At 43.5% G+C, this 143,546-nt stretch overlaps 2 protein-coding genes across 2 annotated transcripts; both read right to left on the bottom strand.

Annotated features, from left to right (window-relative positions):
• Window positions 1-31,702: 31,702 nt before the first annotated feature.
• Window positions 31,703-85,425, bottom strand: LOC140485872 (uncharacterized). The gene is made up of 27 exons (XM_072584324.1): window positions 85,314-85,425; window positions 81,139-81,881; window positions 80,438-80,727; window positions 80,040-80,227; window positions 78,411-79,532; window positions 74,622-75,107; window positions 73,626-74,489; window positions 71,793-72,737; window positions 67,455-69,314; window positions 65,790-67,238; window positions 61,648-61,905; window positions 56,538-56,650; window positions 55,682-55,901; window positions 54,363-54,500; window positions 53,640-53,777; window positions 51,875-52,012; window positions 48,894-48,974; window positions 47,606-47,718; window positions 47,074-47,269; window positions 44,681-44,818; window positions 44,452-44,589; window positions 43,842-43,979; window positions 42,609-42,746; window positions 36,554-36,634; window positions 35,817-35,929; window positions 35,292-35,487; window positions 31,703-33,032 (listed from the first exon to the last, which is right to left on the bottom strand). Exons 1-27 carry the CDS (start codon window positions 85,423-85,425, stop codon window positions 32,788-32,790), a joined length of 10,641 nt encoding a protein of 3,546 aa, XP_072440425.1. The 3' UTR covers window positions 31,703-32,787.
• Window positions 85,426-85,521: 96 nt separating this feature from the next.
• LOC140485871 (uncharacterized) lies at window positions 85,522-129,544 on the bottom strand (the record flags this gene model as incomplete). The annotated part of the gene is made up of 13 exons (XM_072584323.1): window positions 129,433-129,544; window positions 94,768-95,033; window positions 93,190-93,237; window positions 91,699-91,842; window positions 90,883-91,035; window positions 90,578-90,590; window positions 90,277-90,374; window positions 89,616-89,751; window positions 87,631-87,740; window positions 86,662-86,856; window positions 86,221-86,358; window positions 85,784-85,998; window positions 85,522-85,753 (listed from the first exon to the last, which is right to left on the bottom strand). Coding segments are annotated over exons 1-13 (1,860 nt in total), but the record flags the coding sequence as incomplete, so codon positions are not given.
• Between the last annotated feature and the right edge of the window lie 14,002 nt (window positions 129,545-143,546).

Below are 143,546 nucleotides of genomic sequence, written 5' to 3'. Positions count from 1 at the left end.
TGAGATCCCTGTTTGGGCTAAATTAACAGCCCCAATCTGGGAGTTCTGGCTGACAGATATAAACATGAGTATCAGATTTCCTGTATACTCCGAGAGCTGGCGCTGAGCTACCTGGATCAGTGTCAAAGACTTTTCACGTTTAAGAAAATGATTTTAAAAATCACACAACACCAGGTTATCATCCAACAGGTTTAATTGGAAGCACTAACTTTCAGAGTGCTGCTCCTTCGTCAGGTGGTTGTGGAGTATAAGATTGTAAGACACTGAATTTATAGTAAACATTTACAGTGTGATGTAACTGAATTTATACATTTAAAAATACCTTGATTGTTTGTTAAGTCTCTCATCTGTTAGAATGACCATGTTAGTCTCACTTCTTTCATATGTAAATCACAATTGGTGTCAGCCCAGACAATTTATTGGGTGCTGAAACTAACAGCGCTCCAAAGGCTAGTGCTTCCAATTAAACCTGTTGAACTATAACCTGGTGTTGTGTGATTTTTAACTTTGCACACCCCAGTCCAACACCGGCATCTCCATATCATAAATAAATGATGATTTGGTGACCGAATGCTCGTCATTGTGGTACTGCTTCAGTGGGGTGACAAGAGTAAAGCCTGCTCCTGAAGAACTTTGCTCCTAACAGTCATTTATGAGTTGGGAATAGCATTTCTAGCACCATGCCAGTAGTTTGGAAGCTTTGACTCATTTGATCCAGCCATTGAGGACTGGGCCCAGTATGTGGAAATAATGTGATAGTTTTTCCGGGCAAATGACATTGGGGCAAATGAAAGCAACAAGTAATTCTCATTCTGAGGAGAGGTCACAGGATCCAAAACATTATCTGTGATTTCTCTTCACAGATGCTGCAACACCTGCTGAGCTTTTCCAGCAATTTCTGTTTTTGTTTGTGAATAATTCTCCTGACAGCTTGTGGACCCGCAGCTTTTTCAGTTATTAGGAGCCTAACTTTCCCTGAGGCACCAGACACTAAAACCTTTCAATAGTTGATAGATTTAATTAAGGAATGCTATGACCCCAAGTCATCTCTAATTCTGAGACATTATTAGTTCTACTCAGCAATTTGAGAACCAGAGGAACCTGTGTTGGGATTTTTGATTATTTTTCTGCAGGTGTGAGATACAATGAAAGACACAAGGCATACAAATCTTTATTCAATTTCCACCACCTGGAAGAAAGGCAACACCAGGGTGACCAGTGACAAGCAATCTTCTAGGAGAAAGTGAGGACAGCAGATGCTGGAGATCAGAGCTGAAAATGTGTTGCTGGAAAAGTGCAGCAGGTCAAGCAGCATCCAAGGAGCAGGAGAATCGACGTTTTAGGCATAAGCCCTTCATCAGAAATGAAGCCTGATGAAGAGCTTTTGCCCAAGACGTCAATTCCCCTGCTTCTCTCTGCTGCCTGACCTGCTGTGCTTTTCCAGCACTACACTCTCAACACTGAGCTCCAGCATCTGCAGTCCTCACTTTCTCCTATTCCAGTTGAAGTGGGCACCCTCTCCCATCTGACAGAGCTTGGAAAACACCACTCGAGTGAAGATAATTGCATAGCTTCACTCTGGACATATTCTGAACAGAGGGACTTTGGGTCAGCCCAAAACAAAGCCAAGCCTCGGCAAAACCGTTCAAATTTTCTTCAGGATCCGGGCTGGTAAGCTATTGCAGTTGCTGCCATTATGCGGACTCAAGAAAGTAAATGAGTCCCCCTCTACCTAAATCGAGTAAGAAGAAAGAGCACACCCTGAAAAGTCCACCTACATCTGCTTCAGAGCAGTTAAGTTGCTTAGCAGCATCCAAATCAGAACCAATCAAAGTAAACATCTGGTTAAATGATCACCTAGTTCTAATGGAGGTCAATACCCACATGGCCGTATCAGTGATCGCAGAACCACTCTTTAAAAACTCACTCTGGAATCCAACCCTTAAGTTTGCATGAGACCTTGGCCTGGTCTGAGAAACTACATCGGGGAACCTTCAGAGACTTAATGGTGCAACTTGTTATGAGAAGCAGCTGGTTCAGTTACCGCTGATTGTAGTAAAAGGCTCAGGCCCAAGCTTGATGGGGCAGAATTGGTTGAGAAAGATTCACCTTGATTGGCTGAACATGTTTTAACTGGAAAATGGCTGCTTGAGTGAGTGTCCAAATTAAATACCCAGATGCTTTTCAGAGAAGGTCTGGGGACTAGTAAAGGAGTCAAAGATCACCTTGCGTGTTGACCAGGGAGCAATTCCACGTTTCTGCAAGGCCTGCCCAGTGCCATTTACCTTAACAGGCAAAAGCAGAGGCAGAAATCCTCTGGATTCCAGGAGGCTGGAAAGGGAAAGAGTCATCAAACCAGTCTAGTTTGCAGAAAGTGCTGCACTGGTCATACTGATTGTGAAGTCTGGTGGGTCGGTTCGCCTTTGTGGGAATTTTAAACAAACAGTAAACTGCGCTCGCAGTTGGATAAATATCCAATCCCTCACACAGAGGATTTATATGCAAAACTGGCGAGGGGGTGGGCTGTCCTTCACAAAGTTTGTCATAAGCATGACATATTTTCAATTGCGATTAGATGAGGATTCTCAGAAGTGTGCTACAATTAACACTTATAAGGGTTTGTACCAATATACATAATTGCCATTTGGAGTATCATCAGCCTGTGAAATATTTCAGTGGACAGTGGAGAGCATTTTACAAGGTCTATCCCAGGCTGTCATTTATCTAGATGATGTGCTAATAAGAGGGAAGACGAAATGGTAGCACTAGAGAACTTGGACATAGTCCTTAAATGTTTCTCCCAGGCGGGACCATACCTTAGAATAGCAAATATGTGTTGGATCGTGGTCGAATGGACCCAGGCCTCAACTCCATGTTGGTGCCAGTTCCTCATAGCTCTCAATTGCCCGATACTTCAAATATCTAAGGAACAATCTTCTCAACATCCAGCATGTCAAGATACCACAGAATCTTGAATGTTTTGAGAACATTAACTCTCATTCTCCTGATCTTTAATGAGTAAAGTATAAACCTGCTCTTTTGTTCTTGACAAGGCAAACCCTTCAGTCCCGGAATCAGCCTAGTGAATTTTGTTTGCACTGCCTCCAGTGCCAGTGTATTTCTTTTTTAAAAACACAGGGACCAGAACTATACTCCAGGTGCATCCTCACAAAAGGTCTGTATAGTTCTAAAAAGTTCTATTTTTAGAAACTCCAATCTCCAGCAAAAAAGGTCAATTTCATTTGTCTTCTTAATTATTTGCTGCACTGAGTCCAAGAGTCATAATCTTTACAGCACTCAAAAAGGCCCTGTAGCCCATTGTTTCCATACCAGTCATCAAGCATGCTAATTATTCATGTTTCTCTTTATCTGGAGCTTTGCCTCCACTCAATTAAAGAGTGTCTTTTCATTCTTCCTACCAAAAAATATAACCCAACACTTGCCTCCACTAAAGTCTATCTACCAGGTTTTTGACCATATATGCAACCAATGTAAATCCTCTTGCAGATCCATTAACACAATATACCCTATTTTCATATCATTAGAAAATCTGGTTACATTACAACCTGTCCCTGCTCTTGAGTCATTCATATAAGCAGAAAATAATTGAGGCCCGAGAACCGATCCTTGTGTCATTCCATTAATTACATCTTTCTATCCTGAACTAAAATCCTAACTTTGTCTTCTGTGTGTGACTCAACCCTTAATCTGTGTCGATATGTTATCCTGAGCTCCTTTCTTGATAAATAATCTTTTATGTAACACCTGATCAAATGTCTTCCGGAATTCTAAATATGCACATCAACCAATTTCCTTTCATCAACTCTGCTCATTATATTCGATAAAAAGCTCAACTAATTTTGTTAAATGTGATTTCACATTCACAAAGCTATGTTGATGCTGTTTGATTGCGATGAGCTTCTTAGACTAAGTGGACCATACTTTCTGGCTTTGTCTCCCTCCTTCTTGAACTGGGATGGAACATTCTAATCCACTGGAAGCTTCTGGGAATCCAGTGAGTTCTGTAACATTTTGATCAATGCCTCCACTCTCTCTGCAGTCACTTAGATACAGGCCATCAGTCCTAGTGACTTGTCTACCATTACTCCCATTTATTTGCAAAAGCTTGCCCGCTGATGATAGAAACTGTTATAAGAACTGTTGATCACATGAGTTCCTTACTGATCTGTTACCATAGAATCCCTACAGTGTGGAAACAGGCCTTTTGGCCTAACAAGTCCACAACAAACTTCTGAAGTGTAACACACCCAGGCTCATTCCCCTATCCTATTACTTTACATTTCCTTTGACTAATGCACCTAGTCTACACATCCCTGAACATTATGGGCAATTTAGCATGGCTAATTCACCTAACCTGAATGTCTTTGGACTGAGGGAGGAAACCCACACAGACATGGGGAGAATCTGCATACTCCATGCAAACTGTCACCCAAGGCTGGAATCAAACTTGGGTCTCTGGCGCTGTGAGGCAAATTTATGTTTTTTAAAGATATTGGTGGAACTTCCTGACTCCAAATATGACCGCCAAACCTTCCTTCTCTACCTGGGCATACTTATGCTCTGCATTAACCAAAGTCCTGGATGCATGCGCTATTGAGTGCTCCTCTCCATTAGGCCACCAAAAAGGAAAGGAGGCATTGCACATCAATACCAGATTTCACTTGGGATCAAAAGCTTAGAGGGTGATAGCTGTGCCTTCACTTCACTGAGACCATTTCCAAGGCTGACCCTTTTTTAAGAGTTGATGCAAAGGTGCCAGGGTGGAGGCCCAGGTTATGTATGAACTTTCTGTAATAATTTACCAGCTCAAGGAAAGACCTAAGCTCTGGCATGGACATGGGAGCCGGGCACCTTTGACCATCCTCCCTTTATCTTCCTACCTTGTCAACTCTGCAGCCAAAGTCAGTCACTTGGGATGCCTGAAATAAATATTCTTCCTTTCTAAGGTGTTAATGTGCCAGGGAAAAATGTCTAAGGACCATGTCCAGGTTCTCTGAGTGCTTCTTATTGGTCTTCCCTATTAGTAGCATGTCATCTCAAAAAATAGCTACCTGGGATAGACCTTGAAAAATGTTCCCCATTGTCCATTAAAAATTGCTGACAAAAGGCTGACAATATCCCAAATGACAGTTATGTACATCGGTACAAACTCTCATGGGTGTTAATTGTAGCATACTTGTGGAAATCCTCATCTAACTGCAATTGGAAGTACACATGACTAATGTCCAGCTCTGTGAAGGACAGCCCCACCCCCACCAGCTTCTTTTATAAATGTGAGGGCATTTATCCAGCTGCGAAAAGTGGTGTGCTGTTTGTTTAAAATGCCCAAACGCTAGTCTTCATAACCGGTACAACGGGTTCTGCTCATTCCACAATTTGGACGAGTTTGATGATCCCTTCACTCTCCCAGCCTTCTGATTTCTGTCTCTGCTTTTGCCCATAAGGTAAATGGCATCGGGTGTGCCTTGCAGGATCGTAGAAGTGCTTCCTGATCAACATGCAAGGTGGCCTTGGCTCCCAGACCTTACAGATAAATGTTCATGTATTTAATTAGGACTGTACTCGGGCAGCCATTTTCTAATCAAAAATGTTGAGCCCACCAAAGTGAATCTTCCTCAACCAATTTCACTCCATCAATCTTGGTTCCTAGTCTATTATTACCGTACAACCCAGATGGCCTCCTTCTTCAAAGACCGCAATTTGCCCCCAGACGTGTTAGACGATGCCCTCCACCGCATCTCCTCCACTTCCCGATCCTCCGCCCTCCAACCGCCACCAGGACAGAACCCCATTGGTCCTCACCTATCACTCCACCAACCTCCATATACAGCATATCATCCACCGTCATTTCCGCCACCTCCAAACAGACCCCACCACCAGGGATATATTTCCCTCCCCTCCCTATCAGCGTTCCGAAAAGACCACTCCCTTCGTGATTCCCTCGTCAGGTCCACACCCCCCACCAACCCAACCTCCACTCCTGGCACCTTCCCCTGCAATCACAAGAAATGCAAAACTTGCGCCCACACCTTCCCCCTTACTTCCCTCCAAGGCCCCAAGGGATACTTCCATATCCACCACAAATTCACCTGCATCTCCACACTCATCATTTATTGCATCCGCTGCACCCGATGTGGCCTCCTCTATATTGGGGAGACAGGCCGCCTACTGGCTGAACATTTCAGAGAACACCTCTGGGACACCCGCACCAACCAACCCAACCACCCCGTGGCTCAACACTTCAACTCCCCCTCCCACTCCACCAAGGACATGCAGGTCCTTGGACTCCTCCATCGACAGACCATAGCAACACGACGGTTGGAGGAAGACCGCCTCATCTTCCGTTTAGGAACCCTCCAACCACAAGGGATGAACTCAGATTTCTCCAGTTTCCTCATTTCCCCTCCTCCCACCTTGTCTCAGTCAAATCTCTCGAACTCAGCACCGCCTTCCTAACTGCAATCTTCTTCCTGACCTCTCCGCCCCACCCCCACTCTGGCCTATCACCCTCACCTTGACCTCCTTCCACCTATCACATTTCCAACGCCCCTCCCCCAAGTCCCTCCTCCCTACCTTTTATCCTAACCTGCTGGACACACTTTCCTCATTCCTGAAGAAGGGCTTATGCCTGAAACGTCGATTCTCCTGCTCCTTGGATGCTGCCCGACCTGCTGCGCTTTTCCAGCAACACATTTTCATCAGTGGTAACTGAACCAGTTGCTTCTCATGAGAGCCTGGAACCAAAGCTGTCCCCTCAATCTGAAAAGGCTCCCTGATATGGTTTTTCACTCTAGTTGAGGTCTTGCACAAACCTGGGGGGGGGGGTGGTTGGAGTCCATAGCGGGTTTTTAAAAACTGATTCTGTGATTAAACGGCTGTTCTGGTATCAACGTCTATTTGAACTAGGTGACCATTTAACCAGACGCTTATTTTGGCTGGTTCTTATTTGGATGTTGCTAAACAATTTAACTGCTCCAAACCAGATTTAGATGGACTTTCAAGGATATGCACTGTCTTGGATACCAGGCCATGAGTTCTCTTACTCCTTTTAGATTGAGTGGGACTCATATCGACAATAACTACAATGGCATGCCAACCCGGATCCTGAAGAAAATTTGAACCATTTGGCCGAGGTTCAGTTTTGTTTTGGGGTTTTGCTGAAAGTTGACCTAGAGTCCCTCTGTTCAGGATTTTTTTTATATTTTAAAAATATACTTTATTCATAAAATACTTTGATGATCTATACAACTGGACATGCCATACATATGTAAACATTCCATTTGTTTGCATACCGAAATAGAGTAATCATTCCTATTTACAGGTCTGTACGATTACATTTTTAGCTGAGGCGTCAGCAGAGCCCAAATGACTGCGCGGGCCCCCTGTTCTTCTTTAGGCAGGCAGACGTTACACAGTGGTCTTTCCCCACCGCGCCTTGGCGGCAGCTGCCCCAAGCTTCAGCGCATCCCTCAACACGTAGTCCTGGACCTTGGAATGTGCCAGCCTGCAACACTCAGTCGGGGTCAACTCCTTCAGCTGGAAGATCAACAGGTTTCGGACCGCCCAGAGAGCGTCCTTCACCGAGTTGAGATCCTCCAGGCGCAGTTGATGGGTTCGTCTCGGTGTCCGTCCCGGGGAACAGGCCGTAGAGCACGGAGTACCGCGTCACGGCGCTGCTCGGGACGAACCTCGACAAACACCACTGCATTCCTCTCCAGACTTCTTCTGCGTAGGCACATTCCAGAAGGAGGTGTGTGACAGTCTCATCCCCCCCACAGCCGCTTCAAGGGCAGCGTGCAGTGCGGCGGAGAGTCCGGGCATGCATAAAGGATCTCACCGGCAGAGCCCTTCTCACCACCAACCAAGCCATGTCTTGGTGCTTGTTGGAAAGTTCTGGCGATGAGGCATTCTGCCAAATGGCTTTGACAGTCTGCTCAGGGAACTGCTCAACAGGATCCGCCCTCTCCTTTTCCCGAAGGGTCTCAAGGACACTACGTGCTGACCACTTCCTGATGGACTTGTGGTCAAAGGTGTTTTTCTTCATAAACTTCTCCACAAAGGACAGGTGACACGGAACGATCCAACTACTCGGAGCGTTCCGCAGCAGCGAGGCCAGGCCTATCCTTCACAACACCGGGGACAGGTAGAACCTCAGTACGTAGTGACACTTGGTGTTTGCATACTGGGGATCCACGCACAGCTTGATGCAGCCACACACAAAGGTGGCCATCAGGGTGAGGGTAGCATTGGTTGTATTTTTTTCCCCCGTTGCCCAGATCTTTGTACAGCGAGTCCCTTCGGACCCGGTCCATCTTTGACCTCCATATAAACTGGAAGATGGCCCAGGTGACTGCAGCGGCACAAGTTCTGGGAATAGGCCAGACCTGTGCCACGTATAATAGTGCCTCACACCTGATGACCACATTTGTCCCCAGCGAGGCTTTGCAATTGCCTTCACTCAGGTAATGTTCCCCAAGCTCAGTCAGAGGGTGCCCACTTCTATCAGAATACCCTGTAAGTCATATGCTCCACTTGCCGCATTTTCCAACGAGAAAGCCAGTTGTAGTGCCTGCTTGAGTTCAGGTGAGCTTCAGGCACTTTTGCATGGATACCTCATTAATCCCACATACCAAATCATTGCTCAGCATCTCATTAAGATTTAAACCAAAGTCACATGCCTCTGCCAGTCATCTTAATCCAATCAAAACTCCCGATAAGGATTCCCCTGATTCTCGAATTGCTGAGTAAAAAGGACAGCCTCCAAGAATTGGAGGAAGCTTGGGGTCATTGTATTCCTTAACTCAATACATCAACCCTTGAAAAGTTTTACCATTTGGTGCCTCAGGGAACGTTAGGGTCCTAATAACTGAAGACGCTGCAGGTCCACAAGCTGTCAGTTGAATTACTCGTTGCTTTTCATTTACCCCAATGTCATTTGCCTGGAAAAAAAGCGCATTCTTTCCAATACTGGGCCTAGTCTTTGATGGCCAGATCGAACGAGTTTCCAAAATAACAACATGATGCTAGAAATGCTTAGAACAATTCAAAGATGTCTATTGTGAGTGAGTTGTTTCAAGAGTATGCTTTTCTCGCAATACCACTGAAATGACTCCACAGAGGCCGGTATCCAATCACCAAGTCACCCTTTATTTCCAGGTGGAAAGTCCTTGACACTGATCCAGCTGCCTCAGAGCTAACTCTCAATGTGAGCAGATGTCTGACACTCCCATTCATATCTGTCAGCCAGGGGACCTCCATTGGACCAGACTGACAGCCCCAACTAGGGAACTCATACTCTATGAGGTCCATCTGGCTGACCTCGTTCAGTCACTACATTTTCCACTTCTTTCCAAGTTTGGAATGTGCCCGATTCTCAGTCCCTAGTTCCCATAAGCAGTGTAAGTCTTAATTTAACCATTCTTTGATAGAATGTGGGTATCACTGGCAACCCTTAATTGCCCTTGAACTGAGTGACTTACTGGGCCATTTCAGATTCAACCATAATACTGGGTTTCTGAAGATACAAGTGGGTCACATTTCCTTCTTGCCAAAGGGCATCTGTGAACCAAATGAGTTTATACAACAATTGATGATAATCCTCAGTCTCAGCCACTAATAACTAATTTATAATTCCAGATTTAGTAATTGAGTTGGTTGGATTTACATCAAAAAGTGTGGTGCTGGAAAAGCACAGCAGGTCAGGCAGCATCTGAGGAGCTGGAAAATCGATGTTTCGGGCATAAGCCCTTCATCATGCCGAATGAATGGCCTATGCCTGAAACATCAATTCTCCTGCTCCTTGGATGCTACCTGACCTGCTGTGCTTTTCAAGCACCACACTTTTTGACTCTGATCTCCCGCACCTGCCAAGCTCACTTTCTCCTCGGTTGGATTTATTCCCAGAGTGTTGGCAGGTCCCCTGGATTACTTACAGTGTGGAAACAGGCCCTTCAGCCCAACAAGTCCACGCCGACCCTCCGAAGAGCTACCCACCCAGAGCCATTCCCCTACACTTTATCCTTGCACCTAACACTATGGGCAATTTAGCATGGCCAATTCACCTGACCTGCACATTTTTGGACTTTGGGAAGAAACCAGAGCACCCAGAGACACACGCAGACACGAGGAGAATGTGCAAACTCCACACAGACAGTTGCCTAAGGCGGGAAGTGAACCCAGGTCTCTGGCACTGTGAGGCAGCAGTGCTAATCACTGTGCCACTGTGCCACCATGCCACCCATTTAATTCAAAGTAATTTTGCAAGATGGCTTTCCAGTATATAAATCTTACACAACAGCAGTAAGTACTTCTTCCAATTGCCAGTTGAGTCACAAAAGTACATGATTATAAAGCATTTTAGAAAATATTCTGCCGATTTAGCAACATTAGATTTCTTACAGTGTGGAAACAGGCCCTTCAGCCCAACAAACCCACACCCCACGCAATTTAGCATGGCCAATTCACCTAACCTACACATTTTTGGACTGTGGGTGGAAACCAGAGCACCCGGTGGAAACACACACAGATATGGGGAGAAAGTGCAAACTTCACACAGTTAGTCACCTGAGGTGGGAATTGAACCTGGGTCTCTGGTACTGTGAGGTAACAGTGCTAACCACTGTGCCACCATGCCACTACTGTTACTGACTCAAAACTCTATTTGTAGACTCACCTAAAATTAAAATTAAGTAGAAAGCCACTCGCTCCATATTGAATTCCATATTGTAGCAGGAAGACTTCCAATCACAGGCTCTTCCAACTGAGTGCTCAGTTTGAAAAGCCTGATTTAAATGTTTAAAATGCTTAGTAGAACATTATAATTAGACTTCATAATCTGCATATCACTGACACTGATCATTCATAGAGTTTATTTTCCACATCTCTGAGTGGTGCTGGGGGTGTGAGCAGTTGATGCACCATTGGTATGCACCATTGTGCAATGTCTGTGGTAATGAGTCAACAAAGTCACCAGCCATTTCTTTTCAGTTAGCAAGTATATCTGATGGGATTTTCAATGATCGCCACCTGAAGAGTCAATGGGAAATGCACCCTCAACAAGACTGGCTGCCCTCAGCCTGATAACATTCAGAACAGTGTTAACGAACTCAGGGTGAGAGTTCTGCGGTGGAGGTCCCATCTCAGAAAGCTGATGGCCAATCTAATTGGCTGAGGTTATAGGTTACCGCCCCCCAAATTACAGGATTCTCGTGGCACCTGGATGGCGGCTCCCAAACATGGGAGTGACTGAGTTTGAGGAGATAGGGGGAAAAGCATCATGTATGACCATGTGGAGGAACGTCTCTAATGGACATGGAGGAGTCCCACAAGGAGGCGACACCTTTGGTCAATATGAAACTGAGTAGTTAAAGCTGCCAGGCTACCCATTTAGTGTGGGTTTTTCACACTGCAGGGAAAATGGCAGCAAAGTTGGAATGAGGCCATTGAGTAGCTAATACTTGGTCACTTAAGGGTCACAAAAGGCTCATAGGCAGGTCACATGACACCTCTGTCATCCCCAGTAAAATGGGAGACAGTGGGAAGCAGGTGGGCAGGAGTGTGATGGATTGGCTGAGACTAGGGTTGATGCATCTCCCCGATGCAAATGAAATGAAATGAAATGCGTGACGAAAAGTGGACAGTGTCAGTATTTTCATGATAAAGGGGTAGGCTGTCCAGCCTCTTGATCGAGACATAGTTTTCTGATCTGGACGTAGATTTATTACCCATCTAAAGGGTGTGTGTACATATGTATTTGTGTGTGTCAGTGAGTTTGTGTGTAAGTGTTTGTGTGTGTCAGTGTGTTTAGCTCCACGTGTGCATGTGTGCGCACGTGGGTGTGTGCACGTGGGGGTTTGTGTGGGTGTGGGTGTGTGTGCGTGGGTGTGTGTGTCTGTGTCTGTGTGTGTCTTTGTGTGTGTGTGTGTGTGTCTGTGTGTCTGTGTGTGCGTGTGTGTCTGTGTGTGTGTGTGTGTGTGTGTGTGTGTCTGTCTGTCTGTGTCAGCCAAGCAGGCTGACTGACAACCTGAAAACCCTCCTGATACATTTCTCTCAGGCAGCAATAGTGGGAGAGCTTCCTACTCAGATCAAAAAACAGCTATAATGTTAAAGGACTCTATGAGGAAGCTCTCGCCATTCGCCCAAGGCAAACATCCTTCTCACTTTGAGAGACTGCTCCAACCAGAGAATTATGTTAATGACTAAATGGTGAGCGACTTGGACTCGATCATTTTCCCTGAAGTTGGGGTGTGTCTTTCTCAACAGCAGAGTTTACAAGGTTTGTGCTGCTGTCAAAGGAAGTTCTGATAAATAATCACAGTGTAACCTATCTATTTAACATACTTTGTCTCTGATTAACGGCACAGATAGAAGGTTAGTGAGGAAGGCATTTGGTCTGTTTGCCTTTATTGCTCAGTGCACTGTGTATAGGGGTTGGGACATCATGGTACAGCTGTACAGAACATCAGTTAGGCTGCTTTTGGAACATTGTGCTCATTTCAGGTCTCCTTGCTACAGGAAAGATATTGTTAAACTTGAAAAGGTTCATGCAAGATTTACAAAGATGTGGCTAGAGTTGGAGGGTTTGAACTATAGGGACAGGCTGAATAAGCTGGGTATATTTTCCCTGGAGTGTCGGAGAATGAAGGGTGACCTTATAGAAGTCAATAAAGTCACGAGGGGCACGGATCGGTGAATAGTCAAGGTCTTTTTCCCAGGGTAGGGGAATCCAAAATTAGGAAGAATATATTTAAGGTGAGAGGGAAAGATTTAAAGGGACTGGAGGAACAACCTTTTCACACTGAGGGTGGTATGTGTTTAAATGAGCTGCAGAGGGAGTGGTGGAGGCTGATACAGTTACAACATTTAAAAGGTATCTGGATGGGTACATGAATAGGAAGGTATTGGAAGGATATGGGTCAAGTGCTTTCAAATGGGACTAGATTAGACAATAGACAATAGACACTAGACAATAGGTACAGGTTCGAGCCTGCACCACCATTCATTATGATCATGGCTGATCATCCACAATCAGTATCCTGTTCCTGCCTTATCCCCATAATCCTTGATTCCACTATCTTTAAGAGCCCTATCCATCCCTTTCTTGAAAGTATCCAGAGACTTGACCTCCACTGCCTTCTGGGGCAGGCCATTCCATAAACCCACCACTCTCTGGGTGAAGACATTTCTCCTCAATTCTGTTCTAAGTGGCCTACTCCTTATTTTTAAACTATGTCCTCTGGTTCTGGACTCACCCATCAGTGGAAACATGCTTCCTGCCTCCAGAGTGTCCAATCCTTTAGATTAGATTACTTACAGTGTGGAAACAGGCCCTTCGGCCCAACAAGTCCACACCGCCCCGCCAAAGCGCAACCCACCCATACCCCTACATCTACCCCTTACCTAACACTACGGGCAATTTAGCATGGCCAATTCACCTGACCTGCACATCTTTGGACTGTGGGAGGAAACCGGAGCACCCAGAGGAAACCCACGCAGACACGGGGAGAATGTGCAAACTCCACACAGAGAGTCGCCTGAGGCGGGAATTGAACCCGGGTCTCTGGAGCTGTGAGGCAGCAGTGCTAACCACTGTGCCACCGTGCCACCCACAAATAATCCTATACATCTCAATCAGATTCCCTCGCATCCTTCTAAACTCAAGTGTATACAAGCCCAGTCGCTCCAATCTTTCAACATATGATAGTCCCGCCATTCCGGGAATTGACCTCGTGAACCTACGCTGTACTCCCTCAATAGTTAGAATGTCCTTCCTCAAATTTGGAGACCAAAACTGCGCGCAATATTCCAGGTGTGGTGTCACCAGTGCCCTATACAACTGCAGAAAGACCTCTTTGCTCCTATACTCAATTCTTCTTGTTATGAAGGCCAGCATGCCATTAGCTTTCTTCGCTGCCTACTGTACCTGCATGATTGTTTTCATTGACTAATGTACAAAAACACCTAGATCTTATTGTACTTCCCCTTTACCTAACTTGACTTCATTTAGGATGTAATCTGCCTTCCTGTTCTTGCCACCAAATTGGATAACCATACATTTATCCACATTAAACTGCATCTGCCATGCATCCGTTCACTCACCTAGCCTGTCCAAGGCACCCTGAATTCTCATAACATCGTCCTCACATTTCACTCAGCTTTGTGTCATCAGCAAATTTGCTAATATTACTTTTAATACCTCCATCTATATCATTGATGTATACTGTAAACAGCTACAGTCCCAGCACCGACCCTTGTGGTACGTGCCATTCCGAAAGGGACTCGTTTATCACTACTCTTTGCTTCCTGTCAGCCAGCCAACTTTCAGTCCAAGTCAGTATTTTGCCCCAATAATAAGTACCTTAATTTTGCTCACTAATCTCTTTTGTGGGACTTTATGAAAGGCTTTCTGAATCCATCTCAGAGGCACTCCACAAACTCCCTTTGTTGGGGTCCAGTACCAACCTGATTCTCCCAGTCTGCCTGCATGTTGAAATAACAACTGTATTAATACTTTTGCGACAGGCCAATTTCAACTTCTTATTCAACTTACACCCTATATCCAGACTACTGTTTGGGGGACCTGTAGATAACTCCCATTAGGGTACACTTAGAATTTCTCAGCTATATCCATACTGACTCGACATCTCCTGATTCTATGTCCCCCTTGCAAGGGACTGAATATTATTCCTCACCAACAGGGTCACCCCACCCCCTCTGCCCTCAGTCTGTCTTTTTGATAGTACGTATAGCCTTGAATGTTCATTTCCCAGGCCCTATCCACTTGAAGCCACGTCTCAGATATCCCTACAACATCGTTAGGTTAGGATATCTGGTCAGCATGGACGAGTTGGACAGAAGGGTCTGTATAATTCTATAACTCAGTAGACCAATTGTAATCAATTGACGTGGGTGGACACAATCTATCCTGTTAACCAAAATAATTCTAAATTAAACACTATTAAAAGAAGACTTTGGAAATGGTGATTGGCCTATTGAGCAGTGAATGCAGTATTCCAGTGTTCCATGGAACACAAGAATTGTCATCAACACTGGAACATCCTGAATGTTAGTAATTTAGACTAAATTTCTCCAGCTGCTAGGCTGAAGACCACACCAATAACTTCTCAGCCTCCCTTAAGACTTGAAGTCAGCATGATACCTTTGAACATGGATTGGCAGAAGTACCATCTCTTATCTTTAATGCTAAATTTGAAATCCCTTCGAAGGTTGTTATCCAGCCTTGATTTATTCCAGCCACTTTTGTGACAACTCACTGTTGCCACAGACTCATGGCAAACATTAATGCTGATAGACTCCAATCTTAGGTTCGGGAAAATTGACAGTTTAATAATTCTTAGATATGTAAAGCCCTTTTAAGTCTTTTGTCTGTTCATTAAATTTCCATGAATTTTACCTGGAATCTCACTTGCCAAGAATTGAACATTTGTTACTTTCTACATCCTCAGCAAATTCCACAATAGAATAAATAACAAACTCAAGAAAACTACACATGGAAATGTTTCCCTGTCATTAAGAAATATTTTGTGTTTCTTCACCATCATTATGAGTAAGCAAATACCAATTCACATTTAAACCACAGGGTTAAAGGTTGGAGCTTGAACATATGCAAGAGGAAGAAAGATGATGTTTTCTTGCTATATATAACCACATGTCAATTTGTGTCAATGGCAAAGTTGAGACTGGACTGTGTCACATCACTGTATCAATGTTTATTCACATGAAACACTCCAATGTGGTTTTATAATAAGCGAATGGCATACAGCATGATTACACCCTAACGTGGTCAAATAGGAGGGAAAATCACCAATTGAACCACATGAATATTTTAGCTGGCAGCTAATAGACAAATGTCACTCGATAGACTTTTCCTGATGAGTCTAGATTAGAGTGGTGCTGGAAAAGCACAGCCGGTCAGGCAGCATCCGAGGAGCAGGAAAATCGATGTTTCGGGCAAAAGCCCTTCATCAGTCCTTCCAGGTGAAGGGTTTTTGCCCGAAACGTCGATTTTCCTGCTCCTCGGATGCTGCCTGACCAGCTGTGCTTTTCCAACACCACTCTAATCTAGACTCTGATCTCCAGCATCTGCAGTCCTCACTTTTTCCTGATGGGTACTAAATTCCAGAGAAGGATTTATGATCAAACGTGAGACCAGGAGTAGGCCATTCTGCCCATGAAAGCTGCTCCACCATTCAACACAGTCATGGCTGATTGAGATCATTGATGTCGTTTTATCCAGGTAATCCTCATGCCCCTCACGGCATTGGTATTCAAAAATTGATTAAACTCAACATTAAATACATTCAAAAACTAAGCTTCCACAGTCCTCTGCAGTAGAGAATTTCAAAGATTCACAACTCTCTGAGTAAAATAAAAGTCCTCATTGTGGTCTTAAATGGGATTCCCCTTATTTTGAAATAAGGGAGGATGGCTCTAGTTCTGGACACTCCAACCAACCGTGACTGTCCCGTGCAGTAATTCTCGAATTGATTACTATTCATTCAAAATGTCAGAGAATACCGACGCAGTTTGCCCAACCTCTCTCCAGAGGACAATTACATCATCTTGTAAGCAGTTCTGGTGAGGAGCCTCCAAGCTCACAGTCTCCAAAGCCCAAACCACCCACTTCTTCTTTCTTCCCAAAATCTGCAAACAGGACTGCTCAGGCAGACTCATTGTTTCTGCCTGTTCCTGCCCCACAGAACGTATTGCTTGCTGGCTTGACTTGATACTTTCTCGCCTTATCCAGTCCCTTACCACTTACCTCTATGATTCTTCTGATGGTTTGCATCAGTTTCAGACTTTCCTGTTCGCAGACTCCAGCCCACTCTTCTTTACCATGGACGTGCGATCCCTTTACACATGAATGTCACATCAGGATGGCCTCAGGGGTCTCCAGTTTTTCCTGGATAAAAGGCCTGAACCTTTCCCATCCACCACCATCAGTGATTGTCCTCACTTCGAACATCTTCTCCTTTAACTCCTCTCTTGCATCAAGTCAAAGGGGTGGCCACGGATACCTGGAAGGGCCAAAGTTATCTTTGTGGGGTATGTGGAACTTCCCTTGTTCCAGTCCAACTCCAGCCTCTACCCACAACTCTATCTCCGATACATTGGTTACATCATCGGTGCTGCTGCCCTCTTCTGCCTTGGAATGGAAAGGTTTATCAATTTCGCTTCCAGTTTCCACTCTATTCTCACCTTCAACTGATCCATTTCTGATTTGTCCCTTCCCTTCCTCAACATCTCTGTTTACATTTTTGGGCTTAGAATGGCCACCAATATCCATTACTCTCTGAGTCTCACAGTTGCCATGATGATACATCCTCACATCCTGCTTCCTGGAAAGACTCTAGTGATGGAGAGGGATAAGTGTGTACTACAGGGCAAGAGTTATAGCTGGGGGCAGGGAAATTATGATGCGTTGAGGCATGATTTAGGATGTGTGGATTGGAAAAGTAGATTCCAAGGCAAGAGCGTAATTGATATGTGGAACTTGTTCAAGGAGCAACTATTGAGTGTCCTTGATAAGTACGTACCTATCAGGCAGGGAGGAAAGGGTCGTGTGAGGGAGCCATGGTTTAATAAGGAGTTGGAATCCCTTGTTAAATGGAAGAGGGCGGCCTTTGTAAAGATGAGGCGTGAAGGTTCAATAGGGGCGATTGAGAGTTATAAGGTAGCCCGGAAGGACCTGAAGAGAGAGCTAAGAGCAAGGAGGGGACATGAAAGGTCCTTAGTGGGTAGGATTAGGGAAAACCCTAAGGCTTTCTATAGGTATGTTAGGAATAAAAGAATGACTAGGGAAGGAATAGGTCCAATCAAGGATAGTAATGGGAAGTTGCGTGTAGAGGCTGAAGAGATTGGGGAGGCGCTGAATGAATACTTTTCGTCAGTATTCACTCAGGAAGAGGACATTGTTGTCGATATGAATACTGAGGCACGAATAAGTAGAATGGATGGCTTTGAGATATGTAGAGAAGAGGTGTTGGAAATTCTGGCAAGGGTGAAAATAGATAAGTCCCCTGGGCCTGATGGCATTTATCCTAGGATTCTCTGGGAAGCAAGGGAGGAGATTGCAGAGCCATTGGCCTTGATTTTTGTGTCCTCTTTGTCGACAGGAGTAGTGCCAGAGGACTGGAGGCTAGCAAACGTGGTTCCCTTGTTCAAGAAGGGGAGTAGGGATAATCCTAGTAACTATAGGCCAGTGAGTCTCACTTCTGTTGTGGGCAAAGTCTTAGAGAGAATTGTAAGGGATAGGATTTATGCACATCTGGATAAGAATGATGTGATCAAGGATAGTCAGCATGGTTTTGTGAAGGGCAGGTCGTGCCTCACAAACCTTATTGAATTCTTTGAGAAGGTGACTAAGGAGGTAGATGAGGGGAAAGCGGTAGATGTGGTATATATGGATTTTAGTAAGGCGTTTGATAAGGTCCCCCATGGTAGGCTACTGCAGAAAATACAGAGATATGGCATTGAGGGTGAGTTGGAGGTTTGGATTAGGAATTGGCTCTCTGGAAGAAGACAGAGGGTAGTAGTTGATGGCAAAGGTTCATCTTGGAGTGCCGTCACTAGCGGTGTTCCGCAAGGATCTGTTTTGGGACCATTGCTGTTTGTCATTTTTATAAATGACCTGGAGGAAGGGTTAGAAGGTTGGGTGAGCAAGTTTGCGGATGATACGAAAGTCGGAGGAGTTGTAGACAGTGAGGAAGGATATGGCAGGTTACAGCGGGATATAGAGAAGCTGCAGAGCTGGGCAGAAAGGTGGCAAATGGAGTTCAATGTAGCTAAGTGTGAAGTGATTCACTTTGGTAAGAGTAATAAAAAGATGGATTACTGGGCTAATGGTAGACTACTTGGTAGTGTGGAAGAGCAGAGGGATCTTGGTGTCCATGTACACAGATCTCTGAAAGTTGCCACCCAGGTAAATAGTGCAGTGATGAAGGCATATGGCGTACTGGCTTTTATTGGTAGAGGAATTGAGTTCCGGAGTCCTGAGGTCATGCTGCAGTTGTATAAGACTCCAATCCACTCGGCCAGTTTCTTCAGGGGAGTTTCTGAAATGTTCACCCTTGTGTGCACTATGTTTGACGGGGGCCCTCATTTTTGCCAAACCCATTTCCAGAGTTTCTGTCGTCACCCCTTTTCTTTCCTCCCACAACAACGATAGGGTCTCCCTGGTCCTCATCTACCACCATCCACATACAAAGGATCACGAGTCACCATTTTCACTATGTCCAGTGAAATGCCACCACCAGATATATATTTCCCTCCCCACCTTGTCAGCCTTCTGCAGGGATTGGTCCCTACTTGACACATTAGTCCACTCCTCCTTCACTCCTAACGTGTCCTCACAGCTCCACAACATCTTCCGTGCAACCGCAGAAGATGTAACACCTGCCTGTTTACTTCTTCCTTCCTCCTCACTATCAAGGTCCCAGACAAACCTTCCAGGTACAGCAACAATTTACCTGTACTTTACTTAAGCTAATCTAATCTAATCACATGTTGGTTGCTGCACTCAATCTGGTATCCTCTACATTAGGGAGACAAAACACAGACTGGCGACCACTTTGTGAAACACGTTCTGTCTGCAAAAATGACTCCGAGCTTTCAATTGCCTGCCACTTCAAAACACCGCCATGGCCACCATCCCTGTCTCAGTGCTCCAGTGAGGCTCAATGCAAGCTGGAGGAACAATATTTCATTTCCCATTTGAGGACTCTGCAGCCTTCATGACTCAAAATTGAGTTCAAAACCTTTTGGACCTGAGCAACCTCCATGTTCTTTACTCATCCTCATGCCCCAGGCAGTGTCAGCACATGAGGTGCTTTCAGGCACAACCAAATCATTTTCACCTCCTTATGTTCTCCATTTTTATCTTTTTTTCCTCCCTGGCAAAATACCATCAATCCTTTTGTCTGCCTGATTGTCATCGTCTGTCTCTGGACTCCATCTTTGCCTGTGCATTCACTCCTTCCCACCCCGGCAGCCTCCAAACTCCCTGGCTTCAGCTTATACACAACTTTTTCTTACTTATTATCTATTCTAAAGATAGCTCAATGAACACAACAAGTTAGTTGTGTTTTCTTTCCACAATGCTGCCAGGCCTGATGAGTTTCTCCAGCAATCTCTGTGTTTTTTGTCTTTAGTGAACATTCTTGCATTCTGTCTAGGCAATAATGTCTTTCCTGAGATAAGGAATCTAAAACTGCACACTGTATTCCAAGTGCAATCTATCCGAGCTTCTAATTGAAGGAAAACTTCACTACTTCTGTACTCAAATATTCTTACGATAAAGGCTAATATCCTGTTAGCTTTCTGAGCAGTTTGTTGCACCTACACATTTGCCTTCAGTGACTTTGCAAACAAAGACATCGAAGTCCTTTTATAAATCTACACTTTCCAAAGTCTTACATTCAGGAAATGCGCATCTGTTATTCCAACCAAAGTGGGTAACCTCACATTTTTCCACATCTGCCTACTCTCTTGTATCTCTAATGTTTGAAGATTCCTTGTATCTTCCTCAGTGAAATCTATGAAAGTAACACAATTTCTACATAAAAGGAAAATTTTCAAAGCTCTGGGTTGAAGACTGTGCCAATTTTGCCTTTAGCCCATGTTCTATACATCGACAACATCAATACTCTCATCAACCCTGCCTGTAACCTCTTCAAAGAATGCTGGCAGGATGGTTAAACATGATTTTCTGCTCAGAAATCTATGTTCCTTTCTGCCTCTTAATGGTTAGCATGATCCCAGTCGACATTTGAAATGAATTGGATAGTTGAAGTCGCCCATTTTCATTATTGAATAATACCTGTCCCTCTCTATAATGAGCACTTTACATAATCATTTACTTCTGAAGTCAGTAGCATTAAGTGGAGGCAAATAGAACATTCCAATCAAGTCAAAGCAAATCCTTGGGCTGGAAATCCAGTTGTTGCAAAGTGTTGTAGATTGTCCATAACACTGCCAAAGGAAACTATGGTAGGTTTTTATTTATGTCCTTGCATGGAATGCAGATATCAATGATTGAACCAACATTTATTGTCAATTCCTAATTGTCCTTGAGAAAGTAATGCTGAGTCTCCTTCTTGAAAGACTGTGGTGCGGCTAAACCAGTTGAGTTGGAAAGGAGGGAGTTGCAGATACTTGACCCAGCAACAGTGAAGAAGCAAAAATATTTTTTTCAGAGTCAAGTTTGTGTGAAACTTCAAAAAGGTTAGTGGTATTTGTATAAGTCAGCTGACCTTGCTCCTTGAAGTGAGAAGAGGAGCCAGGTTTTCACAGTGTTGTCAAAGGGCTCTTGGTGAGTAGCCACAGTGAGCTTGTAGATTATACAGTGTATTCCCACTGTGCATAGGAGATGAAGAAAGTAAATGCATAAGAAGGTGGAAAGGATACTAATCGAGTCAGCCATAATGTCTTAGGCTGTTCTAGTCAAAGAGGTAGATTAGAATGGTGCTGGAAAAGCACAGCAGTTCAGGCAGCATCCGAGAGATATACAACACAAAAACAGTCCAACTCATCCATGCTAACCATATATCCTAAATTAATCTTGTCCCATTTGACAGTATTATGCCTTTGTCTCTCTAAACCCTTCCTATTTATTTACCCATCCAGATGCCTTTTAAATATTGCAATTGTACCAGCCTCCACCACTTCCGCTGGCAGTTCATTCCATACATGTACCACCCTCTGTGTGAAAAAGTTGCCCCTTAGGTCCCTTTTAAATCTTTCCCCACTCACCTTAAACCTATGCCCTCTAGTTTTCGATTCCCCCATTACAGGGAAAACACCTTGTATATTTACCCTATCCATTCCCCTCATGATTTTATAAACCTTAATAAGGTTACTCTTCATTTTCCGAAACTCCAGAGAAAATAGCCCCACCCTATTGAACTTCTCCCTGTTGCTCCAACCCTCCAACCCTGGCAACATATCTGTCAATCTTTTCTGAACTCTTTCAAGTTTAACAACATTCTTCTGATAGAAGGGAGATCAGAAATGAGCACAGTACTTCAAAAGTGGCCTAAACAATGTCCTTAAAGCCACAGCATAACCTCCCAACTCCTATACTCAGTGTACTGATCAATAAAGGCAAGCCTTCTTCACAAACCTGCACTCCAAGGTCCTTTTGTTTGACAGCGCTCCCCAGGACCTTACTATTTCTGGTAAACTAAGTCCTGCACTGATTTCTGGCTTCTTGTATGTCTTTGGAATGCACTCATCCAAGAAAGTCTGCCATCACACTCCTGACTTGTGTCTTGTAGATAGTTTACAGACTTTGGGAAGACAGGAGGTAAGTTGCTCACTGTAGCATTCCCAGTTTCTGACCCACTCTTGGAGCATCAGAATTTGCATGGTCATATGCCAGATTGAGTTCCATTTCTGGTCAATAATATCCTCCAAGTTGTTGATGACGGGTGATTTCAGTGATGGCAGTCCTGTTGAATGTCAGGGGGTGATGGTTAGATTTTCTTTTGCTGGAAATGTTTATTGTCTGGCATTTGTGTGACTTGTCATTTAACACCTCAAGCCTGAAAGTTGTCCAGGTCCAGCTACATGCACACTGGGTCAAAGGTTGCCTAGATCTTAGGAACAGGGAGAAAGTGAGGACTGCAAATGCTGGAGACCAGAGTTGAAAAATTTGGTGCTGGACAAACACTGCAGGCCAGGCAGCATCCGAGGAGCAGGAGAATCGACATTTTGGGCATAAGCCCTTCTTAAAGGCTACTGCACCTGGTATTCCCAGGTGGTGTCCCATCCAAGTACTTAGCTTCCAAGATCAGGCGAGATCAGACGTTTTCCTTTTCAGGCTAGTATGGCCATAGGCTTATGTCCGAAACGTCGATTCTCCTGCTCCTTGGATGCTGCCTGGCCTGCTGTGTTTTTCCAACACCACATTTTTCAACCCTAGATGTTAGGAATAGTCAGTATCAGCTCACCATTTGGGTTCAGCTATTTCTTACCATAATTGGATGATGGCTGTATTATGCTTGCTTTGAGTAGAAGTGATAGAAAGAGTAAATGAAAAGGTGATGAATAAATGTTGTTTGATAGCCGTGTCCAACAACACCTTTCTCAGGTTGCTGCCTCCTTCTTTAGAGACCGCAATTTCCCTTCCCACGTGGTTAAAAATGCCCTCCAACGCATCTCGTCCACATCCCGCACCTCCGCCCTCAGACCCCACCCCTCCAACCGTAACAAGGACAGAACGCCCCTGGTGCTCACCTTCCACCCTACCAACCTTCGCATAAACCAAATCATCCGCCGACATTTCCGCCACCTCCAAACAGACCCCACTACCAGGGATATATTTCCCTCCCCACCCCTTTTCGCCTTCCGCAAAGACCGTTCCCTCCGCAGGTCAGGTCCACGCCCCCAAACAACCCACCCTCCCATCCTGGCACTTTCCTCTGCCACTGCAGGAACTGTAAAACCTGCGCCCACACCTCCTCCCTCACCTCTATCCAAGGCCCTAAAGGAGCCTTCCACATCCATCAAAGTTTTACTTGCACATCCACTAATATCATTTATTGTATCCGTTGCTCCCGATGCGGTCTCCTCTACATTGGGGAGACTGGGCGCCTCCTAGCAGAGCGCTTTAGGGAACATCTCCGGGACACCCGCATCAATCAACCACACCGCCCCGTGGCCCAACATTTCAACTCCCCCTCCCACTCTGCCGAGGACATGGAGGTCCTGGCCTCCTTCACCGCCGCTCCCTCACCACCAGACGCCTGGAGGAAGAACGCCTCATCTTCCACCTCGGAACACTTCAACCCCAGGGCATCAATGTGGACTTCAACAGTTTCCTCATTTCCCCTTCCCCCATCTCACCCTAGTTCTAAACTTCCAGCTCAGTAACTGTCCCCTTGACTTGTCCGGACTTGTCCTACCTGCCTATCTTCTTTTCCACCTATCCACTCCACCCTCTCCTCCTTGACCTATCACCTTCATCCCCTCCCCCACTCACCCATTGTACTCTATGCTACTTTCTCCCCACCCCCACCCTCCTCTAGCTAATCTCTCCACGCTTCAGGCTCACTGCCTTTATTCCTGATGAAGGGCTTTTGCCTGAAACATTGATTTCGAAGCTACTTGGATGCTGCCTGAACTGCTGTGCTCTTCCAGCACCACTAATCCAATGATCTGGAGTAGACTGATGGGGTTAGATTTGGTCATGTATGTACTTTCTACGACATATAAGTACACCACAAAGCAATTTAGGGTTGTTTTTCCCATGGCCTTTGCTACTGGGATGTTTGAACCATGTTTTCCCTTTGAGTGTCTTAGAATTCACCCAATAAATGGTCAGTTAGCCGCAGTAATACCTAGCATGCAGTGAGCAAATTAGTTTCAACTTCTCCCTGAAATCAAAGCATATGTTGGAGATCAGAAATGAAGCAGAAAGTGTTGGACAACTCAGTGGACCTGTGGAGAGAGAAATGAGTGTTAATGCTTCAAGTATTTTATAATTCACGCAGGGGATGTGGGCGTTGCGGGTTGCACCAGCACTTAATGCCTGTCCCTAGATGCCCTTGAAGAGGAATTGGTGAGTTGCCTTTTGAACTGCCATAGTCCACAGAATCCCTACATTGTGGAATCACCCATTCATCCTATCGAGTCCACATCAACCTCCCGAACAGCATCCTGTCTCATCCCTGTAACCCTACATTTCCCTAATCCACCTAACCTGTACATCTTTGGATTGTGGGAGGAAACCAGAGCATCTGGAAGAAATTGACGCAGACACGGGGAGAATGTGCAAACTCCACATAAACAGTCACTCCAGGGTGGAATTGAACCTGGGTTCCTGGCGCTGCGAGGCAGCAGTGCTAACCACTGAGCCACCATGCTGCCTCATGCCACAGTGTGTCACGTGCTTTAGGTTGGAAAACATGACTCCTTCAGAACCCAAGATCAAGAATCATAATACTCTTGAAATGTTAACTCTGTTTCTCGCTCCATAGTTACTGCCAGACCTGCTAAGTTTCTCCAGCATTCTTGGTCTATAATTCAATGCTATCTCACTGGCTGTTCAATTGACTGTGAATTGTTTTCCTCCTGCTTGAAAAGAGAATAGTTGAGAGAAAAGAGAAAAAGAGAAAAATTCTGAACATTGTTATTTTTGTTCCTACCCTGACCTGGAAGTAAATTTGTTTTGGAGTTGAGTGTTAGAGCCTGAAGCACTGAATAGTTTCAAAGTCAAAGCAGGATTCAGCCTTTCCCAGCACAGACATCCCACTCTGCCGAGCAACATTTCAACTCCCCCTCCCACTCTGCCGAGGACATGGAGGTCCTGGGCCTCCTTCACCGCCGCTCCCTCACCACCAGACGCCTGGAGGAAGAACGCCTCATCTTCCGCCTCGGAACACTTCAACCCCAGGGCATCAATGTGGACTTCAACAGCTTCCTCATTTCCCCTTCCCCCACCTCATCCTAGTTTCAAACTTCCAGCTCAGTTACTGCCTCCTTGACTTGTCCGACCTGCCTATCTTCTTTTCCACCTATCCACTCCACCCTCTCCTCCTTGACCTATCACCTTCATCTCCTCCCCCACTCACCCATTGTACTCTATGCTACTCTCTCCCCACCCCCACCCTCCTCTAGCTTATCTCTCCATGCTTCAGGCTCACTGCCTTTATTCCTGATGAAGGGCTTTTGCCCGAAACGTTGATTTCGCTGCTCGTTGGATGCTGCCTGAACTGCTGTGCTCTTCCAGCACCACTAATCCAGTATAGAAGTTTGTGGTTGTTGAGTGGTCTTTTCTCATGACCACACTTTTCACAGGCAAAGCCATTTCATATTTCGTAACATGATACTGGTATTTATAGTTTTCCTTTTGTTTTGTTGCTTGTTTTGGTTCGTTTCTGGTGGTGACAGTAAACCAGATCAGATAATAATTCAGGCTGATTGCACAACTGGAAACAGGAGAGAGAAAGACTGATTCACTCATTTACCTAGGCAAAAGTGAGGACTGCAGATGCTGGAAACCAGAGTTTAGGTCAGAGTGGTACTGGAAAAGCACAGCAGGTCAGGCAGCATCCGAGAATCAGGAAAATCAACGTTTCGGGCAAAAGCCCTTCATCAGGAATAGAGGCAGGAAGCCTCCAGAGTGGAGAGATTATGATCCTCATTTAGCTGGTGGCTTTCATCAGCTCAGAGCATCCAAAGGAATGTGGGAATTAAAAGACTAGAGTTGGCTGTTCAGCCCATTGTGTCTTTACTGGTGCTAACTCTTCCACTAGAGCTGTCAGATTAAAAGTCATTGAATCCCTACAGTGCCAAAAGAGGACATTCGGCCCATTGAGTTGATAACCAATCCTCCAAAGAGCATTCAACCCACACAAAAAAATCATTCACAATGGCACATCAGTGACATTACAGGGCGAAGTAGATTGCCAATCTATTGAGCCTGCACATCTTTGGACTCTGGGAGAAACCTCAGCAGCCAGCAGAAACCAACACCAACACTGGGGGAATGTGCAAACGGCACACAGACAGTCACTCAAAGGTTGGAATCAAACCTGGGCTCCGCTGCTGTGAGGCACCAGTGCTAGCACACCAGCCCTATGTCCATGAACATTGGAGCAGGAGGGGGAGGATCCAGTTGTTGTGGTCCACGTTGGCACTAACAACATAGGCAAGGCTAGGAAGGAAACTGAAAAACAGGTCCTTAAGGGTCATAATCTCTGGATCACTGCCCGAGCCACGTGCTAATTGGCATAAAGGTAAGAAAATTAGGGAAGTAAACATGTGGCTAAGAGATTGGTGCAGGAAAGAGGGCTTCCATTTCATGGGACATTGGCATCAGTTTTGGAACCAGAGGGATCTGTACCGATGGGACGGCCTCCATCTGAACCGATCTGGATCCAGTGTTCTGGCGAAAAGGATAAATAGGGTGGTCACTAGGACTTAAACTTGTGAGTCGGGGGGAAGGGAAAGGGAAAGCAACAGGGAGTATGGAGTCAAGTAGAAAGATAAGCAGCAGGTTAGCACGTGTGCAGGGTTTAAGTTCAAGGCAGACTAGGAATGAAGAAAAAGGAAGGCTAATTTAGGTGGAGGTGATGGAAATCATGAGGAAAAGAAAATTAACATTAAAGTGCTTTACCTGAATGCTCAATGCATTCATAACAAAGCAGATGAACTAATGGCACAAATCATCGTGAATGATTACGATGCAGTAAACATTGCAGAGATGTAGTTGCAGGGAGTTCAGGACTGGCAGTTAAACATCCAAGGATTTTCAACTTATTGAAAAGACAGGGAGGTAGGCTGAGGGGGCGGGGTTGCCCTGTTAGTTAAGAATGAAATTAAATCTGTGGCACTGAATGACATAAAGTCGGATGATGTGGAGTCTGTGTGGGTGGAATTGAGGAACCACAAAGGCAGAAAAACCATAATGGGAGTTATGTACATTCCTCCCAGCAGTGGTCAGGACCAGGGGTACAAGATGTTCCAGGAAATAGATAGGGCATGTCAGAAAGGTAAGGTCATGGTGATCAAGGAGGACTTCAATATGCAAATGGACTGGGTGAATTATGTTGCCAGTGGATCCAAAGAAAAGGAATTCATGGAATGCTTACAGGATGGCATTTTGGAACAGTTTGTAATGGAGCCCACAAGGGAGCAGGCTATTCTGGACTTAGTGCTATGTAATGAGCCAGACTTGAGAAAAGATCTTAAAGTAAGGGATCATTTAGGAAGCAGGGATCATAATATGGTAGAGTTCAGTCTGCAGTTTGAAAGAGAGTAGGCAAAATCGGATGTAATGGTGTTAACAGTTACAATTAGGCAATTATGGAGCATGAGAGAGGAACTGACGAAAATCGACTGGAAGCAGAGCCTAGTGGGGAAGACAGTACAGCAACAATGGCAGGAATTTTTGGGTGTAATTGAGGACACAGTACAGAGGTTCATCCCCAAGAAAAGAAAGATTACCTTGGGGGGGTTGGAGCAGGGGGGTCGGTCAGTAGTGGGGGGAGGGAATTAGACAACCACGAAAGTTGCCACCCAGATTGACAGGGTTGTTAAGAAGGCATACAGTGTTTTGGCCTTTATTAATAGAGGGATTGAGTTCCGGAACCAGGAGGTTATGCTGGAACTGTACAAAGCTCTGGTACGGCCACACTTGGAGTATTGTGTGCAGTTCTGGACACTGCATTATAAGGAGGATATGGAAGCTTTGGAAAGGGTGCAGAGGAGATTTACTAGGATGTTGCCTGGTATGGAAGGAATGTCTTACGAGAAAAGGCTGAGGGACTTGAGGCTGTTCTCATTAGAGAGATGAAGGTTGAGAGGTGACTTAATAGAGACATACAAGATAATCAGAGGGTTAGATAGGGTGGACAGGGAGAGCCTTTTTCCAAGTATGGGAATGGCAAACACAAGGGGACACAACTTTAAAGTGAGGGGAGATAGGTATAAGACAGATGTCAGACGTAGCTTCTTTACTCAGAGATTAGTAAGGGTATGGAATGCTTTGCCTGCATCGGTAGTAGATTTGCCAAGTTTAAGTGCATTTAAGTCATCATTGGACAGGCAAATGGACGTACATGGAATAATGTAGGTGGGATGGGCTTCAGATATGTATGACAGGGCGGTGCAACATCAAGGGTTGAAGGGCCTGTACTGTGCTGTAATGTTCTATGTCTCTCAGGAAGTCAGGAAATGTATCACAGAAAAAGAGAGAGCCTATAAAGTGGCCAAGAGCAGTGGGAAATCAGAAAATTCAGAAGACTACTAAAACAAACAGAAGATAACAAAGAGAGAAATAAGGAAGGAGAGGATCAAATATGAAAGTAAGCTAGCCAGTAATATTAGAAATGATAATAAAAGTTTCTTTCAATACATAAGAAACAATTGAGAGGCAAAAGTAGAGATCAGGCAGTTCCAAATTGATGCAGGAAGGCTAGTGATGGGAGATAAGGAAATAGCTGAAGAACTTAATAAGTACTTTGCATCAGTCTTCACAGTGGAAGGCATGAGTGATATTCCTACAATGAAGGAGAGTCAAGGGGCAGAGTTGAGTATGGTGGCCATTACAAAGGAGAAAGTACTGAAAAGCTAAAAAGTCTAAAAATTGATAAATCTCCTGGCCCAGATGGGCTACATCCTAGAGTTCTGAGGGAGGGGACTGAAAAAAAAGCAGAGGTATTGGAGTCAGGGAAAGTCCTAGATGATTGGAAAATGACTGTTGTAACCTCCTTGTTTAAGAAAGAATCAAGACAAAAGTTGAAAAATTATGGGCCAATTAGCCTAACCTCGGTTGTAGGTAAAATTCCAGAATCTATTGTTAAGGATGAGATTTCTAAATTCTTGAAGCGCAGGGTCAAATTAGAATAAGTCAGCATGGATTTATTAAGGGGAGGTCGTGCCTGACAAACCTGTTAGAATTCTTTGAAGAGGTAACAAGTAGGTTAGACCAGGGAAACCCAGTGGATGTTATCTACCTAGGCTTCCAAAAGGCCATTGATAAGGTGCCTCACAGGAGGCTGCTGAGTAAGGTGAGGGCCCATGGTGTCCAAGGTGAGCTACTGGCTTGGATTGAGGATTGGCTGTCTGACAGAAGGCAGAGAATTGGGATAAAAGGTTATTTGTCAGAATGGCAGCTACTGACAAGTGATGTCCCACAGGGTTCAGTGTTGGGGCCGCAGCTGTTCACTCTATTGCAAATAATCTGGATGAACAGACTGGGGCATCCTGGTGAAATTTGCCAGTGATACAAAGTTAGGTGGACAGGCAGGTAGTACTAAGGAGTTGGGGAGGCGACAGAAAGATTTAGACAGTTTAAGAGAATGGTCCAAGAAATGGCTGATGAAATTCAATGTGAGCAAATGCGAGGTCTTGCACTTTAGAAAAAAGAACATAGGCATGGACTATTTTCTAAACACTGAGAAAATTCATAAAGCCAAAGTACAAAGGGATCTGGGAATGCTAGTCCAGGATTCTCTAAAGGTTGATGTGCAGGTTGAGTCCGTGGTTAAGAAAGCAAATGTAATGTTGTCATTTATTTCAAGACCGTTGGAATGTAAAAGCTGTGAGGTGCTACTAGTACTTTATAAAGGTCTGTTTAGGCCCCATTTCGAATACCATGTCCAGTTTAGGGCACCACACCTCAGGAAGGACATACTGGCACTGGAGCATGTCCAGCGGAGATTCAAGCTGATGATCCCTGGAATGGTAGGCCTAACATATGACGAATAGCTTAGGATTCTGGGCTTGTAGTCATTAGAGTTTAGAATATTGAGGGGAGATCTAAGAGATACTTATAAGAAAATGCATGATTTAGAAAGGGTGGACACTGGGAAATTGTTTCCATCAGGAGGGAATACTAGGACTCGTGGGCACAGCCTTAGAATTAGAGGAGGTCAATTTAGAACAGAAATGAGGAGACATTTCTTCAGCCAGAGAGTGGTGGGCCAGTGGAATTCATTGCCATAGAGGACAGTGGAAGTCGGGACGTTAAATGTCTTCAAAACAGAGATTGACAAATTCTTAATCTCGCAAGGAATTGAGGGACACAGGGAGAGTGCGGGTAAGTGGCGTTGAAATGCCCATTGGCCATGATTAAATGGGGGAGTGGATTCGATGGGCTGAATGGCCTTACTTCCCCTTCTATTTCTTGTGGTCTTTCTTTTGGTCTTAACATTGCTGGGTCTACGTGCCCAAAACCTCGGCCACTGAACCCACCAGAGTTAACAGGATTATGGAGGTCGTTCAAGTGAATTGCCAGCAGCTGAAATTCATTCTACATTGGCATATCTGGGGCATGCACCTTTGGTATTCGGATGCAGAACACAAAACTGGTCAGGCACACAAGGTTTTCTCCCTCAGCCACTCTGAAACACATTAATGGGCCATCAAAACATTTGGTTTTCTTGATTCCATTCATCCTCAGCGGTCCAGCACCAAGTCGGTCACACAGACACAATCACTACTGTTTGCTGACTTCTCTCACCAAAAGACCATAAGATATAGGAGCATTCTTTGGCCTTTGGGTCCATACTTGAAGGTCCCATATTCATCTAACCACAAAGTGATACAGTTCATTGATACATGAGTCCATTCTGTCTCTGGGTCTTTATTAACTTTTGACCGTATTTCACCGAAGGTGGACATAGACTTTGGACATTCTGACAACCTCTGCATCAGTTAAGAGAGGTTGCAAGAGGTGAAGGTCCTTTTAAGATGATTTCTCGAATGACATTTGCACACTTGGATTCAGTGTGAAATCTATGCAGCAGAATCTCTCTCTGTCATGAAATCTCCTAAATCATTACCAACATAGTTGACTCATTACACATTTGTGGATTAACATTAATAAAGTGTAAGGGCATGTGATATGCCTGACACCTTATCCACACTTTGGATAGGCCAGGAATAGGCCCGAAAGTGGTGGGCTGGCCACTCACCTTTATCTTAATCATAGAATGACTTATCCCAGTCATAAAACATTCTGGAGGAGAGGCCGAAAAAATCAGGATCCCACTCCCCCAGCCCCAAACTTGAAGGTTAAAGCTAATCCACTCCAAAGATTTTTCTATTTAAAGAAAATTTCTCAAAGGCAAATTCCAAAGTTTAGAAGAAATATATGTATTTATTTAATATGAATGAATAATTTAGAAAATTCGCAGGGGTAAAGAAAATAAACAATTTCTTTCAACATCGGAAGATTTAATCCACATATAAAGAATAATTCTTCACCAAAATAATTCAGCAAGAATCTGCCCAAAACAACCCTGTTACTATAAATTTGTGATTGCTGGCAGGTTTTCTTTCTATGTTTTTCTCTCAGAGGGTTGTGTGACTTTGGAACTCTTTTCCCCAGAGGGAGGTAGAGATGGAGCCTTTGAATTTTTGTTTGTGACCCCAGGTGGATATGGACAGATTTTTATTACAGCAAGGCAGTCAAGGGGTATCAGGGTAGAGGAATGTGGAATTCAAAATATAAACAGATCGACAGCACTTTCATTGAAAGGCAAAGCAGGCTCGAGGGGCCAAATGGCCTATGTGTGCTCCCAATAGGAGTGTTCCTACATCATCTGTTCCTTGTATTTTTCTCCACTTACCTCCTGAGCATGAAGAAGCCCTTCCACATCTCAACTAAGTGAAGATTCCAGGCTATTTCACTTACTGGTAACGCCAGTCAAGCAGTATCCTGATCTCATCCTCTCTGTCCAAAGGCTCAGGGGATAATTGTACTTCCACTGTCACCATGTTGAATCAGATCAGCAAGTTCACCTCATACAGGTGCAGACATAATGGGCTGAATGGCCATAAAGTGCCATAAAGTTCTATGATTCTCCCAAGGCTGAATGTGGGAACTGGCTGACAATAGTGCGGTTCAGTGCCAAACCAGACAATGTACCTGTCTGATACAGCTTCAAGCAGAGGACATGTGAATGTATTGGTTTCTGTCACTTGAGGATCAGAAATCCCAATGAGAAAAATGATCTACAAATCTGAGAACTGAGAATCGTACAAGACATGTTAAGGACTATGAGGTATTGCTAATCATTAATTAATGTATATATTGTTAAACGCATTCTGCCACCAATCATTGGATTCGATTAAATACTCTTTTTTTAACATTAATATAAATGCAAGCTCATATTTTTGCAACACTTATCCTGCATCAGGTTCAAATGTTCCATAAAATTAAGTTGCATGTACTGCATCCAAATCCTGGAAAAATTAGTAAACTGGCCAACATTTCTTCACTAAGGTTTATGGATGCATTTATAGATTTGAATAGTTGATTTGTCGTACAATGTCTGATGTTTCTATGCTATATCCCCTGGATTTTTTCTTTGCATACATCAGTGCCAGCACTACTGCCAGTATTGTGAGCAGAGCTACACCGAGAACAGATCCCAAAACAATCACTGCCACTCTCCATCCAGGATTTTCAGTTCCAGGATTCGATTGCAAGGTCGGGACAGTCTGTGACTGGATAGGAGCCTCAGTTGTAAGTTGTGTTGAACCTAAAACAGATAAAGTGGAACTATTAAGACACAACTTGCAGTCATGATATTTTCAAAAGATTCTTTTGATTATGGCACAGAGAAAATCTTGCTATTGCAAAGGGGTGGCATGGTGGCTCAGTGGTTAGCACTGCTGCATCACAGCACCAGGGTCCCAGGTTCAATCACAACCCTTGGGTGACTGTCTGTGTGGAGTTTGCATATTCTCCCTGTGTCTGTGTGGGTTTTCTCCCACAGTCTAATGATGTGCAGACCAGGTGAATTGGCCATGCTAAATTGCCCATAGTGTTAGGTGTAGGGGAATGGGTCTGGGTGGGTTGCTCTTGGGAGAGTTGGTGTAGACTTGTTGGGCCGAAGGGCCTGTCTCCACACTAAGTAATCTAATCTAAAAAAAAAAATGAGAGTGAGCCATTCAGCAGAACTCTGGCTGATTTAACATTCTTCACGTCCACTTTCCTGCATTTTCTCCAATACCCACAATTCCCCTGCTTGCCAAGAATCTATCTCAACCTTGAATATATACAATGACTAATCTAATCAAAGAATAAATTAAGAGCATAGCATGTATGTGTGAGCATACCAGAGTCCATTTCTAAGCTATGACCAATGAAACTCAAAACTGGAAAAACTCAGGAAGTCTGGCAGCACCTGTGGAGACAGAACAAAGACCATGGAGTGCAGGTTCATAGATCCTTGAAAGTTGAGTCACAGGTAGATAGGGTAGTGAAGAAGGCATTTGGTATGCTTTCCTTTATTGGTCAGAGTATTGAGTACAGGAGTTGAGAGGTCATGTTGTGGTTTTATAGGACATTGGTTAGGCCACTGTTGGAATATTGCGTGCAATTCTGGTCTCCTTCCTATCAGAAAGATGTTGTGAAACTTGAAAGGGTTCAGAAGAGATTTACAAGGATGTTGCCAGGGTTGGAGGAGCTGAGCTACAAGGAGAGGCTGAACAGGCTGGGGCTGTGTTCCCTGGAGTGTCGGAGGCTGAGGGGTGACCTTATAGATGTTTACAAAATTATGAGGGGCATGGATAGGATAAATAGACAAAGTCTTTTCCCTGGGTCGGTGAGTCTAGAACTAGAGGGCATAGGTTTAGGGTGAGAGGGGAAAGATTATAAAGCGACCTAAGGGGCAAATGTTTCACACAGAGGGTGATACGTGTGTAGAATGAGCTGACAAAGGAAGTGGTGGAGGCTGGTACAATTGCAACATTTAAGAGGCATTTGGATGGATATATGAATAAGAAGGGTTTGAAAAGATATGGGCTAGATGCTGGCAGGTGGGACTAGATTGGGTTGGGATATCTGGTCGGCAAGGACGGGTTGGACCGAAGGGTCTGTTTCCATGCTCTACATCTCTATGACTCTATAAATACATGTACATCCTGTCCCTCAGGATTGCCTCCAACAACTTGCCCATCACCGAAGTCAGGCTCACCGGTCTATAGTTCCCTGGCTTGTCTTTACTGCCCTTCTTAATGGATGGCTGGCCTTTCTATCTATAGGTGTATAAGGATGCAGAAGCTACACAGCAATTGTACAAAATCCTGGTTAGTGCCCAGTTGATGTACTCAGAGCAGATCAGGCACCACATGTCATGAAGGGTATATTGGTCTTGGAAGGTGTTTACTGTGGGTTTACAAGAATGATACCTTGATTTCAGTGGTTATATTATGAGGAGAGACTATACAAAATTTTGCCTATTTTCTCTAGAATTTGGAAAATTAAGAGGTGATCTGGTCAATGTCTTCACGATATTGACAGGAAAATGCAGGTTAGATGAAGATAAACCTGTTAATTCCAGAAGTGGGGGGTATATTCTGAGGATTAGGGCCAGACCGTTCAGGACAGATGTTAGGAATTACTTATAAACACAAGAGTGTGGGAGAGGCTTGGAACTCTCTTCCACAACTTGCAGTTGATGCAAAATCAGTTGTTAATTTTAAATCTGAGAAATGCAATATTTTGTTAAGCAAAGGTATTAAGGGTTATGGACCAAGAACAGGTGTGTGGAGTTAGGCCGCAGATCAGCCATGACTGCATTGAATGGTAGAAGTGGCTCGAGGGGCTGAATAGCCTGCTCCTGTCCCTATGCTTCAATGGGTTATTTTCAGGGAGTTTAATAGCGGGTGTCGCATTATGGCTTGCAGCCATAGTATCTTCCACTCCTCACCAATCAATCACTCCTACCTAAACAATCATGTGACAGGAAAGGCAAAACTCGCACTCATTGCAGAATATTCTGCACAATACTTACCCGTTATGGTGACTGAACTATTACTATCCAGTGCTTTAACTGCAGCACCAACAGCAGTGAGCAAGCTGCTTCTGTTAACCATTGAGGTGTCATTCAACACAGCCAGGAAATTTACCACTACACTTCCACTTTGGAAGCCAACGATGAAGATGTTAAAACTACGATCATTGAGATTGGTCTGACTTCTTGGCACAACCTAAAAACAAAGTACAAATGTGATTTATTTATGACTAATGCACTAGAAACTTCCATTCATGCCATTGTTCACCCATGTTCTTATCTATTCAGCTAATTCCCCCCATTTACCCAGTCACACTCATATTCACCAACTCAACAGTCATCCTCATTCTTCTATCTGTCCATCCATCTATTTTTCCAACTACATCCTAAGAGCCAGAGTAAAGGTAATCTATATGGAACGTCAGTGCATGTTTAAAACTGAGAAAGCAGACTCACTGGCTCTAACAGTGGAGATCACGTTTTACAAAAGAGAGATAAAGCAAGCACAAGAATAATTGAACTCACTGTGTTTATAAAACTGTCAGACAGGTTCCTGTAGGCTTCACTCGCAGGATTTTTCAGGTCATTGGAGAATGCTCTCGATCGCAATATCACCTGCATTCTGAACGCAATTTTGTCTGAACAAACAGTGACAAATCGATTAGCTGTTTTTCCACAAGGTACATTAAATACCAGAACATGTCTCTACAGATTTAAGAGATATTCATATGAATAACTTCTTCTGATTCAAGAGAAACCAATTCCAGTGCACACAGGGTTGACACTGCAGTAAAATCATGCAGGGTCTTCATTTAAAAAGTATCTTGTAGTCTCTTATATTTAAGTGGAAGAAAGGGCTAATCAATACAGCCTGAGGAATATTCTGATCCAGAGGGAAAAATAAATAGTTTGATTCCTGCACCAGTTCAGTTACCATGAAGGATTCTCTCCTCACCTGAGGTGTGGTGGCCCCCAGGTTAAATGATAGGACTAGTACAATCTCCAGTTGTCTCTCTATAGTGAGAGAGCCCACCCCATGATCTATTAAGACTATAACAACCAGCCTGTATTGCTACTGGAAGCTTGTAGAAGTCAGTGAGTTACATTCCCATTGCCTTTATAATGTTTCTGTAGTGATTATTTCAGTGGTTTAATTAGAAAATAACACAAAGAAAAACATTTGTGGAGACAATTAAAATGTGAGCGGGAGCACATCTGGATGGCATCACCATGAAACGCCAGAGAAAATAAAACCCACTTACTATTGCAGTTACTGACTGTAGACACCATGCAGTCCGACAAAGTACAAATACTTCCTCTGTTGAGGAAACAGATATTGGGATCTGTACACAGATGGAAATAATATTTTAGACAATACAGACATAGAATTTTCTTCAACAGTTAGTGGCTAAAGGAAGATTAGCACTTGTAAATGAGATGTTCTTTTTCCTGTGGCAGTCATTTATTGTCTCAGAGCCACAGAATTGTAATGGTACTTAAGGAGGCTATTAAGCCCATCACACCTATACTAGCCCTCCCTAGAGTCAAAGAGTTATTGAGATGTACAGCACGGAAACAGACCCTTCGGTCCAACTAGTCCATGCCGACCAGATATCCTAACCTAATCTCGTCCGATTTGCCAGCACTTTGCCTATATCCCTCTAAACCCTTCCAATTCATATGCCCATCCAGATGCCTTCTAAATGTTGCAATTGTACCAGCCTCCACCACATCCTCTAGCAGCTCATTCCATACACTTACTACCCTCAGGTCCTTTTTATATCTTTTCCCTCTCACCCTAAACCTATGTCCTCCAATTCTGGACTCCCCGACCCCAGGGAAAAGGTTTTGTCTATTTTCCCTATGCATGCCACTCAATTTTATAAACCTCTATGAGGTCACCCCTCAACCTTCAACACTCTAGGGAAAACAGCCCCAACCTATTCAACCTCCCCCTATACCTCAAATCCTCCAACCCTAGCAACATCCTTGTAAATCTTTTCTGAACCATTTCAAATTTCACAACATCCTTCCAATAGGAAGGAGATCAGAATTGCACGCAGTATTCCAAAAGTGGCCTAACTAATGTCCTGTACAGCCGCAACATGACCTCCTAACTCATATACTCAATGCTCTGACCAATAACTGAAAGCATACCAAATGCCTTCTTCACTATCCTATCTTCCTGCAACTCCACTTTCAAGGAACTATGAATCTGCACTCCAAGATCTCTTTGTTCAGCAACACTCCCTAGGACCTGGCCACTAAGTGTTTAAGTCCTGCTAAGATTTGCTTTCCCAAAACGTAGCACCTCACATTTATCTAAATTAAACCTCATCTGCCACTCCTTAGTCCATTGGCCCATCTGATCAAGATCCTGCTGTAATCCAAGGTAACCTTCTTTGCTGTCCACTACACCTCCAATTTTGGTTTCATCTGCAAATTTACTAACAATATCTCTTATGCTCACATCCAAATCATTTATATAAATGACGAGAAGTAGTGGACCCAGCATTGATCCTGTGGCACACCACTGGTCACAGGCCTCCAGTCTGAAAAATAACCCTCCACAACCACCTTCTGTCTTCTACCTTTGAACCAGTTCTGTATCCAAATGGCTAGTTCTCCCAGTATTCCATGAGATCGAACCTTGCTAACCAGTCTCCCATGGGGAACATTGTCTCAACCTGCTGCTGCCCTATTGAATTCATCTCCATCTACCTCAACACTGTCCTATACCCCCTGGTCCAGGGACTCTCCGCATATGCTCAGGACACCACTCATGCCCTCCACCTCCTTCAAGACTTCCATTTCCCCAACCCACAATGCCTCATCTTCACCATGGATATCCAGCCCCCCCCACACTTCCATCCGCCAAAACCAGGGCCTCCAAGCCCTCTGTTTCTTCCTCTCCCGTCGTCTCCAACAGTACCCTTTTGCTGACACTCTTATTTGTTTGGCTGAACTGGTCCTCACCCTCAACAATTTCTCCTTTGAATCCTCCCAAGTCCTCCAGATGAAATGGGTAGCCATGGGCACACGTATGGGCCCCAGTCATGCCTTACTCTTTATTGGCTACGTAGAACAGTCCATATTCTGGTTACACCAGCACCACTCCCACCTTTTCCTCTGCTACATTAATGATCGCATTGATGTCACCTCATGCTCCCATGAGGAGGTTGAGCAGTTCATCAACTTCACCAGCACATTCCACCCCGACCTTAAATTCACCTGAAACATCTCTGACACCCCCCTCCCCTTCCTGGACCTCTCCATCTCCATCAACGATGATCGACTCAACGCTAACATTTTCTACAAACCCACCAACTCCCACAGCTACATAGATTACACCTCCTCCCACCCTACCTCTTGCAAGAATGCTGTCCCATATTCCCAATTCCTCCACCTCCGCTGTATCTGCTCCCAGGAAGACCAGTTCCACCACAGAACACACCAGATGGCCTCCTTCTTTAAAGACTGAAATTTCCCCTCCTTCGTGGTTGGAAATGCCTGCCAACGCATCTCATCCATGTCCCCTACCACCACCCTTGAACCCCACTCCTCCAACCGCAACAAGGACAGAACCCCCTGGTCCTCACCTTCTACCCCACCAACCTTTGCACTAATTGCATCATCCGCTGACATTTCAACCACCTACAAACAGACCCCACCACCAGGGATATATTTCCCTCCCCACCCCTATCCACTTACCACAAAGACTGTTCCTTCCACAACTACATGGTCAGGTTCATGCTCCCCAACAACCCACCCTCCCTTCCTGGCACCCTCCCCTGCCACTGCAAGAATGGCAAAACCTGCACCCACACCTCCCCCCTCACCTCCATCCAAGGCCCCAAAGGAGCCTTCCACATTCATCAGAGTTTCACCTGCACTTCCACACGTCATCTATTGTATCCATTGTTCCCGATGCAGTCTCCTCTGCAATGGGGAGACAGGACGCTTTCTCACAGAGCGATTCAGGGAACATTTCCAGGACACCCTTGGCCAAACATTTCAACTCCCCCTCTCACTCTGCCGAGGACATGCAGGTCCTGAGCCTCCTCCCTTGCCATTCCCTCACCACCTGGCACCTGGAGGAAGAACACCTCATCTTCCACCTCGGGACCTTTCAACCCCATGACATCAATGTGGACTTCACCAGTTTCTTCATTTCCCCTTACCCCAGTTCCAATCTTCCAGCTCAGCACCATCCTCAGGACCTGTCCCACCTGTCAATCTTCCTTCCCACCTATCCGTTCCATCCTCCTCTCCGACCTATCACCTTTACCCACACCTCCATCCACCTATAGATGACATCCGTCACTCTGTACTCATCAATCCTTTGTTACTTTTTTCAAAAAACTCAATAAAGTTCATGAAACATGATTTCCCACGCACAAAGCCATGTTGGCTATCCCTAATCAGTCCTTGATTTTACAAATACATGTATATCCTGTCCCTCTGGATTCCCTCCAACAATATGCCCACCATTGAGGTCAGTCTCACCGGTCTATAGTTCCCTGGCTTGTCCTTATCACCTTTCTTAAATAATGGTACCACGTTAGCCAACCTCCAGTCTTCTGGCATCTCACCTGTGACTATCAATGATATAAATATCTCAGCTAGGGGCCCAGCAATCACTTCCCTAGCTTCCCATAGAGTTCTAGGGTACACCTGATCAGGTCCTGGGGATTTGTCTACCTTTATGCATTTCAAGACATCCAGCACTTCCTCCTCTGTAATATGGACATTTTTAAAGATGTCACCATCTGTTTCCCCACATTCTATATCCTTCATGTCCTTCTCCACAGTAAACACTGATGCAAAATATTTGTTTAGTATCTCCCCCATTTCCTACAGCTCCACACAAAGGTTGGCTTGCCCTATTCATTCCTTGGTTACCCTTTTGTCCTTAATGTATTTGTAAAAACCCTTTGGATTCTCCTTAACCCTATTTGCAAAAGCTATCTCATGTCCTCTCTTTGCCCTCCTGATTTCCCTCTTAAGTATACTCCTACTGCCTTTACACTCTAAGGATTCACTCGATCGATCCTGTCTATACCTGACATATGCTTCCTTCTTTTTCTTAACCAAACCCTCAATTTCTCTCGTCATCCAGCATTCCCTATACTTTTCCTTTCACCCTAACAGGAATATACTGTCTCTGGACTCTCGCTATCTCGCTCCTGAAGGCTTCCCATTTTCCAGCCATCCCCTTACCTGCGAACACCTGCCACCGGTCAGCTTTTGAAAGTTCTTGCCTAATACCATCAAAATTAACCTTCCTCCAATTTCAGACTTTAACTTTTAGATCTGGTCTATCCTTTTCCATTCCAAATGAGCATCAGGACTCTGAAATTCTCCCACCCTTTCCACATAACCCTGCATGTTATTTCTAAATAAATCATCATCTTGTACCCTCTTGGATTCTTTGATTGAACCTAGCTTGAATATACTTGTACGAAACCATTTCTTCCCACACCACATTTGCTATTTTTGTAAATTACTTTCTAACTTTGCTCTCTCATTTGTGATCTTTTTGTGAGAAAGAGCAATTTCTCACTGCATACTCTGCCCAGATCTCTCCTGACTTTGAAAACTCCAGTCAAATTTCCTCTTCGCCATCTTCTCCCCAAACAGAACAGTTCCAATGTCTCCAATCTATCTTCACAATGGACATTTCTCATTCCTGGAATCATCCTCATAACGTTCTTTAGCACTCACATCACTACTGTGCTCACATCCTTCCTAGATGGAACTTGGAGATTTAAAGAAAAACAGATAATGTTAGAGAACCTCAGCAAGTCTGGAGGCATCAGAACTTAGATCTGCGGAGTCTCTCTACCACTGCCTGCTTTTATTGCAGTTTTTATCATGGATTACCATGTACAGCAGTATCTAGTCTGAGTGTGTTATAAAGTGCACTTTTTGACATTCAAACTAAACAACAGAAGAGGAACTTCTGGGCGGTATGGTGGCACAGTGGTTAGCACTGCTGCCTCACAGCGCCAGAGACCCGGGTTCAATTCCCGCCTCAGGCGACTGTGTGGAGTTTACACATTGTCTGCGTGGGTTTCCTCCCACAGTCCAAAAATGTGCAGGTTAGGTGAATTGGCCATGGTAAATTGCCCATAGTGTTAGATGCAAGGGTAAAGGTAGGGAATGGGTATGGGTTGGCGCGCTTTGGCAGGTCGGTGTGGACTTGTTGGGCTGAAAGGCCTGTTTCCACACTGTAAGTAATCTAATCTAAAAAGCTATTAGCTAACCTCAGTGGACTACATCGAATAACATAGTCCTATGTAGGACTACAGAGTGAGTTCCTTGAATATAATTTCAATAATATTTGCTTGACCACTCTACACTCATGAACTGCTGACAGACATAACATCCACTTGGCACTCTAAGAATGATCATCTTTTCTTTAATCATTCATGGGATAAAGGCATCACTGGCTAGGCCAGCATTTTTGGTCCGTCCTTAATTGCCCAGAGGGCTGTTAAGAGGTAATCACATTGCTGTGGGTCTGGCATCAGAGATAGGCTAGACCAGGTAAAGACTGCAGCTTCTTTACCTAAAGGACATTAACAAACCCAAATGGGTTTTTCCAAAACCAAGTAGTGGATTGATGGTCATCATTAGACTCTCTTAATTCAAACTTGGGTACCCAGCACATTACCTGGGTCTCTGGGTTAACAGTTCAATGATAATACCACTAAGCCATTGCCTGCCCAGAACAAGCCGAGGGGATTTGTCCAATTGGAATATGTAGGGTGGCAATCATAAGACAACGTGACGTCTCAAACTCAGAGGGCAGGCAATGCAGGACATGGCCGAGACTTCCTGATAGGGGAAAGAAGATTGAGGAGGAAAGCTAAAATACTTGAAAGAGCTTTCCTGTGTAACACTGGGCAGGTATTAAAATGAAGTCACCTGCAGTCAAATGGCATTTACTATTTCACCAGTCAGGACTTCCACACAGCCCACATCTCAAGCTGTGGCTACAGATGGGATTGGGCTGAACCAGCACACTTTTAGAGTCCTCCTAATTTAAACAAGGTACTCCCCCTATACTCCAAAGATCACCATCACTCACTTCTACCACCTGCACTGCAGGTTCCACACAACTGAGACTGGCCAAAGCTGCTGCAATTTCCTGAACGTCCAAAATGGAGTCAAAACTTCTCAAGTGTAGAATTGGCCTCAATAGGGAATCTAAACATTTACCCACCCATTCTATCATGATGCTGTTAGAAATTCTGTCCATTTTAACTCTTTCTGCTGTCCCACCATTCTGGTTCAGGTCGTTCTGATCGTTACCTCTGCACTGTGTTCCTGGGTTTGCTGGATTGCTATCGATAATTCCCTGGAAGCAGCTACAAGTGAAATTCCCTGGAGTGTTCCTGCAGACAGCTAAATCAGCGCATGTGTTGTTTCCAGTCTGACACTCATCAATATCTGAAACAAGAAACACATCAAAACATTCAGCTGGGCAAAAGTAACTTTAACCAGAATGGTTTTTATATCATATCTTTGTAGACCCTGCCTTATATTTTGGGTTTTGTTACCTCAGAACTCAGCATTGCACTGACAAGCATAACATCCACTTGTCAACAGAAGGTCACTAGATTTGAAATGTAAACTCTTTCCTTTCTCTGCAGATGCTGTCTGAGCTGTTGAGCTTCTCCAGCAATCTCTGTTTTACTGTTTATCAGATATGCAGTTTTTTTTTATTCACTCATGGGACGAGGGTGTCGCTGGCTAGGCCAGTATTTCCTGCCAATCCTTAATTGCCCAGAGGGCTGTGAAGAGGTAGCCATGTTGTTGTGGGTCTAGAGTCACATATTGGACAGAGCAGGTGGTAGATTTCCTTCCCTGAGGGACATTAGTGAACCAGATGGGTTTTTCCTGATATTCAACAATAGTTTCTTGGTCATCATTAGGCTCTTAATTTTTTAAAAATTGAATTCAAATTCTTCCATCTGTAATGGGTGGGATTTAAAACCAGGTCCCCAGAACACAATAGAGATTCATGCATTATTTAATAGTGACAATACCACTAGGTCATCAACTCCCTGATACCTGATGAGTATTTCCAACAATTTCAGTGTTCATGATGGTTTATTTTTATTTTTGCCTCTAGAAGGCAGCACTCTCTCTCTCTACAACCTTTGAAGAGACAATTAGCGAAGGACAATGTATGCTGGCCTCACCAGAGACATTCACATCTTATAGGCTTTTTTTAAAATGGGAAACACAGAAATGTTTAAAACATGACTCAATGGGACGAATCAAAGATTCAGCAGCAGTATTATAGCCTGAATGACCTGTTGCTCACCCTTCATGATTTTACAACATGCTCAGAACATTCCTCTTAGAATTTAAACAAGCATTAATCAATTTATTTTAAATGGGTAAAGGTGATTTAAAATAATAAATCAGGATGATTGCAATGTTAAAAATGTTAAGGATTTGCATATTTATATCACAATGACTCATTCTGTATAATTTTCATATTCTTTCCTATCTCACCACTCCTGGTTAAAACTGTACCTGTACACTGTGTTCCTGGATTTGCCGGGTTGTTATCCGTCGTTCCCACTAAACAGCTACACGTGAAATTTCGAAAAGTGTTCGTACAGGTGGCTAATGCAGAGCATGTGTTGTTCCCCGTCTGACACTCGTCAATGTCTGAAACAAGAAACAGATCAAAGCTATCAATCGGAGCAAAAATTACTTTAATGCAAATGGTTTCAAGTCATGTTCTGGATAACAATCATGCTCAATTTCAAAATGTTAATTTAGTCTCTGTCTCCACTGATGCTGTCTGACCTGCACAGTATTTCCACCAATTTCTGAGTTTATTTCAGGCAGTCTCTGTCTGCAGTATTTTCTATTTCTTTACCACCTTCACATGGAGAACCAGGGCCAGCCAGTTAATGCTGGCCCAGCCAGCAATGCCCACATTCCGTGAGTGAATAAAGAAAGATATAGATATGACTCCATTAGTACCTCCCCCTGATTATTACATCGACCATTTTTATTTTAATATCAGATAAACATACCAAAGATTCATATATTAATGTTACCGAGGCTCATTTAGAAATTAATTTCATTTCATAACTATCTCACCACTGCTTGTTTAAACCATTCAGATCTTTACCTGTGCACTGTGTTCCTGGGTTTGCTGGATTGGTATCCATTGTTCCCGTTAAACAGTTACACATGAAACTCCCTGGAGTGTTTGTGCAGGTGGCTAATGCAGAGCATTTGTTGCTCCCCGTCTGACACTCATCAATGTCTGAAACAAAAAAAATCAAAACAATCAGCAAGAGCAAAATTTACTTTAATCCATTGGTTTCAAATCATGTTAAAGTCAGGCAATGTCCTACCTTCACAGATCCTTCCTGGTGTATTCGGTCTTGTGTCATTGAACCCAACATTGCACTGACAAGTGAAAGTTGCGTTCTGTTGTATACAAGTTCCATTACCTGAACAGTCGTTCAGCCCTGACTGGCATCTGTCCCTCTCTGCATTGGAGGGGGAAGATCCATGTTAGAAAATCAAATAAAATGATTTAGGTGAGTTAGTACAATTAAATAAAGACCATGTCTGAGAACACTGTTTTTGCATAACATATTTTCGCGAGCATTATGGTTATGTGACTTTTGGACTTCCTGCACTTTACATTCTGCCTGTATCTCTTTACTTCACTGTTGAAAGTTTCCTGATGATACAAGAGTAGGTTCCTCAGTCCAGCTCATGGCAATCTCTGCCTGAACTGCTGTGTTCTTCCAGCACCACTAATCCAGAATCATGGCAATCTGTCCAATTTGAATCATGAATAGTGATTGAGCAATTAAACAACGAGTTAGAGGAAATAGTCCCTTCTTCAATAGTAGGGAAGACCAGCAGGACAGTGCAAAAGTCCGAGCTGAAGCATTTGCAATCATCTTTAGCTAGATATGATCAGATGGTCCATTTTGGCCTCATGAGCTCCCTATAATATAGATGGCAAGCTTCATTCCATGCAGTTCACTCAATCTGATAGTAAGAAATGACTTAAAACTCTGGATGTTTCAAAGGCTATATCCTGCCAGCACTGCTGAAGCTCCAGGATTAGCAGTACCCCTGACCAACCTATTCCAAAACAGCTACCCTACTGACATGTATCCAATCATGTGAAAAATTGCTCAGGTATATTCAGTCAACGAAAAGGAAAAGTCCAATCCAGCTAATTACTGCTCCATCTGTCTACTCTTCATCATTGGCAAAGTGATGGAAGGTATGTTGAATGGTGTCATCTAGGGGTCGGGTACGTTTTGGCACTACCCTTTTGGCACTGATCATTTGGGCCCGCCATTTTGGGTCTAAACTGTTTTGGCGCTCATTACTTTGGCGCTGAGCTGTTTTGATGCCAATTCAGTCATGGAATGTGGGTGTTGCTAACTGGGCCAGTATTTATTGCACATTCCTAGTTGCCCTCAAGAAGGTGGTGGTGAGCTGCTTTCTTAAACTGCTTCACTCCATGTGTATAGGTAGATCCACAATACCGTAGGAAGGGACTTCCAAAATTCTAACCCAACAAAGGTGAAAAAAAACCAACAACATATTTCCAGTAGAGATGATGATTAGCTTGGAGGGGAACTTCGGGGTGATGGTGTTCCTATGTACGTGTTGCTCCTGTTCTTCCAGATAGAAGTGGTTGTGGGATTGGAAGATGCTGTCTACATACACACATATGATCCAGGAGCAGGTGTCAGCTATTGAGTCTGCACTGCCACTTGATAAGATCACAGCTAGTCTGATTGTAATCTCAAATCCACATTCCTGTCTAACACTGACAACCTTTCACCCTCATGCTTAACAAGAGCTTATCTTTCGTTGCCTTAAAAACATTCGAGAATTCTGCTTCCATCGCCTTTTCAGGAAGAGAGGTACACAGACTCATGACATTTTGTGAGAAGAAATTTTGCTGTATCTCGGTATTAAATGGGTGACTCCTTATTTTTAAGTATTGGCCCTTAATTCAAGATTTTTCTCATAACAGAAAATATTCTCTCTACACCTACCCTTTCAGCCCACTTCACAATCTTCAATGTTTCAATTAAGGCACTTCTTACTTTCTAAACTGTAGTAGATACGAGCCTAGACAGTCCAACATTCATCAGAAACCACCTCCCTTCCAGCTATTAGTCCAGTAAACCTTCTGAGAACTGCTTCCATTACATTTACATCCTTCTTTAGACAGTGAAAGTCAATCTGTGCAAGGTATCCAGTTATGGCCTTACCAGTGCTTTGCATAATTGAAGCATGCCCCTCCTTTCAATTCCTCTCACAGTAAATAGCAACATTCTATTAGTTTTATTAGCAATGTCCTTCTGCATTCATAAGGGTCAGCAGCACATCTTCTTTCTGCGACCTCACACTCACTAGAGCCCTGCTACTTTACACAAACCTCGCCAACACTCATGGGCTACTAACCTCACCATTGCAAGCAGCATCTCCACTCAACAGCCTTCACTTAACTCATCCTCCACAATTGCTAACCCTTCATGGCCTCTGACCAAAGCTGGGCGCCATCCACTGAGGCTGGCAGTCTCCAGGAATGCACAAAGTGAGTTACCACTGAGAAGTTAAGAGCCATGAGCTCGATCCTGTCCAGATGGAAGAGCTGGCTGTGTGTCCCTGGGATTAAGTCACGTGCAAGTCAAGGCTCATCAGCTTCAAAGTGAAGTCAAGATAGACAGATAGATATTTGAAGAATATTCTGCACAATACTTACCCGTTATGGTGACTGAACTATTACTATCCAGTGCTTTAACTGCAGCACCAACAGCAGTGAGCAAGCTGCTTCTGTTAACCGTTGAGGTGTCATTCAACACAGCCAGGAAATTTACCACTACACTTCCACTTTGGAAGCCAACGATGAAGATGTTAAAACTACGATCATCGAGATTGGTCTGAGTTCTTGGCACAACCTAAAAACAAAGTACAAATGTTATTTATTTATGATTAAGGCACACTAGAACCTTCCATTCATGCCATTACTCACCCACCTTCTTATCCATTTAGCTACCATTTCCCCCATTTATCCAGTCACACCCATGTCCACCAATTCATCCATCCAGAGCCCCATTCTTCTATCTGTCCATCCATCTATTTTTCCAACCAAATCCTACCAGTCAGAGTAAATGCAATCCACACGGAATGCCAGTGCATGTTTAAAACTGAGAAAGCAGACTCACTGACCCTAACAGTGGAGATCACATTTTACAAAAGAGAGATAAAGCAAGCACAAGAATAATTGAACTCACTGTGTTTATAAAACTGTCAGATAGGTTCCTGTAGGCTTCACTCGCAGGATTTTTCAGGTCATTGGAGAATACTCTCGATCGCAATATCACCTGCATTCTGAACGCAATTTTGTCTGAACAAACAGAGCAAACCCATTAGCTGTTTTGCTGAAAAGTACATTGAACTGCATTCAAACACCAGAACATGTCCCTCCAGATTCACAAAATATGAGTAACTCTGTGTACGAATAACTTCTTCCCATTCTAGAAAAAAAATTCCAGTACACAAGGGGATAACACTGCCATAAAATCATGCCAGGTCTTCATTTAAAGCGTGTCTTATCATCTCTTTGCTTAAATTTCAGTGGAAGAAAGGGCTAATCGATACAGACTGGGGAATATTTATTCCAGAGGGAAAAAGCAGTCAAACATGATATTAATGTACTGGACCTTCATTTTGAGGACTTCTCACTGAGTCAGACCAGTATGTGCCAGTTGCCATGTTTACTTGGGTTACTTTCTGGGGTTCTACAACTGATAAGTTATTTTTTTTAAAGATTAGATTACCTATAGTGTGGAAACAGGCCCTTCGGACAAACAAGTCCACACTGACCCACCGAAGAGCAACCCACCCAGACCCATTTCCCTCTGACTAATGTACCTAACACTGTGGGCAATTAATCATGGCCAATTCACCTAGCCTGCCCATCTGTGGGAGGAAACCCCCACAGACACAATGTGGAAAACTCCACACAGACAGTCACCCAAGGCTAGAATCGAACCTGAGACCCTGGTGCTGTGAAGCAGCAGCCCTAACCATTGAGCCACCATGCCACAGTGAAATGCTTTAGAGATGAAGAGGTAATGATGGTGTATTGGCAATGTGAACTAAATTGCTAAATTGGAAACCTTTGAAGAAGTCAAATCACCAGAGTCATGTTTCAGAGTACTCATTAATGGTAATCCATGCTAACCGCCAGCCAGCACTCATGTGGCTCGGTGGTAGTGTTCCTACCACTAGACAGAGAGAGCCAAGTTCCAGTCCTGCCTGCTCCAGCAGTGTGCAATAGCATCACTGAAAAGATTGATTAGAAACATATAAAACAACTAGTCTGTAATGGTACTGTAAATGTGTGGCAGTTGGTGAGTTATATTCCCAATGTTTTATATTGTCACTGAAGTGGTTGTGCAATATTCTAAGTAAACCACTTAAAGAAAAGAAAACATTTGTAGAGACAATTAAAATGTGATTAAGAAAACATCTGAATGGCATCATCATGAAAGGCCAGAGAAAATAAAACCCACTTACTATTGCAATTGCTGACTTTAGACACCATGCAGTCTGACAAAGTACAAATATCTCCACTGTTGAGGAAACAGATATTGGGATCTGTATGGAGATAGAAATAATGTTTTAGCCGATTTAAACAAAGTATTTCCTTCAATAGTCAGGCATCATTGGAAGATAAACACTTCTAAATGAGATGTTCTTTCTCCTGTGACAGTGATTCATTATTCCAGAGTCACAGAACTGTAATGATACTGAAAGAGGCTATTAAGCCCATTACATCTATACTAGCCCTCCAAGTAAGCACCAGCATTAGTGCATTTCTCCCACTCTTTCCACATAACCTCGCAGATTATTTCTAAATGAAAAATCATCTCATAACCTTTCGGATGCCTTGATTGAACCTACCTTGACAATACTTTAGTGAAACCATTTCTTCTCACATCACGTTTGCTACTTTTGGAACTTATTTTATGTCTCTGCTCTCTCATTTTTGATCTTTTTTTGTGACAAAGAATGATTTTTCACTGTATACTCTGCCCAGGTCTCTCCTAAAAACTTCAGTCAAATTTAGCTATCTTCTCCCCAAACAAAAAACAGTCCCACTGTCTCCAATCTATCTTCACAATGGAATCATCCTCATAACGTTTTTCAGCACTCCCTCTAGTGAGTTCACATCATTCTTAAGATGGAACTTGGAGATTTGCAGATAAAACTGATAACGTTGGAGAAACTCAGCAGGTCTGGAAATATCAAAGGCTCAGATAGGCAGATCTTCTCTACCACTTCCTGTTTTGATTGCAATTTTTATCATGGATTGCCAGGTACAGCAGTATCTCATCTTAGTGTATTATAAAGTGCACTTCTTTGATGTCCAAACTAAACAACAAAAGAGGAACTATTAGCTAACTTCAGTGGACTAAATAGGACAAATCTTTTAAGGGAGTCTCTCTGCTATAACTTCAACAATACAAGCCTGGACACTCTACACTTGTAAACTGCTGATGGATGTATCTTCCACTTGGCACTGTAACCCTCCAGTGACTTTGCTTTACTCACTCACAGGATTGGGAGATCACTGAGCATTTATTGCTCATCCTTAATTGCCCAGAGGTCAGTTAAGAGGCAATCACGTTGCTGTGTGTCAGGTGTCACATGTAGGCCAAACTAGGTAAGAACATCTGTTTCAGTAACTAAAGGACATTAGTGAACGAGATGAGTTTTCTTTCTGACAAAAACAATAATGAATTGATGGTCATCATTAGACTCTTAATTTAGATTTTTATTGAATTCAAATTCCACCATCTGCCGACGCAGGATTCGAACCCGGGTACCAGAACATTTCCTGGGTCTCTAGGTTAACAGTTCAATGATAAGGATGGCAGTCATCAGACATAATTATGTCTCAAGCTCAGAGAGTGCAGGACATGGCCAACTCCTGAGAGGGGAAAGAAAATTAAGGAGGAAAGCTGAAATACTTTAAAGAGCTTTCCTGTGACACACTGGGCAAGCATTAAAATGAACTAGGAGAAAGTGAGGACTGCAGATGCTGGAGATCAGAGCTGAAAGATTTGTTGCTGGAAAAGCACAGCAGGTCAGGTAGCATCCAAGGAACAGGAGAATCGACGTTTCAGACATAAGTCCTTCTTCAGGAATGAGGAAGGTGTGCCAAGCAGGCTAAGATAAAAGGTAGGGAGGAGGGACTTGGGGGAGGGGCATTGGGAATGCAACAGGTGGAAGGAGGTTAAGGTGCAGGTGATAGACCGGAGAGGGGGTGGGGGCGGAGAGGTCGGGAAGAAGATTGCAGGTCAAGAAGGTGGTGTTGAGTCCGAGGGTTGGGACTGATATAAGGTGGGGGGGAGGGGAAATGAGGAAGCTGGAGAAATCTGCATTCATCCCGTGTGGTTGTAGGGTTCTTAGGCGGAAGATAAGGCGCTCTTCCTCCAGGTGTCTTGTTGCCATGGTCTGGTGATGGAGGAGGCCAAGGACCTGCATGTCCTTGGCAGAGTGGGAGGGGGAGTTAAACTGTTCAGCCACAGGGCAGTTGGGTTGGTTGGTGCAAGTGTCCCAGAGGTGTTCTCTGAAACGTTCCGCAAATAGGCGGCCTGTCTCCCCAATGTAGAGGAGGCCACATTGGGTGCAGCGGATGTAGTAAATGATGTGTGTGGAGGTGCAGGTGAATTTGTGATGGATATGGAAGGATCCCTTGGGGCCTTGGAGGGAAGTGAGGGGGGAGGTGTGGGTGCAAGTTTTGCATTTCTTGCGGTTGCAGGGGAAGGTGCCGGGAGTGGAGGTTGGGTTGGTGGTGGGTGTGGACCTGACGAGGGAGTCACGGAGGGAGTGGTCTTTCCGGAATGCTGATAGGGGAGGAGTGGGAAATATATCCCTGGTGGTGAGGTCTGTTTGGAGGTGGCGGAAATGACGAAGGATGATACGATGTACCTGGAGGTTGTTGGGGTGGTAGGTGAGGACCAGTGGGGTTCTGTCCTGGTGGCAATTGGAGGGGTGGGGCTCAAGGGCGGAGGAGCAGGAAGTGGAGGAGATGCGGTGGAGGTATTAAAATGAAGTCACCTGCAGTCAATTGGCATTTTCTATTTCAGGACTTCCACACAGTCAGGACTTCCACACAGTCAGGACTTCCACACAGTCAGGACTTCCACACAGCCCACATCTCAAACTGTGGCTACAGATGGGATTGGGCTGAACCAGCACACTTTTAGAGTCCTCCTAATTTAAACAAGGTACTCCCCCTATACTCCAAAGATCACCATCACTCACTTCTACCACCTGCACTGCAGGTTCCACACAACTGAGACTGGCCAAAGCTGCTGCAATTTCCTGAACGTCCAAAATGGAGTCAAAACGCCTCAAGTGTAGAATTGGCCTCAATCGGGAATCTAAACATTTACCCACCCATTCTATCATGATGCCGTCAGAAATTCTGTCCATTTTAACTCTTTCTGCTGTCCCACCATTCTGGTTCAGGTCGTTCTGATCGTTACCTCTGCACTGTGTTCCTGGGTTTGCTGGATTGCTATCGATAATTCCCTGGAAGCAGCTACAAGTGAAATTCCCTGGAGTGTTCCTGCAGACAGCTAAATCAGAGCATGTGTTGTTTCCAGTCTGACACTCATCAATATCTGAAACAAGAAACACATCAAAACATTCAGCTGGGCAAAAGTAACTTTAACCAGAATGGTTTTTATATCATATCTTTGTAGACCCTGCCTTATATTTTGGGTTTTGTTATTCAGAACTCAGCATTGCACTGACAAGTGCAAGTTGCACTTTGTCTGAGACAAGTTCCAATACTGAATGACCTGAACAGTCATTCACCTGTCAACAGAAGGTCACTAGATTTGAAATGCAACCTCTTTCCTTTCTCTGCAGATGCTGCCCGAGTTTCTCAGCTTCTCCAGCAAGCTCTGTTTTCCTGTTTATCAGATATGCAGGTTTTTTTTTATTCACTCATGGGACGAGGGTGTCGCTGGCTAGGCCAGTATTTCCTGCCAATCCTTAATTGCCCAGAGGGCTGTGAAGAAGTAGCCATGTTGTTGTGGGCCTGGAGTCACATATTGGACAGAGCAGGTGGTAGATTTCCTTCCCTGAAGGACATTAGTGAACCAGATGGGTTTTTCCTGATAATCAACACTGGTTTTATGGTCATCATTAGATTTTTTTAAATTGAATTCAAATTCTTCCATCTGTCCTGGGTGGGATTTAAACCCAGGTCCCCAGAACATTAGCTGAGTTTCCCACGTTATTGCTCCAGTGATAATACCTCTAAGCCATCACCTCCACAATACTGCTTGACCTGATGAGTATTTCCAACAATTTCTGTGTTCATGATCGTTTATTTTATTTTGGTCACTCAGCCCTGGAGGGCAGCAGCCTGTCTGTCCGTCTCACTGTTTGTCTCTCTCTCTCTCCCCCCCTCTCTGTGTACTACCTTCTAAGAGACGGCTCTTAGAGTATTGAGCAAGGCCACCTTGCTGATCTTTGAGGGGCCCTATTCTGTCCCTAGTTACCCTTTTGTCCTTAATGTATTTGTAAAAACCTTTGGATTCTCCTTAGTTCTATTTGCCAAAGCTATCTCATGTCCTCTTTTTGCCCTCCTGATTTCCCTCTGAAGTATACTCCTACTGCCTTTATACTCTTCTAAGAATTCATTTGATGTATCTTGTCTATACCTGACATATACTGCCTTCTTTTTCTTAACCAAACTCTCAATTTCTTTAGTCATCCAGCATTCCCTTTACCTACCAGCCTTTCCTTTCACCCGAACAGGAATATACTTTCTCTGGATTCTCATTATCTCTTTTCTGAAGGCTTCCAATTTTCCAGCCGTCCCTTAGAAGAAGCAATAAATGCTGGCCTCACCAGGGACAATCACAACCCGCTGTTTCCTTTTCTCAAATGGAAAACACATACAGGGTATATAATTTTTAAGAAGAATCTAGGTCTGGGGAAAGGGCAATCCAATGGGACTAAACATAGAAAGCTTTCAAATAATCAGCAGCATAATTGTAGGCTGATTTGCCTCTTACAAACCCTGGAAAATTTCATGAATTTACAAAATTCCTCAAAATGTTCCTCTAAGAATTTAACCAAGTAATTAATTTTAAATGGGTAAAGGAGTTTTAAAGTAACAATCAGGATGATTGCAATGTTAAAAATGTTTAGGACTTGCATATTTATGTCACAATGACTCATTCTGCTTCATTTTCATGTTCTTTCCTATCTCACCACTCCTGGTTAAAACTGTACCTGCACACTGTGTTCCTGGATTTGCCGGATTGGTGTCCGTCGTTCCCGCTAAACAGCTGCACGTGAAATTCCCTGGAGTGTTTGTACAGGTGGCTAATGCAGAGCATGTGTTGTTCCCCGTCTGACACTCGTCAATGTCTGAAACGAGAAACAGACCAAAACCATTAATAGGAGCAAAAATTACTTTAATGCAAATAATTTCAAGTCATGTTGTGGATAACAATCATATTCAAGTTGTTAATTTAATTTAATTTACTTCAAAATGTTAATTCAGTCTCTGCCTTCACTGATGCTGCCTGACCAGCAGAGGATTTCCAGGACTTTCTGTTTTTATTTTAGGCACCCGCTGTGTAGTGATTGGAACCATAACCAAGTGGTTCTCATTGATTATGAAATCCTTGTCTGGGGTTGTTAACCTTGGTCAGTCAGGGAGCCCTGGCTGACAGATGTAAACAGGAGATTCAGAAAGTGTTCTCATTCTAGGGACTGGCTCTAAGCTGGCTGGTCACAGCCCTATGTACAGTGCACATGTAAATAAAGGGTGACTTGGTGATGGGAGACTGGCCTTCTTCTTCCACTGTCATAAGTTTTTCTTTTGTGGAGATCACAAACACCCTCATAAGGACAACGGGACAAATAAAAATTGATCAAAACAATCACCAATAGCAAAATTTACTTTAATCCAATGGTTTCAAGTCATGTCAAATTCAGGCAATATCTTACCTTCACAGATCCTTCCTGGTGTATCGGGGCTTGTATCATTGAATCCAGCATTGCACTGACAAGTGTAAGTTGAGTTCTGTCTTATACAAGTCCCATTACCAGAACAATCATTGATCTCAGGTTGGCAGCTGTCCCTCTCTACAATGAAACGGGAAAATACATGTTAGACAATCAATAAAGATAATTTAAAAGACTTAATACAATTAAATAAAGACCATTTCTGGTAACACTGTTTTTTTTCCATAACCATGATGCAAGAGCAAGCATGTTATGCTGATTGTTCACTTTGGTGCACTTGACATTCTAGGTAAAAACAATGACTGCAGATGCTGAAAACCAAATACTGGATTAGTGGTGCTGAACCTGATGAAGGGCTTTTGCCCGAAACGTTGATTTCGCTGCTCGTTGGATGCTGCCTGAACTGCTGTGCTCTTCCAGCACCACTAATCCAGCACTTGACATTCTGCCCACCGCTCTCTCTCTCTCTCTCTCTCTCTCTCTCCCCTGCTGTTGATAGTTTCCTGATGATACAATGACAAGAGTAGGTTACTCTGTCTAGCTCATGCAGTCTGGTCTCATCGAATCATGAATGGTGATTGACCAATTAAACAATGAGTTAGAGGAAACAGTCCCTTCTTCAATATTCGGGAAGACCAGAAGGACAGTGCAAAAAACAGGGCTGAAGCATTTGCAACACCTTTAGCCAATATGGTGAGTATCCTGCTTTCCTGAACTTTGACCATCCCTCTTTATTGTCTTAATACCACACACACCTAATGAAGAGAGCCAATCTTCCACCTTTTCTTAGCTTCTTGCCATTCCTAAATGTTTTGTACTCTTCAGTAATCATGTACTAATCCATATCATCCTGGAGCCCTACCCGTGTAATAGCTGCAGTCCTATACTTACTCATTTCTATTTGCACTCAGAGTCCATTTGTTTAATGTCTAGTGTGACGTGCATTAAGACACAGAGCCTTTCGCTCTCCATCCATCCTGAGAGATCTTCACAGAGAAGTTATCAAATAAAATAGATACAGAGCCAAAGTGCCAGATGTTAAGAAAGACAATCACCAGAATTGGGTTTTATTAATGAGGTTAAAATGTTTAAACAAGGCAGATGGGGTGAGCTGGGAGAATTTGAGGGAAAACTCCAGAATGCAAGGCATTAATAAATGGTGTCAAAGAAGCTAATAATGCGGTTATCAGAAAAATGGGTGGAAAAAAGGGTAAGAAATGGAGGGTATGTTATGTTATATCATCTGGTAAAAACTTTACTATAATTGACATATTAGCAAGATTTATTGTCAAATATCTTACCTGCTATATTAGTGTTTGCAATATCTATGTCAAACTCTGTACTCCTGTTTAAGGAATTAGCAAATTCTTCTCTGGTTTCATTCAAAGTAACATTTTCATCTAATGACAGTACAATATCAAAGTTCACATCCACACTCCCTGGTGTAAGACGAAGTATGACAATTCTCAGGAGATTGCGATTGTACAAGGATAAGAATCTCTGGGTTACTCTGCGAAGCAACTGAAGCAAATGAAACATAGTCCATGATTAAAATCTGCATTTAGACTTTATTCTGCTATTACACCATTAATTGTCCTTCCATTGCTTTCGAAGAAACTGCCGCTTGACCCACCTTCGTCATATATGCGATATTTGGCCTCAGTCCTCAGTTTCCATAATAAGAAAGAACAATTGTCAATCATTGAATCCCTACAGTGTGGAAGCAGACTATTCAACCCATAAAGTAACCACCAACCTTCCAAAAGACATCCCACCTAGACCTACCCTCTACCTCATCCCTATTACCCTGCATTTCTCATGGTTAATCCACCAAGCCTGCATATCTTTGGACACTATGGACTATTGAGCATGGTCAATCCCCTGAATCTGCACGCCTTTGCACTGTGGGAGGAAACTAGAGCACCCAGATGAAATCCATGCAGTCACAGGAAGAATGCGCAAACTCCACACAGACACTTGCTTGAGGCTGCAATCAACTCTGGTCTCTGGCACTGTGGAGCAGCAGCAGTGCTAACCACTGAGCCACTATACTGTCCAATCTGTCACTTCCACAAAATCAAATGCATACTATATATCATTTTTTTGTTAATTAATCATTATTTCAACATAAAAGAGCTAACAAGAAAAAAAACTTACATCTTGAATGAAATTCTTTACAAATTCCTTGTATATCTGACTTGTTCTGTCTCGAAGTTGTGGTACAAAAGTCCTGTTTCTAATTCTTGTCCTTGCTTGCAGCACTTTAGCACCTTCGGATAGCAAAAAAGACAGTATTAAAAGTTCACAAAACCCAAAGTTTTGGGCGGCACAGTGGCTCAGTGGTTAGCACTGCTGCCTCACAGTGCTAGGGACCCAGGTTCAATTCCCACCTCGGGCAACTGTCTGTGTGGGTTTCCTCCCGCAAACCAAAACTGTGCGGGTTAGGGGATTTGGCCATGCTCAATTGCCCGTAGTGTTAGGTGCATTAGTCAGAGGTAAATGTAGGGGGATGGGTTGCTCTTCGGCAGGTCCGTTTGGACTTGTTGGGCTGAAGGGCCTGTTTCCACACTGTTGGGAATCTAATCTGATCCGAAGTGTATATATCAAACAATATTCCTATTGACCTTATGAGCAAACAGTGGTGCGGACAACTAGATCAAGATAATTGCCTCCGAGTACAAGAACTATGAAATGATGAATGGAGTGTATGGGTGCAAGGCTTTGGGGTTTTATTCAGTAAGTATAGCTCTTTCAATGGAAACTCCGTTATAGACCAGTTTTTGTAACCTTGAAATGTCGTAAGCTCTCCTGAAGCCTTGTCAGATCAGGATTTCCCTCATTTTTTAGAGAAGCACCCAAGACATGAGGAAAAAGTTTACCTTGTCTGAGACAAAAACCGAAAGAGCTGCAGATGCTGGAAATCAGAAACAAAAACAAGAATAGACATTGCTGGAAAAGCTCAGCAGGTCTGGCAGCATCTGTGGAGAGAAATCAGAGTTAATGCTTCAGATCTCAGAACTCCTCAAGAAGTGTCACCGGACTCGAAATACTACCCCTGATTTCTCTCCACAGACGCTGCCAGACCTGCTGAGCTTTTCCAGCCATTTCTGCTTTTGTGCTTTCTCTGAGTACTTAAGACTTTCACATTTAAGAACAGACATGCTACGCTATGTGTGTTGCGAAGAAGTCATGAGGGGCATGGATAGGATAAATAGACAGTCTTTTCCCTGGGGTGGGGGAGTCCAGAACTAGAGGGCATAGGTTTAGGGTGAGAGGGGAAAGATATAAAAGGGACCTAAGGGGCATTTTTTTCATGCAGAGAGTGATACGTATATAAAATGAGCTGCCAGAGGAAGTGATGGAGATTGGTACAATTGCAACATTTAAAAGGCATTTGGATGGGTATATGAATAGAAAGGGTTTGGAAGGATATGGGCCAGATGCTGGCAAGTGGCACTAAATTAGGTTGGGATATCTGGTCGGCATGGAAGAGTTGGACCAAAGGGTCTGTTTCCATGCTGTACATCTCTATGACTCTATGACTGTTTTGCTGAGGAGATTGTGTATTCCGTCTTTGTGATGATTGGTAAAGAGACCAGCTACCACATATTATTTTCCAACAGTGGGAGGTGCCATTGAGTCAGAAGGCAGCCTCTGGCTGCTAAGATGGTGACCTGCCACTTTCACAGAGTCGGGATCCTAGCCCAGGGCAGCTGATATAGATATAGACCTGCCCACCATTGTTACCGCTGGGAATGGAAGGCTGATGTCTCCACTTGCAGTCATACTTCCAGAATGCATTGTGGCTGGGTGGGAGGTTGGAAGGAAAATCCATCCATCTTCTCCGTGATAGAATTCACATTCAGGTCAGGTAAGGGCTAGAATTCAAGATGGGTCATTAATCTTGATCTGATTGCTAAGTTCATTCTGCCTTTCTGTTGAACAACAGGGAAATGGAAATCATTGTCCAGTGCAAATGCTGTACATTGTTTTATCTCAGATGTGGTGAAGGCTTATTACAGTTGTACAAGGTGCTGATGAGGCTAAATCTGGAGAACTATCAGCAGTTTTTGTCCCTTTATTTAAGGAAATATATCATTTCATTGGAAGCAGTTCAGAGAAAGTTCACTAGAATGATCAATGACATGGAGGGATTGTCTTACAAGCATAAGATAAACAGGTTGCAACTCGTTGGAACTGAGAAGAATGGGAGGTGATCTCACTGAGACATGTGGTGTTATCAAGGAGCTTGACAGGGTAACTGCTGAGAAGATGTTTCCCTTTATGGGAAAGTCTAGGACCAGAGGATATAGTCTCAGAAAAAAGGGTGCCAATTTTTAAAACAATGATGTGAAGGTGCCAGCATTGGACTGAGGTGGACAAAGTTAAAAATCACACGACACCAGGTTATAGTCCAACAGGTTTATTTGGAAGTATCGTACAACTGATGCAACGTATTGATGTTTAATATATCGCATCAATTGTATGACACATTGACCTTTCACTATAAATTCTGTGTCCTATGATCCAGCCCCACTAGCTACCTGCTGAAGGAGCAGCCTCCTAAAGCTAGTGCTTCCAAATAAACCTGTTGGACTATAATCTGGTGTTCTATGCTTTTTAAATTTAAATCTAAGATGAGGAGGAATTTCTTCTTTCAGAGGATTGTGATACTCTGGCAACTCTTTGCCACAGAGAGCTGTGGGGGCAGAGTCCTTGTATATATTCAAGACTGAGATAGATAGATTCTTGATCAGCAGGGGAATTGTGGGTATTGGGGAAAATGCAGGAAAGTGGACGTGAAGAATGTTAAATCAGCCAGAGTTCTGTTGAATGGCTCAAGAGGCAGAATGGCCTACTCTCATTTTTTTTTAGATTAGATTACTTAGTGTGGAAACAGGCCCTTTGGCCCAACAAGTCCACACTGACCCTCCAAAGAGCAACCCACCCTGACCCATTCCCCTACATTTACCCCTTCACCTAATACTATGGGCAATTTAGCATGGTCAATTCACCTAACCTGCACATCTTTGGACTGTGGGAGGAAACCGGGACACCCGGAGGAAACCCACGCAGACACAGGGAGAATGTGCAAACTCCACACAGACAGTTGCCCGAGGCAGGAATTAAACCCAGGTCTCTGGCGCTGTGAGACAGCAGTGCTAACCACTGTGCCACCGTGTTAACAATGGAAAACTCAATGTCATTTGTTTATCAAAGATGACAGGATGTCACATCGTCCCAACAGACAGCAAATGGCCTGAACCATTCTGGAGACATGCACGCATACAAAGTCTGAATGAAAGTGACAGGTTCTTTTTAGAAGTGACAGATGAAGAAGGATCGAGCTTCCTGGTACAGATTATCAGCAATTTTGAAAAACAGAGAAGCCGGGAAGAGGGACTTTAAGAGGTTGGAGACCACGAAACATGACATCCGGCAATTTGAAAACTGTATATGGAAGAGAGTTTTGAGTTTTATGCAGAACTACCTCAGCCTTGAAAACCTATGCAGGAATGTCAGATTAAGAAATAGTGCCATGAAGACTAATTTCCAGAAGAGTCATTGAGTCCTAGAGTTGTATAACATGGAAACAGACACAACTCATCCATGTTGACCAGGTATCCTCAATTAATCTAGTCCCATTTTCCAACATTTGGCCCATATCCCTTTAAACCCTTCCAATTCATATGCCTTTTAAATACTGTTATTGTACCAGCCTCCGCCACACATCCTCTGTGTGAAAAAGTTGCCCCTCAGGTCCCTTTTAAATCTTTCTCCTCTCACCTTAAAAGTATGCCCTCTAGTTCTAGACTTCCCCAGCTCAGGGAAAAGATCTTGTCCATTTACCCTATCCATGTCCCTCATGATTTTATAAACCTCTACAAGGACATCCCATCAGCCTGTGATGCGCCAGGGAAAATAGCCCCAGTCAATGCAGCATCTCTCCATAGCTCAAATCTTCCAAAGCTGGTAACAGTAGATCAAGGCTGTAAGAGAATTAGCTCATGGGCTGAAAAGAGTGAGTGGCAATAATGGTCTCTTTTACAGATTGGCAAATTGTGACCACTGGGGTTCCACAGGAATCACTGCTGGGACCACAACTATTTACAATGTTTATTAATAACTTGGAGGAAGGAGGTGAATGTACTGTCACTAAATTTGCAGAAAGTCAGAAAAATAGGTAGAAAGATGTGTTGTGACAGAGATACAAACAGTTTACAGAGAGATGTTGACAGGTTAAGTAAATGGGTGAAAAGCTAGTAGAGTATAATGTGGGAAAATGCGAAGTTGTTCATTTGGAAGGACGAACAAAAGAACAGGATATTATTTAAATAGAGAAAACTGTACCCACAAAGGGATTTGGAGAGATTTGTCCATGAAACACAGAACGCTAGCACCCAGGTATAGCAGGTAATCAGGAAGGCTAATGAAATGTTGAGCCTTATGTCAAGGAAGTTGGGATGTAAGAGTAGGGAAGCCTTAATGCAACTGTGCAAGGTGCCGGGGGGGAGATCACATCTGAAGTACTGTGTGCAGTTTTGGTCCCCTCATTTAAAGAATGATATCATTTCATTGAATGCAGTTCAGTTGATCACTGGGATGATTCCTGGTCTGGAGGGACTGTCTAACAATAAAGATTAAACAGATTAGGACACTGCTCACTGGAGTCAAGGACTATGGGGAAAGATCAAGAGAATGGCCATTCAGAGTGTCAAATCAGTCACAATCCAATTGAATGGCAGGACAGGCTCAAGGGCCTGAATGACCTTCCCATGCCCCTATTTATTATGCCCTTATGCAAAGGGTCTTTTCTCTCAGATTGCTGAGAGTTTCCGATATTCTCTTCCCCAGAGACCAGTGGAGACAGGGACATTAAATATTTTTAAGGAAAAATAATAGAAAGGTTCTTGACTGAGAAGGGAGTGAATGGTATAGGGAATAGGCAAGAATGTGGATTTACGGCCATCACCAGATCTGCAATGATATTATCAGATGGCCTATTCCTGTTCCTAATTTCTATGTAAGTACATCTAGAATCTTTATTTGGAGCCTCACAGACTGAAAAGGAGGAAAGCTCAGAGAAGCCCAGGTTACTCTGGCATTAGTAAAGCAGAAAAACACCATGAAAGGCTGACGTAATCTGTGTGAGCCAAGTCTGACCCTTTACGCAGTCCCTGAGGTTTGGCAGGGATAATTCAGCAATAGTCCAGGGAATGGAATCGTACAGTACATTGTTACTTAAGCCTTAACATTGAAGACTTACGTGTCCGGATTCTTCTTTGTATTGACTGTTGTTGGCTGCAAGAGTTTACCAAGACCAAAACGTTATAGTTAACATCAGGAAGCAGATCCCTGAATACTGCTTTTTTTTTGTTCGTCGCAAATTTCAATTCTTCGCTGGTTGTACTGGTTAAAATGACCTCATATACAGTCAGGGTGAATACATTCTTGGTGTTCCAGGAAATGGAAATTTCATGACTTGTCACACGAATTAGATTTATACGCACAAACTGGATTGGAACTGAAAGAGAAATGCATTATGAACGTTTAACAATGAGCATTCATTAATTTCTAACTTGAAAAGAAAGACTTCCAATTCTTTAACACCTCACCACACTCCGAGGAAACAATCAGGTTGCTTGGTGACATCAGCTATTCAGGTTTAATATGGAAGCTGTTTTGTGTACAGCACAGAACTGGTGCAACAAAATGAGCCAAATGGCCTCCTTACACTATGCTGTAACAGTTCTGTGATTCTATGTACAGGATTAACAATAGATCGTTTTCTCAGTGGTGTTAATTTAAGGTGAAATATTGGCCAGGGCACAGGGAGACAACAAACCTTTCTGTTTGGCTTGTTTATTGTACAAAGTTAAAAATCACCCAACACCAGGTTATAGTCCAACAGGTTTATTTGGAAGTACTAGCTTTCAGAGCGCTGCTCCTTTGTCAGGTATCTAGTTGGGTGATTTTTAACTTTGTCCACTCCAGTCCAACACCAGCACCTCCTCATCTTGATTATTGTAGACACAATCAATTAGAGGAACACTCACTTTAACATCTCACTTGGGGGACAGCACCATGTGACAATGTAGAAATCCCCCCCAGCACGGTGTGGAGTAATGGTCAAGAGATTACTTTCGATTAAGCTTTAGTCCTGGAGTAAGGATATAAACTCACAAACCAAAACAGGCACACCCCTACAAAGGGATGGCATTGTGGCTCAGTGGTTAGCACTGCTGCCTCCCAATGCCAGGGATCTGGGTTTGATTCCTCCCTTGGGCAACTGTGGAGTGTGCAGTTCTCCCCGTGTCTGTGAGAAATCCCCCTGGGTGCTTTAGTTTCATCACACAGTCCAAAGATGTGCAAGTTAGGCAGATTAGCCATTCTAAATTATCATGTAGTGTCCAGGGATGTTCAAGTTACGTAGATTAGCCATGAGTAAATGTGAAATTATGAGGATGGAGTGGGACTGGGTGGGAGGATCAGTTTAGCAGCAGGTTAAAATCAACTAGGAGAAAGTGAGGACTGCAGATGCTGGAGATCTGAGTCGAGAGTGTGGTGCTGGAAAAGCGCTTTTCCAGCAACACATTTTTCAGCTCTGATCTCCAGCATCTGCAGTCCTCACTTTCTCCTCGGAGGATCAGTGTAGACTTGATGGGCAAAATGGCCTCTATCTGCATTATTCTAAAAGAATGGAGAGCTGAGACTCTAAACTGATTGCAGCATCTTAATGACAATAGACTATGCATTAAATAGGAAGTTGCTCCTATTTGGAATATTATAACACCATGGCTTAGTTGTCAGCACCATTGCCTCTGAGTTGCAAGATTCCAGAACTCCCCTGGTACAGTACAGAGTGACAGTGAAAGGATTAATCTGGATTGAGGATATAAACTCATGATTGTATTCACTTTGATTATTCGGAGACCAAACAGCCTATGATATCTTTCTCAGGAACAGGTGACATTCTGGCTGAAAATTTATGATCAGAGGCCTCCATTCAGCTGACATAAACCAGATCACAGAAACAGGAAGAGGCCATTTGTCCCATTTGCCTGTATCTCTATTGAATGAGATCATAGCTACGCCTACCTCAACATAACCCAACTATCTAAAATCCACATCCCTTCATACACTTGGATGGCACAAATCTAATCATTTGAACTTAAAATTACTGTTTGATTTTTAAAATGTATGCTTTTTGATAATGGTTGCTATTTGATAATATCCATCCCTAATTGTGTTTGACCTGAGCACTTTGCAAGGACCATTTCAGAGGGCAGGTCAGAGTCAACCATATTGCAGTGGGTCTGGAGTCCCATATGGGCCAGACTGGGTAAGGATGGCAGATTTCCTTCTGAGAGAACGTGAGTGAACCAGAATCAGGTTTGTACAGCAATTGATGAACCTGCATGTTCACCAGGCTTCCAATTCCAACTTTTGTTAACTGAATTTTAAATCCAGCCAGATCCCAGCATTAAGCCTATGGATAACTAATCCAGTGACATTACACTATGCCACCATCTTACCAACAGTTAGCACCTATTGCTTACTTTGACAGAAAGTTTCATATTCACACTGTACCCAGTATAAAGAAGTGTTTCCTAACCCCTCTCCATTCACTTGCCTAGCTCCTGATAAAGGTTCTCTCCAGTTTGGCAATTTCTGTCCAAAACCTCACCAACCCAGGAAGATCGCACTGATAAGACCTTATTAATATTTTACTGCCCCACAACTACAAACGGGCAGACTGATAGACATACAGGACAGAATACCAGAGATGTGAGGCATCAATCTACAACCCTGTGGGAGCAATCACAAGGAGGGCACTGATGGACAGGACTGGAGGAAGGAAGCCTTGAGATGTCAGGCCATTTGGGCAGATGTGAGTGCTGGCACTTGGTATATAATTATACATGTTAACCTGTTGATTTTGGGCAAGACAAAATGGCTGAAAAATTGAGGTAGAGATAATTTCACTGGTCTACTAATTAGATTAGATTAGATTACTTACACTGTGGAAACAGGCCCTTCAGCCCACACCGACCCGCCCCCACCCACACCCATTCACCCCTGCACCTAACACTACGGGCAATTTAGTGTGGCCAATTCACCTAACCTGCACATTTTTGGACTGTGGGAGGAAACCAGAGCACCCGAAGGAAACCCACGCAGACACAGGGAGAAAGTGCAAACCCCACACAGTCAGTCGCCTAAGGTGGGAATTGAGCCCAGGTCTCTGGTGCTATGAGGCAGCAGTGCTAACCACTGTGCCACCATGCCGCCCACAATCTGAAGGCCAAGGCTAACAAACTGGAAATGTGGGCTCAAATTTCATCAAGGTAACTGGTAAAACATAAATCTAAGCAATTGAATCCAGTCTCGATAATGGGGACCATGAAAGATTCAATCAATTGTTAAAAGAACTGATGTTGCTTTTAGGGAAGAAAATCTCACATCCTTACCTGGTCTGGCCTACATGTGACTCCAGACCCACAGCAATGAGGTTAACTCTTAACTGCCCTCTCAAATAGCCTAGGAAGTCACTCAGTTCAAGATTTAGGGTTGGGCAGCGAATGCTGGTATTGCCAGTGGCGCCCCTTCTCAAATAACATCTACTCCAAAGCAGGTTCACACAGGTACGTTAGGGTAAAGGACAGTCATATAGGACTTCTTCTCAATATCAACATCTTAATGGCCAGAGGCTGTGCATTAAGTGGAAAGGTGTTTATTCTGTGCCATTTTATAAGGTAGTGGCTGGCTCTATTGGCAGTGCCACCTTTTCTGAATCACAGAGTTCCAGGTTGAAGTCCTATTCTCGGAGTTTGAAAACTCTGCACTGGAGTTTCTGTACACTATACTGTTGGGAGGTGTCATCATTTTGGATAAAATATCAGCTCGGGTGGTAGTAAGTGATCCATGGGCATCATCCCAATAATAAAGAGCATGGCATTTACACCCAGTATCTTGGCTGATATTTGTACCTAAATCAATATCACAAAAAAAAAGGCATCTGGTCATATGACATTGCTGTCTCTACAGATGTTGTCAAATCCAGATGAGTTCTCATATTTATTGCATCAGGATAGTGATTTTTCAAACAGAAGCATTTAGCCGGCTGTAAAGAGCTTTGAGCCATTTGGCGTTCCTTATAAGTTCAAATTTTTTTATTTGAGAGTAAATTAAAGGTATCAGTTTGGGATTCAGACGTGAAAGAAATCAACCTTTACTTTTACGAATTCTTCCAAAGCTCAGTCTTAGAGTACTAACCACTGACTAAGTTACAGATAGCACAAGATCTAAATGAAATGACTGTTGTCATTGACAATTATTCCTATAATGGTGATACAACAGTAATTCTACAATCAGTGGGCTACCAAAAACAATATTTAGGTTACTTACTGCAGACAGGTGGGGAAGTAGCAGCTGCTGTGATGATTCTAGTGGTCGGTGCAGTAGTTGGGGTTGTGGTGGGCAGGGTTGATGTTGAGGTTGGTAAGAAAGTTGGGATAGTTGTGTTTACTGTGGTCATTACTGTTGATGTTCCTGCTGTTATAGTTGGTGTCGATGTTTCTATGGTGGATACAGTCGATGTTCCTGTTGTTATAGTTGGTGTCGATGTTTCTGGTGTGGTAGTTAGCACCGATGTTCCTGTTGTTATAGTTGGTGTCGATGTTTCTGTGGTGGATACAGTCGATAATTCTGTTGTTATAGTTGGTGTCGATGTTTCTGTGGTGGATACAGTCAATGTTCCTGCTGTTATAGTTGGTGTCGATGTTTCTGTGGTGGATACAGTCGATGTTCCTGTTGTTATAGTTGGTGTCGATGTTTCTGTGGTGGATACAGTCGATGTTCCTGCTGTTATAGTTGGTGTCGATGTTTCTGTGGTGGATACAATCGATGTTTCTGTTGTTATAGTTGGTGTCGATGTTTCTATGGTGGATACAGTCGATGTTCCTGTTGTTATAGTTGGTGTCGATGTTTCTGGTGTGGTAGTTAGCACCGATGTTCCTGTTGTTATAGTTGGTGTCGATGTTTCTGTGGTGGATACAGTCGATGTTCTTGTTGTTATAGTTGGTGTCAATGTTTCTGTGGTGGATACAATCAATGTTCCTGTTGTTATAGTTGGTGTCGATGTTTCTGGTGTGGTAGTTAGCACTGATGTTCCTGTTGTTATAGTTGGTGTCGATGTTTCTGTGGTGGATACAGTCGATGTTCCTGTTGTTATAGTTGGTGTCGATGTTTCTGTGGTGGATACAGTCGATGTTCCTGTTGTTATAGTTGGTGTCGATGTTTCTGTGGTGGATACAGTCGATGTTCCTGCTGTTATAGTTGGTGTCGATGTTTCTGTGGTGGATGCAGTCGATAATTCTGTTGTGGTAGTTAGTGCTGATGTTTCTGTTGAGGTCGTTTCTGAAGTTGTTTCCAGTATGGAAGTTGGCACAGTAGTAGACAAAGTTAATGTTACAGGTGTGATAGTTAGTGTTGATGATTGTTGTGTGCTAGTTTTTGGTGTTGTAGTCAGTGATGACGTTTCTATTGACATAGATTCTGATGTAATTTGTGGTGAACTAGTTACAGCTGATGTTTCTGCTGTGGTAGTTACAGTTGATGTTTCTGGACTGATAGTTAGTGATGTTGTTTCTGGTATGGTAGATAGTGATGCTGTTTCTGGTGTGGTAAGTTGTGATGTTGTTTCTGATGTGATAGGTAGTGACGATGTGGTAGCTACAGTCGATGTTACTGCAGGGTTACTTTGTGTTGGAGTTAATGGTGTGGTAATTTCTGACGTAATTACTGGTGCGATAGATTGTGTTCTTGTTTCTGGTGTAGTAGTTGGTGATAATGTTTCTGGTGAGGATGATTGTGATATTACTTTGGGTGTGGTAGTGTGTGATGTTGTTTCTAGTATGATTGTTTGTGATGTTGTTTCTGGTGTGGTAGATTGTGTTGTTGTTTCTGGTGTGGTAGATTGTGATGTTATTTCTCGTGTGGTAGATTGTGATGTTGTTTCTGGTGTGGTAGATTGTGTTGTTATTTCTGGTATGGTAGATTGTGTTGTTGTGCCTGGTGTGGCAGATTGTGTTGTTGCTTCTGGTGTGGTAGATTGTGTTGTTGTGTCTGGTGTGGTAGATTGTGTTATAGTTTCAGGTGTGGTAGATTGTGTTGTTGTGCTTGGTATGGTAGTTTGTGATATGGCCACGGGTGTGGTAGATTGTGTTCTAGATTCTGGTGTTGTAGATTGTGTCGTAGTTTCTGGTATGTTAGTTTGTGATGTTGTGCCTGGTATGGTAGATTGTGTTGTAGTTTCTGGTGTGGTAGTTTGTGTTGTTCTTTCAGGTGTGGTAGATTGTGATGTTGTTTCTGTTTTGGTAATTTGTGTTGTTGTCCCTGGGGTGGTAGTTTGTGATATTGTTTCTGGTGTGGTAGATTGTATTGTTGAGCCTGGTGTGGTAGTTTGTGTTGTAGTTCCTGGTGTGGTAGTTTGTGTTATTGAGCCTGGTGTGGTAGATTGTGATGTTGTGCCTGATGTGGTAGATTGTGTTGTAGTTTCTGGTGTGGTAGATTCTGTTGTTGTTTCTGGTGTGGTAGTTTGTGTTGTAGTTTCTGATGTAGTAGATTGTGTTGTTGTTTCTGGGGTGGTAGATTGTGGTGTTACGCCTGATGTGGTAGTTTGTATTGTAGTTTCTGGAGTGTTAGTTTGTGATGTTGTGCCTGGTTTGGTAGATTGTGTTGTTATTTCTGGTGTGGTAGATTGTGTTGTTGTTTCTGGTGTGGAAGATTGTGTTGTTGTGCCTGGTGTGGTAGTTTGTGATGTAGTTACTATTGTGGTAGTTTGTCTTGTAGTTTCTGGTGTGGTAGATTGTGAAGTTGTTTCTGGTGTGGAAGATTGTGATGTTGTTTCTATTGTGGTAGTTTGTGTTGTAGTTTCTGGTGTGGTAGATTGTGTTGTAGATGCTGGTGTGGTAGTTTGTGTTGTTTTTTGTCGGTTGGTAGATTGTGTTAATGTTTCTGGTGTGGTAGATTGTGTTGTAATTTCTGGTGTGGTAGATTGTGTTGTTGTTTCTGTTGTGGTAGTTTGTGTTGTTGTGCCTGGTGTGGTAGCTTGTGATGTAGTTTCTGGTGTGGTAGATTGTGATGTAGTTTCTGGTGTGGTAAATTGTGAAGTTGTTTCTGGTTTGGAAGATTGTGATGTTTTTTCTGAGTTGGTAGATTGTGTTGATGTTTCTGGTGTGGTAGATTGTGTTGTAGTTTCTGGTGTGGTAGTTTGTGATGTTGTTTCTTGTGTGGTAGTTTGTGATGTGCCTGGTGTGGTAGATTCTGTTGTTGTTTCTGGTGTGGTAGTTTGTGTTGTAGTTTCTGATGTAGTAGATTGTGTTGTTGTTTCTGGGGTGGTAGATTGTGGTGTTACGCCTGATGTGGTAGTTTGTATTGTAGTTTCTGGAGTGTTAGTTTGTGATGTTGTGCCTGGTTTGGTAGATTGTGTTGTTGTTTCTGGTGTGGAAGATTGTGTTGTTGTGCCTGGTGTGGTAGTTTGTGATGTAGTTACTATTGTGGTAGTTTGTCTTGTAGTTTCTGGTGTGGTAGATTGTGAAGTTGTTTCTGGTGTGGAAGATTGTGATGTTGTTTCTATTGTGGTAGTTTGTGTTGTAGTTTCTGGTGTGGTAGATTGTGTTGTTGTTTCTGGGGTGGTAGATTGTGGTGTTACGCCTGATGTGGTAGTTTGTATTGTAGTTTCTGGAGTGTTAGTTTGTGATGTTGTGCCTGGTTTGGTAGATTGTGTTGTTGTTTCTGGTGTGGAAGATTGTGTTGTTGTGCCTGGTGTGGTAGTTTGTGATGTAGTTACTATTGTGGTAGTTTGTCTTGTAGTTTCTGGTGTGGTAGATTGTGAAGTTGTTTCTGGTGTGGAAGATTGTGATGTTGTTTCTATTGTGGTAGTTTGAGTTGTAATTTCTGGTGTGGTAGATTGTGTTGTTTTTTGTCGGTTGGTAGATTGTGTTAATGTTTCTGGTGTGGTAGATTGTGTTGTAATTTCTGGTGTGGTAGATTGTGTTGTTGTTTCTGTTGTGGTAGTTTGTGTTGTTGTGCCTGGTGTGGTAGCTTGTGATGTAGTTTCTGGTGTGGTAGATTGTGATGTAGTTTCTGGTGTGGTAAATTGTGAAGCTGTTTCTGGTTTGGAAGATTGTGATGTTTTTTCTGAGTTGGTAGATTGTGTTGATGTTTCTGGTGTGGTAGATTGTGTTGTTGTTTCTATTGTGCTAGTTTGTGTTGTAGTTTCTGGTGTGGTAGTTTGTGTTGTAGTTTCTGGTGTGGTAGATTGTGAAGTTGTTTCTGGTGTGGTAGTTTGTGTTGTTTTTTCTGAGTTGGTAGATTGTGTTGATGTTTCTGGTGTGGTAGATTGTGTTGTTGTTTCTATTGTGCTAGTTTGTGTTGTAGTTTCTGGTGTGGTAGTTTGTGTTGTAGTTTCTGGTGTGGTGGATTGGGTTGTTCTTTCAGGTGTGGTAGATTGTGATGTTGTTTCTGTTTTGGTAATTTGTGTTGTTGTCCCTGGTGTGGTAGTTTGTGATATTGTTTCTGGTGTGGTAGATTGTATTGTTGAGCCTGGTGTGGTAGATTGTGTTGTAGTTTCTGGTGTGGTAGATTCTGTTGTTGAGCCTGGTATAGTAGATTGTGTTGTAGGTTCTGGTGTGGTAGATTCTGTTGTTGTTTCTGGTGTGGTAGTTTGTGTTGTAGTTTCTGATGTAGTAGATTGTGTTGTTGTTTCTGGTGTGGTAGATTGTGGTGTTACGCCTGATGTGGTAGTTTGTATTGTAGTTTCTGGAGTGTTAGTGTGTGATGATGTGCCTGGTTTGGTAGATTGTGTTGTTATTTCTGGTGTGGTAGATTGTGTTGTTGTTTCTGGTGTGGAAGATTGTGTTGTTGTGCCTGGTGTGGTAGTTTGTGATGTAGTTTCTATTGTGGTAGTTTGTGTTGTAGTTTCTGGTGTGGTGGATTGTGTTGTAGATTCTGGTGTGGTAGTTTGTGTTGTTTTTTGTCGGTTGGTAGATTGTGTTAATGTTTCTGGTGTGGTAGATTGTGTTGTAATTTCTGGTGTGGTAGATTGTGTTGTTGTGCCTGGTGTGGTAGCTTGTGATGTAGTTTCTGGTGTGGTAGATTGTGATGTAGTTTCTGGTGTGGTAGATTGTGAAGTTGTTTCTGGTTTGGAAGATTGTGATGTTGTTTCTATTGTGGTAGTTTGTGTTGTAGTTTCTGGTGTGGTAGATTGTGAAGTTGTTTCTGGTGTGGTAGTTTGTGTTGTTTTTTCTGGGTTGGTAGATTGTGTTGATGTTTCTGGTGTGGTAGATTCTGTTGTTGTTTCTGGTGTGCTAGATTGTGAAGTGGTTTCTGGTGTGGTAGTTTGTGTTGTAGTTTCTGATGTAGTAGATTGTGTTGTTGTTTCTGGTGTGGTAGATCGTGGTGTTACGCCTGGTGTGGTAGTTTGTGATGTAGTTTCTGGTGTGCTGGATTGGGTTGTTATTTGTGGTGTGGTAGATTGTGTTGTTGTTTCTGGTGTGGTAGATTGTGTTGTTGTTTCTGGTGTGGTAGATTGTGTTGGTGTTTCTGGTGTGGTAGTTTGTGTTGTTGTTTCTGGTGTGGTGGATTGGGTTGTTAATTGTGGTGTGGTAGATTGTGTTGTTTCTGGTGTGGCAGATTGTGTTGGTGTTTCTGGTGTGGTGGATTGTGTTGTTTCTGGTGTGGTAGATTGTGTTGTTGTTTCTGTTGTGGTAGATTGTGTTGTTGTTTCTGGTGTGGTAGGTTGTGTTGTTGTGCCTGGTGTGGTAGCTTGTGATGTAGTTTCTGGTGTGGTAGATTGTGATGTAGTTTCTATTGTGGTGGTTTGTATTGTAGTTTCTGGTGTGGTCGATTGTGTTGTTGTGCCTGGTGTGGGAGTTTGTGATTTAGTTTCTGGTGTGGTAGATTGTGAAGTTGTTTCTGGTGTGGAAAATTGTGATGTTGTTTCTATTGTGGTAGTTTGAGTTGTTTTTTCTGGTGTGGTAGATTGTGTTGATGTTTCTGGTGTGGTAGATTGTGTTGTTGTTTCTGGTGCGGTAGTTTGTGATGTTGTGCCTGGCGTGGTAGTCTGTGTCGTAGTTTCTGGTGTGGTAGTTTGTGTTGTAGTTTCTGGTGTGGTAGATTGTGTCGTTGCTTCTGGTGTGGTGGTTTCTGTGGTAGTTTCTGGTGTGGTAGACTGTGTTGATGTTTCTGGTGTGGTAGTTTGTGTTGTTGTTTCTGGTGTTGTAGATTGTGTTGTTGTTCCTGGTGTGGTGGTTTCTGTGGTAGTTTCTGGTGTGGTAGATTGTGTTGATGTTTCTGGTGTGGTAGTTTGTGTTGTTGTTTCTGGTGTTGTAGATTGCGTTGTTGAGCCTGGTGTGAAAGATTGTGTTGTAGTTTCTGTTGTGGTAGGTTGTGTTGTTGTGCCGGGTGTGGTAGATTCTGTTGTTGTTTCTGGTGTTTTAGATTGTGTTGTTGTTTCTGGTGTGGTAGATCGTGTTGTTGTTTCTGGTGTGATAGATTCTGTTGTTGTTTTTGGTGTGGTAGTTTGTGATGTAGTTTCTGGTGTGGTAGATTGTGTTGTTGTGCCTGGTGTGGTAGTTAGTGATGTAGTTTCTGTTGTGGTAGTTTGTGTTGTTGTGCCTGGTGTGGTAGTTTGTGATGTAGTTTCTGGTGTGGTAGATTGTGATGTAGTTTCTGGTGTGGTAGATTGTGTTGTTGTGCCTGGTGTGGTAGTTAGTGATGTAGTTTCTGTTGTGGTAGTTTGTGTTGTTGTGCCTGGTGTGGTAGTTTGTGATGTAGTTTCTGTTGTGGTAGTTTGTGTTGTTGTGCCTGGTGTGGTAGTTTGTGATGTAGTTTCTGGTGTGGTAGATTGTGTTGTTGTGCCTGGTGTGGTAGTTTGTGTTGTAGTTTCTGGTGTGGTAGATTGTGTTGTTGTGCCTGGTGTGGTAGATTTTGATGTAGTTTCTGTTGTGGTAGTTTGTGTTGTTGTGCCTGGTGTGGTAGTTAGTGATGTAGTTTCTGTTGTGGTAGTTTGTGTTGTTGTGCCTGGTGTGGTAGTTTGTGATGTAGTTTCTGTTGTGGTAGTTTGTGTTGTTGTGCCTGGTGTGGTAGTTTGTGTTGTAGTTTCTGGTGTGGTAGATTGTGTTGTTGTTTCTGGTGTGGTAGTTAGTGATGTAGTTTCTGTTGTGGTAGTTTGTGTTGTTGTGCCTGGTGTGGTAGTTTGTGATGTAGTTTCTGTTGTGGTAGTTTGTGTTGTTGTGCCTGGTGTGGTAGTTTGTGATGTAGTTTCTGTTGCGGTAGTTTGTGTTGTTGTGCCTGGTGTGGTAGTTTGTGATGTAGTTTCTGGTGTGGTAGATTGTGATGTAGTTTCTGGTGTGGTAGATTGTGTTGTTGTGCCTGGTGTGGTAGTTTGTGATGTAGTTTCTGTTGTGGTAGTTTGTGTTGTTGTGCCTGGTGTGGTAGTTTGTGATGTAGTCTCTGGTGTGGTAGATTGTGTTGTTGTGCCTGGTGTGATAGTTAGTGATGTAGTATCTGTTGTGGTAGTTTGTGTTGTTGTGCCTGGTGTGGTAGTTTGTGATGTAGTTTCTGGTGTGGTAGATTGTGTTGTTGTGCCTGGTGTGGTAGTTAGTGATGTAGTTTCTGTTGTCGTAGTTTGTGTTGTGCCTGGTGTGGTAGTTTGTAATGTAGATTCTGGTGTGGTAGTATGCGATGTTGTGCCCTGTGTGGTAGATTGTGTTGTTGTTTCTGGTGTGGTAGATTGTGTTGTTGTTTCTGGTGTGGTAGATTCTGTGTTCGTTTCTTGTGTGGTAGATGGTGTTGATGTTTCTGGTGTGGGAGATTGTGTTGTAGTTTCTGGTGTGGTAGATTGTTTTGTTGTTTCTGCTGCGTTAGTTTGTGTTGTAGTTTCTGGTGTGGTAGATCGTGTCGTTGTTTCCGGTGTGGTAGTTTGTGAAGTTGTTTCTGGTGTGGTAGATTGTGTTGTTATTTCTGGTGTGGTAGTTTGTGTTGTTGTTTCTGGTGTGGTAGATTGTGTTGTTGTTTCTGGTGTGGTAGTTTGTGTTGTTGTTTCTGGTGTGTTAGATTGTGTTGTTGTTTCTGGTGTGGTAGATTGTGATATTGTTTCTGGTGTGGTAGATTGTATTGTAGTTGCTGGTGTGGTAGTTTGTGATGTTGTTTCTGGTGTGGTAGATTGTGTTGTTGTGCCTGGTGTGGTAGTTTGTGTTGTAGTTTCTGATGTGGTAGATTGTGTTGTTGTTTCTGGAGTGGTAGATTGTGTTGTTGTTTCTGGTGTTGTAGACTGTGTTGTTGTTTCTGGTGTGGTAGATTGTGTTGTAGTTTCTGGTGTGTTAGAATGTGATATTGTTTCTGGTGTGGCAGTTTGTGATGTTGTGCCTGGTGTGGTAGATTGTATTGTAGTTGCTGGTGTGGTAGTTTGTGATGTTGTTTCTGGTGTGGTAGATTGTGATGTAGATTCTGGTGTGGTAGTTTGTGATGTTGTGCCTGGTGTGGTAGATTGTGTAGTAGTTTCTGGTGTGGTAGATTGTGTTGTAGTTTCTGGTGTGTTAGTTTGTGTTGTTATTTCTGATGTGGTAGCTTGTGTTGTAGTTTCTGGTGTGGTAGATTGTGATGTTGTGCCTGGGGTGGTAGATTGTGTTGTTGTTTCTGGTGTGTTAGTCTGTGTTGTAGTTTCTGGAGTGGTAGATTGTGATGTTGTTTTTGGTGTGGTAGACTGTGTTGTAGTTTCTGGAGTGGTAGATTGTGATGTTGTTTTTGGTGTGGTAGATTGTGTTGTAGTTTCTGGTGTGGTAGATTGTGATGTTGTGCCTGGGGTGGTAGATTGTGTTGTTGTTTCTGGTGTGTTAGTCTGTGTTGTAGTTTCTGGAGTGGTAGATTGTGATGTTGTTTTTGGTGTGGTAGACTGTGTTGTAGTTTCTGGAGTGGTAGATTGTGATGTTGTTTTTGGTGTGGTAGACTGTGTTGTAGTTTCTGGAGTGGTAGTTTGTGATGTTGTTTTTGGTGTGGTAGATTGTGTTGTAGTTTCTGGTGTGGTAGATTGTGATGTTGTTTCTGGTGTGTTAATTTGTGTTGTTGTTTCAGGTGTGGTAGTTTGTGATGTTGTTTCTGGTGTGGTAGATTTTTTTGTAGTTTCTGGTGTGGTAGTTTGTGTTGTTGTTTCTTGTGTGATAGTTTGTGATGTGCCTGGTGTGGTAGTTTGTGTTGTAGTTTCTGGTGTGATAGATTGTGAAGTGGATTCTGGTGTGGTAGATTGTGATGTTGATTCTGGTGTGATAGATTGTGATGTTGTTTCTGGTGTGGTAGTTTGTGATGTAGTTTCTGGTGTGGAAGATTGTAAAGTTTTTTCTGGTGTGGTAGTCTGTGTTGTAGTTTCTGGTGTGGTAGATTGTGAAGTTGTTTTTGGTGTGGTTGATTGTGTTATTGTTTCTTGAGTGGTAGTTTGTGATGTAGTTTCTGGTGGGGCAGTTTGTGTTGTTGTTTCTGGTGTTGTTGTTTGTGATGTTGTGCCGAGTGTGGTAAATTGAGAAGTTGTTTCTGGTGTGGTAAATTGTGTGGACGTGCCTGGTTTGTTAGTTTCTGTTGTAGTTTCTGGTGTGGTAGATTGTGAAGTTGTTTCTGGAGTGGTAGATTGTGTTGTTATTTCTGGTGTGGTAGTTTGTGTTGCAGTTTCTAGTTTAGAAGGTTTTGAAGTGGTTTCTGTTGTGGTAGATTGTGATGTTGTTTCGGGTGTGGTAGTTTGTGATGTTGTTTCAGGTGTGGTAGTTTGTGATGTTGTTTCTGGTGTGGTAGACTGCGTTTTTATTTCTGGTGTGGAGGTTTCTGTTGTAGTTTCTGGTGTGGTAGATTGTAAAATGGTTTCTGCTGTGGTAGATTGTGATGTTGTTTCTGGTGTAGTAGTTTGTGATGTTGTTTCTGGTGTGGTAGATTGTGATGTGGCTTCTGGTGTTGTAGATTGTGCTTTAGATTCTGGTGTGATAGTTTGTGATGTTGCTTCTGGTGTGGTAGATTGTGTTGTTGTTTCTGGTGTCGTAGATTGTGTTGTTGTTTCTGGTGTGGTAGATTGAGTTGTTCTTTCTGGTGTGGTAGTTTGTGATGTTGTTTCTGGTGTGGTAGATTGTGTTGTTGATTCTGGTGTGGTAGTTTGTGATGTTGTGCCTGGCGCAGTAGATTGTGTTGTTGTTTCCGGTGTGGCAGTTTGTGATGTTGTGCCTGGTGTGGTAGATTGTGTTGTTGTTTCTGGTGTGGAAGATTGTGTTGTTGTTCCTCGTATGGTAGGTTGTGTTGTTGTTTCAGGTGTGGTAGTTTGTGATGTTGTTTCTGGTGTGGTAGACTGCGTTGTTATTTCTGGTGTGGAGGTTTCTGTTGTAGTTTCTGGTGTGGTAGATTGTAAAATGGTTTCTGCTGTGGTAGATTGTGATGTTGTTTCTGGTGTAGTAGATTGTGATGTTGTTTCTGGCGTGGTAGATTGTGAAGTGGTTTCTGGTGTGGTAGATTGTGTTGTAGTTTCTGGTGTGGTAGATTGTGTTGTAATTTCTGGTGTGGTAGTTTGTGTTGTAGTTTCTGGCATGGTAGATTGTGAAGTTGTTTCTGGTGTGGTAGTTTGTGATGTGCCTGGTGTGGTAGATTGTGTTGTAGTTTCTGGTGTGGTAGATTGTGATGTTGTTTCCGGTGTGGTAGATTGTGAAGTTGTTTCTGGTGTGGTAGATTGTGTTGTAGTTTCTGGTGTGGTAGATTGTGAAGTGGTTTCTGGTGTGGTAGATTGTGTTGTAGTTTCTGGTGTGGTAGTTTGTGTTGTAGTTTCTGGTGTGGTAGTTTGTGATGTTGTTTCTTGTGTGGTAGTTTGTGATGTGCCTGGTGTGGTAGATTGTGTTGTAGTTTCTGGTGTGGTAGTTTGTGTTGTTATTTCTGGTGTGGTAGTTTGTGTTGTAGTTTCTGGTGTGGTAGTTTGTGATGTTGTTTCTTGTGTGGTAGTTTGTGATGTGCCTGGTGTGGTAGATTGTGTTGTAGTTTCTGGTGTGGTAGTTTGTGTTGTTATTTCTGGTGTGGTAGTTTGTGTTGTAGTTTCTGGAGTGGTAGATTGTAAAATGGTTTCTGCTGTGGTAGATTGTGATGTTGTTTCTGGTGTAGTAGTTTGTGATGTTGTTTCTGGCGTGGTAGATTGTGAAGTGGTTTCTGGTGTGGTAGATTGTGTTGTAGTTTCTGGTGTGGTAGATTGTGATGTTGTTTCCGGTGTGGTAGTTTGTGATGTTGTGCCTGGTGTGGTAGTTTGTGTTGTAGTTTCTGGTGTGGTAGTTAGTGATGTTGTGCCTGGTGTGGTAGTTTGTGTTGTAGTTTCTAGTGTGGTAGTTTGTGATGTTGAGCCTAGTGTGGTGGTTTGTGATGTTTTGCCTGGTGTGGTAGTTTGTGTTGCAGTTTCTGGTGTGGTAGTTTGTGATGTTGTGCCTGGTGTGGTAGATTGTGTTGTAGTTTCTAGTGTGGTAGTTTGTGATGTTGTACCTGGTGTGGTAGATTGAGCTGTTGTTTCTGGTGTGGTAGTTTGTGTTGTAGTTTCTGGAGAGGTAGTTTGTGTTGTTTCTGGTGTGGTAGTTTGTGTTGTAGTTTCTGGCATGGTAGATTGTGAAGTTGTTTCTGGTGTGGTAGATTGTGTTGTAGTTTCTGGTGTGGTAGTTTGTGATGTTGTTTCTTGTGTGGTAGTTTGTGATGTGCCTGGTGTGGTAGATTGTGTTGTAGTTTCTGGTGTGGTAGTTTGTGAGGTTGAGCCTGGTGTGGTAGATTGTACTGTAGTTTCTGGGGAGGTAGTTTGTGATGTTGTTTCTGGTGTGGTTGATTGAGTTGTTGTGCCTGGTGTGGTAGTTTGTGTTGTAGTTTGTGGTGTGCTAGTTTGTGAGGTTGAGCCTGGTGTGGTAGAGCGTATTGTAGTTTCGGGTGTGTTAGTTTGTGATGTTGTGCCTGGTGTGGTAGACTGTGTTGTAGTTTCTGGTGTGGTAGTTTGTGAGGTTGAGCCTGGTGTGGTAGATCGTGTTGTAGGTTCGGGTGTGGTAGTTTGTGATGTTGTGCCTGGTGTGGTAGATTGTGTTGTAGTTTCTGGTGTGGTAGTTTGTGAGGTTGAGCCTGGTGTGGTAGATTGTGCTGTAGTTTCTGGGGAGGTAGTTTGTGATGTTGTTTCTGGTGTGGCTGATTGAGTTGTTGTGCCTGGTGTGGTAGTTTGTGTTGTAGTTTCTGGTGTGGTAGATGGGGTTGTTATTCCTGGTGTAGTAGTTTGTGTAGAAGTTTCTGGTGTGGTAGATTGTGAAGTGGTTTCTGGTGTAGTAGATTGTGTTGAAGTTTCTGATGTGGTAGATTGTGAAGTGGTTTCTGGTGTGGTAGATTGCGTTGTTGTTTCTGGTGTAGTAGTTTCTGTTGTCGTTTCTGGTGTGGTAGATTGTGTTGTTTTTTCTGGCGGGGTTGATTGTGTTCTGGTTTCTGATGTGGTAGTTTGTGTTGTAGTTTCTGGTGTGGTAGATTGTGTTGTTGTTTCTGGTGTGGTAGTTTTTGTTATGGTTTCTGTTGTGGTAGATTGTGTTGTAGTGTCTGATGTGATAGATTGTGTTGTTGTTTCTGGTCTGGTAGATTGTGTTGTAATTTCTGGTGTGGTAGTTTGTGTTGTAGTTTCTGGCATGGTAGATTGTGAAGTTGTTTCTGGTGTGGTAGTTTGTGATGTGCCTGGTGTGGTAGATTGTGTTGTAGTTTCTGGTGTGGTAGATTGTGATGTTGTTTCCGGTGTGGTAGATTGTGAAGTTGTTTCTGGTGTGGTAGATTGTGTTGTAGTTTCTGGTGTGGTAGATTGTGAAGTGGTTTCTGGTGTGGTAGATTGTGTTGTAGTTTCTGGTGTGGTAGTTTGTGTTGTAGTTTCTGGTGTGGTAGTTTGTGATGTTGTTTCTTGTGTGGTAGTTTGTGATGTGCCTGGTGTGGTAGATTGTGTTGTAGTTTCTGGTGTGGTAGTTTGTGTTGTTATTTCTGGTGTGGTAGTTTGTGTTGTAGTTTCTGGTGTGGTAGTTTGTGATGTTGTTTCTTGTGTGGTAGTTTGTGATGTGCCTGGTGTGGTAGATTGTGTTGTAGTTTCTGGTGTGGTAGTTTGTGTTGTTATTTCTGGTGTGGTAGTTTGTGTTGTAGTTTCTGGAGTGGTAGATTGTAAAATGGTTTCTGCTGTGGTAGATTGTGATGTTGTTTCTGGTGTAGTAGTTTGTGATGTTGTTTCTGGCGTGGTAGATTGTGAAGTGGTTTCTGGTGTGGTAGATTGTGTTGTAGTTTCTGGTGTGGTAGATTGTGATGTTGTTTCCGGTGTGGTAGTTTGTGATGTTGTGCCTGGTGTGGTAGTTTGTGTTGTAGTTTCTGGTGTGGTAGTTAGTGATGTTGTGCCTGGTGTGGTAGTTTGTGTTGTAGTTTCTAGTGTGGTAGTTTGTGATGTTGAGCCTAGTGTGGTGGTTTGTGATGTTTTGCCTGGTGTGGTAGTTTGTGTTGCAGTTTCTGGTGTGGTAGTTTGTGATGTTGTGCCTGGTGTGGTAGATTGTGTTGTAGTTTCTAGTGTGGTAGTTTGTGATGTTGTACCTGGTGTGGTAGATTGAGCTGTTGTTTCTGGTGTGGTAGTTTGTGTTGTAGTTTCTGGAGAGGTAGTTTGTGTTGTTTCTGGTGTGGTAGTTTGTGTTGTAGTTTCTGGCATGGTAGATTGTGAAGTTGTTTCTGGTGTGGTAGATTGTGTTGTAGTTTCTGGTGTGGTAGTTTGTGATGTTGTTTCTTGTGTGGTAGTTTGTGATGTGCCTGGTGTGGTAGATTGTGTTGTAGTTTCTGGTGTGGTAGTTTGTGAGGTTGAGCCTGGTGTGGTAGATTGTACTGTAGTTTCTGGGGAGGTAGTTTGTGATGTTGTTTCTGGTGTGGTTGATTGAGTTGTTGTGCCTGGTGTGGTAGTTTGTGTTGTAGTTTGTGGTGTGCTAGTTTGTGAGGTTGAGCCTGGTGTGGTAGAGCGTATTGTAGTTTCGGGTGTGTTAGTTTGTGATGTTGTGCCTGGTGTGGTAGACTGTGTTGTAGTTTCTGGTGTGGTAGTTTGTGAGGTTGAGCCTGGTGTGGTAGATCGTGTTGTAGGTTCGGGTGTGGTAGTTTGTGATGTTGTGCCTGGTGTGGTAGATTGTGTTGTAGTTTCTGGTGTGGTAGTTTGTGAGGTTGAGCCTGGTGTGGTAGATTGTGCTGTAGTTTCTGGGGAGGTAGTTTGTGATGTTGTTTCTGGTGTGGCTGATTGAGTTGTTGTGCCTGGTGTGGTAGTTTGTGTTGTAGTTTCTGGTGTGGTAGATGGGGTTGTTATTCCTGGTGTAGTAGTTTGTGTAGAAGTTTCTGGTGTGGTAGATTGTGAAGTGGTTTCTGGTGTAGTAGATTGTGTTGAAGTTTCTGATGTGGTAGATTGTGAAGTGGTTTCTGGTGTGGTAGATTGCGTTGTTGTTTCTGGTGTAGTAGTTTCTGTTGTCGTTTCTGGTGTGGTAGATTGTGTTGTTTTTTCTGGCGGGGTTGATTGTGTTCTGGTTTCTGATGTGGTAGTTTGTGTTGTAGTTTCTGGTGTGGTAGATTGTGTTGTTGTTTCTGGTGTGGTAGTTTTTGTTATGGTTTCTGTTGTGGTAGATTGTGTTGTAGTGTCTGATGTGATAGATTGTGTTGTTGTTTCTGGTCTGGTAGATTGTGTTGTAGTTTCTGGTGTGGTAGATTGTGTTGTAGTTTTTGGTGTGGTAGTTTGTGTTGTTGTTTCTGGTGTGGTAGTTTGTAATGTTGTACCTGGTGTGGTAGATTGTGTTGTAGTTTCTGGTCTGGTAGTTTGTGATGTTGTTTCTGGTGTGGTAGACTGTGTTATAATTTCTGGTGTGGTAGTTTGTGTTGTTGTTTCTGGTGTGGTAGACTGTGTTGTAGTTTCTGGTGTGGTAGTTTGTGAAGTTGTGCTTGATGTGGTAGTTTCGGTTGTAGTTTCTTGTGTGGTAGATTGTGTTGTAGTTTCTGGTGTGGTAGATTGTGTTGTAGTTTCTGGTGTGGTAGTTTGTGATGTTGTGCCTGGTGTGGTAGACTGTGTTGTAGTTTCTGGTGTGGTAGATTGTGTTGTAGTTTTTGGTGTGGTAGTTTGTGTTGTTGTTTCTGGTGTGGTAGTTTGTAATGTTGTACCTGGTGTGGTAGATTGTGTTGTAGTTTCTGGTCTGGTAGTTTGTGATGTTGTTTCTGGTGTGGTAGACTGTGTTATAATTTCTGGTGTGGTAGTTTGTGTTGTTGTTTCTGGTGTGGTAGTTTGTGTTGTTGTTTCTGGTGTGGTACTTTGTAATGTTGTACCTGGTGTGGTAGATTGTGTTGTAGTTTCTGGTCTGGTAGTTTGTGATGTTGTTTCTGGTGTGGTAGACTGTGTTATAATTTCTGGTGTGGTAGTTTGTGTTGTTGTTTCTGGTGTGGTAGTTTCGGTTGTAGTTTCTTGTGTGGTAGATTGTGATGTTGTTTCTGGTGTGGTAGACTGTGTTGTAGTTTCTGGTGTGGTAGGTTGTGTTGTTGTTTCTGGTGTGGTAGACTGTGTTGTAGTTTCTGGTGTGGTAGTTTGTGAAGTTGTGCTTGATGTGGTAGTTTCGGTTGTAGTTTCTTGTGTGGTAGATTGTGTTGTAGTTTCTGGTGTGGTAGATTGTGATGTTGTTTCTGGTGTGGTAGACTGTGTTGTAGTTTCTGGTGTGGTAGGTTGTGTTGTTGTTTCTGTTGTGGTAGATTGTGATGTTGTTTCTGGTGTGGTAGTTTGTGAAGTTGTGCTTGATGTGGTAGTTTGGGTTGTAGTTTCTTGTGTGGTAGATTGTGTTGTAGTTTCTGGTGTGGTAGATTGTGTTGTAGTTTCTGGTGTGGTAGATTGTGTTGTAGTTTCTGGTGTGGTAGATTGTGATGTTGTTTCTGGTGTTGTAGTTTGTGTTGTAGTTTCTTGTGTGGTAGATCGTGATGTTGTTTCTGGTGTGGTAGTTTGTGAAGTTGTGCTTGATGTGGTAGTTTGGGCTGTAGTTTCTTGTGTGGTCGATTGTGTTGTTGTTTCTGGTGTGGTAGACTGTGTTGTAGTTTCTGGTGTGGTAGTTTGTGTTGTAGTTTCTGGTGTGGTAGTTTGTGAAGTTGTGCTTGATGCGGTAGTTTCGGTTGTAGTTTCTTGTGTGGTAGATTGTGTTGTAGTTTCTGGTGTGGTAGATTGTGTTGTAGTTTCTGGTGTGGTAGATTGTGATGTTGTTTCTGGTGTGGTAGACTGTGTTGTAGTTTCTGGTGTGGTAGGTTGTGTTGTTGTTTCTGTTGTGGTAGATTGTGATGTTGTTTCTGGTGTGGTAGTTTGTGAAGTTGTGCTTGATGTGGTAGTTTGGGTTGTAGTTTCTTGTGTGGTAGATTGTGTTGTAGTTTCTGGTGTGGTAGATTGTGTTGTAGTTTCTGGTGTGGTAGATTGTGTTGTAGTTTCTGGTGTGGTAGATTGTGATGTTGTTTCTGGTGTTGTAGTTTGTGTTGTAGTTTCTTGTGTGGTAGATCGTGATGTTGTTTCTGGTGTGGTAGTTTGTGAAGTTGTGCTTGATGTGGTAGTTTGGGTTGTAGTTTCTTGTGTGGTCGATTGTGTTGTTGTTTCTGGTGTGGTAGACTGTGTTGTAGTTTCTGGTGTGGTAGTTTGTGTTGTAGTTTCTGGTGTGGTAGATTGTGCTGTTGTTTCTGGTGTGGAAGTTTGTGATGTTGTGCCTGGTTTGGTAGATTGTGATGTTGTGCTTGGTGTGGTAGATTGTGTTGTTGTTTCTGGTGTGGTAGTTTGTGTTGTTGTTTCTGGTGTGGTAGACTGTGTTGTAATTTCTGGTGTGGTAGATTGTGTTGTTGTTTCTGGTGTGGTAGATTGTGTTGTTGTTTCTGGTGTGGTAGATTGTGTTGTTGTTTCTGGTGTGGTAGATTGTGTTGTTGTTTCGGGTGTGGTAGTTTGTGTTGTAGTTTCTGGTATGGTAGTTTGTGTTGTTGTTATGCCTGGTGTGGTAGTTTGTGATGTTGTTTCTGGTGTGGTAGTTTGTGATGTTGTGCCTGGTGTGGTAGACTGTGTTGTAATTTCTGGTGTGGTAGTTTGTGTTGTTGTTTCTGGAGTGGTAGTTTGTGTTGTTGCTTCTGGTGTGGTAGACTGTGTTGTAATTTCTGGTGTGGTAGATTGCGTTGTTGTTTCTGGTGTGGTAGATTGTGTTGTTGTTTCGGGTGTGGTAGTTTGTGTTGTAGTTTCTGGTGTGGTAGTTTGTGTTGTTGTGCCTGTTGTGGTAATTTGTGATGTTGTTTCTGGTGTGGTAGACTGTGTTGTAATTTCTGGTGTGGTAGATTGCGTTGTTGTTTCTGGTGTGGTAGATTGTGTTGTTGTTTCGGGTGTGGTAGTTTGTGTTGTAGTTTCTGGTGTGGTAGTTTGTGTTGTTGTGCCTGTTGTGGTAATTTGTGATGTTGTTTCTGGTGTGGTAGTTTGTGATGTTGTGCCTGGTGTGGTAGACTGTGTTGTAGTTTCTGGTGTGGTAGTTTGTGTTGTAGTTTCTGGTGTGGTAGTTTGTGTTGTTGTGCCTGTTGTGGTAATTTGTGATGTTGTTTCTGGTGTGGTAGTTTGTGTTGTTGTTTCTGGTGTGGTAGACAGTGTTGTAATTTCTGGTGTGGTAGATTGTGTTGTTGTTTCTGGTGTGGTAGATTGTGTTGTTATTTCGGGTGTGGTAGATTGTGTTGTAGATTCTGGTGTGGTAGTTTGTGTTGTAGTTTCTGGTGTGGTAGATTGTGTTGTTGTTTCGGGTGTGATAGATTGTGTTGTTGTTTCAGGTGTGGTAGTTTGTGTTGTAGTTTCTGGTGTGGTCGACTGTGTTGTTGTTTCTGGGGTGGTAGATTGTGTTTTTGTTTCTGGTGTGGTAGTTTGTGTTGTTGTTTCTGGTGTGGTAGTTTGTGTTGTTGTTTCTGGTGTGGTCGACTGTGTTGTTGTTTCTGGGGTGGTAGATTGTGTTTTTGTTTCTGGTGTGGTAGTTTGTGTTGTAGTTTCTGGTGTGGTAGTTTGTGTTGTAGTTTCTGGAGTGGTAGTTTGTGTTGTTGTGCCTGGTGTGGTAGGTTGTGATGTTGTTTCTGGTGTGGTAGTTTGTGTTGTTGTTTCTGGTGTGGTAGACTGTGTTGTAATTTCTGGTGTGGTAGATTGTGTTGTTGTTTCTGGTGTGGTAGATTGTGTTGTTGTTTCTGGTGTGGTAGATTGTGTTGTTGTTTCGGGTGTGGTAGTTTGTGTTGTAGTTTCTGGTGTGGTAGTTTGTGTTGTAGTTTCTGGTGTGGTAGTTTGTGTTGTTGTTTCAGGTGTGGTAGTTTGTGTTGTAGTTTCTGGTGTGGTAGTTTGTGTTGTTGTGCCTGGTGTGGTAGTTTGTGATGTTGTTTCTGGTGTGGTAGTTTGTGATGTTGTGCCTGGTGTGGTAGACTGTGTTGTAGTTTCTGGTGTGGTAGATTGTGTTGTTGTTCCTGGTGTGGTAGTTTGTGAAGTGGTTTCTTGTGTGGTAGATTGTGATGTTGTTTCTTGTGTGGTAGTTTGTGAAGTTGTGCCTGGTGTGGTAGTTTGTGTTGTAGTTTCTGGTGTGGTAGTTTGTGTTGTTGTGCCTGGTGTGGTAGTTTGTGATGTTGTTTCTGGTGTGGTAGTTTGTGATGTTGTGCCTGGTGTGGTAGACTGTGTTGTAGTTTCTGGTGTGGTAGATTGTGTTGTTGTTCCTGGTGTGGTAGTTTGTGTTGTAGTTTCTGGTGTGGTAGATTGTGTTGTTGTTTCGGGTGTGGTAGTTTGTGTTGTTGTTTCAGGTGTGGTAGTTTGTGTTGTAGTTTCTGGTGTGGTAGTTTGTGTTGTTGTGCCTGGTGTGGTAGTTTGTGATGTTGTTTCTGGTGTGGTAGTTTGTGATGTTGTGCCTGGTGTGGTAGACTGTGTTGTAGTTTCTGGTGTGGTAGATTGTGTTGTTGTTCCTGGTGTGGTAGTTTGTGTTGTAGTTTCTGGTGTGGTAGTTTGTGATGTTGTTTCTTGTGTGGTAGTTTGTGTTGTTGTGCCTGGTGTGGTAGTTTGTGATGTTGTTTCTGGTGTGGTAGTTTGTGATGTTGTGCCTGGTGTGGTAGACTGTGTTGTAGTTTCTGGTGTGGTAGTTTGTGTTGTAGTTTCTGGCATGGTAGATTGTGAAGTTGTTTCTGGTGTGGTAGATTGTGTTGTAGTTTCTGGTGTGGTAGTTTGTGTTGTAGTTTCTGGCATGGTAGATTGTGTTGTAGTTTCTGGTGTGGTAGTTTGTGTTGTTATTTCTGGTGTGGTAGTTTGTGTTGTAGTTTCTGGAGTGGTAGATTGTAAAATGGTTTCTGCTGTGGTAGATTGTGATGTTGTTTCTGGTGTAGTAGTTTGTGATGTTGTTTCTGGTGTGGTAGATTGTGAAGTGGTTTCTGGTGTGGTAGATTGTGTTGTAGTTTCTGGTGTAGTAGTTTGTGATGTTGTTTCTGGCGTGGTAGATTGTGAAGTGGTTTCTGGTGTGGTAGATTGTGTTTTAGTTTCTGGTGTGGTAGATTGTGTTGTAATTTCTGGTGTGGTAGATTGTGATGTTGTTTCCGGTGTGGTAGTTTGTGATGTTGTGCCTGGTGTGGTAGTTTGTGTTGTAGTTTCTGGTGTGGTAGTTAGTGATGTTGTGCCTGGTGTGGTAGTTTGTGTTGTAGTTTCTAGTGTGGTAGTTTGTGATGTTGAGCCTTGTGTGGTGGTTTGTGATGTTTTGCCTGGTGTGGTAGATTGTGTTGTAGTTTCTGGTGTGGTAGTTTGTGATGTTGTGCCTGGTGTGGTAGATTGTGTTGTAGTTTCTAGTGTGGTAGTTTGTGATGTTGTACCTGGTGTGGTAGATTGAGCTGTTGTTTCTGGTGTGATAGTTTGTGTTGTAGTTTCTGGAGAGGTAGTTTGTGTTGTTTCTGGTGTGGTAGTTTTTGTTGTAGTTTCTGGCATGGTAGATTGTGAAGTTGTTTCTGGTGTGGTAGATTGTGTTGTAGTTTCTGGTGTGGTAGATTGTGAAGTTGTTTCTGGTGTGGTAGATTGTGTTGTAGTTTCTGGTGTGGTAGTTTGTGTTGTAGTTTCTGGTGTGGTAGTTTGTGTTGTTGTTTCAGGTGTGGTAGTTTGTGTTGTAGTTTCTGGTGTGGTAGTTTGTGTTGTTGTGCCTGGTGTGGTAGTTTGTGATGTTGTTTCTGGTGTGGTAGTTTGTGATGTTGTGCCTGGTGTGGTAGACTGTGTTGTAGTTTCTGGTGTGGTAGATTGTGTTGTTGTTCCTGGTGTTGTAGTTTGTGAAGTGGTTTCTTGTGTGGTAGATTGTGATGTTGTTTCTTGTGTGGTAGTTTGTGAAGTTGTGCCTGGTGTGGTAGTTTGTGTTGTAGTTTCTGGTGTGGTAGTTTGTGTTGTTGTGCCTGGTGTGGTAGTTTGTGATGTTGTTTCTGGTGTGGTAGTTTGTGATGTTGTGCCTGGTGTGGTAGACTGTGTTGTAGTTTCTGGTGTGGTAGATTGTGTTGTTGTTCCTGGTGTGGTAGTTTGTGTTGTAGTTTCTGGTGTGGTAGATTGTGTTGTTGTTTCGGGTGTGGTAGTTTGTGTTGTTGTTTCAGGTGTGGTAGTTTGTGTTGTAGTTTCTGGTGTGGTAGTTTGTGTTGTTGTGCCTGGTGTGGTAGTTTGTGATGTTGTTTCTGGTGTGGTAGTTTGTGATGTTGTGCCTGGTGTGGTAGACTGTGTTGTAGTTTCTGGTGTGGTAGTTTGTGTTGTTGTTTCAGGTGTGGTAGTTTGTGTTGTAGTTTCTGGTGTGGTAGTTTGTGTTGTTGTGCCTGGTGTGGTAGTTTGTGATGTTGTTTCTGGTGTGGTAGTTTGTGATGTTGTGCCTGGTGTGGTAGACTGTGTTGTAGTTTCTGGTGTGGTAGATTGTGTTGTTGTTCCTGGTGTTGTAGTTTGTGAAGTGGTTTCTTGTGTGGTAGATTGTGATGTTGTTTCTTGTGTGGTAGTTTGTGAAGTTGTGCCTGGTGTGGTAGTTTGTGTTGTAGTTTCTGGTGTGGTAGTTTGTGTTGTTGTGCCTGGTGTGGTAGTTTGTGATGTTGTTTCTGGTGTGGTAGTTTGTGATGTTGTGCCTGGTGTGGTAGACTGTGTTGTAGTTTCTGGTGTGGTAGATTGTGTTGTTGTTCCTGGTGTGGTAGTTTGTGTTGTAGTTTCTGGTGTGGTAGATTGTGTTGTTGTTTCGGGTGTGGTAGTTTGTGTTGTTGTTTCAGGTGTGGTAGTTTGTGTTGTAGTTTCTGGTGTGGTAGTTTGTGTTGTTGTGCCTGGTGTGGTAGTTTGTGATGTTGTTTCTGGTGTGGTAGTTTGTGATGTTGTGCCTGGTGTGGTAGACTGTGTTGTAGTTTCTGGTGTGGTAGTTTGTGTTGTTGTTTCAGGTGTGGTAGTTTGTGTTGTAGTTTCTGGTGTGGTAGTTTGTGTTGTTGTGCCTGGTGTGGTAGTTTGTGATGTTGTTTCTGGTGTGGTAGTTTGTGATGTTGTGCCTGGTGTGGTAGACTGTGTTGTAGTTTCTGGTGTGGTAGATTGTGTTGTTGTTCCTGGTGTTGTAGTTTGTGAAGTGGTTTCTTGTGTGGTAGATTGTGATGTTGTTTCTTGTGTGGTAGTTTGTGAAGTTGTGCCTGGTGTGGTAGTTTGTGTTGTAGTTTCTGGTGTGGTAGTTTGTGTTGTTGTGCCTGGTGTGGTAGTTTGTGATGTTGTTTCTGGTGTGGTAGTTTGTGATGTTGTGCCTGGTGTGGTAGACTGTGTTGTAGTTTCTGGTGTGGTAGATTGTGTTGTTGTTCCTGGTGTGGTAGTTTGTGTTGTAGTTTCTGGTGTGGTAGATTGTGTTGTTGTTTCGGGTGTGGTAGTTTGTGTTGTTGTTTCAGGTGTGGTAGTTTGTGTTGTAGTTTCTGGTGTGGTAGTTTGTGTTGTTGTGCCTGGTGTGGTAGTTTGTGATGTTGTTTCTGGTGTGGTAGTTTGTGATGTTGTGCCTGGTGTGGTAGACTGTGTTGTAGTTTCTGGTGTGGTAGATTGTGTTGTTGTTCCTGGTGTGGTAGTTTGTGTTGTAGTTTCTGGTGTGGTAGTTTGTGATGTTGTTTCTTGTGTGGTAGTTTGTGTTGTTGTGCCTGGTGTGGTAGTTTGTGATGTTGTTTCTGGTGTGGTAGTTTGTGATGTTGTGCCTGGTGTGGTAGACTGTGTTGTAGTTTCTGGTGTGGTAGTTTGTGTTGTAGTTTCTGGCATGGTAGATTGTGAAGTTGTTTCTGGTGTGGTAGATTGTGTTGTAGTTTCTGGTGTGGTAGTTTGTGTTGTAGTTTCTGGCATGGTAGATTGTGTTGTAGTTTCTGGTGTGGTAGTTTGTGTTGTTATTTCTGGTGTGGTAGTTTGTGTTGTAGTTTCTGGAGTGGTAGATTGTAAAATGGTTTCTGCTGTGGTAGATTGTGATGTTGTTTCTGGTGTAGTAGTTTGTGATGTTGTTTCTGGTGTGGTAGATTGTGAAGTGGTTTCTGGTGTGGTAGATTGTGTTGTAGTTTCTGGTGTAGTAGTTTGTGATGTTGTTTCTGGCGTGGTAGATTGTGAAGTAATTTCTGGTGTGGTAGATTGTGATGTTGTTTCCGGTGTGGTAGTTTGTGATGTTGTGCCTGGTGTGGTAGTTTGTGTTGTAGTTTCTGGTGTGTTAGTTAGTGATGTTGTGCCTGGTGTGGTAGTTTGTGTTGTAGTTTCTAGTGTGGTAGTTTGTGATGTTGAGCCTTGTGTGGTGGTTTGTGATGTTTTGCCTGGTGTGGTAGATTGTGTTGTAGTTTCTGGTGTGGTAGTTTGTGATGTTGTGCCTGGTGTGGTAGATTGTGTTGTAGTTTCTAGTGTGGTAGTTTGTGATGTTGTACCTGGTGTGGTAGATTGAGCTGTTGTTTCTGGTGTGGTAGTTTGTGTTGTAGTTTCTGGAGAGGTAGTTTGTGTTGTTTCTGGTGTGGTAGTTTTTGTTGTAGTTTCTGGCATGGTAGATTGTGAAGTTGTTTCTGGTGTGGTAGATTGTGTTGTAGTTTCTGGTGTGGTAGATTGTGAAGTTGTTTCTGGTGTGGTAGATTGTGTTGTAGTTTCTGGTGTGGTAGTTTGTGATGTTGTTTCTTGTGTGGTAGTTTGTGATGTGCCTGGTGTGGTAGTTTGTGTTGTTGTTTCTGGTGTGGTAGTTTGTGTTGTTATTTCTGGTGTGGTAGTTTGTGTTGTAGTTTCTGGAGTGGTAGATTGTGAATTCGTTTCTGGTGTGGTAGATTGTGATGTTGTTTCTGGTGTGGTAGTTTGTGATGTTGTGCCTGGTGTGGTAGTTTGTGTTGTAGTTTCTGGTGTGGTAGTTTGTGAGGTTGAGCCTGGTGTGGTAGATCGTGTTGTAGTTTCGGGTGTGGTAGTTTGTGATGTTGTGCCTGGTGTGGTAGATTGTGTTGTTGTTACTGGTGTGGTCGCTTGTCTTGTAGCTTCTGGTGTGGTAGATTGTGTTGTAGTTTCTGGTGTGGTAGATTGTGTAGTAGTTTCTGTTGTGGTAGATTGTGTTGTTGTTTCTGGTGTGGTAGTTTGTGATGTTGTTTCTTGTGTGGTAGTTTGTGAAGTTGTGCCTGGTGTGGTAGATTGTGTTGTTGTTCCTGGTGTGGTAGTTTGTGTTGTAGTTTCTGGTGTGGTAGATTGTGATGTTGTTTCTTGTGTGGTAGTTTGTGAAGTTGTGCCTGGTGTGGTAGTTTGTGTTGTAGTTTCTGGTGTGGTAGTTTGTGTTGTTGTGCCTGGTGTGGTAGTTTGTGATGTTGTTTCTGGTGTGGTAGTTTGTGATGTTGTGCCTGGTGTGGTAGTTTGTGTTGTAGTTTCTGGTGTGGTAGATTGTGTTGTAGTTTCTGGTGTGGTAGTTTGTGATGTTGTACCTGGTGTGGTAGATTGAGCTGTTGTTTCTGGTGTGGTAGTTTGTGTTGTAGTTTCTGGAGAGGTAGTTTGTGTTGTTTCTGGTGTGGTAGTTTGTGTTGTAGTTTCTGGCATGGTAGATTGTGAAGTTGTTTCTGGTGTGATAGATTGTGTTGTAGTTTCTGGTGTGGTAGTTTGTGATGTTGTTTCTTGTGTGGTAGTTTGTGATGTGCCTGGTGTGGTAGATTGTGTTGTAGTTTCTGGTGTGGTAGTTTGTGTTGTTATTTCTGGTGTGGTAGTATGTGTTGTAGTTTCTGGAGTGGTAGATTGTAAAATGGTTTCTGCTGTGGTAGATTGTGATGTTGTTTCTGGTGTAGTAGTTTGTGATGTTGTTTCTGGCGTGGTAGATTGTGATGTTGTTTCCGGTGTGATAGTTAGTGATGTTGTGCCTGGTGTGGTAGATTGTGTTGTAGTTTCTAGTGTGGTAGTTTGTGATGCTAAGCCTAGTGTGGTAGTTTGTGTTGTAGTTTCTGGTCTGGTAGATTGTGTTGTAGTTTCTGGTGTTGTCGATTGTGTTGTAGTTTCTGGTGTGGTAGTTTTTGATGTTGTGCCTGGGGTGGTAGATTGTGTTGTAGTTTCTGGTGCGGTAGATTGTGTTGTTGTGCCTGGTGTGGTAGTTTGTGCTGTCGTTTCTGGTGTGGTAGTTTGTGAAGTGGTTTCTGGTGTATTAATTTGTGTTGTAGTTTCTGGTGTGGTAGTTTGTGTTGTTGTGCCTGGTGTGGTAGTTTGTGATGTTGTTTCTGGTGTGGTAGTTTGTGATGTTGTGCCTGGTGTGGTAGACTGTGTTGTAGTTTCTGGTGTGGTAGTTTGTGTTGTTGTTTCTGGTGTGGTAGACTGTGTTGTAATTTCTGGTGTGGTAGATTGTGTTGTTGTTTCTGGTGTGGTAGATTGTGTTGTTGTTTCTGGTGTGGTAGATTGTGTTGTTGTTTTGGGTGTGGTTGTTTGTGTTGTAGTTTCTGGTGTGGTAGTTTGTGTTGTTGTGCCTGGTGTGGTAGTTTGTGATGTTGTTTCTGGTGTGGTAGTTTGTGATGTTGTGCCTGGTGTGGTAGACTGTGTTGTAGTTTCTGGTGTGGTAGATTGTGTTGTAGTTTCTGGTGTGGTAGTTTGTGTTGTAGTTTCTGGTGTTGTAGATTGTGTTGTTGTTTCGGATGTGGTAGACTGTGTTGTAGTTTCTGGTGTGGTAGATTGTGTTGTAGTTTCTGGTGTGGTAGATTTTGTTGTTGTTTCAGGTGTGGTAGTTTGTGTTTTCGTTTCTGGTGTGGTAGTTTGTGTTGTTGTTTCAGGTGTGGTAGTTTGTGTTGTAGTTTCTGGTGTGGTAGTTTGTGTTGTAGTTTCTGGTGTGGTAGATTGTGTTGTTGTTTCGGGTGTGGTAGACTGTGTTGTAGTTTCTGGTGTGGTAGATTGTGTTGTAGTTTCTGGTGTGGTAGATTGTGTTGTTGTTTCAGGTGTGGTAGATTGTGTTGTTGTTTCTGGAGTGGTAGTTTGTGTTGTAGTTTCTGGTGTGGTAGATTGTGACGTTGTTTCTTGTGTGGTAGTTTGTGAAGTTGTGCCTTGTGTGGTAGTTTGTGTTGCAGTTTCTGGTGTGGTAGATTGTGTTGTTGTTTCTGTTGTGGTAGACTGTGTTGTAGTTTCTGGTGTGGTAGATTGTGTTGTTGTTTTTGGTGTGGTAGTTTGTGTTGTTGTTTCTGGTGTGGTAGTTTGTGATGTTGTACCTGGTGTGGTAGATTGTGTTGTAGTTTCTGGTCTGGTAGTTTGTGATGTTGTGCCTGGTGTGGTAGATTGTGTTGTAGGTTCTGGTGTGGTAGTTTGTGAAGATGTTTCTGGTGTGGTAGACTGTGTTGTAGTTTCTGGTGTGGTAGATTGTGTTGTAGTTTCTGGTCTGGTAGATTGTGTTGTAGTTTCTGGTGTTGTCAATTGTGTTGTAGTTTCTGGTGTGGTAGTTTTTGATGTTGTGCCTGGGGTGGTTGATTGTGTTGTAGTTTCTGTTGTGGTAGATTGTGTTGTTTTTTCTGGTGTGGTCGTTTGTGTTGTTGTTTCTTGTGTGGTAGTTTGTGAAGTTGTGCCTGGTGTGGTAGTTTGTGTTGTAGTTTCTGGTCTGGTAGATTGTGTTGTAGTTTCTGGTGTTGTCGATTGTGTTGTAGTTTCTGGTGTGGTAGTTTTTGATGTTGTGCCTGGGGTGGTTGATTGTGTTGTAGTTTCTGTTGTGGTAGATTGTGTTGTCTTTTCTGGTGTGGTAGTTTGTGTTGTAGTTTCTGGCGTGGTAGTTTGTGTTGTTGTGCCTGGTGTGGTAGGTTGTGATGTTGTTTCTGGTGTGGTAGTTTGTGATGTTGTGCCTGGTGTGGTAGACTGTGTTGTAGTTTCTGGTGTGGTAGATTGTGTTGTTGTTCCTGGTGTGGTAGTTTGTGTTGTAGTTTCTGGTGTGGTAGATTGTGTTGTTGTTTCGGGTGTGGTAGTTTGTGTTGTTGTTTCAGGTGTGGTAGTTTGTGTTCTAGTTTCTGGTGTGGTAGTTTGTGTTGTTGTGCCTGGTGTGGTAGTTTGTGATGTTGTTTCTGGTGTGGTAGTTTGTGATGTTGTGCCTGGTGTGGTAGACTGTGTTGTAGTTTCTGGTGTGGTAGATTGTGATGTTGTTTCTTGTGTGGTAGTTTGTGAAGTTGTGCCTGGTGTGGTAGTTTGTGTTGTAGTTTCTGGTGTGGTAGTTTGTGTTGTTGTGCCTGGTGTGGTAGTTTGTGATGTTGTTTCTGGTGTGGTAGTTTGTGATGTTGTGCCTGGTGTGGTAGACTGTGTTATAGTTTCTGGTGTGGTAGATTGTGTTGTTGTTCCTGGTGTGGTAGTTTGTGTTGTAGTTTCTAGTGTGGTAGTTTGTGATGTTGTACCTGGTGTGGTAGATTGAGCTGTTGTTTCTGGTGTGGTAGTTTGTGTTGTAGTTTCTGGTGTGGTAGATTGTGTTGTTGTTCCTGGTGTGGTAGATTGTTTTGTAGTTTCTGGCGTGGTAGTTTGTGATGTTGTACCTGGTGTGGTAGATTGAGCTGTTGTTTCTGGTGTGGTAGTTTGTGTTGTAGTTTCTGGAGAGGTAGTTTGTGTTGTTTCTGGTGTGGTAGTTTGTGTTGTAGTTTCTGGCATGGTAGATTGTGAAGTTGTTTCTGGTGTGGTAGATTGTGTTGTAGTTTCTGGTGTGGTAGTTTGTGATGTTGTTTCTTGTGTGGTAGATTGTGATGTGCCTGGTGTGGTAGATTGTGTTGTAGTTTCTGGTGTGGTAGTTTGTGTTGTTATTTCTGGTGTGGTAGTTTGTGTTGTAGTTTCTGGAGTGGTAGATTGTAAAATGGTTTCTGCTGTGGTAGATTGTGATGTTGTTTCTGGTGTAGTAGTTTGTGATGTTGTTTCTGGCGTGGTAGATTGTGATGTTGTTTCCGGTGTGGTAGTTAGTGATGTTGTGCCTGGTGTGGTAGTTTGTGTTGTAGTTTCTAGTGTGGTAGTTTGTGATGTTGAGCCTAGTGTGGTAGTTTGTGTTGTAGTTTCTGGTCTGGTAGATTGTGTTGTAGTATCTGGTGTTGTCGATTGTGTTGTAGTTTCTGGTGTGGTAGTTTTTGATGTTGTGCCTGGGGTGGTAGATTGTGTTGTAGTTTCTGGTGCGGTAGATTGTGTTGTTGTGCCTGGTGTGGTAGTTTGTGCTGTCGTTTCTGGTGTGGTAGTTTGTGAAGTGGTTTCTGGTGTATTAATTTGTGTTGTAGTTTCTGGTGTGGTAGTTTGTGTTGTTGTGCCTGGTGTGGTAGTTTGTGATGTTATTTCTGGTGTGGTAGTTTGTGATGTTGTGCCTGGTGTGGTAGACTGTGTTGTAGTTTCTGGTGTGGTAGTTTGTGTTGTTGTTTCTGGTGTGGTAGACTGTGTTGTAATTTCTGGTGTGGTAGATTGTGTTGTTGTTTCTGGTGTGGTCGATTGTGTTGTTGTTTCTGTTGTGGTAGATTGTGTTGTTGTTTTGGGTGTGGTTGTTTGTGTTGTAGTTTCTGGTGTGGTAGTTTGTGTTGTTGTGCCTGGTGTGGTAGTTTGTGATGTTGTTTCTGGTGTGGTAGTTTGTGATGTTGTGCCTGGTGTGGTAGACTGTGTTGTAGTTTCTGGTGTGGTAGATTGTGTTGTAGTTTCTGGTGTGGTAGTTTGTGTTGTAGTTTCTGGTGTGGTAGATTGTGTTGTTGTTTCGGATGTGGTAGACTGTGTTGTAGTTTCTGGTGTGGTAGATTGTGTTGTTGTTTCAGGTGTGGTAGTTTCTGTTTTCGTTTCTGATGTGGTAGTTTGTGTTGTTGTTTCAGGTGTGGTAGTTTGTGTTGTAGTTTCTGGTGTGGTAGTTTGTGTTGTAGTTTCTGGTGTGGTAGATTGTGTTGTTGTTTCGGGTGTGGTAGACTGTGTTGTAGTTTCTGGTGTGGTAGACTGTGTTCTAGTTTCTGGTGTGGTAGATTGTGTTGTTGTTTCGGGTGTGGTAGTTTGTGTTGTTGTTTCAGGTGTGGTAGTTTGTGTTGTAGTTTCTGGTGTGGTAAATTTTGATGTTGTGCCTGGTGTGGTAGACTGTGTTGTAGTTTCTGGTGTGGTAGATTGTGTTGTTGTTCCTGGTGTGGTAGTTTGTGTTGTAGTTTCTGGTGTGGTAGATTGTGATGTTGTTTCTTGTGTGGTAGTTTGTGAAGTTGTGCCTGGTGTGGTAGTTTGTGTTGTAGTTTCTGGTGTGGTAGTTTGTGTTGTTGTGCCTGGTGTGGTAGTTTGTGATGTTGTTTCTGGTGTGGTAGTTTGTGATGTTGTGCCTGGTGTGGTAGACTGTGTTGTAGTTTCTGGTGTGGTAGATTGTGTTGTTGTTCCTGGTGTGGTAGTTTGTGTTGTAGTTTCTGGTGTGGTAGTTTGTGATGTTGTACCTGGTGTGGTAGATTGAGCTGTTGTTTCTGGTGTGGTAGTTTGTGTTGTAGTTTCTGGTGTGGTAGATTGTGTTGTTGTTCCTGGTGTGGTAGATTGTGTTGTAGTTTCTGGTGTGGTAGTTTGTGATGTTGTACCTGGTGTGGTAGATTGAGCTGTTGTTTCTGGTGTGGTAGTTTGTGTTGTAGTTTCTGGAGAGGTAGTTTGTGTTGTTTCTGGTGTGGTAGTTTGTGTTGTAGTTTCTGGCATGGTAGATTGTGAAGTTGTTTCTGGTGTGGTAGATTGTGTTGTAGTTTCTGGTGTGGTAGTTTGTGATGTTGTTTCTTGTGTGGTAGTTTGTGATGTGCCTGGTGTGGTAGATTGTGTTGTAGTTTCTGGTGTGGTAGTTTGTTTTGTTATTTCTGGTGTGGTAGTTTGTGTTGTAGTTTCTGGAGTGGTAGATTGTAAAATGGTTTCTGCTGTGGTAGATTGTGATGTTGTTTCTGGTGTAGTAGTTTGTGATGTTGTTTCTGGCGTGGTAGATTGTGATGTTGTTTCCGGTGTGGTAGTTAGTGATGTTGTGCCTGGTGTGGTAGTTTGTGTTGTAGTTTCTAGTGTGGTAGTTTGTGATGTTGAGCCTAGTGTGGTAGTTTGTGTTGTAGTTTCTGGTCTGGTAGATTGTGTTGTAGTTTCTGGTGTTGTCGATTGTGTTGTAGTTTCTGGTGTGGTAGTTTTTGATGTTGTGCCTGGGGTGGTAGATTGTGTTGTAGTTTCTGGTGTGGTAGATTGTGTTGTTGTGCCTGGTGTGGTAGTTTGTGCTGTCGTTTCTGGTGTGGTAGTTTGTGAAGTGGTTTCTGGTGTATTAATTTGTGTTGTAGTTTCTGGTGTGGTAGTTTGTGTTGTTGTGCCTGGTGTGGTAGTTTGTGATGTTGTTTCTGGCGTGGTAGTTTGTGATGTTGTGCCTGGTGTGGTAGTTTGTGATGTTGTTCCTGGTGTGGTAGAGTGTGTTGTAGTTTCTGGTGTGGTAGATTGTGTTGTAGTTTCTGGTGTGGCAGTTTGTGTTGTAGTTTCTGGTGTGGTAGATTGTGTTGTTGTTTCGGATGTGGTAGACTGTGTTGTAGTTTCTGGTGTGGTAGATTGTGTTGTTGTTTCAGGTGTGGTAGTTTGTGTTTTCGTTTCTGGTGTGGTAGTTTGTGTTGTTGTTTCAGGTGTGGTAGTTTGTGTTGTAGTTTCTGGTGTGGTAGTTTGTGTTGTAGTTTCTGGTGTGGTAGATTGTGTTGTTGTTTCGGGTGTGGTAGACTGTGTTGTAGTTTCTGGTGTGGTAGATTGTGTTGTAGTTTCTGGTGTGTTAGATTGTGTTGTTGTTTCAGGTGTGGTAGTTTGTGATGTTGTTTCTGGTGTGGTAGTTTGTGATGTTGTGCCTGGTGTGGTAGACTGTGTTGTAGTTTCTGGTATGGTAGATTGTGTTGTTGTTTCTGGTGTGGTAGTTTGTGTTGTAGTTTCTGGTGTGGTAGATTGTGACGTTGTTTCTTGTGTGGTAGTTTGTGAAGTTGTGCCTTGTGTGGTAGTTTGTGTTGCAGTTTCTGGTGTGGTAGATTGTGTTGTTGTTTCTGTTGTGGTAGACTGTGTTGTAGTTTCTGGTGTGGTAGATTGTGTTGTTGTTTTTGGTGTGGTAGTTTGTGTTGTTGTTTCTGGTGTGGTAGTTTGTGATGTTGTACCTGGTGTGGTAGATTGTGTTGTAGTTTCTGGTCTGGTAGTTTGTGATGTTGTGCCTGGTGTGGTAGATTGTGTTGTAGTTTCTGGTGTGGTAGTTTGTGAAGTTGTTTCTGGTGTGGTAGACTGTGTTGTATTTTCTGGTGTGGTAGATTGTGTTGCTGTTTCGGGTGTGGTAGTTTGTGTTGTTGTTTCTGGTGTGGTAGTTTGTGATGTTGTTTCTGGTGTGGTAGTTTGTGTTGTAGTTTCTGGTGTTGTAGATTGTGTTTTAGTTTCTGGTGTGGTAGTTTTTGATGTTGTGCCTGGGGTGGTCGATTGTGTTGTAGTTTCTGGAGTGGTAGATTGTGTTGTTGTGCCTGGTGTGGTAGTTTGTGCTGTCGTTTCTGGTGTGGTAGTTTGTGAAGTGGTTTCTGGTGTATTAAATTGTGTTGTTGTTTCTGGTGTGGTAGATTGTGTTGTTTCTGGTGTGGTAGTTGGTGATGTTGTTTGTGGTGTGGTAGATTGTGTTGATGTTTCCATTGTTGGTGCCTCTGATGTAGTTTCTGATATATTAGTTGCTGTTGATGTTTCTGGTGTCATGTTCAGTGTTGTAATTTCTGTTGTGGTAGTTGTGCCCCACGTTTCTGGTGTCATAGTTAGCATTGTGGACTCTGATTTATTCATTGACGATAATGTTTCCTCAGTGCTATTTGGTGTTGTTGTTTCGGAACCTGTTGTGGAGTCAAAAATACATATCATAATCTTCTGTTTTCCTGATTCAGCTTAACCCAAAGTAGCTTCATATTTTCACTTTGGACTTTCCTGCACGTTCAAACTCCTCATCCATTGTGTCCATTGCTCTTGATGTGGTATCCACATTGGGGACACAACCGCCAACTTGGGGAACATTTCAGAGAACACCTTTTGGACACACGCACTAAACAACCCCACCGCCCTGTGACCGAACACTTCAACTCCCCCTCCCACTCCGCCAAGGACATGCAAGTCCTGGGCCTCCTCCATCACCGGATTCTAGCCACCCAATGCCTGGAGGAAGAATGCATCATCTTTCACCTTGGGATCCTCCAACCACAAGGCACCAATGTTGATTGCACAAGTTTCCTCATTTCCCTTCCCCGCACCTCATCCCAAATCCAAATTTCAACTTGGCACCGCATTCTTGGACTTCCCTCCTGTCTATCTATCTTGCCACCCATCTGCTCCACCATCCCCTCCAACTTATCATCATCACTCCCACCTTCAACTAACGATTGCATTCCCAGCTACCTTCCCCCTAGCCCCACCCCTCCTATTTATCTCTCAGCCCCCTTGGCCCATCCCCCCCCCCCCCAAACATTCCTGATGAAGGGCTTATGCTCGAAATGTCGATTCTCCTGCTCCTCGGATGCAACCTGGCCTGCTTTGTTTTTCCAGCACCAAACCTTTTGACTCTGATCGCCAGCATTTGCAGTCCTCTGTTTCTCAAAGTGAGTGTGCCTACCTGAGAGGGCTAGCAGTATAGAATCACACAATTGTACAGTACAGAAGAGGCTCTTCGGCCCATCGGGCCTGTACTGCCAGTAGTGCACTCTACCTACACTCTTCCCACTTTCTGCACTAGGGCCGTAGTCTAGTATGACACTTCACGTTGTAATGTTTGACAGAGAGCCAAATGAAATTACTTCTCATTGGAAGAGCAATGAATTTTGTGACTATTCTGCGAACAGACAACGAAAGAAGCGAACTGTTTGAAGAATCTTTTTTGTGTACAATCGCACGCAGGGTTGTTCATAAATGGAACAAATTGCCAAATGAAGAACACAATGATAACATTTAAAAGAAATTTGGACAGGTACATAGATAAGAGTGGTTTAGAGGGATATGGACCAAATGTAGGTAAATGGGACTAGCTCAGTTTTGGAAACCTGGTCAGCATGGACGTGTGGGGGTGAAAGGTCTGTTTCCATGCCATGTGACTCTATGATTGCACATGCATCTAGTTTTCCTACTCCACCGCCCTGGTCACAATCAATTGCAGACAATCTAGTAATCCAGCTTGTACAATACAGGCGTACAATACATCGGCCTGTCTTGGTGAGGTGCCTGTTTGAATTCTCCCCAACCATGTGAGACAGGAAGACATATCTCTCTTCAGAGTTGAGTCAGAAGTCACACAACACCAAGTTATAGTCCAACAGTTTTATTTGAAATCACAAGCTTTCAGAGTACTGCCCCTTCAGGTGAACTTCACCTGACATTACCTGACCAAGGAGCCACGCTCTAAAAGCTTGTTATTTCAAAGCAACCTGTTGGACCATAACCTGGTGTCGTATGACTTCTGACTTTGTCCACCCCAGTCCAACACCAGCACCTCCCCATCAGAACTGAACACAAGCACAGTCAGAAAATACGTTAGGAAGAAGCGCAGCAGATGGAGCAGTGTCAGAAGAGAAGGAGAATCGATATTTCAGTTTGGAACCTGAGAAACCCACTTTGGCAGCATCTGTGAAGAGATGAACAGTTAATATTTCAAGGCTGATGTGATTCTTCTTCAAGAACTGAAATGTGTTGGAAAATTGGGAGGCATTTTTCTACTTTTGACAGAGGCAAAGAGTGTAGAGGCCCAAAGTAAAAGGGGTTGTTAGTAGTGGAGAAGGAGAAAGAAGAGACTAAAAAGCGTATACATTGAGGTGTGAAGGGGATAGAATGAGTCCAAGCTACTAAGTGGGAAGTAAGCACGACACAGCTGTGAGTGATGGAGGGAAGGATATGCAAGATAAATGGAGGGCAAAAATAAGGTGGTCAATTTCTGAAGTTATTGAGTTCAGAACTGACACCTCAAGATCATTGAGTCCACCAGCAGAAACTGGGATCTTGTTCCTTGAGCTCGTGTTGCGCTTTCTCGGAACATTGCAGCAGGTCCAGGACAGAATGAGAACAAAAAGTGGGTTATTGAAAGGGTAAGTAACTGGGAGGTCAGGGTCATGCCTCTGGACAGAGTGAAGGTGTTCCACAAAGCAGTCACCCAGTCCCTGTTTGATCTCGCCAATGTAACAGACATCACATAGTGAGCAGTGAATGCAAGAGTCTACATTGAAAGAATTGCAAATACAATGCTGTTTTACCTGGAAAGTGTATCTGGAGCTTCTGATCATGAGGACATGAATAGGCAAGTGTTACACCTTCTACAATTGCATGAGAAGATGCCATGAGGGAGTGAGGAAGTGTTCAGCTCGATGGAGGAGTTGTCACCTAACACACCTTCTCCTCCCTCCACTGTCAGTATTCTGCATGGACTGTTCCCACCATGACACCTTGGTCCTCTCTCTAGGGAGTCAAGCCTTACAGGGGAAAGGCAGGAAAATATCCTGAATGATAGAGCAGATTCAAAGGTTTGAATGACCTATGCCTGGTCCTATTGATCATGCTTTTATGGAATTGATGTCCCAGAGGAAATGGGAGGAGTTATGTTCCCACGTTTGCACCAAGAACATAATGTTGTCTAAGTTTATTCCTTGACCACACGTCATAACCCTTCAAGCTCTTCTCTGCCCAAATCCACATGGTGAAGTTGCCTTTTTAATGGCTCTTCCAAAGTAAACTATTTCACAACCCGAGCACAGCACTCAGGATTCAGACTGGCTATTCAGCACAGCTGAGGCTCTCCATCTCAATAATGATTTAGTCAACGAGTCATCAGTGAAACTTACATTAACTTAACAACCACTATCACTATGTGATAGGGATAAAGGAACAGGAGTAGGCCATTCAGTCCTTCGAGCCTGTTTTGCTATTCAATGGGATCATAGCTGATCCATTGCCTAACTTCTAACTCATTTGGCCCATATCCCTTAATTCCATTGCGTAACAAAAATTTATCTCAGATTTAAAATTAACCATTGATCTAGCATCTATTGCCATTTGTGGGGCAAAGTTCCAAATATCAACCACCCTTTGCTTCCTAATGCTTCCTAATATCTCTTGTGAATGATCTGGCCCTAAATCTCATCCTCTGCCCCTAATTCTAGAATTCCCCAAACAATAGAAATAGTTTCCATGCCCTGTCTTTTCCTCTTAATACCTGAAAGACATTGGTTGGATCACCACTTAACCTTTTACTTTCTAGAGAAAACAGGCCTAATTTGTATAATTTCTCCTCAGAACTTAACCCCTGAAGTCCAGATATCATTCTTGTCAACTTATACTGTATTCCCTTAAAGGCCAATAGATCCTTCCTAAAGTGTGGGGCCCAGATCTGCTCACAGTACTCCAAATAGGATCTAACCAGGGTTTTGTACAACTGCAGCATCATTTCTGTATCCTTGTACTCTAGTACTCTAGATATAAAAGTCAGCATTCTATTAGCTTTCTTGATTATGTACTGTACATTTGCATGTCATTAAAGATCCATTCTATTTAACTTCATACCACCTACAAAGTACCGTTATCCATCCTTTTTCAGTACAAAATCAATAATCTCGCAATTGTTTATATTGAACTCCATCAGCAGTCAGATTAGATATTGAAATTTTATTTGAAAGGGGTTTCTTTACCTGTTACTGTTGTGCTTGATTGTGAACTTGCAGCAGGAAACACTGGAATTGAAAAAACACAATTACATTTGTCATTGATCTGTACAGCACGGAAACAGAACCTTCAGCTCAACTAGTTCATGCTGACCAAATATCCTAAGTTAATCTAGTCCCATTTGCCAGCACTTGGCCCATATCCCTCCAAACCCTTCCTATTCATGTCCCCATCCAAATGCCTTCCAAATGTCGCAATTGTACCAGCTTCCACCACTTTCTTTGGCAGCTCATTCCATACATGCACCACCCTCTGCATGAAAAAGTTGCCCCATAGGTCTCTTTAATATTTTTCCTCTCTTACCTTACGCCCTCTAATTCTAGAATCCCCACCCCAGGGAAAAGACCTTATCTATTTACCCTCGTGATTTTATAAATCTGTATAGGGTCACCCTTCAGCCTCCAACACTCGAGGGAAAACAACTCCAGCCTATTCAGCCTTTTCCTCCAATGCTGGCAACATCTTTATAAATCTTTTCTGAGCCCTTTCATGTTTCACAAGATCCTTCTGATAGAAGGGAGATGAGAATTGCACACAATGTTCCAAAAGTCATCTAACCAACACCCTCAACAGCTGCAACATGACCTCCCAACCCCTTTACTCAATGCTCTGACCAATAAAGGAAAGAATACCAATCACCTTCTTCAGTTTCCTATCTATCTGTGACTCCACTTTCAAGTAGTTATGAACCTGCACTCCAAGACATTATAAAAAGACACAATGGGAGATTTATACGGCTAGTCAGTCAGCATCTGTGACATCTCTGCTGTTGACTTTCTGTAAGAACTGACAATTGACAATATTTTAGTCAGATTGATCAAATCACGAAGATCAATTTTGGTTGCCAAGGCATTGACTTTATCGGAATCTTGCCTTTGTTTGCCAAAGGAGAAAGTGAGAACTGCAGATGCTGGAGATCAGAATCGAAAGTGTGGTCAGGCAGCATCCAAGGAGCAGGAGGATCAATGTTTCGGCGCCTTGGATGCTGACCTGCTATGCTTTTCCAGCACCACACTCTCGACTTTGTTTGGCAAAGAGCGAGTGGTGTTCAGTTGTTTGGAGTGTTTGTCTCTTTCAGACTGAATGTCATTTTACACCATGACTTAGCAAGCTCACCTCATTAGCTATCAATTCCATTTCTCCCATTTGACTCTAGTCCCATCTTACCATTCCTACCAACTCATCACTACCAAGATATGCCAATCCACACAGGTAAAACCTGTTTGGCACACACTGGATGACAATTGCCCAATTACAGCTGGGTTAATGCCATAAGGGACAGAGCAAGGTCCTTAATGGTCACTAATTGGCCACTCAAATGTGTGCACTGACGATAGAAAGGTTCATCAAGTACCGTTGTGTCCAGAAATTAATTCCAGTGGAGGTGATGGGGTGAAGTTAACCAGCTCCCTTCCTCATGGAGTTTCCCTTACCACCTCCAAACTCTCCACCTCTATGGTGTCACATGTTTTAGAGCAGACCTTTCTTCAGAACTGGGAGAAGTTACAAATATAAAAGGTCTTGAGCAAGTGTGATGTGGAGGTGCTGGTGTTGGATTGGCGTGGACAAAGTTAAAAATTACACAACACCTGGTTGTCCAACCTGGTTACAGTCCACCAGGTTTAGTTGGAAGTACAGGTTTTGGAGCGCTGTTCCTTCATCAGGTAGCTAGTGTTACATAGAAGCAGCGATCCGAAAGCCAGTGCTTCCAAATAAACCTGTTGGATTTTCACCTGGTGTTATGTGATTTTTAACTTTGAGCAAGTATGAAGGGGCAGTGGGTGTAATAAAGGACACAAAGAGAAAATCTGTGATAGGATGTAGCCCAAGAGTGATCAAATGGCAAATAATGCATGGCCAATAGGAATTGGTATTGGGGTAAGAAGATGTGTCTTGAAGAATTACAGTGGCAGGATCGTGAATAGCTTCTATCGGAAAGCAATGGAAATAAATGAATGAGGGAAAATCATTAAACCAGCAAAAGACATGAATCAAAATAGGAGCAGAGATTATGAATGAAATTATTGAACTCGCTATTTATGCAAAAGGCTAAAACATATTTATGGGTGGCACGGTGGCACAGTGGTTAGCACTGCTGCCTCACAGCGCCAGAGACCTGGGTTCAATTCCCACCTCAGACAACTGTCTGTGTGGAGTTTGCACGTTCTCCCCGTGTCAGCGTGGGTTTCCTCCGGCTGCTCCGGTTTCCTCCCACTGTCCAAAGATGCGCAGGTTAGGTGAATTGGCCATGCTAAGTTGCCCATAGTGTTAGGTGAGGAATGGGTCTGGGTGGGTTACTCTTCGGAGTGTCGGTGTGGACTTGTTGGGCCGAAGAGCCTGTTTCCACACTGTAGGGAATCTAATCTAATCTAAATGTTGTGACAATATTATGGCATTAAGCGATGTATTTTGTCGTGATTTTTTTTCTGAACACAGGCTTTGGACCATAGGTGAAAAGTTGCCTCTTGCAAGCCAATAAAGCTAACAGCTTGTGGGGCCTTGGTTTTTTTTAAAATTTAGAACAATAGAAGCAGCCTGAATGGGTGGTGTCAGATTCCCACAGACCAGGGCTTTATTTAGCTGTCCGTAGTTTGTTGGGTTTTGAAATTGGTTGTGAAAGCTGCTATACCCCTCTGTCTACCAGAATTTTATCTTGCTGTTCTTTCCTCCTGGACTGGAGAAATATCGCATGTGAGACGAGCTATTTTACTGAATTTGCCTTTGCAAAAGGGTGTGTTTATATATTAAAACCGTTGTTGTTTAGTAGTTAAATAATCTGTTATTCTGTTAAGCTTTCCAATAGAGATAAAGCTTTACGTTTTGCTTAAAGCCGAGTAGAATAATCAATCGAATTATATCTAGGACACTGCACTTTACTGTTGCCTTTAAATAAGATAAGAGTGAGGGTCTAGGCTGTCCCCTTGCTACATTTGAAGGATGTCTGGTCTGGTCCTTATTTGAACACAATCAATAGATTGTTCTTGTTCTTGAAGCTTTATTAGAATCCATGGAAGATCAAGGACAGAAAGGTCAGTGTGAGAGAAATGTGAGAAATTAAAATGACACACAACTGGAAGCTTGCAGACCAAATGGTTGTCTTCCACTAAGCTGTCACCCAGAATGTATCTTGTATCCTCTGTCTAAGGGAACTACACCATTAGCACCGTTTGCGGTAAACCTAATGAAAAGGTGTACAAGCCAAGTAAATGGTTGCTTGACTTGAAAAGACTGTTTGAGGCCTTAGGTGATGAGGGGGGAAAAGGTAAAAGGAAAGATGCTTTATCTCCTGGGCTTGCTTGCAAAAGTGCCATTAGGAAGAGAGCATATTACAGGTGACTGTGAATGGACCAAGCTAGCACAGCTTCAGAAGACAGAAAGGGGGAGGGGAAAATGTCCAGGGCAATACCTTTTATTTTGGAAACATGAATGAAACATTGAAAAGAAAATCCTTAGAAATGGCTCTGTTGTAACTAATATACTTCAGAAACAGGGTGCAGTATTCTGCAAGAAAGAAGAACAGAATGGCAAACTGAAGATCCTGTTCAGACATATCATAACACAGTTCTGGAGCAGACAGAATTTGAAATCTGACATTTAGTCGAGGTTCTGCATTGAATTGGAGTCACCTAGTGGACATTCTTTGTACTGTTTAACTTCTGGAGCAGGTTTTAGAAAGAAACCCTTCTGACTCAGAGGCACCAGCGTCATACCAGCTACAGCAGACTGACAAAACAAGTTTGGGCTCATATCTTTATGAGTGTGCAATGAATGAGAAGGCTGGAATAATCTATCTAGCCTGAGCGGTTTTTTTTTAATGAGATCCCATTTTTCTTTTGTTGGTCTCCCTCTCAACATCAGAAGTATTCGGGTTTTAGTCAGGTTAGCCTGACAGTGGGTGGGAGTTCAGAGTGAGTAGCAAGGTTGAGACAGAGCCCAAGCAGATATAGGGACAATCTGCAAACTCCAGTCAGACAGGGAAATTGAACTGATGCTGTGAGATACACCCTATTGTATGTTTATACAGTTATACAAGCAGGCACAAAGTTTGTGACACAAAAGGACGTTGTACACTGGCTGCAATGAATCATATTAATTCAAATAACCCTTTTTCAGTATAGCTTTTCCAAAATTACTTCTTATTTGAATAACACCCTCTTAACTGTTCGAGTTCTGAAATGCTCTTAATATAAAATAAAAATATATTGTACATCGAATCCATTGTATCTATTGAGTACCTGATAAATGTTTTGAGGTTTGTCAAAACAATTTCAGGCATTGCACCAGGAAAGATGGAAATGTCTTAACAGCATTGTATAGCATGGTGGCTCAATGCTGCCTCACAGCACCAGGGACCCAGGTTCGATTCCATGCTTGGGCGATTGTCTGTGTGGAGTTTGTACATTCTCCCTGTGTCTGTATGGTTTTCATCCCACAATCCAGGAAAGTGCAGGCTAAGTGAGTTACCAACGGGTTACAGGGATAGGGTGGGTCTGAGTGAGATGCCACTTGGAAGGTCGGTGTAGACTGGGTAGGCCAAATGGCCTGCTTCCATACTGCAGGGATTGTATGAGTTTGAATGGATGCTGAAGTCAGCCATTCCATTGTTGATACCCACTCTGCCAGTCAATAGGATCATGGCTGACTCAGTATAGCTACTTCACCTTTCCATAATTCCTCAATCCCCATTGATTCCCATGGTATCCGAGCAACTATGAAAGTTGGAACACTGCCATCACTGATTTCAGCTCCAGACTACAACAGCAAAAGGCTGGGGGTGTTTTCCCTGAAGTGATGGAGGCTGAAGGGTGACCATCTAGAGATTTATAAACTCATGAGGGGCATAGATAGGTGAATTAGCAAGGTGTTTTCCCTGGGGTGGGGGAGTTCTGACCTAGAAGGCATAGGTTTAGTTGAGAGGGGAAAGGTATAAAAGGGATCTATGGGGAAACATTTTCACGCAGAGGGTGGTGCTTGTATGGAATGAACTGCTGGATGAAGTGGTGAAGGCTGGTACAATTCCAATATTTAAAAGGCATCTGGATGGGTATATGAATAGGAAGAGTTTAGAGGGATATGGGAAAATGGGACTAGATTAATTTAGGATATCTGGTCGGCCAGAGTTGGACTGAATGGGTTGTACTGAAGGGTCTGTTTCAGTGCTTTACATCTCAATGATTCTATGACCCTATGACTTTATGCATGCAAGCAGAAACTTGGATAAAGATAGTGGGCATGTTGATAGGACGGCCAGTGAAGTTCTGACTGATGCCAACAGTGTGGACTTGGATTCCCATTCTAATGGAGTATTTGAAACCTTTAAATTGTTTACACCTGATACAGATGATTTAACGTTGGGGACCAAGTGTAGTGCAGCATCGTAGATGGCACTAAGATGAGTGGTCGAGCAAAGTGTACAGAGGACACTGAAAGACTGCAGAGGGATATAGATAGTTTAGGTGAGTGGGCAAGGGTCTGGCAGTTGGAGTACAAAATTGGTAAATGTGAGGTCATCCATTTTTGTAGGAATAACAACAAACTGGACTATTATTTAAATGATAAAAAATTGCAGCATGCTGCTGTGCAGAGGGACCTGGGTGTCCTTTGTAAGAATCACAAAAAGTGGTTTGCAGGTGCAGCAGGTAATTAAGAAGGCAAATGAATATTATCCTTCATTGTGAGAGGGATGGAGTTTAAAAATAGGGAGGTTATGCTGCATCTGTATATGGTGTTAGTGAGGCCACACCAGGAGACTTTTGGTCTCCTTACTTGAGAAAGGTTGGACTGGCAGGGCTGCAGAGGAGGTGCACTAGGCTGATTCCAGAGTTGAGAGGGTTGGCTTATGAGGAGAGACTGAGTAGACTGGGATTATATTCATTGGAATTTAGAAGAATGAGGGGAAATCTTATGTAAACATGTCAAATTATGAAGGGAATAGATAAGGCAGAAGCAGGCAGGTTAAACTAGAACTGTTGAATTGAATTGAATTTATTGTCACATGTACTGAGGCACAGTGAAAAGTTTTGTCTTGCGAGCAATACAAGGCAATCACAGAGTTAAGTAGCATAGATAGTTAAAAAATAGGTAATAACAAAAGCATAGGTACAGGCAAATGTTAAGAGTTTGTGAGTCCATTCAGTATTCTAACAGCAGTAGGGTAGAAACTGTTACAAAACCAGCTGGTGCATGTGTTCAGGCTTCTGTACCTTCTCCCTGATGGTAGAGGTTGTAGAAGAACATTGTCAGGGTGGGATGGATCTTTGAGAATGCTGGAGGCCTTTCCTTGACAGCGGGGCTGGTAGATGGATTCTATGGATGGGAGGTTGGCCATTATGATTGCCCGGGTCAAGTTCACCACTCTCTGTAACCGTCTCCGATCTTTAATGGTACAGTTGAGAACTAGGGGAAAATGCGTGGGAGTAGCTTTCAGACGGAGTTGAAGAGGAACGTCTCACCCAAAGGGTTGTGAATTTGAGGAATTCTCTGCCCAGTGAAACAGTTAAGGCTACCACATTGAATGTTTTTTTAAGACAAAATAGATAGATTTTTGAAAAGTAAGGGAATTAAGGGTTATGGTGGGCAGGCGGGTAGGTGGAGCTGAGTCCTGCAAAAAGATCAGCCGTGATCTTATTGAATGGCAGAGCAGACTCAACAGGGCCAGATGGCTGACTCCTGCTCCTATTCCTTACGTTCTTATGTTCTTCCCTCTGGCAATACCCATGGCTGAGATCAAATAGAAAAATAAAGAACTGCAGATGATGGGAATCAGAAAAAAAACAGAAATTGCTGGAAAAACCCAACAAGTCTGGCAGCATCTGTGGAGAGAAATCAGAGTTAACATTTCAGACCCAGTGTCCCTTGCTTGGAACTTCTTCCTGCAACATATGTTTTTGTTTCTGAGGTCAAGTGGCATGCCTTTGGATATAGAACTAGAGGAAAAAGTACAAATATCCATCAATCTCCAAATTAAATAACTCAATGTCTGAGCATCTACAGCTCTCTACAGGGTAGGGAATTCCAAATGTTGAGAGTGTAGTGCTGGAAAAGCACAGCTGGTCAGGCAGTGTCCGAGGAGCAGGAGAATCAACATTTCAGACGAAGCCCTTCATTAGGAATGAGGCTGTAAACCAAGGGGGTGGAGAGATAAATGAGAGGGGGTGAGGCTGGGGGCAAGGTAGCTGAGAGCGTGATAGGTAGGTGGAGGAGGGGGTGACGCTGATAGGTCGGAGAGGAGTGTGAAGCGGATAGGTGAGAAGGAAGGTGGAACAGGTAGGACAGGTCATGAGGATGATGCCATGTTGGAGGGTTGGAGCTAGGATAAGGTAGGGGGAAGGGAAATGAGGAAACTAGAGAATCTACATTAATCCCATGTGGTTGAAGGATCCCAAGGCAGAAAATGAGGCATTCTTCCTCCAAGCATCTGGTGGTGAGGGTGTAGCGATGGAGGTGGCCCAGGACCTGCATGGGAGGGGGAGTTGAAGTGTTCAGCCACGGGGCGATGTGATTGGTTGGTGCGGGTGGCCCAGGGATGTTCTCTGAAGTGTTCTGTGAGTAGATGTCCTGTCTCCCCGATGTAGAGGAGACAGCATTGGGAACAACAGATACAGTAAATGACATTTATGGAAGTGCAGGTAAAACTCTGATAGATGCTAAAGGCTCCTTTGGGGCCTTGGACAGAGGTGAGGGGGGAGGTGTGGGCACAGGTTTTGCAATTCCTTCAGTGGCAGGGGAGGGGAGGGTGGGAAGGTGGGGAGCGTGGACCTGACAAGAGAGTAGTGGAGAGAATGGTCTTTATGGAAAATGGATAGGGGAGGGGAAGAAAATATATCTCTGGTGGTGGGATCCATTTTGTAGGTGGCAGAAATGGTGGAGGATGATGCGATGTATATGGAGGTTGGTGGGGTGGAAGGTGAGGACCGAGCAGTTCTGTCCTTGTTTCGGTTGGAGGGCTGAGGTTCGCGGGCAGAGGTGTGTGAAGTGGATGAGATGCACTGGAGGGCATCATCAACCGTGTGGGAGGGGAAATTGAGGTCTTTGAAGATGGAGGCCACCTGGTGTGTTCTGTGGAGGAACCGGTCATCCTGGGAGGACCTGCGGCAGAGGTGGAGGAATTGGGAATAAGGGATAGTTTTTACAGAGAACAGGGTGGGAGGAGGTGTAGTCCAGGTAGCTGTAGGAGTTGGTGGGTTTTAGAAGATGTCGGTGTTGAGCGGGTCACTGTTGATGGAGATGGAGAGGTCCAAGAAGGGGAGGGAGGGTCCAGGTGAACTTAAGGTCGGGATGGAATGTGTTGGCGAACTTGATGAACTGTCCAACCTCCTCGTGGGAGCATGAGGTGACGTCAATACAGTGATTGATGTAGCAGAGGAATGGGGCCAGTGTAACTACGCAGATGGACTGTTCCACATAGCCGACAAAGAGGCAGACATAGCTTGGGTCTATGCGGATGCCCATGGCTACCCCTTTGGTTTGGATGAAGTGGGAGAATTCAAAAGAGAAATTATTGAGGGTGAGGACCAGTTCAGCCAAATGAATGAGTGTCAGTGGAAGGGTACTGTTGGGGATGTTGGGTAGGAAGAAATGGAGGGCTTGGAGGCCTTCATCATAGTGGATAGATGTGTATAGAAACTGGATGTCCATGGTAAAGGTGAGGCATTGGGGGCCAGGAAAACAAAAGTCTTGGAGGAGATAGAGGGCGTGGTTGTTGTCCCGAACATATGTGAGGAGTTCCTGGACCAGGGAGGATAGGACAGCATCAAGGCATGTGGAGATGAGTTCGGTGAGGCAGGAGCAGGCCAAGACGATGGGTCGGCCTGGGCAGTCAGGCTTGTGAATCTTAGGTAGGAGGTTGAACGGAATGGTACAGGGTACCCAAACAATGAGGTTGGGTGGGAGTTCCCCTGAGGTGATAAGGTTGTGTACGGTTTGGGAGATGATGGAATTCCAAATGTTCGCAATCCTTTGAATGAAGAAATTTCTCCTCATCTCAGTCGCAAGTGAAGTAACCCTTTATGCTGAGACAATGATTCCATGTTCAGGATTGCAGCTTTGCAGCATCTATTGTGTCAAACTCTCTTAGAATTTTAAAGGTGCGAACAAGATCAACTCTTCTAAACTCTGAATCACATAATCTAATAGTCACATCAATTGCACCTTAAGGGCAATAATCTCACCTTTTGTTTTCCACTTAATTAAAATATTTCTGAATTTTGCAAGTTTACATTAGATCACCCCCAGCGCGCTCACTTAACTTTCTACAATTCTGTCAAAAACAACCTCTATTCTTTGCAATATTCTAACTATATTTAGCCCTGTAAAAATTCAACAGCATACCATTCTTCTGAGTCTATGTCCTTTTAAATGTTTCTTCCACCTGCTCTCTCAGCATTATTAAACAGCTTGCCTTCACTATTCAGGGCTCTGTTACTGCATTCAGTCAAAGAATTTTTGCACAGAATCCGCCCCACCCTCCCTCCCTCCCCCACACACCCCCCCACCCCCAACCCCTCCACTGTTCTTTTTTCCAATATTTTTAATTCCACTGCATGCATTATCAGCTAATTATCTCACTGGGCCAGCACATACCCCTTCAAACTATATTAAGATAGGTAGACCAAACGTTTTCTTATTTTAAAGGTGTTGTTTTCCAGATGCAACTCAATTGGTCAAACTACCAGGCTTGAAACAAAACGCACTTTATTTGTACACTATAATTAAAATACAGACAAAAATAAAATTTATATTATTACAGCATACACCATGGTATGCTGTAACTATCGAAATGCTTCACAAAATAATATCTATGTTGCCTACAGCTAATTAACTGTTCCAATATAGTAATACCCCATTAACACACCCTTGGCAAAGGTAAATTCAGTAAAATACATTGTCTCACATGCAATTCTAGCAGCAGGAAGAGAATCCCAGCTTTTAGTTGTAACAGAGAGGGGAATAAGAGCTTCCACATCCAGCTTCAAGATCCCCAGCAACTGCAGAAGATTAAAAACTAAACATCCTGGTTCTGTTGGGAGTTTGAAGCCCCACCCATTCAGGCTGCTTCTATTGTTCCAACTTTAAACAAAACCCAGAGTCCTTGCAAGTTGTTTACCTTATTGGCTTTGAACAGACTTGGCACCTCTGTCTCAACCTTTCTTCATATAAAAACAAGACCAGACAAAATGTACCTCTAACCGCCAACAGTGTCATCAAGCTAGCCAAGGCTCAGTTATTAGCACCTCTGAGTCAGGAGCTTATAAGTTGGAGTGTCACTGCAGATAACGTGGGAGATTGTCCTCATAGTGAACAGATGGCAGTTTGGGAATATGTGTGGAGAGAAATTAAGAAATTGAGGGTGGATTGGGATCCCAGGATCTTCCTAATGTCTTCCAGAGATGGAGTGGGGTTGAAGATCACTGTGGACCCCCATTTGGTCTGCAGGGTAACTTAACAATGTAATTTTAAAAAAGCAAATCAAGAAATGTTTTATTCTTCAACAAGAAAAGCAAAGAACAATGGATGCTGCAAATTAGAAACACTCAGCAGAAAAACTCTCTGAAGAAGGGTCACTGGACCTGAAACGTTAGCTCTGCTTTCTCTCCACAGATACTGCCAGGCTTTCAGAGTTTTTCTGGCAATTTCTATGAGAGTTTTACCTTTGGTTTCAGATTACCCAGCTCGGTCATTAGTTCCCCAACCCTTGACTTGATTTGATTTATAGAACATAGAACATAGAACATAGAACAATACAGCACAGAACAAGCCCTTCGGCCCACGATGTTGTGCCGAACTTCTATCCTAGATTAAGCACCCATCCATGTACCTATCCAAATGCCGCTTAAAGGTCGCCAATGAATCTGACTCTACCACTCTCTCAGGCAGCGCATTCCATGCCCCCACCACTCTCTGGGTAAAGAACCCACCCCTGACATCTCCCCTATACCTTCCACCCTTCAGCTTAAATTTATGTCCCCTTGTAACACTCTGTTGTACCCGGGGAAAAAGTTTCTGACTGTCTACTCTATCTATTCCTCTGATCATCTTATAAACCTCTATCAAGTCACCCCTCATCCTTCGCCGTTCCAACGAGAAAAGGCCGAGAACTCTCAACCTATCCTCGTACGACCTACTCTCCATTCCAGGCAACATCCTGGTAAATCTTCTCTACACCCTCTCCAAAGCTTCCACATCTTTCCTAAAGTGAGGCGACCAGAACTGCACACAGTACTCCAAATGTGGCCTAACCAAAGTCCTGTACAGCTGCAACATCACCTCACGACTCTTGAATTCAATCCCTCTGCTAATGAACGATAATACTCCATAGGCCTTCTTACAAACTCTATCCACCTGAGTGGCAACCTTCAAAGATCTATGTACATAGACCCCAAGATCCCTCTGTTCCTCCACCTGACCAAGAACCCTACCATTAACCCTGTATTCCGCATTCTTATTTGTTCTTCCAAAATGGACAACCTCACACTTGGCAGGGTTGAACTCCATCTGCCACTCCTCAGCCCAGCTCTGCATCATATCTAAGTCCCTCTGCAGCCGACAACAGCCCTCCTCACTGTCCACAACTCCACCTATCTTTGTATCATCTGCAAATTTACTGACCCACCCTTCGACTCCCTCATCTAAGTCATTAATAAAAATTACAAACAGTAGAGGACCCAGAACTGATCCCTGCGGAACTCCACTTGTAACTGGGCTCCAGGCTGAATATTTACCATCTACCACCACTCTCTGACTTCGACCGGTTAGCCAGTTTTCTATCCAATTGGCCAAATTTCCCTCTATCCCATGCCTCCTGACTTTCCGCATAAGCCTACCATGGGGAACCTTATCAAATGCCTTACTAAAATCCATGTACACTACATCCACTGCTCTACCCTCATCCACATGCTTGGTCACCTCCTCGAAGAATTCAATAAGACTTGTAAGGCAAGACCTAACCTTCACAAATCCGTGCTGGCTGTCCCTAATCAAGCAGTGTCTTTCCAGATACCCGTAAATCCTATCCCTCAGTACCCTTTCCATTACTTTGCCGACCACAGAAGTAAGACTAACTGGCCTGTAATTCCCGGGGTTATCCCTATTCCCTTTTTTGAACAGGGGCACAACATTCGCTACTCTCCAGTCCCTTGGTACCACCCTAGTTGCCAGTGAAGACGAGAAGATCATTGCCAACGGTACTGCAATTTCCTCTCTTGCTTCCCACATAATCCTAGGATATATCCCGTCAGGCCCGGCGGACTTGTCTATCCTCAAGTTGTTCAAAATGTCCAACACATCTTCCTTCCTAACAGGTATCTCTTCTAGCTTATCAGTCCGTTTCACACTCTCCTCTTCAACAATACGGTCCCTCTCGTTCGTAAATACTGAAGAGAAGTACTTGTTCAAGACCTCTCCTATCTCTTCCGACTCAATACACAGTCTCCCACCACTGTCCTTGATCGGACTTACCCTCGTTCTCGTCATTCTCAGGTTTCTCACATACGCATAGAATGCCTTGGGGTTATCCTTGATCCTATCCGCCAGGGATTTTTCATGCCCTCTCTTAGCTCTCCTAATCCCTTTCTTCAGGTCCCTTCTGGCTATCCTGTATCCCTCCAATGCTCTGTCTGAACCTTGTTTCCTCAACCTTATGTAAGCCTCCTTCTTCCTCTTTACTAGACATTCAACCTCCCTCGTCAACCAAGGCTCCCTCACACGACCATTTCTTTCCTGCCTGATCGGTACATACATATCAAGGACACGTCGTATCTGCTCCTTGAAAAAGTCCCACATTTCCACCACATCCTTCCCTGACAGCCTATGCTCCCAACGTATGCTCCTCAAATCCTGTCTTACAGCATCGTAATTTCCCTTCCCCCAATTGTAAAAACTTCCTTGTTGTGCGCACCTATCTCTCTCCATAACCAAGGTGAAAGTCACAGAATTGTGGTCGCCATCACCAAAATGTTCACCCACTAACAAGCCCACCACTTGTCCCGGTTCGTTACCGAGTACCAAATCCAATATGGCCTCCCCTCTGGTTGGACAATCTAATAAATTTGATTTATTATTGTCACATACACCAAGAATATAGTGTTACAGCTGCAGAGAAGGTGCAGAAAAGATAAACTCTAATATATGAGAGGTTCATTCATAAGTATGGTGACAGCAGCAAAGAAGCTGTTCTTGAATCTGTTGGTATGTATTTTCAAACTTTTGTATCTTCTGCCTGATGTAAGAGGGTGGAAAAGTGTAAAATCAGGGTGAGATGGATCATGAGGATCACAACGGCTGTGTACAGTGGGTAGGGTTACTTCAGTGAAACAGATGAACTGTGTGGGCAGCGTCATCCACTGCCCGGTGAGAGGCGTTACTCAGTGAATGTTATCACTGCTCTGCAGTCATAGAGCCATCATGTTATACAGCACAGAAACAGACCCTACAATCCAACTTCTCTGCACCAACCAGATATCCTAAACTGACATAGTCCATTTACCAGCATTTGGCCCATATCCCTCTATATCCTTCCTATTCATGTACCCATCCAGATGTCTTTTAAATGTTGTCGTTGTACCCACTTCCACCACTTCCTCTGGCTGCTCATTCCATACATGCACTACCCTCTGCGTGAAAAAGTTGACCTCAAGTCCCTTTTAAATCTTTCCCTTCTCGCCTCAAATATATGCTATCTAGTTTTGGATTCCCTTATCCTGGGAAACTGACCCTTTCCATGCCCCTCATGATTTTATAAACCTTGAGAAGGTCACCGCTCAGCCTCTGATGCTCCAGGGAAAACAGCCCCAGCCTATTCAACCTCTCCCTATAGCTCAAACCCTCCAACCCTGACAACATCCTTGTAAATCTTTTCTGAACTCTTTCAAGTTTAACAACATCTTTTCTATAGCAAGGAGACCAGAATTGAATGCAGTTTTCCAAAAGTGGCCTTATCAATGACCTGTGCAGCCACAACATGATGGCTCAACTCTTTTACTCAATGTTCTGACCAATGAAGGCAAGCATGCCAAATGGCTTCTTCACTATCCTGTCCACCTGCGACTCCACTTTCAAGGAACTATGCACTTACACCCCAACGTCTCCTTGTTCAGCAACTCTCCCCCAAGCCCTAGCATTTACTGTGTAAGTCCTGCCCTGGTTTGCGTTACCAAAATGCAGCACTTCACATTCATCTGAATCAAATTCCATTGCCCCATCTCAGCCCATTGACCCATCTGATCAATGTTACCAACCTCTCGAAAGGCTCGTCACTGTTTTGCACTTTACCCAGCTACTACTGTCAGTGACGATCTTGTTTTTACTTATAACCCTCAGCAGAGCGGCAAGGCTGAGCTACATTCACTTCTCCAACACCATGGTTAAGAATAGGAACAGGGTGAGGCAGCTGATAGGTGGAGAAACAGAACATTAGAAGCCAGAGATCGAGATGATCTTCAATGCCTTTTTAAACTATCCAACTTCGATTTCCATGAGAAATGAGGCCACCAGCAGCAGAGGGTGAAACCCGGAATAGGATGCAATGATATCAGGATCTTGACCTTGGTGGAATTTAACATCATGTTCACATTGCTTCAATTGTAGTGAAACGGCAGTATTACTCAACTTTTATCAACCTGACTCTTAAATGGATAAACAATAGTTCTAAATAGTCCACTACTGATCTACAATTGCTTTAATGATTACCTGACAAGCCTGGACAACCCACGTTTGCCACATCAAAGCAAACAAATTGGAATTATCATTTTAATCAGGAGGTATTGAAAGTCAATGAGATGTTGCAAAATTCACATCTTTTGGTTTATTCACACTTGTACAATAAATTCACATATCAAGTGGTGAAAGATTGCCTATAACCAACCAGCTTGGAATGAAGTGATGATGCAGACACCAGAATCCATAAAAGAACCATATCTCAACAGTGACCTTTAAGGAACAAAGTTGAGAGAAAACAATATGCACTGGCAACAGCAAGATTATGAAAATGTCTTCTCCTCCCTCCCTCTCTCAGCACTGGTGAAAAAGCAATTTGAAAAAAAAATTGCTACTGCCTGGGAAATCAAAGTTATCTGCAAAATTTATCATTTCTGAGGAAACAAGAAAACGACTAAATGGCCGGGACTCCATTTCACGATCAAAACTCAAGAGATCTAAAAACTTTAAACTTCAATGACCTTTACCTTCCTATCTGTATAAACATTCTCATTCTCCCCACTTCTTTTTAAGCTTATTACCCTTGTGTCTGTGTACATGTCTGTCACATTTTGAATATCTTTTTCAGGGTAGGAGGTAATAAAGTTCTTCTTACTCTTCTCAAGAAAACCTTGGAGATTTGATTGAGTTAACTATGTTTTGTTTGACCTCTGATAGGTGTGCACTAAAAGATAAAATAATAATATTCATTGCAACTGGTTGAGTGGGGTTTAAAAGAATCATCGCTCCTCGTCTGGATGTGACAATGTACACGACTATTGCCCTTTGCCTGAGAAAGTTCTGCCTTAAACGCAATGCTAAGAGATTTGTGATGTTTATCAGTAAAAACAATCATTGGCCATTGTTAAACTGCTGCTCATCAGATTTTGTAGCACTCAAAGTTATTGTTGTGTTTCATATATCACAATGATGCCTACATTACAAAATAACTGCTAATAAAGTGCTTTAACATCATGAAAGTCCTATATATTCCCAAGTCCTAGCTTTTATTTATAATATCCTGAAATTCCTTTCAGTGCCCTCTAATTTTATCATCAGCAAACTTAGATTAGGTTCCCTACAGTATGGAAACGGGCCATTTGGCCCAACGAGTCCACACCGACCCTCTGAAGAATAACCCACACAGACCCATTCACCTACCCTATATTTACCCCTAACTGATGCACCTAACACTATGGGCAATTTAGCATGGCCAATTCACCTGACCTGCACATCTTTGGATTGTGGGAGGAAACCAGAGCACCAGGTGGAAACCTACGCAGATACAGGGAGAATGTGCAAACTCCACACAGTTGCCCGAGGATGAAATCGAACCCGGGTCCATGGTGATTTAAGCAGCAGTGCTGACCACTGAGCCACTGCGCTGCCCCAATACCACTTCAATACCACTCTTCTTGGGATTTTGTCTATATCCTCTATAACCTGATAATCCCTAGGACCAGCAGCATTTCCAACCCCTCCTATTCACAAACTGTACTGCCGTTTGTCAATGGTCATTCAGAGATGATGCCTGATGCTTTTCACATGCTTTCCACATGTTACCTCCTTCCTCTGCCATCCCTGTTACACACATCATCTCCACTGCCTTCTCCTCAGCTGAGTTTTAACTCCCTCCAGTTAAAAATCAAGCGAGCCAAAGCTGTATCATAGCATGCTCTGTCAAACTTGATTGTATTCCCCGAGTGTCAACGATTAAACAATGATCCAGTTGGGCTACTTAATACGTTAAAACAATTTTAAAATGTCAGTACCAATAAAATATTTATCTTATTTGAGAAACAAGAATGTAGGGGAAAGAGGCATAAAATTAGACTTAAACAATTTAGGAATAAAATCAGGAAATGCTTTTTCACACAAAGGATAGGGTAATCTAGAATCTTAATGATGATTTCAATGATTCTAACCTCTCCAGTCAGCAGACGATGCAAAAGCTTCGACACACATACCAACAGATTTGAGAACAGCTTCTTCCCTGCTGTTATTAGACGTCTGAATGTACCTCTCTAATTTCAAATTTCATGGTGATCTTACTCTTTGTGCATCTTCTCTGTAGCTGTAACATGGTATTCCTTGCTCTGTTCCACCTTAATGCATTTTATATATAGGATGATCTACCGGTACTACTTGCAAAACAAAACTTTTCACTGTACCCAGGTACATGTGACAATAATAAAGCAAGTCAATTTTTGCCCTACCTCAACAGGGTACGGATGCAAGAAAATCTGAGCGTTCAAGATTAAGCTTGACCCTTTTTGTGGGTTAAGGATTTCAAAGATATGAGAGCTGACCTGATATGGAAGGGTAAATGAAGTTGATGGACAGATTGGCCATGGTCTAATTTAGTAGTTGAGCAAGCTCAAGGTGTGAATGCCCTACTCCTGGCCTCAGTCTTGTCCACCTCATGGACTTCAATCCTTTCACCTTTCTACTTGTTGACGTTATGCTCACATGAGCCATAGAACACACTATCCTGCTGTCATTACTATCCACATCGACACTCAACAAAATCCATTCTAATCTTCTCATCTATTTACCAGGATTTCTCACTGAGCTTTGTCAAGCTACTTGACTTAAGCCACTTTTGGGCTATAACTTAAAATCTGACTGTCGTAATCTGACTGGCTAAGGTATGGCAGTTTTTTAAAAATTACTTTTAAAGCGGTGTTTTCCCTTTCACAGAAGGAGTGGGAGCAGCGGGGGAAGTGACGAGGACCAGAGGGGCAGCCGGGAAGGAAAGCAGTGACTATATATATCAGCAAGGTGGGGGGAGGGGAAATAAGGAAACTGGAGAAATCTGACCTCCTTCCACCTATCGCATTTCCAACGCCCCTCCCCCAAGTCCCTCCTCCCTACCTTTTATCTTAGCCTGCTGGACACACTTTCCTTATTCCTGAAGAAGGGCTTATGCCCGAAACGTTGATTCTCCTGTTCCTTGGATGCTGCCTGACCTGCTGCGCTTTTCCAGCAATACATTTTCAGCTCTGATCTCCAGCATCTGCATCCCTCACTTTCTCCACTATTGGATATAAGTTTGTTATTAATTTTTATAGCAACTTGAACTAAGCTTTCTACTTTAGTACTGAGTGGGTGTTCAGATAAGTCGGGTATAGATGCTAGGGCAGTTGCTTGCTCCTCCTGCAGAATGTGACAGGTGGGAGACATGGCACACGTCTCTGCTGGCTACGTCTGTGGGAAGTGCACCCAACTCCAGCTCTTGAAAACCGTGTTAGGGAATTGGAGCTGGAGCTGGATGAACTACGGATCATTCGGGAGGCTGAGGGGGTAATTGAGAGGAGTTACCGGGAGTTGGTCACTCCTAAGGCTCAGGATCAGGATAAGGATAAATGGGTTACAGTTAGAGGGAGGAAAGGGGACAGTCAGACAGTGCAGAGATCCCCTGTGGACATCCCCCTCAGCAATAAGTATATCATTTTGGATACTGCTGGAGGGGATGACCTACCAGAGGAAAGCCATCGCAGTCATTTCTCTGGCACTGAGCCTGACACTGTGGCAAAGAAGGGAAGGGGGCAGGATAGAAAAGTACTTGTGGTAGGGGACTCGATAGTTAGGGGAATCGACAGGAGATTTTGTGGTCAGGATCGGGATTCCTGGAAGTTATGTTGCCTCCCTGGTGCCAGGGTCCGGGACGTCTCCGATCGGGTGTATAAGGTTCTAAAAGGGGAGGGCAAACAGCCAGAAATCTTGTTACATTTTGGCACCAATGATACAGCCAGGAAAAAGGATCAAGGATATAAAAAGTGATTTCAGGGAGTTAGGATGGAAGCTGCAAAGCAGGACAAACAGAGTAGTGTTCTTTAGTTTACTACCGGTGCCACGAGATAGCGAGGCAAGGAACAGGGAGAGGGCACATCTTAATATGTGGCTGCGCAGCTGGTGTAGGAGAGAGGGCTTCAGATATGTAGATAATTGGGATGCCTTCTGGGGAAGGTAGGACCTGTACAAGAAGGACGGGTTGCATCTGAACTGGAAGGGGACCAATGTCCTTGGTGGAAGGTTTGCTCGAGTAGTTCAAGAGGGTTTAAACTAGTATGGCAGGGGGGTGGGAACCTGAGCTGTAAATCGGAGGTGAGAGTTGATGCAGATGAGGCAATAGCAAGAGGTAGACCAGCTGGTGGGAAGGATTTTCCTGGCAAGGAACCAAGGTATCAGTTAAAGTGTGTTTGCTTTAACGCAAGGAGTATCAGGAATAAAAGTGACGAACTTAGAGCATGGATCAATACCTGGTGCTATGATGTTGTAGCCATAACAGAGACATGGGTTTCTCAGGGGCAGGAATGGTTGCTGGATGTTCCAGGGTTTAGAGCATTTAAAAAGAATAGGGAGGGGGGAAAAAGAGGAGGGGGTGTAGCACTACTAATCAGAGAGGGTTTCACAGCTACAGAAGCTTCCATTGTTGAGGAAGATCTGCCTACCGAGTCAGTATGGGTGGAAATTAGGAATAGCAAGGGAGCAGTCACCTCGTTAGGGGATTACTACAGGCCCCCCAATAGCAGCAGGGAGATGGAAGAAAGCATAGGTCGGCAGATTTTGGAAAAGTGTAGACATAGTAAGGTCGTTGTAATGGGTGACTTTAACTTTCCCAATAATGATTGGAACCTCCTTCGAGCAGAAGATTTGAATGGAGCTGTTTTTGTAAGGTGTGTTCAGGAGGGTTTCCTAACTCAGTACATTGATAGGCCGACGAGGGGAGAGGCCATTCTAGACTTGGTGCTCGGAAACGAGCCGGGGCAGGTATCAGATCTTGTGGTGGGAGAGCATTTTGGTGATAGTGACCACAAATGCCTCACATTCTACATAGCTATGGAGAAGGAGAGGATTAGGCAAAATGGGAGGATATTTAATTGGGGAAGAGGAAACTATGATGTGATTAGACATGAGTTAGGAAGCATGGACTGGGAGCAATTGTTCCATGGTAAAGGCACTATAGACATGTGGAGACTGTTTAAGGAACAGTTGTTGCAAGTGATGAATAAATATGTCCCTCTGAGACAGGCAAGAAGGGGTAAGAGAAAGGAACCTTGGATGACGAGAGCGGTGGAGCTTCTCGTCAAAAGGAAAAAGGTAGCTTACATAAGGTGGAGGAAGCTAGGGTCAAGCTCAGCTCCAGAGGATTACATACTGGATTAGTGGTGCTGGAAGAGCACAGCAGTTCAGGCAGCATCCAGCGAGCAGCGAAATCAACGTTTCGGGCAAAAGCCCTTCCAGTTTCCTGATGAAGGGCTTTTGCCCGAAACGTTGATTTCGCTGCTCGCTGGATGCTGCCTGAACTGCTGTGCTCTTCCAGCACCACTAATCCAGTATTTGATTTTCAGCATCTGCAGTCATTGTTTTTACCTTCCAGAGGATTACAGGCAGGCAAGGAAAGAGCTTAAAAATGGTCTGAGGAGAGCCAGGAGGGGGCACGAGAAAGGCTTGGCAGAACGGATTAGGGAGAACACAAAGGCATTTTACACTTATGTGAGGAATAAGAGAATGGTCCAAGAAAGAGTAGGGCCAATCAGGGATAGCATAGGGAATTTGTGTGTGGAGTCTGAGGAGGTAGGGGAAGCCCTAAATGAGTTTTTTCTTCTGTCTTTACGAAAGAAATGAACTTTGTAGTGAATAAAACCTTTGAAGAGCAGGTGTGCATGCTGAAATGGATAGAGATAGAGAGAGCTGATGTGCTGAAAGTTTTGTCAAACATTAAGATTGACAAGTCGCCGGGCCCGGACCAGATTTGTCCTCGGCTGCTTTGGGAAACGAGAAATGCAATTGCTTCACCACTTGCAAAGGTCTTTTCATCCTCGCTCTCCACTGGAGTCTGGAGGACTGGAGAGAGGCAAATGTAATTCCTCTCTTCAAGAAAGGAAATAGGGAAATCCCCGGCAATTACAGACCAGTAAGTTTCACGTCTGTCGTCTGCAAGATGTTAGAAAGGATTCTGAGGGATAGGATTTATGACCATCTGGAAGAGCATGGCTTGATTAAATGCAGTTAACACTGCTTTGTGAGGGGCAGGTCATGCCTCACAAACCTTATCGAGTTCTTTGAGGATGTGACTAGAAAAGTTGATGAGGGTCGAGCTGTGGATGTGGTGTATGTGGACTTTAGCAAGGCATTTGATAAGGTTCCCCATGGTAGGCTCATTCAGAAGGTCAGGAGGAATGGGATTCAGGGGAACATAACTGTCTGGATACAGAATTGGCTGGCCAACAGAAGACAGCAAGTGGTAGAAGAAGGAAAATATTTTGCCTGGAAGTCTGTGGTGAGTGGTGTTCCACAGGGCTCTGTCCTTGGGCCTCTATTGTTTGTAATTTTTATTAATGACTTGGATGAGGGGATTGAAGCATGGGTCAGCAAGTTTGCAGATGACACAAAGGTTGGAGGTGTCATTGACAGTATAGAGGGCTGTTGTAGGCTGCAGCAGGACATTGACAGGATGCAGAGCTGGGCTGAGAGATGGCAGATGGAGTTCAACCTGGATAAATGTGAGGTGGTGCATTTTGGAAGGTCGAATTTGAAAGCTGAGTACAGGATTAAGGATAGGATTCTTGGTAGTGTGGAGGAACAGAGGGATCTTGGTGTGCAGGTACATAGATCCCTTAAAATGGCCAGCCAAGTGGACAGGGTTGTTAAGAAAACATATGGTGTTTTGGCTTTCATTAACAGGGGTATTGAGTTTAAGAGTTGTGAGATCTTGTTGCAGCTCTATAAAACTTTGGTTAGACCGCACTTGGAATACTGCGTCCAGTTCTGGTCGCCCTATTATAGGAAAGATGTGGATGCTTTGGAGCGGGTTCAGAGGAGGTTTACCAGGATGCTGCCTGGACTGGAGGGCTTATCTTATAAGGAGAGGTTGACTGAGCTCAGACTTTTTTCATTGGAGAAAAGGAGGAGAAGAGGGGACCTATTGAGGTATACAAGATAATGAGAGGCATAGATAGAGTCGATATCCAGAGACTATTTCCCAGGGCAGAAATGACTAACACGAGGGGTCATAGTTTTAAGCTGGTTGGAGGAAAGTATAGAGGGGATGTCAGAGGTGGATTCTTTACACAGAGAGTTGTGAGAGCATGGAATGGGTTGCCAGCAGCAGTTGTGGAGGCAGGGTCATTGGGGACATTTATGAGACTCCTTGACATACATATGGTCACAGAAATCTGAAGGTGCATAAAGATCAGTGGTCGGCACAACATCGTGGGCTGAAGGGCCTGTTCAGTGCTGTACTGTTCTATGTTCTATGTAATCTGAAACATTAATCTTTTTTGGAAATCATGTTTTGCTTTTTCAAAAATTTCAGGTTCGCACAATCACAAATGTTAACATCAAGATGTCTTTCATGTGATTAGAAAATAAAAAAACGTTATACATGCTATTTAACAGTCAATACCTCTGATAGCGATAAATGAATGTAACCCCATTTGAGTTTATGTATGGCACAGAATATCCTCAAAGAACAAGTCTCTGGTCCCCAACTCCCATAATTGTAATACTATCTGTAAGCTATTCATTTTCTAGAAACATTTACAATCTTTTTAACTGGAAGTCAAGCCGTAGGAAATGCAATTTAGAGGGAGGTTCTAATCGAGTAGCATATGGATGCTGCTTTGTTCTATACATAAGTGTTCAATTACAATAGCATCGGTGTAACCAATTTATCCAATCACATGAGGTCAAGCAGTGAACAGCACCTGCATATTTATTAAGCTCTATCTTTCAATTCTCATGTGCACCTCCTAATAACAAAATCAATAAATATCAACTAAGAATTTACCTTATATTGTCCCCAAAAAGATTCTCGACGTTGGTAGTTCAAATATTTACTACACTCATCAATGTCTCAGATAATGGCATGAAAAGTCATGTATTCATGCTTGACAATGGCACAATTGTGTTTGAATTGGATACATAAAATGACAAAGAAATTATTATGCGTTAACTGAATGAACAAAGCCATAGCAAATGGGTTTTAGTGTAGGTGAGGCCATCCAAATTGACTTAAGCGTCAGAACATGGTACTTTCTTCATGGTGAAATCTAGCAGTGGAAGTTCAAAAAGTCTTGAGTTTCCAGTTACATAGACCATTAAAATGTCATGAACAGGTAAATTCAAAAATGCTAATGGAATGCTAGCCTATATATCTATAGGAATTGGATGCATTGGAGAAGAGGTCTTCTCAGCAATACAAAGCTGTTGATAGACTATACCTGGGGTACTTTAAGCAGCTCTGAATGTTATAACTTAGAAAGTCCTGACATCGAAGGAATTACAACATATTTTACAGGATGATAACTGCACTCCAAAGGGGTAAAATATGAGAAGAGTAGGAATGTACGGCATGGAATTTACTGGTTAAAGGATAAAGTGATCAAAGTTTGTATTTTATTAAGGGCAACAGACAAAATAGATTGAGAGAAGCTATTTCTGCTGGCAGATCGGTCTAGGACTAGAGGGTAGTCTGAAATGTGGAGACAGATTTCTCACAGGTTGTTAGGAGAAACTTCTACACTTAAAGTTTGGTGAAGTTTGGAGTTCTTTTCTATAAATTGATTCTAAACCAAATATTAATTTTAAAAATGGGATCGACGGGGACATGAGACAAAAGGAGGTTAGTATGGGACAGATCAAGAATCTGAAAAAAGCTCACCCATCTTAGAAACATAGAAAATAGAAGCAGGAGCCGGCCAGTTATCCCCTTGAGCCTAGTCTGCCACTCAGTATGATCATAGCTGATCATCCAACTCAGTGTCCTGTCCTGCTTTCTCCCCATAAACTTTGATCCCTTTAGCTATATGAACTGCATCTAACTTCTTGAAAACGCTTCCTATGTGACAATGGAATTTGATCCCATTGCAAAACTTCAAAGCCGAGGCAAGGTTGACATTTCAGTAATAATAGTGTCATTATAATAGCTTGTAAAATGTTTCAAGATGCTCTCAGGAAGGTGATGGCACCTGTGAACAGTACATTTTTTTTAGTTGGACTGGTTTGTCCTCCTCTGTAACCCAGTGCCACTCTGTTAACTTTCACACAAAGGATAAAGTTCTGTGCTATCTGACTGATTCTAAGTATTGATAAAGTTGCATGCACCATTGTTAACGAAGTCATTAACAATCATTGGACAGCTAAAGGAAAAATAATCAAAACAGAATTTGCCATTCACCTAGAAAATATTCGACACTAATACTTTGTTCAGCCAATACATCACCAAACAATTGAAATTACTTTCCTGAAGTTAATCCAAAAACACAAGCCATTAAGAATGCAAGCTGAATCAGGTATACATCTTCCAATGTGATAACAATCTTACTCACAATGTACTAAGAAAAGAGCATTCAGAGTTAATATACTTTTAATCTAATTAAAATGTAATCTTTTCAAAGTAAAATTGATATCAACAAACTTACATAAAAGTGTCGCTACTAAGGTGAACCTGGGATCTATCCACGGCCCCATATTGAGGCAGAGGCAGTGTCAGCACTGCAACCTCCTCATTAACTGAACATTCAGTGCATTGGTCCTCTTTAAGTAGTCTTTAGATACTGCTTTTGGGTGTTTGCTCCCTGTGTCTGTCTGTTTACAAGGAGGTGCTTATAATTAAGATGTAAAACCTGTTCCTTGCATTGTGTGAAGTAGCTGAACTGTCATCAGAACTCTCATTAAGGCATTGCTTCAGATTTAATTGTGGGCTGGAATCTTAACTGAGCAAAGTTATTTCCAGGTTTCAGGTGTTTAAAATCAGGCATGCCAGGAATGGACAAAACGTTTCTTGAAAATATAGATTTTGTGTGATGAGCCCACCTTCAGCCTTATCAATGAGGTTTAAAAGCATCAAGGAATATTTTTACTGGATCGCAAATGCACTGTATTGGGATCTCTGAAAGAGGTTCAGTCGAAGATTAAGGATGTTGAACTTGGGGTTGCAGGAAGTACTTAATTGGGATGGAATGGTGACGCACCCAAATCCTGCTGCTTGCTCCCCTCACCTCCACCTGAATTAGGTCCTAGAGCGAAAAGGGCCATAGCTGGACATGGGAAAACTGTGTCCATTCTCCACCCCGTGATTTCCACCTTGAGAAACATCACCAAACATTCCACATCCCTCATTCCCTCATTCCATGCTCCCACCCTCCACAAACCAACTTTAGACCATGATCCTGGAATTGCAAGGTTGCTCTTTCAGTTGGGGGTGAGCTATCTTCGTGAATAATCTATTCAAATTTTCTGGAGAAGTGTCACACAAATGAGTGGCTTGCTCGATCACTCCAGAGGCCAGTTAAGAATCAACCATATTGCTGTGGGTCTGAATTCACATTAAGACCAGGCCAAAAAAAGGGCATCAAGACTTTCTTCCCTAAATGACGTTAGTGAATGAAGCGAGTCGTCATGACAATCAATGACAGTTTCATGGTCACCATTACGAGTCTAGATTTCGCTTCAAAGTTTGTTAGTTTATTGTAGTTAAATTCCATCAACCCAGAGAACAAAAATTCAGTAAAACTGATGAATGATGCACTTAAATTGAAACAGAACATGCTGAAGAAACACAGCAGGTCTGAGAGCATCTGTGGTGAGAGAAACAGAATTGCATTCTGGGTGGCAAGGTCTTACAAGGGTGGCATGTTGCTTCACAGTGCCAGGGACCCAAGTTCAATTCCAGCCTCGGATGACTGTCGGTGTAGAGTTTGTACATGCTCCTTGTATCTGCGTAGGTCTCCTCACACAATCCAAAGATGTACAGGTTAGGTGAATTGGCCAAATTGCCTATAGTGTTCAGGGATGTATAGGTTAGGTGCATCAGTAAGGGAAAATGTAGGAGAATGGGTCTGTGTGGGATACTATTCGGAGGATTGGTGTGGACTTGTTGGACCGAATGGCCTGTTTCCACACTGTAGGGATTCTACGATTCTGAGTCCAATATGACACATCTTCAGAGCATGCTTCTCTCACTTCTGCCACTTCCTCTGACAGCTTGTTCCATAATGCAACATACTCTTTGTAATAATGTTGCCCCCCTCCCCGGTGCCTTTTGAAGCTTTCCCCACTCACCTTAAACCTGTCCCCTCTAGTTTTGGACTCTCTTACTCTGGGGAGAAATGCTTTTGCTAATCACCTTAACTATGTCCTTCATCATTTTATAAACCTCTATAAGGTCACCCCTCAGCCTCCGAAGCTCCAGGGAATAAAATTCAGTCTATCGAGTCTCTCCCTCCTGCACATCCCCTTCAATCTCAATAACACCTTCGCAAATCTTTTCTGCACCCTTTCCAGTTTAATAACATCTTTCCTACAGAAGAGTGACCAGCTTGTATACAGAATGTAGACCAAATGTGGCCTTTTCAATGTCTTGTATAGCTGTAACATCACATCCCAAATCATGTGTTCAATGTTTTGAAGGCAAGTGTGCTTTCTTCAGCACTCCGTCTACCTGTGACACCACTTTCAAGGAACTATGTACCTCCACCCCTAGGTCTCTCTATTCAACAATTCTCCCCAGGGCAGAACCATTAAATGTGTAAGTCCTGTCCCGGTTTGTCTTACCAAAATGCAACACATCCCATTTATCTAAATTAAACTTCATCTGCTATTGCTTGATCAACTGGCCCAGTTGAACAAGATCCTGTTGTACTCTTAGAAAACCTCTGTCCTCTATGCCATCAAATTTGGTATCATCCGCAAACGTACTGACTATGCCTCCAATATTCTCATCCAAATCCTACTTACCTTTCCAGAACTATCATTGGATCTGAAATCGGCAGCAGTGACTTCGGCAAAGTAGACCTAGCAGTGAAGAGATGGTGCCTGAGGATCGGTGATCTGGTTGTTGGTCAGGTCTAGTGGTGGTGGCAGCAAAGTGGTGGCTGTAGGGCACCACGGTAATGTTAATGAGGTGGGCTGTGTGGCAAGAGGCATAACTCTGATGCTGGTTGGTCTAGCGCATGCGGCCATGATGAGGCGGTGGCAGAGGAGTATCAGCCGAACATCACAGATGGTGCCTGAGGATTGGCGACTGCGATGTTACTCGGGTCAGGTGTGGATGGCAGTGAAATGGAGGGATGGCAATGCAGGCAACGTTGATGGTGATGAGCTGACTCAGGACTGATGGACTCTCTTTAAACTATATCTTACTTACTTTCCCTTATTCTTAAATTATTGAAAATGGCACCGTGACAAATAGTGACAAATGAAAGGTTTTCATTGTATTTTATTATTTTCTTGCTATAAAATTCACATGCCGAGGGGTGATCTAATAGAAGACCTTAGACCTTATAAAATCATGAGGGGCTTGGATAGGGTAAATTGACAAGGTCTTTTCAGAGGGGTGGGGGAGTCCAGAACTGGAGGGTATGGTTTAGGGTGAGAGGGGAAAGATATAAAGAGGACCTAAGGGGCAACGTTTTCACACAGAGGGTGGTGCATATACAAATTGAGCTGCCAGTGGAAGTGGTGGAGGCTGGTACAAATACAACATTTAAAAGGCATCTGGATGGGTATATGAATAGGAAGGGTTTAGACGGATGTGGACCAAGTGCTGGCAAATGGCATTAGATTAGTTTAGGGTATCTGGTCAGCATGGACAAGTTGGACAAAAGGGTCCGCTGGAAGTTTGCTGGTGTGCTTGGCTCTTAAAGCCACTCAGTGTTGAGCTTTATTCTGGACCATTTCTTCATCTTCAGCTGCTTCTGATGACATTTGATGGACATTGAGGAGCAGATGAGCTGGTGGCCTGTGTTAGTTATTGCTTTGTTTAAGAGGACAGCCTTTTGCCCTGGGGATTGAACAATGACATAGTCAACCGTGTGCCAATGTTTTGACCATGGATACCTCCAAGACATCACCTTCTTGTGGAACAGTGATGACCAGATGTGGTGGTGAGCAGGAGAATCCCATTGCTGATGCAGTTCCTAGCTCTCTTTCTAACTCTGCCAGTGAACTCTCTAAGGAGGAGAATTTTATCTATTTTCGGGAAGTTACTGAGAATGGTGTCCAGGGTGGAGTAGAAGCCACCTTCAGACTAATCTGTGGCATCAAGGGTTGGAGCCAAAGGCACTCATGACTGTCACCTGATGGTTTGTAGCAATTTGTAGGTAGAAGGTCATGAGGCGGTTGTGGATGCCAACAGGGAGCTCTGAGAGATGGTTCAAGGATTTGTTTTCGAAAGTGAATCCTATTCAATGCACCTTAGACTGATTCTTGGGCTTTCCTCTTGAGAAGAAGGTGTAACAACCACCTCCATCCTTTAACCACCCTTGGTCCACTCTTCCGGTTTCCTGCAGGATGTTGATATTGATGTTGAAGTGCCTGAATTCACAAAGAGCGAGGGCAGCTGTTTGTCCTGGAGAATTGTTTTGCTCATTATTCACGAGGGTTTGTACATTCCAGGTTCTGAGATTGAGTCTGACTTTGGTTTTCAGACAGCAGGGCAATGAGAACCCTGGATGCTGTTTTCCAGCCAGCCTGGTGATGGGACAGATTACCCTTAGGGTTCATTCCCTAGCCCCTTCCCCATTCAGAGTGAGCAAAGTGGATGTTGAAGGGGACGGCTCAGTCATGAAGAAAGCTGCTGAAATGCTCTCCTCTTCCTAGTCCAAGAGCGAAGTGATTGAACTTGTGGGCGGCACGGTGGCACAGTGGTTAGCACTGCTGCCTCACAGCGCCAGAGACCTGGGTTCAATTCCCGCCTCAGGCAACTGTCTGTGGAGTTTGCACATTGTCTGCATGGGTTTCCTCAGGGTGCTCCAGTTTCCTCCCACAGTCCAAAAATGTGCAGGTCAGGTGAATTGTAGTGTTAGGTGAAGGGGTAAATATAGGGGAATGGGTCTGGGTGGGTTGCTGTTTGGATGGTCGGTGTGGACTTGTTGGGCCAAAGGGCCTGTTTCCACACTGTAAGTAATCTAAATCTAAATCTATATCTAAACTTCACTGCCCACTGGACATGTGAAGATGAGGTCTTCTGGATCTCTCAATCCGGACTCCATCCCCACTCACCGATGACCGCGTGGCTTGTGTTGTGTGTGTGCAGGGAGGGGGTTGAATTCCTCCAGGCAGTCTCCTTGTGTGGGACATGGTTTAATGTGGGAATGGTGTTGCACATCAGGAGAAGGTAGATCCAGTTCAAATGGCAGGGAAATCTTGATGACAGAATCTCCCTACCTTCATCCACCATGGCTGCCACTGGCGTGACATCATCATGTTCTGCTGGATGATTGTTGAGGACTTGTTTTGGATTGTGTTTTATCTTGTTCTTCCCCGCTGAGCTTAGCATCGTGGGTGACCCTGCTTGAAGTTACGAACACCTGTCAACATTATTATCAGGATCAACGGAACACTCAAACATGTCCACAGCAGCAAGGTGACAATCTGCAGGGTCAATTTAGCACAGTTGGCCAAGTTTGTGATGCAGAGTGATGCCAACAGCGTGGGTTTAATCCCTGTATCAGCTGAGATTAGCTTTAAGGGTTCTCCTTCTCAACCTCTCCACTCACCTGAAGTGGGGTTAAGTGCCCTCAGGTTAAACTACCACCAGTTCTCTCTCTCTCTCTCTCACACACACACACACACACACACACACACAAGAGAGTGCAGCCCCATGATCTAATAAGACTATCATGATTTTACCCTTTCTAGTGTTGGATATAGCACTTGAAGCTGTAGAGATCAAAGGATATGGGGGAAAAGGAACAAGGTGTTGAATCAGATCATCACATGGTGGAGTAGATTCAAAAAGCCAAATGACCTACTCCTGTCCCTATTTTCTGTGTTCCTTTCTAATCTGTCATTCTGAGGTTTTTTTAGGCTGGGTCACTAAGGCTTGTCACCTTGCTGCCATGGACATATTTGAGTAGAACATAGAATATAGAACATTACAACACAGTACAGGCCCTTCGGCCCTGTTCAGGATCAGTGTTCCCCTGATCCTGATAATAATGTCAACAAGTGTTCACAACTTCAGGCAGAATCACCCATGAGGCTAAGCTCAGCGGGGAAGAACAAGACAAAATACAATCCAAAACAAGTCCTCAACAATCATCCAGTAAAACATAACTATGTCATGCCAGTGGCAGCAATGGTGGATGAAGACAGGGAGATCCTCAGTCATCGAGATTTCCCTGAAATTCGAATGAGATCTATCTTCTGTTCTGCTGATGTGTAACACTGTTCCCACATTCAAGGCTGAGGTAGACAAAATTGTAAGCTGTTAGGAAATCAAGGGTTCTGGGGAATTTTGATTAACAACTAACATAAAAAGAGGCATCACTATGCTAGCCTTCCGAAATGAAGTGGATCAACTAGTTCAAGTTTATTCATTTGTTCATGGGATATAGGTGTCCCAAGCAAGGGCATCCCTAATTGCCCAGAGGGTAGTTAAGAGTCAACCTCATTGCTGTGGATCTGGAGTTACACGTAGGCCAGACCAGGTAATGATCAGGTAACTCGATGGCTTTTAAAAAGAATTGATGATAGTTTTGAAGATCACCATTACTGAGGCGAGCTTAACATTCACATATTATTCCGCCATGGTGAGATTTAAATCAAAGTTTCCCAGAGGATCACCTTGGGCTTCTGAATTACCGATCCAGCCACACCACCATCTTGCCCTGAAGCACGCAGTTGGGATTAAAAGGTGGACTGGCATCATTCAAGTATGACTAAGCATTTTCATTTTATATTGCGTCTTTCTGCCGTGCGGACCGGTTCAGTGAAATATTAGCACTTAATCCTTTTGCATTGCCATTTCCTCATTTTCTCTCAATTTGTCTTTCATGTTCTGTCTCTCCTAATACCACCTTCAAGGGCTCAGTTTCCACTGTTCCCCAGTTGCTGTGAAGTTGGAAAGAGTTTCTACATGAAGGGCATCAAAAACTGCTGTGTCTAAATGTTCTATTTCCATTCAGCTCGATTTGCATAAAATTTGTAATTTGGAAACAGGACCAACTAGTCCACGGCATTGTTTATTATTCTTTCAAGTTCCCTCCCTAAATCCTATTTTTGAATGATTTCTCTACTCCTTTACAAATATAAATTTCAGAATCCCCTCGGCATTGGATTGTGCCTAAAGTCAGGTCCTTGGTATGTTATTTGTTGATGATTCATTCTGTTATTTTTTTCCCAGTGGCAATAATTTACCTTTGCCTCCCTTACTCAGAGGTAAGCTGAAGAGGTAGGGCCAGGCAGAGCAGCAAGTGAACCAGCAGTATACTGAACGAGACTCATGAGTTGTCTAAACTTGACCGGTCTCCCCCATGGAGTCAGAAAGTTATGGCGACACAGAAAGATGCATTCGGGACAATAAATCAATACTGGCTCTCTTCAAGCAAATCATTCAACTCCATTCCACTTCTATAACTCTGTACCCCTGCAAGTCTATTTCTCTTGGGAAGCAAGTTCCTGGTGAGGAGAATTATATAAATGGGACCTAAGGGACAATGTTTTCACGCAGAGTGTGGTGCAAGCATGGAATGAGCTGCCAGAGGAAGTGGAGGAGGCTGGTACAATTACAACATTTAAAAAGGCACCTGGATGGGTGTATGAATAGGAAGGGCTTAGAGGGATATGGGCCAACTACTGGCAGTTGGGACTAGATTAATTTTGGATATCTGGTCAGCATGGACGAGTTGGAACAAAGTTTCTGTTTCTATGAAGTGTAACTCTATGATTCTAAGTTCAATGTAATCATCATTTTCTGCATAAAATAAAGTTCTTCTGTACATCCTATCTGCATCGCTTCAGTAAAACCTTACGGCTGTATCCCTTTGTCTTGTACCATTAGGTGGGGGAAGGTGATAGTTCAGAGAGGAGGATGGAGTAACTTCAACCCCAGGGCATCAATATGGACTTCACCAGTTTCCTCATTTCCCCTTCCCCCACCTTACCCTAGTTCCAAACTTCCAGCTCAGCCCTATCCCCATGACTTGTCCTACCTGCCTACCTTCCTTTCCACATATCCATTCCACCCTCCTCTCTGACCTATCACCTTCATCCCACCCCCATCCACCCATTGTACTCTTTGTTACCTTCCCCCATCCTCCTCCCTGACCTATCACCTCCATCCCCACCCCTCTCACCTATTGTACTCTATGCTACTTTCTTCCCACCCCCATCCTCCTCTCAATTATCTCTCCACCCTGCAGGCTCACTGTCTGTATTCCTGATGAAGGGCTTTTACCCGAAACATCGATTTTCCTGCTCCTTGCATGCTGCCTGAACTGCTGTGCTCTTCCAGCACCACTTTAATCCAGAATCTGGTTTCCAGCATCTACTGTCATTGTTTTTACCTTGTACCATCAGGTTATGGAAACAGGTTTTCTTTGTCCACCTTATCCAATCCTGTTTTAATCTCACACACTTTTACCAGACTTCCCTCAATGTTCTTTGTTCCAAGGAGAACAATGGCTGTCCTTTTTATTCCCTATTCATTCATAGAATGTATGTATTGCCAGCTAGGCCAGTATTTATTGCCCATCCCTAACTGCCATGGAGATATTAGGCAGTACGGTGGCTCAGTGGTTAGCAAAGCGCCAGAGACCCAGATTCGATTCCAGCCTCAGGCAAATGTCTGTATGGAGTTTGCACATTCTCCCCATGTCTGCGTGGGTTTCCTCCCACATTCCAAAGATGTGCAGGTTAGGTGAGTTGGCCATGCTAGTTTGCCCATAGTGTAGGTTATTAGTCAGGGGTAAATATTGGAGTCGGGGTGGGTTACTCTTCGGAGGATCGGTGTGGACTTGTTCATTCCTGATGAAGGGCTTTTGCCCAAAACATCGATTTTCCTGCTCCTCAGATGCTGTCTGACCTGCTGTGCTTTTCCAGCACCACACTCTTAACTCTGATCTCCAGCGTCCACAGTAATCAGTTCCGCCTTGTTGGGCCGAAGGGCCTGTATCCACACTGTAGGGATTCTAATTCTAAATCTAAAAGGCAGCGGTAAGATTCCTTAAGGAATTCTTAAACCATTGCAGTACTTCAAGTGTAAGGGCACCTACAGGGGGGGATTAGGGAAGGAGTTCCAGAATTTTAATTTTAATTTTAATCCAGCAACAATAAAGGAATGGTAACATAGTTCCAAGTCAGAATGGTTTGTGGTTAGGAGGGGAATTTTTTGCTGCCTAGTCTCCGATCTGCTCTTGTCGTTAAAGTATTTATGTGGCTTGTCTAGTTCAATTTATGGTTGATATTAACCCCAGGGAATTTGATAGAGTGTCTGATGTAAAAAGTGTGACTTCCCAGATTTCTGAATTTTGGATTTTGCACAAATGGCATGTGGGTTTTCTGTATCTATAAAGGGGTTTAATGACTAACTTCTAAATATTTCTCTAGCTATGGGAATTTGAGTTTAAAATGGTAGAGAGATAGTATTTGGAGTCAAATGGGAATTTGTTTACATTGGGAGAGCTTTATAAGCACAGAGTACATTCTATTAGGCTTTAATTAGAAGGTCTAAAAATTATAGAGTCATAGACTCTTACAGCACAGAGATAGGGCCTTTAGCCCAAACTGGTCCATGCTGATAAAAATATCCATCCACGCTAACCCCATACCCTTCAAATCCTTTCTGATCCATTTCTTCTCCAATTGCCTTTTAAGTGTTGTTCGTGTATCTGCTTTAACCACTTCCTCTGGCAGCTCGTTCCATGTGCGTATCACCCTCCACTGAGAGCCTGCCATGCCACGCCAAGAGTTTGCCATACTCGGGCTGAGACACCGCCACACCAGGCCAAGAGACCACCAAACACCAGACCAAGAGACCACCACAACAGGCTGAAAGACCACCCACACCAGGCCGAGAGACCACCACACCAGGCCGAGAGACCACCACACCGGGCCAAGAGACCGCCACACCAGGCTGAGGGAATGCCACACTGGGCCGTGAGACTGCCACACCTGGTCAAGAAACCACCACAACAGGCCGAAAGACAACCCACACTGGGCCGAGAGACAACCACACCAGGCCTAGAAACTGCTACACCAGGCTGAGGGAACACCACACTGGGCCGAGAGACCACCTACACCGGGCTGAGGGACCACCACACCGGGCCAAGAGACTGCCAGACCAGGCTGAGAGAACGCCCCACCGGGCCGAGAGATCACCCACACTGGGCTGAGAGACTGAAACAATGGGCCGAGAGACCATCACATCGGACTGAGAAACCACCACACCGGGTCAAGAGACCACCATGTTAAACCGAGAAACCACCACACCGGGCCGAGACTCTACCATACCGGGCCAAGAGATCGCCATACCAGGCTGAGAGAATGCCACACCAGGCTGACAGACCACCCATACTGGGCAGAGAGACCACCCACACCAGGCTGAGGGGCCACCGCACCTGGCCAAGAGGTACCCACACCAGGCCAAGAGACTGCTACACCAGGCTGAGGGGATGCCACACTGGGCCGAGACACCACCACGTTGGGCCAAGAGATCACCCAGGCTGAGGGAATGCCATACCTGGCTGCCAAGAGACCACCAACCAGGCCGAGAGACCACCGCATGGGACCAAGAGACCACCACACCAGACTGAGGGAACGCCACACTGGTCCGAGAGACCACCACACCGGGCTGAGAGACCACCTGCACCAGACTTTGAGACCACCACACCAGGCTGAGAGACCACCTGCACCAGGCCAAGAGACCACTATACCAGGGCGAGAAACCACCACACCAGTCCGAGAGACTGCCACACCAGGCTGAGAGACCACCACACCGGGCTGAGAGACCACCACACCGGGCTGAGAGACCACCACACCGGGCTGAGAAACCACCACACCAGTCCGAGAGACTGCCACACCAGGCTGAGAGACCACCACATCGGGTTGAGAGACCACCACACCGGACTGAGGGACCACCACACTAGGTCAAGAGACCAGTTCCTCAGTCTAAGTGATTTGAGTTTAAAGTTCCAGACTAAAAGTGCCTGCTTAAAAACCCTGATGGAGCTATTTGAAGCTGATAATATCTCAGCTCAGTGCACAATTTGAAGCCATAACTAAGTCAAACCCCATGTGTGACAGAGAAGGGAATTCTCATACTGGTATGTAAGCACCGCAAAGAGACGCTGCTGGGATTAATGAGATTATCTTTTACAATGTGGTTCTAAACATTAAACCTATTTTAAATGGAAATAGTTTGGTTCATTTTACTTTGCCTTTGTGTAATAAATTTCTTTTCACAGATAAAACCAAATCTACAGTGTTGTGTTTTATGTTTCAGTGAAAGATCACCTTATTAAAATGAAACAGAAACAATATATTAACCATAGCATTCTGACTTGTCCGATAATAACTTCAGCTGAGATAATAAAAGGTGATATAACAATGATGGTGCCATATGATCAGCAAGTGGGGTTTTGTGACCACAAGCCTCTGTCCAGTGGTATTCTGCAGGGATTGATATTGGGGCCCGTGCTGTTTGTGGTCTATATAAATGACTTAGACTTGAATGTAGGAGCGTTAGTCAGTAAGTTCACAGATGATATGAAAACTGGTGAGGAGGATAACCTTTAATTACAGGAGGATACTGATTGGCTGGTCAGATGGACTGATTAATGGCAAATGGGATTCAGTCCAAAGAAATAAGAGGTGATGCACTTGATCAGCACAAACAGGCAAGGGAATACATGGTGGATGGTAGGTTTCTTGAGACCACTGAGGATCAGAGGGCTGTTGATCTGCATGTTGACCTGTCCGTTAATGTATCAGGACAGGTGGATAAAGTGAGGAAGAAGGCATGTGGGATACTTACATTTATTCGTTGAGGCATAGACTTTAAGAGCAGTGAGGTGATGCCGGAACAGTATATAACATTGGTTAGGCCGCACCTAGTGTATTGTATGCAGTTCTGGAATCCACATTATTGGAGGGATGTGATAGCACTGGAGGGGGTGCAGAGGAGATTTACCAGGATGTTGCCTGGCCTAGAGAGTTTAAATTATGAAGAGAGATTGGACAGACTGGGGTTGTTTTCCTTTTAGCAGAGGAGATTGAAAGGGAGCATGACTGAGATGTATTAAATTATGAGGGGCATAGAGAGGGGAGACAGGAAAGGGAAACTTTTCCCTTTAATGAAGGGATCAATGACTGGGGGTAAGGGCCAAGAGATTTAGAGGGGATGTAAGGATTTTGTTTTCTCTCGGAAGGTGGTGGGAATCTGGAACTCACTGTTTGTAAAGATGGTAGAGGCAGAATCCTCGTAATATTTTAGGAGTATTCAGATGTACATGCATAATTCTGTGGACCAGGTACTGGAAAATGGGATTAAAATTGGCTGTTGTTTTTGATCGGTGCAAACTGGAGGGGCTGAAGGGCCTTATTCACTGTTATCAACCTTTATGTCTATATGACTGTATGTGGGATACTTACCTTTATTCGTTGAGGCATAGACTTTAAGAGCAGTGAGGTGATGCCGGAACAATATAAAACATTGGTTAGGCCGCACCTAGTGTATTGTATGCAGTTCTGGAATCCACATTATTGGAGGGATGTGATAGCACTGGAGGGGGTGCAGAGGAGATTTACCAGGAATGACTTCAATCAGCAGAAGATTCCCTTCAATGCCCATTGCTACAGCTTGCTGATGCTGTACTCAGTCACATGTGGCCTTGATGTCAAGGGCAGTCACTATCGCCTCATCTCTGGAGTGTCTTCAACTTCATCCTTAAGCCTAAATCCTTCAGCCCTGGAATCATAGAGTCATAGAAATGTGCAGCACGGAAACTGACCCTTCGGTCCAACTCAACCATGCTGACCAGATATCCTAACCAGCCTATTCAGCCTCTCCCTGTAGCTGAACCCTTTGAAATCTGGCATTAACCTTGTAAATCTTTCCTGAACCCTTTCAAGTTTCACAACATCTTTTTACAGCAGGGAGACAAATATTGACCACAGTATTCCAACAGTATTCTAACCAATGTCTTGTACAGCCACAACATGACGTCCCAACTTCTACACAATGCACTGACCAATGAAAGCAAGCGTACCAAAGGCCTTCTTCACTATTCTGCCTACCTGGGACTCCACCTCCAAGGAACTTTCAACCCGTACCTCAAGATTTCTTTGTTAGGCAATACTCTCCAGCACTTGCCTTGATTTGCTTTACTAAAATGCAGCAACTTAATTAATCTCTATGTGTTACTCTTCGACCCATTTTCCCATCTGAACAAGTACCTATTGTACTCCTTAACCTTCTTTGTTGTCCACTATACCTCACAGCGCCAGAGACCCGGGTTCAATTCCCACCTCGGGCAACTGTCTGTGTGGAGTTTGCACATTCTCCCCGTGTCTGCGTGGGTTTCCTCCAGGTGCTCCGGTTTCCTCCCACAGTCCAAAGATGTGCAGGTTAGGTGAATTGGCCATGCTAAATTGCCCGTAGTGTTAGGTGAAGGGGTAAATGTAGGGGAATGGGTCTGGGTGGGTTGCTCTTCGGAGGGTCAGTGTGGACTTATTGGGCTGAAGGGCCTGTTTCCACACTGTAAGAAATCTAATCTAATCTAATCAGAGACAATGTTGACCGAGTCACATGAGTACCTGCTGCATACATGGTGAGTAGTGTCCCCACGGGTAAAGTTGGTATCCATGTCAACACTCTGACACATCCTGCAGTGGTTGCCGTGGCAGGGTTGTATGGTGTTTTGGTCGATGTTGTCCTGAATGCTGGGCAGTTTGCTGCGAACAATAGTCTGTTTAAGGTTTGGTAGTTGTTGAAGGCGAGAAGTGGAGACATAGGGAAGGTCTTGGTGAGGTGCTTTCCCCTGTTGGACTATAACCTGGTGTTGTGTGATCTTTAACTTTGTCCACCCCAGTCCAACACCAACTCCTCCACATCATGGCAATCAAGTTAGTGAGACATGATTTCCCATTCACAAAGTCATTGATAATGTGAAGAACATGGAGTAGTTTTTCGATTTCCAGCAAGTATTGGACAAAGAAGAGTACCCTATCAAATGCACTCCGTGTCTGTCTCCTGAGGAGGTCTTTACAGTTTCTTGCTGTGGCACATCAGAACTGGCGATTGATGAGTTGAGCATTGTACCCTGTGTTTATGAGAGCAATCTTGAATACCTTCAGGTGTCTGTCACGTTCCAGAACCAGTCTGACTCAAGATTAGGATACAGACACATTCTGACCTCACACCTTTAATGCATTGTCTGAGCTGAGATGTCACTTTTTATTATAAAACTTTGTTATCTCGAGAAGGTGACTTAAACAAAGTTCTGGGATTTACATATTAATGAACTGAAACTTGCAACCCATTCTAAAAGATAGACTTAACAATCCAGGTTTGTTCAATATGTCACAGTATGATACTGTAATCTTATGCTTTAAATTCTGTGTCTTCTGATCTTATGCTCCACAGCCACCTGATGAAGGAGCAGTGCTTCGGAAGCTAGTGCTTCCAAATAAACCTGTTGGACTATAGAGTCGAGAGTGTAGTGCTGGAAATGCACAGCAGATCAGGCAGCATCCGAGGAGCAGGAGAATGGACGTTTCAGGCATAAGCCCTTCATCAGGAAGTTTGATGAAACCTGGTGACGATCTTATGCCCAAAACATCGATTCTCCAGCTCCCTGGACCTGCTGTACTTTTCCAGCACTACACTCTCAACTCTGAGATCCAGCATCTGCAGTCCTCACTTTCCCCTGTTGGACTATAACCTGGTGTTGTTTGATCTTTAACTTTGTCCACCCCAGTCCAACACCAACTCCTCCACATCATGTCAATCAAGTTAGTGAGACATGATTTCCCATTCACAAAGCCATGATGACTATCCCTTATGTGAGATATTGTGTTTTAGGCTATCTTTACTAAATCACTGACCAGCTCACAATATTCATTAATACTGGGTTCCCGTTCATTCATTCATAACCCTTTACTAACCTATTGTTTACTATAACACAGTTTCATTCATTCATTTACAAAACTGTGGCTTTGGTGGATATTTTACTGCCATGAGATAGACCAAAGTAAAACAACCCTTTCAACCATTACTGCTTTTTCACACTTCAATTCTTATCAGTCTTTGCTGCGAGCAGTGTTTAAGCCCAGCTACCTCTGAATAGGTGTCAATATTGTAAACAACACCAACCAAATCAAGTCTCCATGAAAACTTATAATAATAAACAGCCTTTGCCAACTTACTCCCGGACCTGAATAGATTACAGAACACCAAACATTTCCTCAATTCATATGTACTTGATAAATAGCTTTTAAGTGGGCCGTTACCCCATTAAGAAATTAACTGTCAAAACAACACTTGTGAAATTGCATTCATGTAAAAACTGCATGAATTCATGTAAAACTCTGTTATCTCACTTTTTAGATTAAAATCAGTCTAAACATCATGGCATAGACAGAGAGCTAACACCTTCAACATATTACTGGATTAGTGGTGCTGGAAGAGCACAGCAGTTCAGGCAGCATCCAACGAGCAGCGAAATCGACGTTTCGGGCAAAAGCCCTTCATCAGGAATAAAGGCAGTGAGCCTGAAGCATGGAGAGATAAGCTAGAGGAGGGTGGGGGTGGGGAGAGAGTAGCACAGAGTACAATGGGTGAGTGGGGGAGGAGATGAAGGTGATAGGTCAAGGAGGAGAGGGTGGCACGACATGGTTGAAGAGCTTCAGAGCAGAGGAAGTGACCTGGGAGTTGCAGTGGGAGAGGGACTCCCTGAGATTCTTGTAGAGAGAGGAGGAAAACTTCTTCAAGGCAGGCATCCTTGCAAGATATTGTCTAGCTAATACTCATTGTTACAGCTAACCTGAGAATGCAACTTTTAAAAAAAGGTTTTGTGATTTACACATGAAAGAAGTGAAACTATCATGGTATTCGAACAGATGAAAGACTCAACAAACAATCAAGGTATTTTTCAATGCATAATTTCAATTCTGTGCCTTAGAATTGTGTCCTCCACAATCACCTGATGAAGGAGTGGCACTCCAAAAGTTAGTGTACTTCCAATTAAACCTAGGTGCTGTGGCTTAGTTTGTTAAAGCGCCTGGCTAGTAAATAGGCAATCCTGAGTTCAAATCTCAGCAATGCCTTTGTCTGTGGGCGGCACAGTGGTTAGCACTGCTGCCTCACAGTGCCAGAGACCCGGGTTCAATTCCCACCTCAGGTGACTGACTGTGTGGAGTTTGCATTTTCTCCCCGTGTCTGTGTGGGTTTCCTCTGGGTGCTCTGGTTTCCTCCCACAGTCCGAAGATGTGCAGGTCAGGTGAATTGGCCATGCTAAATTGCCCGTAGTGTTAGGTAAGGGGTAAATGTAGGGGTGTGGGTTGTGCTTTGGCAGGTTGGTGTGGACTTGTTGGGCCGTAGGGCCTGTTTCCACACTGTAATCTAATCTCAACCTGGTGTTGTGTGAGTTTTAACTTTGTACATCCCAGTCCAACACCAGCATCCCCAAAGCATGAATGAATGAAACTCACACCAATCAATAGTAAACAAATCTCACAACCCAGCTGTGGTCATCAGTTTAATGTCTTTTATTCTTTTATTAAGTACAGGTGCTGTTTCTAACTTATTTAGAGCATATAGGCCAAGTATTTTTACTAACATTTCCCCACGTAAGACACAAAAGGACTAACACCTCTTAATTATGAAAGCAGACTGGACAGACACTCTTCATCCTATCAGAAGTAACACTTAGCATGTTTTAACCCATCTCATCAAGTTATTGAGTCCTACAGCCTGGAGGCTGGCCCAAACTGGTCCATGCTGACCAAAATGTCCATCCACGCTAACTCTATTTCCCTTAACTTGGCCTATCTCCTTCTAATCCTTTCCTATCCATGTATTTGCTCAATTTCTTGTTAAATGTTGTTAATGTACTCACCTCAACCACTTCCGCTGGCAGCTCATTCCACATGCATACCACCCTCAGGTTCCCTTTTAATTCTTTCCCCTCTAACCTTAAACTTGATGCCCTCTAGTCCTCGATTTCCCAATCCTGGGAAAAAGACTCAGTGCATTTGCCCTATTCATGCCTCTCATAATCTTATATACTTCTATCAAATTCCACTGTCAGCCTCCTACGCTCTAAAGAAAAAGTCCTAGCTTGTCCAACCTCTCCCTGTAAGTCAGACCGTTGAGTCCAGGCAATATCCTTGTAAATTTCTTCTGCACTGTTTCCAGTTTAATAACATTCTTCTTATAATAAGGTGACCAAAACTGAACACGATACGCCAAGTGCGGCCTCACCAATGCACTGTATAATTGCAACACAACATCTCAACTTCTATACTCAATACCCTGACTGATGAAGGCCAGTGTGCCAAAAGCCTTCTTCACTGCCCTGTCTACCTGGGACTCCACTTTCAGAGAACCATGGACTGAACTCCAAGGCTCGTCTGTTCCACTACACTCCTTCAGGCCTACCATTCAACATGAAACTCCTACCTTGATTTGACTTTTCAAAATGCAAGACCCTATACTTATCGATATTAAGCTCCATTTGCCATTTCTCAGCCCATTTCCTCAGCTGTTGAAGGTCCTGCTGCAATTTCTGAGAACCTTCCTCACTGACCCTAATATTGCCTATTTTAGTGTCTCCCAGAAAGAAGCCCTTCAAACCTTTGTGTATTATAGATAAAAAATATAACACTACAGTAATAGAATTTTAATATATGTGGGTAGCACAGTGGCACAGTGGTTAGCACTGCTGCGCTCACAGCACCAGAGACCCGGGTTCAATTCCCGCCTCAGGCAATTATCTGTGTGGAGTTTGCAAATTCTCCCCGTGGGTTTCCTCTTGATGCTCTGGTTTCCTCTCACAGTGAATTGGCCATGCTGAGTTGCCCATAGTATTAGGTGAAGGGGTAAATGTAGGGGAATGAGTCTGTGTGGGTTGCTCTTCAGAGGGTCAGTGTGGAATTGTTGGGCCAAAGGGCCTGTTTCCACACTGTAAGTAATCTAATCTAAACAGTATGAACTGTGTATAAAGGGGCTCTTGTAAAAACTGTACTTTGAGCTTCTATTGCCACCTTGCCCTTGAATCTGTGTTACTACGAAGTTTCTGAATAAAGAACAATTTTGGCCACTCACCAATTTCAGTTGTTATTTGAACAGGATCCCACACTAATCAATCCTTGCCTTTCCAAATAGTTCTAAGTCCTGTCCCTCAGAATCACCTCCAAAATTTACCCACCACTAATGTAAGGTTCACCAGTCTGCAGTTGACTGGCCTTTCTTTGCCAAGTTTATTAAATAATGGAAAAAGTGAGGACTGCAGATGCTGGAGATCAGTACCTGCTGCGCTTTTCCAGCAACACATTTTCAGCTTATTAAATAACGGCACCACATTAGCCAACCTCCAGTCAATCTTGTGTGGCTATTAGAACATAGAACATAGAACATAGAACAATACAGCACAGAACAGGCCCTTCGGCCCACGATGTTGTGCCGAACTTCTATCCTAGATTAAGCACCCATCCATGTACCTATCCAAATGCCGCTTAAAGGTCGCCAATGAATCTGACTCTACCACTCCCACGGGCAGCGCATTCCATGCCCCCACCACTCTCTGGGTGAAGAACCCACCCCTGACATCTCCCCTATACCATCCACCCTTCACCTTAAATTTATGTCCCCTTGTAACACTCTGTTGTACCCGGGGAAAAAGTTTCTGACTGTCTACTCTATCTATTCCTCTGATCATCTTATAAACCTCTATCAAGTCACCCCTCATCCTTCGCCGTTCCAACGAGAAAAGGCCGAGAACTCTCAACCTATCCTCGTATGACCTACTCTCCATTCCAGGCAACATCCTGGTAAATCTTCTCTGCACCCTCTCCAAAGCTTCCACATCTTTCCTAAAGTGAGGCGACCAGAACTGCACACAGTACTCCAAATGTGGCCTAACCAAAGTCCTGTACAGCTGCAACATCACCTCACGACTCTTGAATTCAATCCCTCTGCTAATGAACGATAATACTCCATAGGCCTTCTTACAAACTCTATCCACCTGAGTGGCAACCTTCAAAGATCTATGTACATAGACCCCAAGATCCCTCTGTTCCTCCACCTGACCAAGAACCCTACCATTAACCCTGTATTCCGCATTCTTATTTGTTCTTCCAAAATGGACAACTTCACACTTGGCAGGGTTGAACTCCATCTGCCACTCCTCAGCCCAGCTCTGCATCATATCTAAGTCCTTCTGCAGCCGACAACAGCCCTCCTCACTGTCCACAACTCCACCTATCTTTGTATCATCTGCAAATTTACTGACCCACCCTTCGACTCCCTCATCTAAGTCATTAATAAAAATTACAAACAG

This window comes from Chiloscyllium punctatum, chromosome 15 (genome assembly GCF_047496795.1).
Source record: "Chiloscyllium punctatum isolate Juve2018m chromosome 15, sChiPun1.3, whole genome shotgun sequence".
Classification (NCBI taxonomy): Eukaryota; Metazoa; Chordata; class Chondrichthyes; order Orectolobiformes; family Hemiscylliidae; genus Chiloscyllium; species Chiloscyllium punctatum.
The sequence above is the reverse complement of the archived record's forward strand: the minus strand, read 5'-3'. Positions and strand labels throughout refer to the sequence as shown.

Bases quoted from the DNA above. Each gene is read 5' to 3' on its own strand.
- LOC140485872 (XM_072584324.1), bottom strand. From the start codon at position 85,425: ATGCCAGAAACTACAACAAAAACTACCACACCAGAAACAACACAAACT. The intron at 54,501-55,681 runs GTAAGATATTTG...GTTTCATTGTAG, and splicing joins TGCAAACACTAATATAGCAG to AGAGGGACAGCTGCCAACCT. The intron at 35,930-36,553 runs GTAAGTGGGTTT...CTGTTTGTTCAG, and splicing joins TACAGTCAGTAACTGCAATA to ACAAAATTGCGTTCAGAATG.